The sequence below is a fragment of the Necator americanus genome, assembly GCF_031761385.1.
Source record: "Necator americanus strain Aroian chromosome Unknown Necator_2022.05.29.01.07, whole genome shotgun sequence".
Classification (NCBI taxonomy): Eukaryota; Metazoa; Nematoda; class Chromadorea; order Rhabditida; family Ancylostomatidae; genus Necator; species Necator americanus.
Window position 1 is genome coordinate 224,577 of NW_026986548.1, and position 107,461 is coordinate 332,037.

Below are 107,461 nucleotides of genomic sequence, written 5' to 3' on the forward strand. Positions count from 1 at the left end.
CATGTGCGCCTCAGAAATGTTCGCATTAGCGTCGGAACTTGCGGTTTTTTTTTGTAGAAAACATGGTACAGTATCATAATTCCAAAAGTACCACAAATAGACTTTCCACAATATGCAAATGTTGCTAGAAACACTGGATAGAATTTTTCTCTCTTCTTTTTCTTTTCAAAATATGCTAAATTAAGTTGGAATATATGTGTTGTATCACAAAATAGATTAATAATATCGTGAGAGTATCTCCATCGTACTTACACAAGTATGAATCTCGCACTATGTAGAGTATTCAGCTGGATACAGGCGGCATATCACGATTTTGACTTGGTGCCAACAGTACAACGAAAGCGTAGAGGGTAGCAGAATACGGGAACCAGTGTGACTCAGTCCAACTCCTCCTAACCGTCATTTTAAAAAAATGACGGTTAGGAGGAGTTGGCGGGAACGGTTTTTGTTCCTCCAAGTTCGAATGTGCCACGTTGTGCACGCTCTAGTTCCCTCAGCCGCCTGTTCAATAGGTTTACTTGAATAGGCTGTTGAGCGACCACATTCGACAGCTCGCACACACAGCTGGTTGCGATACATGCTTAAAGGCATCACCCCACGAATCTGAGGTGGTGCAGATTTCAAGTGGAGTATTCGTATACGAGATGGGAGACTACGGAGAGGGGGGTGATTCCGTCCATTTCTTTCTAATTGCCGTAAAAAACGGCCCGGAAGATGCGGCGCCGCACAAGACTGGCGCGCTCCAATCGAACCTCTTGTACAAAATGGTGCGCCAAAACGAATGAAGCTGTATCTTCCGGGCCGTTTTTTACGGCAATTATGAAGAAATGGACGGAATCACCCCCCTCTCCATAATCCACGATCCCGTATACGAATACTCCACCTGAAATCAGATTCGATTCGTGGGGTGATGCCTTTAAGGTTCACGCGTTGCTACCGATTTCGCAAGAAAACTTGGCGCCTTCTACGTCCTTTTTACGACGAATAGGGAAGCATGGGCGGAGCAACGCTGGTTTCTCTAATCTACAACCCGAACTCTAGGCTTTCGCTGCGTTTTCCGCACCACTTCAAAATCGTTACCTTTAAATAACAGGTGAAACGCATAGAAGTTGAAGAAACATGCATCCGAAATGAAACGAGAAATGCAGCCGTGCGGGAAACTCGCCTCAGATGGTGCGATCATATCCTATCGATCGGGGTATAACTACAATATTTGTAAGATTGGCGTAGACCTGGACGTATCCGGAAAGCGACTAAGGGGAGAGTCGAAACAGCGCTGGCTTGATGACGATTCACGCTGACATGGAGCTATCAGGATCCGTTCTGATCAAGCCCAAGACCGAGCGAAATGGCGCCATATACCTAGAAAAGCGGACCTCGCCACTAAAGGGGGCAAACGTTGAATAAGAAGAAGCTAGTAAAAATTATATAATAGCTAGTAAAATTATTATACGTTGGAAAACCACTACGACAAGAGGATACTACATTGCCGAAGGGTTTCAGAGACTATGTTTAAAAAGTTAAACGAAACAGAGAGAAGGATAAGACTGTGAATGAATAGAAGGGAAGCACGAATGTGAAGAGCGAGATTCGAGAAAAGCGGCAGAAGGGCGCGTCGGTGTTCTGAAGTTGAGTGGCGTAAATGACAGCGGTAACCGTGTGTCCTTGCCGGAGTAGCTCGTAGTACGTCATTCCACTCGAATCTCAAAAGCAGCAAATGAGGCGCGTTTATATCCGATTTGCTCATCTTGCGAAGCAAGCGAATCAGTGGTGGACAATAGTGATGGTAATGGTGAACACCCCCATGCGGAGTTCATGGGATGGTACGGGTTTCAGGCGGGTAATGTTTATACGGGCTCGTAGATTGTGGGGAAGAGGATGATTCCGTTCATCTTTTCCAGTATCCCGTACAGGGAGAGATGAACAGAATCACCCTCTTCCCCACAATCTACGACACCGTATAGGCATTACCCGCCTGAAACCCGTACCAGCCCAGATTCGTTGGGTGATGCCTTTAAGGTAGAAGGAGAGTACTCGATTATATTATACAATCGGGTCAAAACGACATGAATCGCGAGTGTATAGTAGAGTCATAACGACATGAAGCATGGTGTAGTTGCGTAAGCGGTTGCGTTCGAAGCGGTGGAGCGCAGCGATAAGGATCAAAAGAGGACTCCTGCTACCATCGTTAATTGGTACAGTTCGCAGTGGTTCCACCTCGATTCCAACCGCTATCTCTACCGCTGTGCTTCGAGCGCAACAGCTTATGCAACTGCACCGTACGTACAAAACAACCCGGTGGAGGCAGCAGTTGAAACCGAAATGAGACCGTGACAATCTGCAGCGATAGATGGTGCCAGCAGGGATTTCAGTACGCTCCTAGCTGCCATGCTCCAACGAAGCGCACTGAGAGAAGCTGCGTACGCAATTGCGTACCTGCTTCATGTCGTTTTGATCCTACTATACCTTCCGCGGAGAAGCTTCGAGAAGGCTCTACGACAATCGTTTGATATATTATTGGTATCGATGAAGAACCGAATGTTCTGAACTTTTCAGAAAAAGGCTGACAAGACTCTTATCAACCTAATATCCGAAAGCCTAATATAGAGGGACAGGTCACATTATGAGGAGAGTCAACGATAGACCGACTAAAAGAACGCTACAGTGGATCCCAAGGCATGCTTTACACTATATATATTTTATATATTTTTTATATATATATATATATATATATATATATATATATATATATATATATATATATATATATAACGTATTGACCTAAATATATACCACCAACGATTTAGGTCAATACGTTCGCTGCATAGATGGACCAGCTGAAAGTTTAGGTGGATACAGCTCAAGGCCGTCGTCAATGCCACTCAGGAAACTCGTACATCTTGGATAAGTATTGCTAGAAAAAGAAACAACTGGAAACTATGTAGGATCCACACACTCAGTGAAGATGAAGCCATCTGAGTATCTGAGTAAGAAATTTTATTTAAATTTTCGTATAACAAAAATGAGAGAAAATCAACAGAACAGAAAAAATCGACACTCTTGATCAAGAAATATACTGTCCTGTACATTTACCACTCGTCCTATTATTTTTTTGTATTTAAAATAAGATCGATATGTAAGACATGTAATTTAATACCAGGTCACAGGAGATACATTCTAATGCGATACAAAAACAGCGTGATCATATTGTTTAAAAAAAAGCCTACACGAAACCAAATATTAGACTAATGAAAGTAGGAATCATCGCCAATGAAAGGACGGGATTCAAAACACTGCAGTGAAGTAGTAAAAATACCCAATAAAATTGACATAACAAGAGTTTCAGTTGGAAGATAGGTACTTCTCCATGAGTTCCTGTTTCTTCCTTTCGATAATCATTTCCTCAATATCTTTTTGAGTTGGTACCTGAATGGAGGTGGAATACAATACATCAAGATGACATTGTGAGTAACAGGATAATAAGTGCGAATGAAACTAATTGCTCACGAATACAAACATTAAACTTTTCAAATAAATAACACTGAACTGGAAGATTAGAAGTATTTCAAGGAGAATCTTTATAACTGATATTATTAGCGGCTCCTGAACAATAGCCTAACTAAGAAAGTAATCAAAGACCGCTTTGCTCCCAGAAGAAGGTGCAGGAAAGGAAATATTCATGTCTACGTTCAGAAGTTAAATCTTCCTTTCCAGAAGCTGTTGCGATACAACACGCCTCAACGGTGATGGTCAACGTGGCCGTTTGACAATGATGCCACCTTAGTGTGTTTTCAGTATCAGCTGCGTATGAACTCGTAATTTCAGAATCTCATAAAGCTTCGCTTAAGGACCTTTCTCAGTAGTAGTCACAAATACGACATATACAGTGCATCACAACTGTATATTTGTACAGGGCTACAGCAGGATTGTCCGTTTCATTCTCGTGCGATAACGTATACTATTTTAAAACACAGTTCACATGATATACATGCTGTTCCTGGAAATGCTGACGCAGAAGACATGGTAAAATACTCACCAGTACGTGTTTAATCGTCATCTGTTTCCCATCTTCTCCAACAACGATCGATTCTTTTGTGTCGATATCTTCACCATCCGAATCCTGCAGTTACGTCAGCGTCAGTCGAATTAGAAATAAGTTGGCGTAATAAAATTCCAAACTTTTACAAATGTGAGAACATTACAGTCGTTTCAGTTGCGAGTGCATTATTAATAATATTTTACGCGCTGGTAGTATAGGTCTTTTATAATTTGTGAAACAACTGCAAGTTGCTCAGATATATTCAAATTAATACCGGAATAAGTTGCGGAATTTCACATAGTCATAGCATAGAAAAAAGCGAGATTTCAGTAACGCATAAGTGAATAACAAGGTGAAACTACGTGATGGAAAAAGTCAAGGGCTTACATCGCGAATTTTGTATATATCTTCTTCTAAATCGTCTCCATATTCTTTTTGGAATCTTTCAGCACCATGTTCAGCAAAGTACTGAAAACCATCACTGTGAATATTAAATGCAAGACGAACCGTCATAAGGCTTTGCAAAAGTGCAGTGTACTACAGATTCCACGAGATGTTCAATATAAAGATGGATGGAAAAAAATAAAGATGGATTATGTATAGAGAAGTGATCGCAAACCTGCTCAGCTTGTTCAATAGCTCTTTTCTCTTCTTCCTTTTCCAACGGTATTAACAATCCGTCATCATCATCCAAATAACCATAGTAGTCTGCATCAACGTTTTTCATAAGTTCTGCTCGTGTCTTCCGCATTTGCTGAAACGTCGTTAATGTATAAAAGCTCGAACAGTAGGAAAGGTTATTCGGAAAAATATGTTAATGCGTGCACAATAGAACCGTTGAGGGATTCGTAACGAGAGTATCACCAAGTGCTTCGTCGACTTATTGATATTGAGGTAGTTTTTTTAGAAGAGGCACTTAGTGCAGAACGAAGTTTTTACAAAAACCTTGTAGCATTTCGCGAAGAACGCGGTTTGAAGGAATTATTGTGTTCATACAGACTGTAATGCGGCTTCGCAAGTGTGTGAAATGGAAAAAAAAATGGATTGAAAAATGAAAAGTTGGACAAAGAATCAAAACGGGAGAGAACTCTAAACATTTGAAAACGCTAATCAGATATACATGTGAAGTCCAAGAAGCAATACATGCAACATAAGAGACAAATTTCTTTTTTTTAAGAGAAAACCAAAGAAACTCAAATGATTTAAAACTTGAAAAGTCAAATACAAGATCAAGCTACCAAAAAATAGCATCAAACCTGACCAGGGAGGCAGCAAGGAAATCAGCTTGGAATTAGAAAGTAAGAAAAAAAAAACAAAACTATTTTTGATCAACTAACTCAATAACAATAACTGACCTCTAACTCCTTTGATTCCTCGAACAGTTCCCGAACACCAGGTAGATCTTTAGCGGCACCGAAATATTTATAACCTTTGTTGGACGCTACCTCTCTTCCTTCTTTATCAAGCTCTCGAGATGAAATTTTCCTATAAAACACCTGAGTTATTAAGAATAATGGTTACGATTACGAACAGAGTCAGATTCGTGACGAGCAAATGAGAAGAAAAACAGAATTTAGCCAGCGTAGCACAAAAAGCTGATTGATGTTTGAAGCGTTGGGTGTTCTTATAATCTAAAAAAAATCCTTGATCCTGTCGACGAAACTGAGAAGGGAGAAACATTAATTGCGTCACAAACCTGTAGTCCATGCCTCCTAGTTCTCTGATCCTCATTTCCCAAGCATATTTAATACGGATCATCTTATTAATTTCATCGTTGAGGTCCCGAATCTTGAACTCGCCAAGACCAGGATTTTGGATGAGAGCAATCTTCTTTGCGATCTCTTTAGCGATCTACAACAGAACTATGCGGACCACATCCAAAGCCAAAACTAAAATAGAAGTTGTAAGAAAGAAAGAAGCATACCTCCCGACGAAACCGCTCAGCATCTCCAAGGTTGTGACAGAGGTTTGTATCGTGAGGTCTCTTAGCTATCGGTCCCTACAAAGAAACATCCAACACTTAAAGGCACCACCCCATGAATCTGAGGTGGTGCAGATTTCAAGTGGAGTATTCGTATACGGGATGGGAGACTACGGAGAGGGAGGTGATACCGTCCATTTCTTGCTAATTGCCGTAAAAAAACGGCCCGGAAGATGCGGCGCCGCACAAGACTGGCGCGCTCCCATCGAACCTCTTGTACAAAATGGTGCGCCAAAACGAATGAACGCCTCTCCATAGTCTCCCATCCTGTATACGAATACTCCACCTGAAATCTGCACAACCTCAGATTCGTGGGGTGATGCCTTTAAGGTGAAGATTAAAGATAAAGGTGAAAATAGAATATCAGCAAATGCCTGTGCCAAACGCATTACTTCTTGAGTACACAAACAATCAAGCAACAAATTAGTTGATTTAGAGCTCTTGAAATTGAAATACACCGAGAGTCAGGAAGTACATTATCAAAGAACGAATGCATGAATGTATCAAACCAAACCTTTTCTTCTTCCTCTTTCAAACGGCGCCACCGCGCCAATGCAGTCATTGCCTTCTCCGCATTTCGTGCCTAAATCACTTGCTAACTTCTCAGAAGAATGATGGTGAGCGAGAAACAAGGATATTACCATGATCACCAAATGATGTCACTAGTAGTTGACGTTGAGTTTAGTAGTTGAAGGTGGAAAACTTCTTCCAGAAAAAAACGCAGGCACTGTAGATTCAAATACCGTGACACATGTATTTGTTCACATATTGTGGATAATTAGAACGAATAGACGGTGCGGACAGTGGGAAACTCTACGGATAACTCGAAATACAGACGATTTCGGCATAGAAGTGGATTTTAAGGAAAAAGAGTTGGTGTTAAAAAAATAGAAACATCACATGGATCAAAAAAGGACTAGGAACTAAATGCACAAGTAGAAAAACAAAATGAATATCGAAATTCGTTTTTTGCCCGAACCGGTGCAATTGCAGAACAAGCCAATTCCCGTCGTTGACACCCTCTGTTCAGTGTTTTTGCGAATTCTATCATTCTCCGTGTTTTCCCTGTTCTAGTGATTTCTTTTACCAGAAAATTATTCTATTCGGATGCTTGCAGTTGCAGTTCTACGATTTGGTAACTATCGATCGCTGCTCAGAAAAATATATCTATACCAATAATTGCTGGAGGGTTGTGGGCGCCTTCATTTCTCCTGTAAATTTTACCTCGTGTTTTGGTTCTTCTGTGGCAACGAACTCAGTTCTGCCACATCGAGTCTACTTAAAATTTACTAACCAGAAGAAAACTTGTTCTTTTTACTTACTTACTTGCTAATTTGAAGAACTTCAATGTGTTATTGTTTTTGCAGTGAATTTCTTCTAGTCCTTTAGGTAACAACTCAGCATGACTTCTAATGATTGTGTTAATGGTAATAGGGAGAGTAATCCAACAGAAGAAAATGGTGAGTCCTCACGTCTATCTCATCGATGCTAACAGTGTGAGTAATTTCCCATGGACTATTTTTCAAGCTCCATTTTCTAGAGGAAGGTATGGAAGAAGGCGAAATTACCGATACTGAGGACTCGGGCTTCATACCCGTTATTGAAGGTTTTTTCCGTTGATATATTTGCTTTAGTTATAATTTGCGATGTCGTGTTCGAACTTTCCGTAACATTCTATCTTTTCCTCGTAGATTCGAGACTTAAATTGTCATACTTGACATTTGCAGTTTCTCTTGATCTTTTTGCCTTTAGGGATTTTCATTTTAGGTAAGGTATTAAGTGCAGCTGCTGATTCCAATGATATAAGTGACTCAAGCGATCCTCTTGGGAGCGAAGATGATGAACCTCCAGAGGAAATTCTTAACAAAGTTGCTAGAAAGGTATGTAACTTTTTCTGACTTCCACTAAATTACAGGACAACGTTTTAGTGAAATCTGCAGCATTCTGGATGTATAGTCAAAATGTCACTAAGCTCGGTGCAGGTGCCTAAGCGACTTCGCCATAGCGTAGCGATTGGGGTCGAGGTGGGACCATCCCGAACAGCAGCGATGAGCAGTGCTAGCAAGGGTCTCACGTCTTTCCCAAGCGCTACGCTATGGCGAAGTCGCTTGGACATCTGCACCGAAATTCATGTCATTCTCGCTAGATCTAGATTCATCTCGTTTCCTTTAGAAAGTTGAAGAGAGCGGTTTGCTCACGCAGGAAATTGATCCTAAGCTTTGTTTTATGTGCCAAAAAACACCACACAAGTATAGGTAAATGTCATTTTTGTGAATATATTTCGGTATCTTCCTCTTGACTTTGAGTATTTCAGATGTCCAAAATGTGATCTCAGAACTTGCTCCGTAGTATGCTCAAAACAACACAAAGAAGTCAAAAATGTGAGTACTTGCTCATCTCGATTCGATTTGTAGAACGAAGTTAATGTGTTTGGCTAAGAGAATCATTATATATAGTCGTCGTCCAGAGCTTATGTCTTCCTATGCGTTAGATCCTCGATGAAGACATGGAGTAAAATGTAGTTGGAGGGGCCACAGTGGCACCCTTATTCATCGAAGTGGATAATCAAATCAATGGGGGCCGTAGGGCCTAAGCTTTAGTTAAGCATTAGTCTTAGAAGATCTATGACATGAAGGCTAAAGTTACTGGGAGAAAAAAGAGCGTCAGGAAATAAGGGTGCCACTGAGTGCCGCTCCTCACTACACTTTCCTTACCATTTACCATTCTATTATTACCATGCACCATGCATTGCATTTTTTGACCCTTTCCAGTCATCTAATAGACTAAAATAAGAGGACTTCATACGCATCTTATAACCTGTTATACATCGGAGAAATGAAAGGTTGCTGTACTACATTCGATGTTTTAGTTATTCTGTTTATTCATTTTACTTGCAGATGTACACTTTTTTGAAAGCGGGTTTTCTGCTGAAAAGAGCGTATACCTATTTTGCATGATCTTGTGCATATAGATTTTGTACTTTTCTCCACAACTCTTCTCACATATTTTTGACCTACCCAGTACTTGCTTCATCTTTCCTATCTCTGTTTTGCATTCGATTCCGTTAGCGTCCCTGTATTCGGATAGAGATGAGTTTTATCTCTTCTTCTTCTCTTTGACCTCCTCTATCTGCCTCAGATGCTTAAGGAGGTAACATTTTTCAGTGTGATGGTGTTCGTCCACCTTTTCAACCTGTTTCGAAGCTCTCCCAATTTGACGCTAACAAGTCTGTTCAAGACCAACGATTTCTTCATGCAGTGCAAAGCAGCGTGAAAAACCCATCACTGTTGAGCTCCCCTTTACCATCTACTTCCAAGGAACAACGTCATGGATTGGTACGACTCATCGCCTCTGAACCTATCATTTGTTATTGTTTTGATGGAGGAATTCGTTTCTGTTTTGCGCACGTACTCAAAAAAATGTTAGAGATCAGAAGGATCGTTGAACAGGGCGTCATCTTTAAAAATTTGGAAGTTCATAGCATGAGAAACGTTTTTGGTGTGGCGGAAAAATTCAGTGCGCCATAGCTTTCACTTTGAAGTAGTGCAGCTGGCGCAGCGTGTAGCCCAGCGGGTCATGCTGCTGCTGCGAAGAACTTTTGCTTGACAATACCACAAGCTATCTTAGTATGCTCGGTCAACATTATATATTAAGATGTCTGAAGAAAGGAGATTGTCAAAGGCTATGGAGCATGGAGGTCAATTTAGTGCGAAAGACGAGAGCGAGGAAAATTTGGAAGGATTTCGACACAAGGTAGTTTGCAGTTTGGTCTCATTGATTTACTTTCAGTGTATTATCTCTTAAGGTCAATTCGGTGAAAGAGCGTTACCTTATGCAGAATGCCCTGCGTCGTCGCATTTGGCTTTCCTTCAGTGATGATAAAGGTTTGGCTTCCAGAGTTTTTAACCTATTTCCTCTCATTCTCTGCTTCTCTGAGTTTTACAGGCGGTGAAGACAGTTCACGACATGAGCAGTTTTCGGATACAATATTTTGGTGTGTTGATCTCATTTTCAACAAGCAACTCGAAGGCGATTCGATCTCCACTTACACGTATCGTGTTCAGAATATCCCCGAGACTATCAGACTCGTAACGGTTTGTAATCTGCTTCATTTATCGTTCCTCCAATATCGTTTTTTTTTTTCTATGAAGATACTACGGCAGTTTCTTAAACCCCGACAACATGGATGCATCGTTTCAAGATCGGACCTTGACTTGGAGAAATTGTCGCCGTTTATAGAAGCTGGAATTGAGGGAGTGAATGGATTTATGCGGGTGCCAGGTTATGAACCTGAAAGGTTGGTTTATTGTCAGAGTCGCACCTACTGCTACTTTTTTTTGGGAATTTAGGTTCTACCTGGTGGACCTCCAGAAGGATGTACTTCATAACACAAGGAATCGTGTGATTATTGACCATCCAAAGATAATTATAACCTTGGACACAGAATTTATCACATCTTACTGTGTGGGTCCGGAAATTTACTTAACAGCATCATTTTCCCTTTATTTTTCATTTCCTTTTTCGATATTCAAGTTCTTTTTTATTACAGCTTATATCGGAAGCTGAAGCAGAGGAAATTAGACAGAAGCAGCGTCAATCGAGGGCTATGGCTCGATCGGCTCAGGAGGTGTGGTTTTCTTTTCGGAATCTTCGGACTCTTTCTCCCTCTCTCTCTCTCTCGCATTCTGACATTTCATTGAAAAGGGAGCAAGATAATGCATCGTTCTTTTGAGAACTGTATTGTTTGTTTTTGATCTGAAATTGCGAGCATGACTCTGTAGGTTGTGTGCCTGGAGATCCGATAACTCCACTGACAGCGGGAGAGCTAAGATTTACTGGTACTTACTACTATATAGAGTGGCAAACTAAATAATTTCTAGTTCTTTTCAAAAAAAAAAAATTGGAAAGATGAGCGAAATTGCAGTTTGCAGAGAGAGAGAGAGGTACTGAGTAAGATCTGCTAGTGCCTTCTAACTGGAATGCGTTTTCTCAAATTTTAAGCATTCGTTTTTGGTGTCCGGATAGACAGTTGTATTTTTTAGTTCTTATTCGTTCTGGGTACAGTGAGTTTCTTTTATTTTGACACCATGAGTTCTACTTCAAGGCATAGATGCGATAGAGAGCAGCCGGACCCTCTAGTTCATGAGGTGCAGCGCCAGTGATGAGTATCCCTTCGCCGACCGTCCAAAAGTGAAAGAGGTCGGAGCACCGCTCCCGATTGTCGAATTTATGTTTCAAGCTTTGGGATTCTTGCCAATCAGTGTTATTTCTTTTGCTTTTGATAGATTCTACTACATTCGCAGAAATACAACTGTAGTGAAACATATAACCTTGCAAAAATATTCAACAGGTGGATATCTTCATATATTCCTTAGGACTTGAAATCCTCAAGGTCTGCAGTTTTGCCTTTTGAAATAAATATTTGAGAGGGAATGTATCTCCATTTCGAATATTTTTTTGAAGATTACATGTTCCACTAGTTCTACGAGTGTTGCGGCACCCGTTATAAGCGAAGGAATAACACCGATTCGCATAAATCTTAATACTTGAAAAAGAAATCGAAGTATCAAGATCGAGGAAAGTTATTGTACTCCACCAAAGCATAAAAAAGATCAATTTCTTATCAAAACAAAAAAGACTTTATTTTTGTGGAGAGGCGACCCAGTTCAAACCTCTGTGCATGTTTTTGAAGGGTAGATGTTGCAATGTAACCGCGAAACCAAATTGTGAAGTGTCATTTGCCGTCAATATATTTTGGTGTGCTGGGCATGGTTGTACTATTTCCGCGAGAATTTCTAATGTGTTCCGAGACATGTTCTGAATGAACAAGAGAAACAAATCCAAGGAGTACTCTCCAACTTTCCTAGCGAGCTCTTATTTTACTCTTATGAAGCCATTCCTGACACTTCCCCTGTGAGCAAATTGTTATCGTTGAGAGGTGATTCGAATCCTATCACAATCTTTTTACGATGTTGAGACAAAATTCACTTTTATCGGAATATTCCTCTTTTTAGTCATAACGATTGTGTCAGTTCGCACATTGTAGTATCTTAGCACCTTTTTCAACTTTTTTTCGTTTTAGGGGAGTAGTCATGACTTTTCTCATGGCGATGAATTTCGAGGTCGCCGAAGTTTCAGAGGCGGTAGAGGTACACAACGAGGCGGATTTCGTGGAGGGTTTCGTGGTCAAAATGACTACAGAATAAGTCGCGGCCAACGAGGAGGGTTTTGGGTAATTTCATTGTGCAATTTGATTTTGGATTTGGAAAGCTTTCCTGTTATTTGACTCTGTGTTTGTAGGGAAGAGGAGGTAGTGGCAAAAGATTTTCGGACCATGACGATTTCGGCTATCAGCACAAGAAAGTAAGAGGGGGACGAGGTGGAGGGGAACGAGGACTTCGCCGTAACTACAGGTGAGTTTTCTTTTTCTCACTGTGGAGTATACCACTTCTCGGTGAAGTTGTTACCTGTCCGGTTGGTTAAGTTCCTTTTTTAATTTTTTTTTTTTTTTGCGCAGGAGTCTCGACGAGGAATTTGATCCATTTGAACCTTTCGAGGGACCAATTCGCCTGCCTCGTTCATATCTTGGAAGTAAAAATGATGGCGACGGGAGCGCCAGTGCTGATTCGCAGGCGGCTAACAGTCAGCGTAGCGAACAAAATAATGCGATGTCGAATGGAAATGAATAAGCGGTAGAGGAGTAAAATTTTTTTTTATAAAATCGTTTCTTTTTTATCTTATTGTTATTTCTAAGTATGACTTTGTTACTGCATTATTCTTTAATTTTTGCGTATGTTTGGATTTTTGCAATTTTTGCATATATCAATCAAACCCTCTGGGCTTTGTTAGTCACCACTGGTTACCGTTTCCTTAACGATTTCATACCTCTTCAGGTTTTTGCTTTTTTAACTTGTGTCATTTGCGTAATTACGTTTCCTTCAAAGTTTGCATTCAGAAAGATTGTTAGTATTCGACTTTCAAGTGATTGCACAATTGTTGTCCGCTCCTTTCGTTACTTTTCGTTCGTTCTCTTTCCGTTGCATCTGATTCTCTGTGGAATGAACTATATTCCACAGAATTAGTCTGATTTGTTGAATAATACCTAGCAGTGGCCATCTGAAGGGATTTTTGACTAGGGAATGATGCCCACAAAACTTCTGCAAGGAAGTCAAAGTCTGCACAAGACTTATTTGTCGTTTACATCTTTTCACGATTTAGTGTGCTACTCTCCGACAGAAATCTCTGTGACTACCTCAGATGCTAAGATGTTTCACTGGTATAAAGTTTGTGTTATTGCTGTTGTTGTTGTTGTTAAATTTTTTATGTTGTTACCCGATCTTCTCTGCCAAATAAAGTGTTGAGAATTTGGTTTTAATGTATTTCAGTTGTTTGTGAGACATTTTTACTTCACTTCATTCAGTCTGACTGCGAAATTCCTTCCTGCCTGGATGATTGTCGCTGACGCAAAATCTCGTAGTAAATTAGTTTTTCAGCACGAATGAGTGGTAGCGTGTCAGAGAGTTCTTCAGATGTGCAGCTGACATCCATGAAGCCTGTCAAAATCTCGGATGCGGTGGAATGTCGGATGGATGGTTGGTTTTAGTATCTCTTCTTGAACACAGAATGATATCCTTAGTTTCCTTCGTGAAGTGCTCATCTTCGAAAAGACTTTGTGACCAGAATTATTTCATTGATATTCATTTTACTGCGTAAAATGTTCGTGTGTTAAGAAAGTGGGGTCGAGTACACATCTTCATTTGATGGCACAATAGGAGGGATGGATGTATCAGGAGTGATTCCAGGTAACACTTTTTTTCTCGAAATTTTGTGTCTATTATTTTGAACCTGCGGTTCATTTTATTGAAGCTCTTATCTTTTCAACAGCATCTAACGACGAAAATGGTGAATACGATCGAGCTCTTGGGCGTTTTATGCGCAACGAGATCGACTATGACGAGTTCATGCGACTTACAGGTGGACAAACCATCGAGGAGGAGATGGCCGCTGACGGCGCAGGTACTATTCACGTCTACCAGTAGTGTCACAAATATGTATTCTCTATTTGGGAGAGGAGTGAAGCGCAGTGTTAAGAGATTCCGCAGCGTTATTATGGTCGGTGGTTCGCCTCCGCCCTGGCCCAACTAACAATTCATCTTTCCGGATTCTATAGAATCGGTACTAGACTTGTTTTGGAAGACGAAGCACTGGATTGGTAGTTAACTTATACGTTTCTGATTTGAAATCAAAGGTTTTTGATGCGTCCTGAAGAAATGGAGCAACGCCGACCCACATTATCCTCTATCTCTTATTCTACTAACACAAGTTACCTCGAAAGTGTCATACTTATCTTCTTCTGTTGTCCTCTTCTCATCTAAGTGAACCATTTTGGCTAGCAATTATATTAATGAGCCGGCTCATGGACGTTTACTGTCATAGTTTCCTAGGAGAACCGTTTAATCCATAATTCTGGGATGAACTCTTGTAACAACCTAAAATATTTTGCTAAATTATCGTTCAAACTCTTTTTTTAGGAGATTCAATAGAAGACGATATAGAAGAAGAGCTTGAATACGCCACAACGGATGAAATGCAGGTTCGTTACGGAATGCCTAAGTGACTTCTAAATGTAAAATATAAGTATTTTTCTATTTGGAAAGTTCCAGACTCATCCGGTCAAGAGCGAGTTTTCTTCCCGGGCTGGCAAAGATCTTCCCGTTCACGTAAGGAATCTGATGCAAGAGGTGATTTAATTATTTAAATCTGTGACAGCCAATCACTGGATACGTTAAAGTGTGACAAAGTGATATACAAGGTTGGAGGGCTTGCATTCTACTCACTCAATAATAGTGATTTGAATCGTTGGGTTTAAACTATTCAGAATTCCATGGTGAATCAAAACTTGTTTCAATTCTTTTGTGGTGCTTAAAACATATTAATCATAACGTACAATTTTAGATAGTTAACGATGAACTCGGCGCTTGTCGAGCCGATGCTCTTTTAATTCCTGCTCCAATGGAAACGGATGAAAGTCAACCATCGACTTCTCAGTCCGGTGCAGTGGATTCGAGCACGGAACGGGAAAGAATCCCAAGGAAGTTGAGCAAGACCATGGATGCCCTGTTGGGCCATGCTAACGTTATATACGCTAGGGGAAACACTCAAGAAGCGTTGACCGTGTTGCTTGAAGTATGTCTTCCCATACTTTACAGACAACATTAGCATTTGTCCCGAAAGCGGTGTTTTATATGTTAGTAAGAATTAATCTTTTTTTAAAGGTCATCCGTCAAGAACCTCGAAATGCTGCCTCGTACCGTCAAGTTTCTGATATCTACGAAGAACTGGGGGATTGTCAGAAGAGTTTACAGTGAGCTTCTTCTAAAGTCTCATTTCTTCGTTGTTTTGAATTTTCAAATAATTGTTATATTGGAATTAGATACAGTAGCATCAACGGTCTTACTCTTTTCGCTTCTGTCCTATTGTTTACAGTGGTGATTTTTCCTCGTCTTATTTCTTTTGATTGCTATAGATATGGTCTACTCGCTGCACATTTGGATCCAAGAACTCCTGCTGAAGATTGGGCTCATTGGGGAGACGAGTCGAAAAAGCTCGATCTTATCGAAGAGGCTGCTGCTTGTTATGGGCGAGGTATGTCTATCTTGTGAAATATCGAATTAATACAGTACTGCAGAGAATTTGTCAGTCTTCAAGTTTCTGAATGGCAGTGAATGTTTTCAGCTGTGCGCTTAGACGTAAAGAATTGGAAATATTACGAGAGTCGTATAGAAATGTTAGATATTCTTGGTATGTTCTGTTTATTGAATAGAATATTAAATAAGTTCTATATTATCCGTCATCCCGTTTACTTCTACCTCGCATTTGCTAGGCCATATTGATGGACCCTCTTTGTAGTTCTGATATTTCTTTGAGGTCTTCGACCATTGGCCATGCGCACACGCCTGCAAGCTGCACAAATGATTAACCCATCTCAAGCCGGAGTAGATTTCGAATGGTTTCATGAATTAATCAAAACGGTGAGATTTTTCTATTGCTTACCATTCGGCATGAATTATGTTGCTGACGCATGGAACTATTTGCTCGCTTCCAGCTCTTTTCGACATGAGATCGCGGGTGGTTTAGGTTCTTGACGTTTTTACGTTCACATCGAATGCTGAAAATCTCCATAGAAATGTTATTTAGGTGGCACAATACTACATTACTATAAACGATGAAGATCGCGCCATCCTTGCACTGGAAGCTTTCGTGTTACGTAGCAAAGAATTTGGAAGATCTGCAGACAATCAACATGAAACGTTGATAGGTTGCACTGGATTTTCATTAAATTTTTACTGTGTTGATGTTAACAACAAGAAAGGGAGATAGGTTATGGGAACCCTTCGCTTGATTGGTTGGAACCTATTGTCTCGGCTCGAGCTCAAATATTTGTGGTTACAATATACTGTGTTTGAAGTTCCCGTTTTTCTTCTACTAAAAACTTCTCTTCGATTTTTCTCCCGACATGATGCACTCCACCATTGGGAAGGAATCGTGATCGCTATTAATCTTACTATGATCTCTTTCCGGAGCGCAGTGATGTACGCTTTCTCGAGGAAAAATGCTAACGCTTTTTAGATAACAAAGGTGACACAGTAGATCATGACTTCGAAAGGATGATCAGGTGTCAAAGAATGGGAAAAGTATGACGAAATAGCTAATATCAGATGATTACGTATGCAGGGATTTTTAAGTACCTAGTAATGTTGGTTGTTACAATTTTCAACTTCCCTAGGCAGAAAAATGAAATTGTTACGATTCGATATAAAAATCCTTCCATTTCAACAACCTTTAGTTTTCTGTCTTATTGGGAACGAATTTCCAAAAATTTACCGTACTTCAGTTCGAAATTTTCTGCTTGAAAAGGTACTTTTTTATTCCCCAACTTTCTCGTTGCACTTGAAAAATCTTGCCTTTAATGGCTGTTACGGTAACAAAAGCAATGGGCGATCATTCAACTCATGGAGTGTCGAGAAAAGAATGTGTAAAATTGTTCTAATGTTTTTTCTGGGAAAAGAGTTGTGTTTTAATGGTTTGCGAAGTTTTCCGTCTACTTTTTCCTATTCGATATCCGTTTCCTGGCCGCTAGTATCTACTCTTTTTTTTCCTGTGATTTGAGCTGGAAATAGAAAGTGAGAAAATAACCCCCCCCCCCCCCCCCCCCCGACTTCTGTAAACCCTTAGAATATAAGAAGTAATCGAGAGGATAAGGTTTTGTTGAGAAGAACAACAGGTGCGATAGTATGTGTTCATGATGCGTCCTCCTTAGTTGAGAAGTTGATTAGAGAATGCAATCTCTGGCTTGATTCGAATAGATCGGAATAAACTATAGAGGTTCATTTCGGGATGATTGCACATCCTGAAGATTTTACAACTGCAGATCTTCGCTTAGTTGCGAAGAAACCTCGTTCTGATTTGATTTACTCCTTTTGAAGTGAATCTATAGTTACAATGGTAAACAGATTGCTTCAGGTATGTGGATGGCAAAGAGCAAATTCACTGAAGCTGCAAAGTCGATATTCGCTTTGTGCGACGGCATTTCGGTATCGAACATATCGGATGGAACACCAGCTATGTCGGTACGAGCTCGGTTAATGTTTGAGATCACTGCAATCCTTTCGAAAAGTCTGATAATTAGTGAAAATAGGTTATACACAGCACATTTCACACCAATGACGGCTTCGACGTTCACTAGTAAATATCCTTTATTCGCTAGAAGTGTTTCAGATTTCCCTTTCACACGGCACTTATTCGGTCGAGCCGTTTCCACCAAAAAGCGACGTTGAGTTTCATGTGGACGAGTCATTCAGTACTATAACTCTCAGTCGACTGATAGTTTGTTTCATTGGTTTGGGAAGGAGAGACTTGGCTACAGTGAGTCGTTATTTTCTACACTAAAACTATATGTAGTATTCTTACCTCAAAACCAGTAAAATGTTTATGACTGCATTATTTTTTGATTAAGATGTTGTATGTCCTGATTTGGTCCTATTTTTAGCCACTGAAAGAAATTCTTCTCAAGAGAAATTTGACTAATCACAATGAGGAGCCATATGTGCTCGAAATCGCCAGGGCGTTCTACAACTGTGATGCGTTTAAAACCACAAAGGTTGGTTTCGACGCGTCTGCCTCCTCCGCTTTTTATTACTGTATAATGAATTCATTTTCTCTTCGACGTTGCATACGGCTGGTACGAAGGCTGTTATTGTGGGTAGACAGTCTTCGTTTTAAACTATTAATGGTTGCGAGCATTACAGTTGTTTCTGGAAAGTTTGCAAGAATGGAACAACTACTGTGATAATGCGGAAATGTGGTTCATTTATGGAAATACAGCTGCCGTGAGTCAAATGTTTTTCTATAGGAACTTGTTGGAGATTTACCTACCTCATTTTTTTTATTTCATCGAAAACATATGTGGCGTGAATATACATATGATATTTGAATTCTAAATAGTCAGTCACCTATTATTTTTTGTATTTTATTACTGCTAAATCAGCATCTACTTCACTAGTGCTTTCTTAGATTTTCGCAGAAGTTGACAGAATGTTTCAACTGTATTGTCGATACCAGTCACAAACATCTGCTCATATTATTACACTAGTCATTTTGCGTATGCTAAAAACATGCATATGAGCGTATGAGCATATGCAAATGTTTCATAAGATGGTGATTACGGCTCATATATGCTCATAGATAAGCGAAGATTTTTTTATCTTGACAAAACATCCAAACTAGATAGTATTTAAACATGCTGCTTTCAAACAGTTCAGTTGTTTCCGTTTCCAAGTTTACAAAAATCGACTTATGTTCTAACAAAGGTTAGATATGATATCATTTTGCTTTGCATATCTCATATCGGAATTTGCTACAGGCTTTGAAAGATATTCCAACTGCGATGGAATCGTTCGAAAAGGTGCTACAAGTAAATCCCGGCCACGTCGACGCTCGAATCAACTTATCTGGTCTGCAGCAGAAGATTGGTCAGTCGGATCGTGCGTTAGAAACTCTACAAGATTACGACTTGGATACATGCACCCATCTTCCGGTTGGTTATTCTATTTTTCTTTTCAATGCAAAATAGTGGTAAATTTCACTGTGGTCATCATATTCTAATGTATTCATGCAATTTTCATACAGTTCGGTGAAAATTCTGATTTGTTGCGCATTCTAGCGTGAGCGGTCACGTGGACAGCGCCGCTGTTTTCAGAAATCAGCTGGTTACTGCGAATGCATAACTGTACTTCTTGAGTGGCTGGCTTCTATGTAGCTTGAAAATTTTCGAAGTAGTTCTTTTAAAAGTATGAAGCTTGTGGATTTGCGTTCTATAGAATACTAAATCCAGTAAGAGGGAATATAACTGTCTTGAACAAAATGATTTTTAACTCTTTTTTAAAAGAGAAAATTTAAGACTTATCTCCGTACTTCTAGAGATTAACTGTTCATATTCTTCTTTGCAGGGACCACTCTGAGTTGACTGAGTTATTCGGGTATTAAAGTAAGATATCAAAAACCCCGCAATTGTTAACTTCATGGCGAGCAAGAATGATCCAGCCATTGTCGAATTTGTAAATTAAATTATTATTATTTTTAAATATTAATTATTAAAAAATTTGACAGCGACTTCCTCAGCCAAACAACTAATTTAAGGTCTCTGATTTTGAGCTGGTGAAATGAGCTGGATCTTTGCTATTATTGTCTAATGTTTCGTTATATTTGGTAGGTTGTTGTACAGTAGCGATAGTCAGGTAAAAACGTCCTGAAGGCCGGCGCGAATGCGTAAACGTCCTCGAAATGACGCGGTAAAGCTGCGATTGATGTGTGATCGTCGCTTGATACGATCGAACTGTGTATTTTTTCTCTTAATCATCTCTGCAGTGCTGACTGCAACAGATGTGGATGCTACCGAACGCAGCTGCTACATCCACCGCTCCTCTTCAAGCGCAATCGCTTAATGACTGTACCAGGCTTCAGATCATACTTACCCAACTATGAACAAACATTAATGATTTTTGCAGAAATTTTATTCCCTTCTATGATGTTTGATTTTTACTCTTGCGAACTAAACTGTTGCGTAGGATTTCAGGATGAAAGGCTGCTTATTCGACAAGCAGACGTCCTTTTCGAATCGCAGAAAACAGAGCAGTTTGTTCGTTGTTGTCGAATGCTTCTCACTCCTCACTTTTATGAAGTCCATCGCAATCAAGAAACTGCTAGTAGACGCCGCAGCTCTAAAAATGGTATGTTATTTTGTTTGTATACCTTTAAAATGTAGACGTTCAGATCTTCTGTTCAAATTTTTGATACAGGAAAAGTAAATCTTGGAAGCGAGTACTGAGTGCATCAAAATACTTGCTTCTTCTATGAACCTTTGCAGTAGTACCCAAGTCACCATGGCTTCATAGTAGTTACACATTTGATGACTTAAATCATCTTCGTCACTTTAATTGAGTGGTCTGTCTTTTTCGAAGTCAGTCTCCCTGAATTCTTCGAAACACTAACAAACGCCATATTCAGTGCTATAAAACCTATGAGCTGTGGAAAAATTGTTTCGAAGAATTCCATTTGTTGCTGATGATCGGTTGTACACTTAGGAATTTTCCTAAGCAATACTCTACGCGTTGCTGCGATGAACGCCATCACTAATACGAACTGGGAGAAGTTTGTACGCCGTCTAGGAACAGCCGCTTTTAATGAACGTCGTAGTGTTGACGATATAGATCCAGCTTTAGTAAGTATTCAGTGAAAGATTGTGAAGTTAATGTCTCAAAATGTTCTCCATTATTGTTTCAGATCCATGATTACTGCCTGAAACTTATCGAATGTCTGCTTGCAGCTAAGCGTTATCAGGTACGTGAGGTCATATTACCTCAGGTGTCATTACCTAGTTCCGATGGCCAGTAATGTGTATATTTAGGATATGCTCGTAGTTTGCTGCTACGCTTTTCTACAGCCTCGCATCAATAAGTCGGAAAAGTTGGTGTTCTTCCTTGATTCTAGTCGAGATTTCTCTGTTTAGAATGGTAAAGGTCACTTGTAGGGCCACTACATTCCAAAATCTGTTGTATTTCTGTGCGATCAAAGCTCAGTGTTGGTCCGTTGCCTTCGAATATGTGCGATGGTATCACATGCTGACTAATGTGAGTCCTCCCAGTAGTTTGTGCAATGTTTTTTTTTCATATAATTCGTTGCAGACAGCCCATCAACTGGCTCTACCGAACAATCGCGAAGTGCTCTACAAACGACTATTCAATGCTATGAACTACGTCTTTGTGCATTCTCAGAATGTATCGTATCATCGTTATGTAATGAGATCGCTCGCTAAGGTGTCGAAAATATTTTCGCCGATTCTCTTTTCTGTGGGGTTCTTGTTTGAGTTATCTACCTACATATTTCTTTTTCAGTGTCCAGGAAACCATGCCCTTCAAGCTATATCAGGGAACAACTCGCTTATTACTGGGACTTATCGACACGCTCTTGGTGATTACCTCACATCGACCACCGGAACTTACATGGAAATCTTACATTTCAGGAGAGTATCTGCGAGTATGGAACCAAAATAAGAAAAATCCACTGATTTGCTTACTACTAGCATTGACTTTTACTCATATGTCATGTAAAAAGGACCTTAGCAGTAGACATATGATTGCTGTTCGGGTGAGGCTTCAATTGTATTGTCTGAAAAGCAGTTATCTATTGTCGACTTTTTTATCTGTAGACCTTCCGTCTCCTCCTACTGTGTCGCTTTGCATTCTAGGGAGTTGCGTTTATGAAATTGTACGAAAAGAATCGACCATGTCGTCAGGAGAGTTATTATAATATTGGTCGTATGTTTCATCAGATGTCTATAACTCCTCTAGCGATCTACTTCTATGAGAAGGTGAGTGCAGTGAGCCCATGAATCATTTGTCTGTTAGTATTTTTTATGATTTCGACAAAAAGAAGTGACACTCCTTTAAGGTATTCCACTTTTCTTCTAAGATCGTCTGATCGGGGAGATTAGTAGCATTTTGAATTAGTTATTATTATTTTCTTGTTTCAGGTACTCGCCGAACCACCTCCTCTTGTTTATTACACTGACGATGAAGGAAATGAGGTTTTACGTCCGGACAGCATGTGAGTACATGTAAAAGTCGTGGTTTTGTTGCTTCTAAGGAATATATAAATATAGATGTTTTCAATGTATAGATGTTTTGGGCACTTTTTTGTTTTGTTTCAGGTACGACATGCGGCGCTTTGCTGCACACAACCTCGCATTGATGTACCGTGCTAGTGGGAACGACTATCTTGCTCGAAAGATGTATGCAAAGTACTTAGTGGTATAAGATCGGTAATGTAGCTTTCTTTAAACAAATATAACTCAATTATTTCCATTGCAACATGATCTAGGTTGATCTCATTTCCATTCAATGCTTTCGGTTCCTTGTTGTTGTTGTTCTGAAACAATTTTGAGTTCCGTGTCATGTGCAAATAAGTTCATTTTTCTATGCTTCATCAAGAGTGGGTTGTTTATTCACTTTCCTTATTGCTATTATCTTTCTTTATCGATACAATATGATTGGAATAAAACTATAGATCTATTTGTCGCATTGTCTTTGAAATTAGTAATGTCCTGAAATACCATTCCATAAAAAAAGAGATGTGAAAAGCTTCGTCTTCTATTGTTAGTTGTGGACAGATTGGCATGTTCGTGCTAGCGCTACTCGCGGATACTGTAGCTGTAAAACCTCACGAACTCGGGAAAGAGCTCGGTGCAGTGCGTGTTTGTGATTCCTCCTGTTGTTTTCCGTACCTTCCCTCATATTTTCCGTTCAGGTTCTGAGACGTCGTATCAACCAGCGGCTTTCCAACAAGGTAGTGCCTGAGTTAGGTCTCTGTATATGTGTTTACGATCTTCTCGAAGTCGGCGTCACATATATTCTGCCCGGCGAAGGCAGTGGACATACAAGAGTGAAGGTTGGCTGCATATTTTCCTTAACGATAAATGATTCCTATTGGTTTCGCTTGTTATTTAGTATTTCTTTTTTTTCGATTGCTGATTGTTTTAGTTTCGGCTGGTAGTTTTTCGCCCTCACGTTGACGAGGTTATCCAAGCACGGGTTGTTTCTTCTAATAGTCGTGGACTGACTTTATCAGTAGAGTTTTTCGAAGATATCACAATTCCTGCTGAGCGACTCCCTGAACCACATGTTTTTGAACAAAGCGAACAGGTACATTCGTTATCATTAAAAAGAATAGGTTAAAAGTATTGGTCAACAGTCTTCAAGTCCTCTTTTCTTGAAAACTCGGCATTGGAAACTGTATCTATGTTTTCTTGTTATGGCAACGAGGTTTGGTGAAACTTTATAATTGCCCTGGCGTTTCTACAACTTCGTCTTTATTAGAGACCTGAAAAGGGTTTGAGATCTTTGATGCTATGTATATCCCATCAAACTCTTCCTTTCTCCTTGTCAAACCTCGTTGTCGTCCCAAGTGCACTACGCAAGGACTGCAAAAAGAAAAATAAACTGACCAGCCTCACCGACAAGCGGTGCTGGTAAACCACCGCGTTCTTATAGATTGTCACCCAAGACGAATGAGATCCACACACTGTGCAGTATCCTTAAATACTGGTGTCTGAATGGTGTTAAGAAACTGCATGTGGGACATTCTTATAGTTCACAGAGTGTTGCGAACGGCGTAAAGTCATGAGTAATTGATAAGCACTCATTTCTGTTATTCATGGATGGATTAACTCGTGATAACTCACTGATACGTGCGGCATAAACGCTCTGTGGTCCGACAACTTCTGACCTCTAAACTGTTATTTCTGTAGGTTTGTCTATTTCAGATTGAATGTAGCCAGAGCTATTCTTGATAACCGTTACAAATCCGGATTCTGTTTTATGAAAACTAGAGAGAACCAAGATTTAGACTTTTTCTTGAGTTTCTACACACCATCAGAGAGTTATCGAGATATTGTACTAAACTACGTAGTTGTCGGCTACAGTCAAAAATCTATAAATAGTCATGATTTAAGAGGAAAAAAAATATCATGTTTCCTTCACATGTGCGATCTACTTTCATGCATTATCACATGTCCCGTTCCATCTGATTAATCTGTTAAAGTTAGACTGAATACTTCTCGCAAGGGTAGCATGTTGCTAGAGTTCGACTTGTCGAGTGTCAAAATAATTCGTCCAGGTCTATGGGTAAGCGGCGCAGCACACCGAGCTGCACTCTACACGTGACGATAGAAATGCACGTGCTTGACATGTTCGCTTTCATCTAGGATTTCTAAAACCGACAGTAACATTCAGAGTTAAGTATACTACATAAAAACCTTTAAGTTATGCATGTTGATTCTTTAAGCGTATGTAATCAAGAAAATTTGGGTTGAGTCATGTAATGGTAGTTTTATTTCACAAACAGAGTAATCATAATCATGATTACCTCACAGAAGTCCTCCTGTAAAGTAATCACGATCTACTGAATTAGGTTTCGCTAAAACAGACAAGGAAATACAGTTTCCCGAGCATTTCCGCGTGGTTGCAAAACGGATGCCTCATGCTGGAATCGAACCAGCGACCTTCTGTTTACTAGACAGACGCTCTGCCCCTGAGCCAATGGGTCGTTTGCGGGAGCCGTCTAATCAAAGAAGGGTTCCTATCTTCGAAACTAATTAGCTTCTTTCTGCAGGGTTGTTTACTTTTATTAGTTCTTGCTCACGTCAATAAAAATTTGGCATGAAGTTACATGAAGTGATTTTGTTTTAAATAGGTAGTGTTGCAATTATTTCTTTGATGTGGAGTTAACAAAATTTCGCTCGAAAACGCATAAATGTTTCCATTTTTTCTACTGTAGTAACTTTCTAGGCTAATCTGCCTCATTTAGGTTTGGTATTGGGAGTATCCATCTGAAGACGGACAACCGCCTGCAAGACTTTACATGGATCCCGGAAAAACAGTACGATTTCGAGTAGTGGAGAACATATTCAGGTAACTCTTCTATGTTAATCCACGACAATTTGCACTCGTGTAACTTCGTATTTCAAGAGATGTTAAACCGAATCTTACCCCAGAAGAGGCACAAAAGGAAAAATCATATGAAATTATTGGAACAATGGCTGAGACGGGGCTAGGATGTGTTGCTTGGTGGTCGCAGGATGCAGCTGAAGATGCCGGTGAAGAGGTTGAAGACATGGAGGAAGAGTAAGCTGCGAAACACGAAATCCTCTTTGGTCTCTTTTTAGGACTTTGTTTTCTGTTTTTCTTCTTGTTGTATTTAAGCCATCGCTGATTCATTGTTATTTTGGAAGTTTCAGCTCAATCTTTGTTTTTTGTTGTTGTTTGTACGTACATTTATTTAAAGGCAGCATACCAAGAATCTGGTGTGGTACGGATTTCAGGTGGAGTACTCGTATACGGGGTTGTAGATTATGGAGACCGGAGTGGTTTCGCTCATTGCTCCCTGAATCACTGCAAGCAGCCGACCCCTGAATGCTGCTTTGTAAGATGCCTTCTGTTGCAGCGCGCCACCTTTGCACGCGTCCCTTACTACAGTCCGAGTTGATTTTCGACGAATCGCAGGGCGGAGGCGGCGCAAGGGGTGCAATAGATGGCGTCATACAAAATAGCATTCTGAGGCGGCTGTTTGCAGTGATGCAGGGAGAGATGAGCGGAACTGCCTCTGTCTCCATAATACAGGACCCCGTCTACGGATACTCCACCTGAAATCCGCACCACCTCAGATTCGTGGTATGCTGCCTTTAAGTTGCGCATTGCAATAGGCATTGCATCCCGAAAACCAATCTATACCTGGTATCCAGCAAATGTAAACTTGGATCTAAACGCACTTCTGTAATTTCTTTGGCCGCGTTATGCTAACCTTCAGTACTTGCGAACTTTCTGCAACTTAGATTTCATATTTTGATCACGTCTTATAAATTCTATTCCCAATAAAACTATTTTGTTAGTATATGTGGACTAGTAGCGACTTGCTGTTGAATGTTTTTCGGCCAACATTTTTAAGTCGTTATTTCGTCGGTTGTCCAGGTGCTTGACGTCGCATACCACACGTGACAAGTATGAATTGACCTTAACTATGATGCTTTTAGCTACGCAAGTGACATTAGAGTAGCGCACTCATCTTTGATATCTTGCTCCTCTTCATTGTTTTTAGAGGTTTGGGGAAACGGCTCTACTTTAATTGCGTGTAAAACTGCTGGTAAAGGTAATGAAACGTTAATAGTCTTTGCACTGGTAACACTGATAGCTGGCTTATCACTTGTAACACAACAGTATTAAATAAATGGAAAGATAGCCTGTGTTTTACGTACTCTCAGATAAGATAACTAGATTTTGTTTCATGCAGAAATCTTAAAGGCATCACCGCGAATCTGGCGTGTCAACTCGTGAACTACACCTTTCCTGTATCTGAACGTGGATAGATTTTTACAATTACAATTTTTACAGGCATCACCCCACGAATCTGGCAGGATATGAATTTTCGTTCGAGTATACCTATATCGGACCGTAGATTATGAATGCAGGGGTGGTTCCGCTCATTTCTCCCTGTACCCGTGTAAACAGACGGCTTCAGAGTGCGGTTTCTTACGACATCCTCTACTGCAACGCCCATCCTTGCATCCCGCCCCCGCCTGGGATTCGTCAAAAATTCATTCGAACGCCCCGCCCCGATGGGGCAATTCATTTCATTCGACGAATCGGAGGCTGGGGCGAGGCGCAAGGGCGACGTGTTGGAACACCGTCTATTTGCAGTGATGCAGGAAGAGATGAGTGGAATCACCGCTGTATTCATAATCTACCATCCAATATAGGTATACTCCAACGAAAATCCATATCTTGGTCACCACATCGATTTATCGGAAAAGGTGTTCACTGTGGTATACCCCAGGCCAATGGTAGCTACACATCCGTTTGAGTAGCTTCCTTTCCATTCGTTCAAGCCTCTTCATCATCGTTGGCAGTGCCAGTTTCACGATGAGGCAAATTGTGAGGCAAAAGGTAGACTCGCAGTTTGATTTCGTTGGTGAAGGTGGTCCATCACAGTGATTTTGTCAAGGAGTTAAATGCAGAAGTGGCCTTGGCGCATTTGTATTGAATTCCTCTCTCGTAACTCTTCAACACACAGCCCAGGTAATAGAACGAGTTTGAACGATTGTCCATTCACTCCGATTTCCGTTCAAGGTCTCAAAGAAACCCACATGCGTTTCCACTTATCGTGGCGAAGATGTAGTACCTGGGGTGCAGCTAGCTTCGATACAAGCTTGCCTTCCGCAGCGCGAAACTTCAGCACGCTGTCAAGCTTGTATCGACCTCACTATGTAACAACATAGTCAGCGTACTCGAATTCGGTCAAGGAGCACTGTAATAGTGCTAAGACGATGTCCGTAGTACACTGATCGACGTTTTCTGCCATTTTCTTGCTCCAGTTATCACTTCAAACAGTGTTGCACAACTGGCTGGTGTTCGAACTGCAGCAGTTGTTCTTTGGTTCATGTCATTAAGTAGACGAACGAGCTTTTTTGGTGCTCTATCGATGCGAAGCGAAGATGGCCTTGGTGAGGAGAGTCGAAAGGTGCTTAAAAGTCTAAAAAGGTCGCGCGTTGTTTCTTCGCGATATTTAATAAGTCGGTCCAGGGTGTTCCGCTCCAAAACCTTGTATAAAATACGCTGGAATGAGATTCCTCAATATATACTAGGGTCCGTGATGGATAATCCGCTCCAAAACCTTGTACATAACACGCTGGAAAGAGATTCCTCGATATATACTAGAGTCCGTGATGGATAATTTCTTGTGTAGGACAATTATGATAACGTATCTCTATGAGTCAGGCATCCTTTCGTCGATCCATACTGAAAGGATGAGCATTGTCACCTCACGAATCCCATACGGTGGAAAATATTCCAGCACTTTTGTGCCAATTCCGTCAAATGAAATCCCCCAGCGTTGTGGGCGGCACATACAGAGTTATATGTGGATTCTGCAGATGTGAAGGCAAACCTCATCGGTGACATTAGAACTCGTAGCGTTTTCTTTGTTGAAAACAAACTCTTCGAGTTCTCTTGTGGAATATCATCTAGAATCTGCGAAGAACTGGACGGTGGTTAGAGTCGAATGCTACGTCCCAAACAACTCAAGATTTCCAGATATCTGACTGAGGAATGTTCTTCGTCGGAAAGCAGTCGTGCTGAAGTTTTACAGCACACATCTATCGCTTCTGCTGCTCTTCTGATGTTAAAAGGATTGACCCTTGCCACGTAAGCTGGCAGCGTCAATGATTCCTCTTAAACATGGAAGGGATGATGACATCCGTCTGTTCACATAAGTCCACCAGACAGTTACCGTTATCCGATGTGCGCTGTGCTGGATAATAACATTTTCCTAACATTGGATTGTTTTCTAAGTCCCATCCTCGCATTCGCGTCTATTCCGACCATAACTAGATGCTGACTGGATATTTCAGACAACAGTTATTATAAAAGTATTACTATTGTTATTATTGTTGTTCTCAGCGATTTCTGTAGGTGTATGGCCACTTATGATCCAGAGTTTACGTCCTCTGCGATCCCGCAGTCGTACAAAGGCGCATTTGGGCAACGTAAAACAAATTCCTTTACCAAGTTGTTGCAGTCGTACAGCTATTGCGCAGCCTTCCATCTGCTTTTTATCAGCATACCCGCAGTAGGTAATGTAGTCTCCGATACTGATGACGCTCTGATGTGTGTCTCCTGTAGCGCAGCAAACGGCGCACAGGGATATTGTAGAAGCGCTTCGTTGGAGTCCACTCGACGGTATTCGGCAGTTCAGCGTAAATAAGTGAATGGTTGTTCCCAAAGATTCCATGCTCTCTTCAGCCAGTTGACCTTTGGCGATATGCTGGGTTACGGTACTTTTTGAAATGTATGACAATCTTCTTCAGGTTGTATACATAGCCCCGTACGTTCCCAATGCGTACATTCGATTGCCTGATTGCGTTTAGTGAAAGCAGATTAGTTTAGTGACGACCAAGTAGCAGTCAGACTTGCATACGCTATCCCAGTGGCTGTCGCACTTCAGAAAATGGCATGTGATTTATCACTAGAGGGAAGTTGTAAAAGCTCATTCCACTACGTACAAAACCTTTTTGTAGAGCGAGAAAATCTCTAGTAATGAAACACAACATTTCTCCATTTCGGGATTTACTCCTTGAATGTAATGTAATGTAAAAGTTGTAATGAGTTCAAGTTGTTGGAACAAGCGACTTTGGACCCGTTCAAACAATTGTGCATGATTGAATGATTCTAAACACTACATACATGAAATTCCTCTCTTTGTCGATTATTTCCCCAGAAATATGTTGCCTGCGTTGATTTGATTCATAAGTTGAATGTGTTTAACATATTTTATTCCAAAACAACTCGAGAGACATTCACGTTAACTATTTTTGTTGTTCTGACGAAAAGATCTCTGTTGTGCGCGTTGATTCCTTCTTCTTCTATTTCTGGATCTTTTGGACTTTTTGAGCGGTCTCCTTTGTTGCTCTCTTGCAAGTGGTCGCATTTTTAAGACCACTCGTTTTGGATGTGCCACTTTACGTTGAAATCCTTTGGTTTTGGTAAGTTTTCCTTGTTTCCACTGCTTCACTGATTTAACTTGAAATAACTTCTTTGGTGCGGGTTCGTTTCCCGACCACTGGCTTCCGCCGTCATAGGGATCAATTTGAGGTGGGATTTCCAAATTTGAAAACTTCGCTTTCACAACACGGTTTCCGTGCGATACACTTTTTGTAGACTCTGTTGTCATCTGCTCATTCCCTACCGTCTTTAGCAAAGACGCTCTAGATGGAATATCATTGAAAAGGTCCGCGAAAGGGGTGTCCGTTCCGGCAACTGCCGCCTTTGCCGTTGTTGTTGTAATTGCAGCGTCGGGGTTGATTCTTCTAGAGTGAATTTTTCTAACATCATCAGCAGCTACTGAGTCGCCGTCAGAATTTGAGATCTTCAGCTCAGTCTTTCTCAGGACTTCGTCTCTCTCAGTTACCAGTGAGTCCATAGAAAGAGTCGTCATAGGGGTAGTTGTAACTCCTGATGTAGTCACTGCCAGTACTTGTTTCGTTTTCTCCGAAGTTACTGTGGATAAAATTGGACTAACAGTTTCTGGGATCCTAGTAGGCAAGACCGAGTTGACTGACTGATTGGTGGTACTCACTTCTTCCGAAATGGTCCACTTATCAGTTCCCGGCGGTAATGTGGTAGTTTCGATATTTGTTGTTCCGTGGAAACTGCTTATGCTCATCCCAATTACTTCAGTAGCCATCGGTTCTGTGATTGTCTCATCCTTCACTTCAACATCGTCGTCGAAGTCACTCACTGTTTCTGGTGTCGGCATCGTCGTTGTCGCATTTAGGAATGAACCCACAATCTTGAATGGAGAGTTTGCAGCCTTTTTCTTATCAATTATATACTGGTCGCATAACAGATGAGTCATTCGAATACTGCTTTCATGTAGCGTCCACTTCCCGTCTCTGCACTTTATCTGGAATAGGGAATAGATAAGGATTTTAACGAAATTCCCCGAAATCAATTAAAGGCGGCGTATCGCGAAATTGGTAAAAGCGTATCACAGTGGGGAAACTTGATAGAAAACTGACTTTGGGGTGTTTATTATGAAATTGTTGTTTTTGTACGATTGAGCGGGACCACAATCATATTCGTAATCTACATCCCGAGCGCTATTGTTTCCATGAGGTTTCCACACTACGTCAATTTCGTGGTATGTACGCTGTCTTTAAGTGATGCGGTTGATCATAGGCCGCAGTTCATAAGATCCCTTTGTGAAATTCTAAAGCTCTTTGAGGAGTTGTAATTATTTTATTGTAAAAATAAAATCCTTTGCTTTTTGGAGAGAATAAAGTTGGATGGAATTTACGTAGGACACCTCCATCCGTGTTTTTCTTCATGCAAAATGTGGAGTGATTACCATTTTTTCAAAAAATTTCACTTGCAGGTTGTCTTTTTGATCGGTAACATCAAAAATGACAGTGAAAATGGCCCAGTGGGGAAATATCGCTGTTTTGCGAGCAACTGGAATGATCTTGCGTCTTTAAGGAATGATCTAACTATAATGTAGATGTGGTACTGTGAAACTCACTGTAGTGGTCAATTTGTCTACCCTGCCCTTGGCAAGATAGTCTGGATCAATGCCTATGTTAGTTGGTGAATCTGGAAAAAGCATCAAGTACAGGTCACCGCCAAGGTCGTCCTTAAGAAGAGAGATATATTCGGAAATTTCCAGGAAATAAATACCGTTACTAATGTAAAAAACAAACTTTTCATTAGGAACATACTAGTCTGAGACACGTGATGAAAGCGGTGTCTGAACAAGTCTGAACACTGACTGATGGCAGCTCACACCTCCACACATTTGGATTGTCAGTCCACAGCGTAATGTTGACAAGTGGATCACCGCACCAGTCTGAAACCCTGGGTTTAAAGGCAGGACATCACGAAATTGGGTGTGTTGAGATCTGTCCACGAACGAATGGAGATGAGGTCACGAATATGATAGCGATCGGGCTCAATTCGTCCTCACTATCCACAAGAACAGACTGGGAACAGCGTTGTCGCACCGGAACCCTCTGATTAAGAAGCACTAAATAATGTGGCACGTCTTCGAGAGCAGGTAAACGTGCCCGTATATGAGCGAGCGGACACTTGATGGGTTGTCGATGCTGCATCCAGCGCTCGCGGGGAGATGCGTATACTTGATTCCAGAGAGCTTGCACATCGTTTGACGCACGTAGGGTGATTTGGTGCGATGAAGCGGTTTTTCTATATAATTAGGGAGTATAGAGCGTGACCGCACTCATAATCGTAGACTACACTTTCAGCTCCATCTATTCGTGGAGTCAGCGCTCTCAATTCCGTGGCATGCTGTCTTCAAGTGTAAAAATTATAGGTCAAGATCAGTTGGATCAAATGATCTGGTATCCACATGGAACGGTGGGGCCCTTACTCTTCATCTCAGTTCGGTGGGAGCTGGCTAGGGTCCAACATCGAGTCAACCGTAATTGCACCAGTTTTGACCTGACTGTTGCGGTTGCAAACTTCGGAAATTAATGTACTGGAAGACTTCCTTTCGTTTTTGCATCAACACATTGACGACCATGCGCTTTCTAATTCTCGTTGCACATTGGACGTTATCATTGATCTCCTGCCTATGACTATCCCTAAATTCTGTAACCCCTTTCGGGTTATTTTCAGATGTAGGACACGAATATAACACACGAATATAACATTAATGCTTCGTAAATTTTAGATATAACGGGGTTTTCTTAGCATAAGTTTACAGGAGGATTCTAATTCAAAATAGAATCCTCAGAAAATGCCGGGAAGATTACCCAACAATTTCAAAAATGCTTTTCGTGCGACTCACACAATTTCGAAAATTGTTCGCATTCGTTTTTCAAGGTGAAAACTGCATTCAGATTCAAGTATTACGATATGACAGTGTTCCGTAGTCTGAATTCCGCAGCTTTCCGATTTGACAAGGCTAAGGTTACCTACGAGAAGCAGTTTTGTCTCTCTCACCATATAAATACCAACCGAGCACAGTTTTTTCTTTCGTTTTAGGATTTGATTTATATGTTGAGGGAATGCCATTTTCGCTCTCAGTGTATCAAATAACCTTGGAAGTAATCTTGGAGGAATCGGAAATAAAAAAGTAATTGAAAAATTGGATGAGCTCCCAACTCACCATGTACCACAGTCCTTTTGGATCACCTCTTCTTTCTACCATATAATACTGTATGAATGAGGTCATGTAAATACGTAATTACGTATTTATTCACGCGCCTAAATGCATGCGACCCATCCGTAGTTGGCATCGCATCCAATGTGTTAAAATGAGATTAAGGTCGCATGGTCTTGTTTTGATTGATAATTGTTTGAACATTGGAATTCTAAACACATACATTCAATGTCTACTGGATGGATGGAATATTTCCCAGGAAACATCTACCGAAGTGTACCGAGAACAGAAACTATATGCCCCAATTAAGGGTAGTGGTCACGTTGAATCTCACCTGGACACTCCTTGTTTGCATCGGAACGAGAAATAACTGAGAGTAGCGCGTAGAAGAACAGCATGTGTACGCTTTAATTATTGACATCCGTCCAATCGGCGCAGATAACCATCGCATCGAATCCTGCTTGTTCGAACCATGAGCTTCTTTTCATGCAGCTCACGAAACTGGTATGGAGCAGGATTAATCGGCTGCGTTATTTAGAACATCTGCTTTTGTACGGCTACTCCATTCCCAACTCATTTCTTCACAGCAAATTTTTATTACATCTCTATACCTCGTCCTACATCTCATTTTTTCATAGCAAGTGATGTTATTCAAAGGGCAAGACATGGGCTTCACTATGTGATATCCGTGCTTAGCAGTAATCTATATCTGGAGAGAATTTGCCCTACAAACGTGCTGTGTTAAATTTCCTGTGCGCGAAGAATGTAATACTTCATTTCTTAAGATGTATTTCTTATTTCTCCTCGTCTTTGTGGCTGTGTCGTCATCCCAAATCGAAACTTCTAGGAAATGTGGTTGGGACACCACAGGTCTTCCAGAGGTAAACATTTTCCTTTGCCGAAGACAATCCTAGAGTCTCTTAAATTTCTCCGCGGAAGTACAGCAAAAAAATTCGATGTTTAACTTTTACTTAATTACTCGTACGAGCAAAGCGACGTGGTGGTTGGCAGATTTAATTATTTCATTTAATGTGTTACTTTTATTTGTTCATTTATATGTTCCACGTTGTACATTATCGTATATCACTTACTTATTTTTGTACAGAGTTTTCCATTTTATTTTATTTATTCATTATTTATATTATTCATATTTATTATATTATTTATATATATTGTATTATTATATTATTTTTTATCTATTATATTATTCATATTTTTACTATATGTGTATATTTTAACCACAATATATTGCATTATACCAGATGTGTTGCAGGCCCTGTACTGCTATCAGGGTCACAGAGAACAATGTGGAAATCGAAGGAAATCATAGAAACGCTGTTAGTATATGAAATAATGGTGAAGTTCTGGAGATGCTTAGACGGCTGGAAAATGAACATTTCACTTCATTTCACTTCTCGTCACTTTACTTCTGATGCACATGTTATGTGAATGCATCTACTCCACGTTTCTTTCGTAATAAGACATTAGAAAACCCACGCAAGCAACCCAGATCCCGGAAATGAGGTACGCTTGCCTTACAGAGCTTCGTCCTCGGTGACGAACTAGGCGTACGCTCGCTGGCTTCCCGTCTATGAGCAGTTATTAACGCTACGCATAACTGTCAGCACTTTAAAGCTAAGTAATAAATGACTCTCCCGCTGGGAACTCTACCCTTTTTCCACCATGTTCAATTAGGCACGCACTGCGAAGTGTAGCTGGGATTTGTAGCCTTATGAAAGCGTTAACTTCCTGGATGCGCTGCCTAAAATATGAAGGGAACCCAAACGATACGATATTTGGAATCACTGTGAATTTTTAGGAGGAGAGTGGCACACACCAAAATCGGTCGCCTCAGCAGAGTGCTGAAATAATTGTAAGCGCTGCAACCTGTACCATATTTTTCATGCACCCTTGAACTTCTGTATGCTTCAGGAATGGAGAAGAGGTCAGGGTGTTATCGACGACCCAAGGATACGCGCGCACTGATCCTCAGTTATTGATGTTATAATACTCCTTTCTTCCTTCGGTTATGTGTGTAGTTGTAGGTATTTTAGTTGCCTCTCTAAGATTTGTTGGTTCTTGTGTGGAACAGTACATTAAACAACGCTTAGTTTGATATTCACTAGTACGTCGATCCATAAAATTTGCCGTTTGAAATTGTAGTCGTTTCTGCATCTTAACATATTAACAAAAAAAAAACCGTAGAATTTGTGAAATAAAGATTCTATAAGAGAAAATACTTAAAATATATGTATTTAAATATTAAGAAGTATGTATTTACGTTGTGTCATAAATACATCCCTTTTTTCACCCATTTAATGTGATTATGATTGTAGAGCCTGCTCTGCTAACCCTCTCATTAATCTCCAAGTCCTCTCTTCTTAAAACTTCGGCATTTGGAAGTGGAAGAAAACTTTTTTAAATCTTTAAGAACGCGGTGGTTTACCAACCCCACTAGTCGGTGAAACTGGTTAGTTGTTTCCCTTTTGAAGGTCTTGCGTGGTGTACTTGGAACAATTTCGAGGCTTGGCGAGGAGAGAGGAGGAGTTTGATGAGATATGTATGATATCAAAGACCTCGAACCATTTTCAGGCATTTGAAAAAGACGAGTTTGTCGAAACGTCAGGCCAATAAAAAAGTTTCACCTAAACCTCGTTGGAATAACAAGAAAACATAAACCCTCTCATTGTTTGACGTGGATTTTGTTCGAATATTCACTTCGAAATATCGTCGTCTGAAGTCTGAAGGGCGACCCCTCGATCTAGAGAACGGAATTTGACAAACCCATTTCTAAGCGTTCGGTTATGCGATCGGTTATGGCTCCATCACCCTACAGATTGCATATTTTTGAGCAGTGGCCGCAGCACAGTTACCTTGGTAAAATCCCCGGAGCATCAGATAGTATGTATTTTTCGATTGTCCATCTTCAAGGTGAACCAAGAAATTAAAAGTAACCTGCACAACACTAGGCTGCTGTATAAAGACTAACCGAAGCTCAGCCGACAACAAAAATCACTTGTTTCGGTAAGCAGCCGACCTCCTACCTACATCGGTTCTCATTCCATTGCGCCCGCAAGTCATTCTATAGCCCTGTTCAAGAACTGTTCCGTGATTCCTGAATGAAGTCCAACGCGTTAGCGCATCCAAGAGAGACCGATCCTTTGTTTATGCACAGGCAATAGACAATAAGGTGCAGTAGAACTGCGAGGTAGAGTATTAGCATGCAGTTGTGCGTTTACCATCGGTGAAGAAGAGTACGATATGTGCATTGCAAAAACACGACCGCTTGCGTATTGTAAACCACAATTTGATCAGTTTTTCAGAGAAATCACCTCGAGAGCAATCTTTCAGCATTGAATTCTTCCAATGCCTAGAGTATTCTCCTTCATCTGCACACTGATTTATTTTTTTTACATCTTTACAGAAATATTTTACGAAAATTCCAAATTTTCTCATTCATAGTCATGAGAGGTGCGTGGTTTCTTATGGTGTCTGACGCTGACCACCGAAATTGAGACATTTGCCTTCCTTAGTGATTTAACGTCTCAGAACAATTATTTCGTAGAATTTGATCATACCTTCACAATAACGCCAATTCACTGGATTTGAATAAATAGTTGATTAGTCTAGAGATGTGTAGAAACCACACGTGAAGTTACAAAACATTCACATGCATGCAAACGTAAAACGAAAGGAGCGTAGCGAATCTTTCGTTTTACGTTTGCAACTGCCAACTTTGTTTTATAATTTCACACGTGATTTCTACCACATCACTATACTAATCAATATGTATATTGTAAAAGTGTTTTACAGTAATTTTTGTGGTCGCTTAGTGTCATTAAACCATTAACTCCTTTCTAATTGAACGGAGCCAAAGTGAACAAAGATGTTAATGGCAGCATGACACAAAATTGAGTTTTGGGATCTCTCCACGAATAAATAGGGATAGAGGTGTAGTTAGCCGACCGGATCTCTGTACGACACACCTAATAACGTGCCGCGTCTGCGAGAACGCCAGCGAGTCGAAGAAATCAAGAGCATCAGGAGCCTTTCAACTGGTTTTCAACTGGTTCGCTCGGTTTTTGGGTTAAAAATCGGGCCGGAGTTTCACTTTTTAATGGAAAGGAAGAGTTGAAAATGCAGCTTCAAAAGAAAAACACTTAATATTATGATAACAACATTAACGAGTAAGAGCAAACTGCTGCAAATCCTATCTCACACCTCAGAGCAGCGCAGCGGTGGCCGTTGTCGTCGGGCAGCTATTGTGGCGAGAATTCGTCTCGGAAGGTTCAACCATGCCACAGAGATGTCTGGCTAGGAGCCACAATTCCGGTGCCAGGCTGCTAGCTTACTAGTGCGACAAGCCGACCGAGGACAACACCCCCGTTGCGTCATACTGCTAAAGTCTACTACGTGATCTTCAAAAGCTAGTGCATCGTACGGAAGCGACACTCATTGTTCTCCCCCGGCAATGTAACAAATATGAGAGGGCTACTGGCTAGAGGAAGGAGGCAAACGCACTGGATGTTGTTGGCGATGGCGGCCAAAGAAGTTAGTCCGCCATCGCCAACAACATCCAGTGCGTTTGGCAACACTTAACGATGGGACGAATACCGGAAGAAGCCGTGAACTGGCAGACCGTCTTACAAACCGAATTGCATGTGCTGTGTACAGGAGACTCGGTGGAAAGGCTCCAAGTCAAGGGAATCAGGCGTTGGCTACAAGCTCATCTACCACTGCACATCAAATCGCAATGGCATTGGTGTCATGTTGAACGAGGCGTTTTGGCGATGTGACGTTTGAGAGCGTCACAGCGGTGGATCGACTATCAGATCGCCTAACGGCTGCAAAAGCAGATACAGGAGAAGTGGAATTGCGAGTCGTCTCTGCCTATGCGCCACAGGTGGGCTGTAGTAAAGAAGAGAAGGCGTGCTTTTGGGAAGATCTGGAGCAGTATGTCCAATCCCTGGAAGGCGAAGAAGAACTTCTAATCGGAGGTGACTTCAATGGACCTGTCGGTTCTCGGAAAGACGGCATCGAGAGTTGTCATTGAGGATACGGCTATGGAGCTTGTAACCACGACTGGTTGCGAATCTTGGAGTATATTGTTGCAAGTGACTTGATCATTGCAGACACGCAGTATTGGAAAGGAAAATCGCATTCGATCACGTTCACGACTGCGTCGGCGTAACATCCAGAAATCTGTTTGTGTTGTTTGTGATCATTTGATCACAAACAACACAAACAGATTTCTGGATGTTACGCCGACGGGATCGCTGACTTCTGCAGGATTCAAAAGTCATCCCTACAGACCGTGTCGCTGCCCAACAGCATTTGCTCGTCATGAACTTAAAAATCTTCCGTCTAAGGGAGAGACATCCAAGGACTGAAGCACAGCGCATCAAATGGTGGAATCTAAAGGATCGAGAGGAGGTATTCTCCGCATCCGTGGCTCCGCCTACACTTCCCCACCCTACCCGTGGTGTGGAGGAAATGTGGTCTCCTACTTCCAGCGTCATGCGTACGCTTGACCGTGGAGAACAGTCTGGGAAAAACGACTCTAGGCAAGTTCAATATACACAAGGCTACATAGTTTTGGAACGAGCTGCAATTCGTGCTGAAGATTGTGGTGCCTAACGGCGAAGAGAGAGGCTAAGAACGCAGTCTCAGGGTATCGTTTAGTCAGAGCGCGTCACCGCTCAACGTTGGATATAGAACACAGCAAGATTGTTGAGGGAGCTGATGGCGCCGTTCTGCGTCGCTCTGGTCAAATCCTGGAGAGGTGGCGAGAGTACGACAATAGGTTGTGTAACGAGGAGTTTTGCCATCCCCTCCCCCATCCCAACTGTTTCACCAATTACTGCAGTCAAAGTCAGTGATGCCCTCTCAAAAATGAAGTCGAAGAGGGCAACCCGTCCTGATGACATACCTGCTGATGTCTTGAAGCTGCTAAGAGATCAAGGGTCCCTGTGGCCTGCAACTTCATTTAAGCAGATCCTTGCAGAAGGACGGAGTCCAAGTGTTGGCCAACTTCCGTGACCGTGGCTATCTGGAAAGGGAAATGAGAAATTGCTGACTCACTTCGTACAGGCCTACACGACTGCTGTGCCATACGATGAGGGTTTTTGAGCGTATCCTGAAAGCTCGTCTGAGGAAGATTTTCTTGATCTTGAGAAAGATTTTGAGCGGGTCCCACATGAGCTGTTATGGATGTCCATGAGGTCGCATAGAGTACCAAAAGACTATGTGTGGTGGACGAAGCTGCTTTGTGCCAAGCTTACCAACGTTGTACGGCGTGCTGCTGGAACAAGCAGGCCATTCCCTGTACAAGTAGGGGTTCATCAGGGAGGGTTCATCATTCTCACCCCTGCTGTTCATACTGTGCATGGGCACGATAATGAAAGGAATCTAGAAGCAGCATCCGTGGACCCTACTCTTTGCCCACGATGTCATGATCGCGTCGAAGTCTTGAGATGTCCTTCAAAAACAAGTACAGTCTTGGGAAAATCGGCTGCAGCAGCATGGATTGCGTCTCAATGTATCAAAAACTGAGTACATGGAGTGCGAACCAAGGATTGAAGATGGTTCAGTTCCTGTCGATGGCACCGAATTAAACAAAGTGGACTGTTTCAAGTACCTTGAATCCGAAGTGACTTCCACAGGCGACATTGATCAAGAATGTCGAGCTCGTGTTAATGCGACATGGGTGAAATGGAAAATGGCAACAGGCGTGCTGTGCGACAAGAAAGTCCCTGTTTGACTGAAGTCGAAGATCCACAGGACGGTTCTATGGTTGTGCGTCCTGTTGCGATCGTTCTATTGCGAATGCTGGACGAAAGCCTTAGAAAAAGTGTTGCACGCTATGGAGATGCGGATGTTGAGGTGATGGGTGTTAATAGGTGTAACGCTAGAAGACAAAGTATCGAACATCGACACTGGACGGTCCATCTTCGGCGTCGTCTCGATAAATAAAAAGATGAAGCGCGACTGAAATGGTTCGGTCACGTCTTGCAGCGAGAGGAAAATACTGCCAAAACCGCTCTGAAGCTCGATATTTCAGGCGTGAGGCCACACCGCAGACCAAGGATACGCTGGTTAGACTGTGTGAAGTTGAATATGATAGATGTGCGTTCGTGTACGGCTCATGCTCCAGATCGAACCAAATGGAAGACAGGAAGCAGAAAGGCGGACTCTACAACAACGAGGGACAAACGCTAGGAAGAAGAAGAGGCTAGCCCATGTGTCATTTCTATGTTTTTATCATCCCAGACAGCTCTGGTACCAGTTTATCGACCCCGAAGGGATGATTGGTTGGCGTTAAGGAGGGATCGAACATCCGATCAGTCATGCTGCAGCCAGAACGGAACCTCTTATCGACTGCGCAACACCGCCCATATAAATTTAAATATATAAACTTACCATATCAATAAAATTTCAGAAGCCATTTTTTATTTTCGCTGCATCTTCTTGTGTTTGCAACTCGCATAAACCCAAACGCACTGCCATTTTCTCAGCAGAGGTGCCTTGAACATATTCAATTTAGATTTGTTCTCTACATGACTATTTCAAGGTTGTTTTATAAAATATTCAAAGACATTTGTTTTTTTTTGTCGCTTCACAATCAAGGTATTCATGTTACAATCACTGTAACATGAATACCTCTTTTTTCTACCACAAAATAATCCAAAAATCAAGTTAGTGTCGGAACAAATTATAAGCCCGTCCTAGCAAAAGTGAACTAGCTGATTGAAATGAGACAACACGGTTTCTTCCGAACTTCTTCTAAGTAACTAGAAAGAATTGAGCGTGATTGCTTTCATATTCGTGAATTTCGCCTCTATCTCTATCTATTCCTGTGAAGGGCACCCTCCATTCGGTGGATTAGGAAGAGGTTTACTTCCTGTGATCCATAACATGTTCGCTCTTCTGACTCTTCTCGGAAACAGGAAGCCAATTCGGGTCAATGATATTTGAGACTCGGAAGGTCGTTCGAAACTATTTATGTAAGAACACATTGTGCACAGAAGCGCTGCTGAAGGACGATTCCCCGACTGTTCAAGGAGTCGGTAAGTTGGAGCTAGTCCCTTCTGTCTTTTCATTTTTGATGACAGCAGTGTTTTCCACGGCACAGAATTTAAGTTTAGCTGCGGGTTGGTAAATTCATATCTCGTCGAGTCAGACACTGATGTGTTGAGAATTCTCAAGGACTCTCTTCGCTCGTCAATCATGTCCAAAATCTCATTCATGTAACGTCTGGTGTGGTACTCTTTCTGTTCGGATGTCTTTTTTTCAGTTAACGCACGAATGTTTTTTTTTTAAATTGTGAGCCTCTTTGTGCAAAATCCGTCTTAGTATTTCTTTCAGATTAGAAACCTACTCCGTGAGACACTAAGCAACTGGAAGAGGATCTCACCGAACAATCTGATTCATTATTTTGATGTTGTGATCTTTAAGAGACCGTGGACGAGGATGCCGCGTTTTCCGTGCCATTTTGCTCTTCTTCGTAACGTTTGTGCTTACTGAAAAATCGGAATGTACTTGATAGTTGGGTTTCCCATCAGATATGAGATGAGAATTGTAAGATTAATTTATTTCGGAAGATTGAAAAGTTGAAACATATCTTCAGTTTCTTTTTTCTGACGGAAATATTGTTATTTTAAGAGCTTTTTCGCTTTAGCTCTTTTAAAACTTTTTCTGCCGTTCACATTTGTGAGAAACCATTATCACTGAACACCTTCCCAAAGTCATTTCGTAAGTCTCTCTGGCTGTTTTCTTCAATTTCTTCTCTCTTACATCATTCTACCTAAAAGCACTGTCGGTTAAAGACAGAGAAAATGGCGTGATCTCATGAACCGAGAATTTATTTAGTTCTTATGCAAGATAATCATTGTATCATTACCCCTACATTCCTTAGATGCATCAGTCTTCCCTTTTTTTTGCTGAAGATTCGATAAAAAAGGGCTCAAGAATAAAAACAAATTGGAAGTTATTTGGTGTCCCAAAAGCCCATTGCTCGTCCATCCAGCAAATATGTTCTCTTCTGTTGCCCATGATTTATCGTCGTTCACATCTCCGAGATGGTTCCCATCGTCACAACATTCGTTGCCTTACCCATTTTGCCTTCCACTTCTCACCGTTTTATCGAGGAAAGCCCCTCGCAGTTATCTTTTGGCTTTTTCATCGGCGCTGGGTCTTTCAGGTTCTTCACGCTACAAAATATATCTCCATCCGTCATCCATACAGCACAAACTACAACTGTTGATAGCAAATAGTCTTCGTTATGATAAAGGAAAAAAGTGAGCATAAGAAGAACAACACTGCCCCTTCTGATGAAATATATGAAACATTTAGCAGTTTGTGTATTCTCTGGAGAATGTTCATGAGTTTTCCTTTCCACATTAACTTTGCTCATTCTTTTTTGTCTTGAGCAATGGAAGAAGAGTGAAGAGATACTTGAGCATGCTGCAAAAGGAAATTCCAAGCAAATTCTTCTTCCACATTTAGATATTTCAATTTACACTTACCTCTCTCATCTAGCTAACCCTTTGTTGCTATTTAAATCCCTGATATCATTTTTGACTTTGTTCTATGCTGTGAGCGGTTGTTGAGTGTGTAATATAACAATAATGGTGATGGTACAGAATGAACCTTTTTACTGCATTGCTGAACATCTTCACTGGCTTCTTTTTGCAGAGTGTTTTTGTCAAACGTTCAGCAACCCGTCAAACGAACCTTTAGAGAGCTCTCTTTTTGCGTTCCAAGAACTTTTTGCATGTAATAGGAAATGAGCGAAACAGAAAGAAAGACTTGTAGAGTAAAATACACCTACCGAGGCCCGTCTTTCTTGTTACTACTCTCATTAATCTGTTAATTCACTTTCAAATTCCTAATATTTGTGGGAATCCAACTAGGCGGTTAGATTTGATCCGAAGAGTAGCTCTCCTTTCGAACTTTAGCATCGCCATAAATGGGGACAATCTTAGACGTAGCTTTGATAAACTCGTAAAAAGGAAAATTGTATTGTGCGAAGTTACACATGAGCGAAATAAATGAGGTACTAAAGTAAACAGAGAACGAACTGTTTACTCGTATTTTTTACGCCGATTTGGTAGTATATACTTTTCGGATAAACTTCTATACTAAGCATAAGAACCGGTATGGTTTTCTGTTCTTCTCCTCAAACTCTCTTTTGCACACGTTTTCGAATGCACTTAGCAAGACGTTGGCGTTCGTTCGCGCACATAAAAACCATGTGAAAAATCACTTGTATGTGTCTGCTTCAAGAAAAAGAAAATCGGATTGTTCTGAGTTCCCTCTATTGTATTTGGAATTTTTATTTATTAATGTTGTTGTATACGTATATCTTTGTAAATATAGGTCTATAAAGCCCAATTCCCTTACCAATTTCTTCTGAAATTTGTGCAAACAAGTAGTGAATAATATGTCCAAAACTCTGCATCTCTTGGCAAAGCGTAGATGCTGTAATCGCAATCTCTGGTCAACATCACGTAGGTTAATCACTAAGCACTACAATTGGGCACATATTCTTTTGAGAAAAAAGGCCAGACAAAGGGGTGGTGCGATTGTCAGGCTACAGTTTGTCTTCTGTTGTGTTCGTTCTCTCGTTATCACTGCGACGTCGTGTCTTCATATCAGGTCGAGAAGTGAATTTCTCTTTGTCTACCGTTGCTCCTTTTTTTTGAGGGACCCATTCTCCTCTCGGGGGTTACATAGATCCTTCACTCCTGCCGCGAGAATACATATGTATTTGCAACGTGGCATCTGCTGTGATTTTTTGCCTCTAGTTCTTTTTCTGAGCAACTTTCCCCTAGTTGACGGAATTGTGCGCTCTGATGTAATGGAAGCTCTCTCAAGCACTTTCTCTTGTTTCATACTAGTGGTATCCATTCCATGGTACACTACAATGAACAATATCCAAAGAGATTCACAGGACTTCAAAGACAAATAAAAATGAAAGAAGTACTGAGGAAGAATTGACTGATTGTTCATCAATCGAGTACCTCAGTAGATCGAGAGCAGTTGCTGAGCACTGCACGGATACTGTAGCGTTTGCCGGTTCCCATGCTCTGCCCTATGAATTTCCCTCCGTTTAATTCGAGGCATTGCACGTCATTACAGTCAGGTCGTATAGAACAAAAACCCCATGGTCATCTCATGCCCTTAGTTTCGTCTAGGTGAATATATAACTTGAGGGGTGCAGTCTTTTAATTCCTTGTAACTTTGCTATTTTTCTCATACTGTCGCTGGCTCTGATGTTTCGGGAAGAGAAGATTTTGTGAAGTTCCGTCGAGGAAATGAATAACTACGTTATCTCTGCCCTATTACGAACACGTAGCCCTTTATTCCTACTTGTAATTTCGTATTTATGCCCTTTTGGAACGATTCCCTCACGTAGACGAATTGTACTAGAGAACTCGTGGAAATGACAGAAATTGGTGAGCAAAGGTCACTCCAGTGCATCGTAGCGTTTATTTCTCGCTAGACTACACACTGATCTGTGAACACAGATATACACCACAGGAAATACCCTCCGAACGCCACTATGCTGGAGTGATGTGCTTGTGTTGGTCACAAAACAATACTTTTTCTCCTCTTTGAAATAGAACTTCCAAAGAAGTCTTCCTAACTGAATGGCAATAACTGTTGTTCAGGGACGAGAAATCGATTTCTCCCATCGCTCGCCGCTCGACACGGATTGTTGTGTCGTTAGGACACGAGGCCACACATTCACTCTTATCTTTTACGCCGCTTCTGTCGAAGCATCAGCCCTTTCGGTTTAATCGAGAACAACCAATATTGCTAGCTCCTATTTTTCCGACTTTCCTCGTTTTTCCACATATCATTTTGTTTTATTTTTTCCTTATTTCAACTATGCTTCTTATTTAGGTAATGCGAGCTTCTAGGAATGTTCACCGTGCTTTTCTCCCTTATTCGAATTCTTCAAATTAATGCTTTCAGAGCACCGGTTTAAAATTGCATACTTGTTGATGAAAACTTAATTTGCCACTTAAAAACCGGTTTCACTCAACCTTTATGTAGAAGGACGGTGTGCCTTACTTTTGGAGAATTTCGTCCTCGAACAATTCCCTTCTAGTGATTTCCTGTTGGCGAATATTCTCCTAGCTGTTTACAGAACGCCACTACCAACCGTTGAAAATTTCATAGCCGAATTCAAGCCTTTTCTGTTTTTTCTTATAATCTTTTCATCCTTCCGTTTTTTCGTCGCAAATGGTCGACCAAAAATGGGGGAAATGGCTATTTCAAATAGTTTTTTTTTCTTGAGAATAATGTATCTATTCTGCGAACGAATAATAATTCGGTTGCCAGATCGGTACAGAGACGAGGCGCGAGAAACGCTCGAAGTGCTTTCGCCAACCGTGAAAAGCAGTGATGCCTCTAGAACCAGGAAGTACCTCACAAAACACGAGCGCACAAAGTCTGCTTCATGAGATTTTTCAACCCTTAAAGAAGTTATTTGCAATGATACGTTGCCTTCGTTTCTTTTTGAAAAATGTTCTCGATTGGTACGTTAAGCTCTCAAAATGATATGATGCCTCATAGAATTGCTTAAGAACATTTATAAGCGCCCTCCTAGTAATTATTGAACCAACAGATAATTTCCGAGGTTTCGGAATTTGGAAAAAAGTTTCAGAAAAAAACCTTAAATGCCATTGCATAAGAGTCATTGCATCAAAATTATCTTAGCTTTCTTTGGATAGTTGGTTTTTTTTTTCTCGAGAGAATTCGAAAAAGCTAAGAGGTTCACTAGATCTAATTTTGAATAAGCAGTTCTTTTTGGCCAGAAACGTTTCCAGAAAATGTGTCATTTTTGTTTCATGTATGTTTTTTGCAGAATGTATTCAGTGTGTAGCACTATGTGAAAATATGAAAAACTTGTGCAATTCTGCAGCTCGAGCATCGCACAGCTACAATCATCAGGTCTTCTGATCTTCCCAAAGGAGTTTCCTTTAGGAAGAGTTTTCGCAGGTTTTTTTTTTCATTTCTCCAGCTTCACATCGTTTCGGAAGAGCATGTGTTCTCTCTCTCAGTATCACTCCTAGTCCTATTCAAGCGACCAGTTTTTCGCAGAATGTACACCATCGCCTTCACGATCACTAAATGTGTTTCGATCGACATCAGCCGTCCTTTTCAAATAGAGCGACTACTTATTTTCCTATGTCCTCGACACATTTGAAAAATTAGATCACGGAAGTATTTGCGACGTGCACCATTGGGAGATTGTCTTTACGGAACCAGCAAGTGTCAAATGCAGCCAAATCGTTGTTGCCTGCAGAAGAGGTCGTGGATAGCCTCGAGCAGGCGTATCCGACGATGGATAAAGAGGCTCGCATAGATTTTCGAACATGCTTTCGATTATGTCTTGCCTGATCTATTAAAGAAGTATTGAAGTATTTCCTAAGGAGGTTCACCGTCGCTGTCGTCGCTGCTCAAGTGGCTTGCTCTACCCGTCTAGCACCGATCATATTCTGCATCGCACACGACTTGAAAAGATCTGATGTACATATCAACCGCGAAAATACGAAAGGTTTGGTTGGCCTTGGGGCGGACTCGAACCATTGATCGACAGTGCAGTCGCACTGCAACCTCTTACCAGCTGCGCTACATTGGTGAAATAAATAGGTACCATGGTGCATAGCGTGGTATGGTCATGATTGATGGGTGTACTGGTACTGAATCCAATCAAACTTCGATGACTTGACTAGATGGTATTTATTCCCATCAGGATGAAAGCGTATCTAGTACCACCACGCTTAACTGAGTTATAAACAGTTTATATCTTCATACACTCTAATACATACAAAGAAACCCTACCATCGTCGATACGACACCGATACATTGTTAGGTTTGACAATTCCGAGGAAGCAACGTGCAACAAACTCGTTGATTCAATATTTTGACGCATTCCTTGAAAAGCCTTTGTCTTTACGGAAGAAAACACAAGGAAGTGAACAAATTCTGCGAAGCAGACACTGGATTTTTCTTAATACGCTGTGACGATGTTCACGAGTTAAGGTTGAAGTGTTTTGGAAAATCACATACATTTATTGGAACTTCCTTATGGAAATCTTAAAGGATGAAGGATAAAGTTTCTGGCGTTAATCAATCCGCTTGGGATGCGCCCCCACGTTCACTTCAATTCAGAATCGTTTGAGGTTTACGAACGTGTATCCGGCCTATACAATGACTTGCGGTGACTAGCCGACTAGGATTCGAACCTCCGATCGATCGTGCAGGAAGCGGAACCTCTAACCGCTACACTACACCTGCCCTTATGGAAATCTTACTGGAAATTATTGGTTTGATACATTGCTATTCAATTGAAATCCGTCCGCGGATAAACGCATCACACAGCGGAGTAATTTTCCCGCTCGTATTAGCACTGGAATTGTTTCTGCAATACAGGGCTGGGTCCCGCATCGATGTAGTTAGGGAAGTGAGGGAAGTCATGTGAATTACTTATGATGTGATTTCTCTGATCAACAAAAGCGTATGCGTTTCATGATTTCTAGCAGGGTTCTCGTTACAACAGCCTTTCTTCATTATATTACGATCAACTAAAGGCAGCAGATCGCGAATCTGACGTAGTGAAGGATCCGCGGGAAAAGCAGAGACGGGATTGTACATTCCGAGGTGGTTTTGCTCATCTCTTCTCGTTGTGAAAAAGGGAATCCGCGGGAAAAGATAGAGGTGAGATGCGGGATCAGGGTAGTTGCGCTCATCTCTCGCTGATCGTCTTAAGAAATGATGTGGAAACCACTTTGGTTACTACAAGGTACGTTAGAACGATCCTCTGTGTACACGTTCCGGTCCCCTCAGCAGCTTATTCGTTGGTTTCACTTGAATAGGCCGGCGAGAAGACATCACTGATCTTCGACCGCTTGCACGTGCATAAGGGTCGTTGCAAGTGAAAAGCGACGTAGATTTTTACGACATCGGGAAGAGGTGAGCGGAACAACCACGGATCCTGCAATCTACAACCGCATTTCCAGCTTTTCCCGCGATCTCCCCCACCACGTCAGACTCGTGGTATGCTGCATTTAAGACACTATAACTATGTTATACTGTAAAAACTCCCATAGTCCAGACAACAGGTGCTTCGAATTTTGAAATATCTAGAGAATGTTGTTATAAATGCTCCTTTATGGTTTGAAGGCATCCCCCCCACGAATTTGTGGTGGTACGGGTTTCACGCTGGTAATGCTTATACGGTTTGGGGAAGGGGTGATTCCGCTCATTTCTCCCTGCATCACTCTAAACAGACGGCTTCGGAACCAGGCGGTTCTTTTTGACGTCCTCTGCAACGCACCACCCTTGCGCCTCGCCCCTGCCTGCCGTCATGAGAACTTCCCCACATTCTACGACTCCGCATAGGTATAACCCACAGGGTCCGTACCGTACCACCCCAGGATTCGTGGGGTGATGCCTTTAATCCGTCCCCTGTTTGATTCACTGCCTATTGTTCTCCATAAACGATAAACGCAAAAGCGTTAGATGGCGTATCGAGAGGGTCTGGGAGCTGTTACTTTCATTGTTTTTGTTGGGGTGCCTACGAGTTTTTTTTTTGGATGAAACCCTTATGAGCCTGACGATTAGACGTTATTACCTAAGAATTGTACATTGGGCAGCGATGAGCATTCCATCTCAGTAATTCGACATGTTTTGATTTCTTAATCATTTGTCACTGTGTGTTATGATTTCTTGTTATCGTGTTATTGTGAATTATTACTATTGTTCAGCATAGTAAACAAATCGCACTGCACCAAGTTGAAAACCATGATCCTAATGAAAGTTTCATCCAAAAATCTCGCAGGCACACAAATAGAAAACATAAAAGATAAAGTGAAGTATCTAGCGTTAATCAGTGCGCTTGGGATGCGCAACCGCATTCACTTCAATTCAGAATCGTTCGAGGTTTACGGACGCGTAACCTGCCTCTGCGATGACTCGCGGGGGCTAGTCGATGTACCGAGTCAGTGTTTTTATCCTCCCAGACAAGTCTGGTGCCAATCTGTCGACCCCGCAGGGATGATAGGCTTGGTTTGCACTACGGATTCGAGCGTTCGATCGATCATGCTGCAGCCACAGCGCAACCTCTTACAGACAGCGCCGCCCCGCCCCGCAGTAGGAAACGTGGACATAAGTATGCCGAGGTCCGAAGACACGAGAATGTTTGAATTGCTGCTTCCATTATTTTTTTTTTTGCTCCACAAATTAAATTTTTAATTTCTCTGGAATTTTTGTTCTCGTTCAAATGTGGTTTGTATCTGGTCATTTCTCCACCGTTCTTTTTGATATTGGATCAGTCAGAGGCTGCAGCTCTGTTCTCACTGATTCTTATTATTCTTGCTGTTCTTATTCTCACTGATTAAAAATCCTATGGTGCTTACACATTTACCCGTGTAGCCTAAGCTGCGGACTTTCTTTACGGTATCTCGCTGAGATTTTTCACATTTAAACCTTGCTCGTACGAAAAGAAATCCCAAAGAAAGCAAAATTTCAAACTGTAGCACATGATTGTTTTGGCTAATTCAAACGAGTTTTGGCCACATCTGAGCCCCGCAAACAGGGAGTTATACCCCTCCTTAATGTATTCTTCAATTTTGCCTTTTTCAAAAAAAAAAAAAGAAATATTGTTTGAGTCATACAGAGGACAATCATCTTGCTAAAACAACGGATTGGTTTCAATAGCATTTCTTCAGATCACCACTTGTATACCTAGACCTCTTCCAGTCTCTCCGTACCAATGGGAACATTTTTCCCAGTTTTCACATGCTCATGTTAATTACATCTATTCTTAACACAAACATTTCATCATCAATAATTTCTAAATTCAATTTGATGTACTTCCTGACATGATTTTTACATCTTTCATTCCACACTTCATGATTCTATCCTAGTAATGTATTTGCGTTTAAATTTTCTACTCATTTTCCATTATGTGATCTATTTCCTTTCAATCACTTAGCATGGCGCCTTCCCTTACAAGGAAGGAGGTATCACAACACAACAACAACAAATCAGCTTGGTTCGTAATCGGCAACAAAGTTTACGATGTCACAAAATTTTTGGATGAGGTCTGCTCTTATTTCTAAACTGTTTATTGAGTCATTACTCGATTAGCAATTTTAACCCTTTCTAGAAATGAATGTTAACGTTTTATGACGATACGCTAAGTGATTATCGTTTCAATAGTCCAGCTTCACTTTTCTTCGTATTTTTGAAAGCCAGCTCGTGCCTGCGCAAAGTTCGCTCCAATATTATTATAACCTCAGCTCCTGAAAATTTTAAGTGCAAATGAATCTGTCCTTACTTTTTCAATTTTGTGTCGATTTTTTGTTCCTATATTTCTATTACGAGTGCACTAAGTGTAATAATACATATTATGGGACGTCTTATAGATTTCATCGAAAAAAGAGATGAATAGGTAGCAGGGAAAGCGAAAGGCACTTAAAAAAGGATGAACTTTGACGATAAGTTGAGTGATCATTCATGAATGCCATAGTTTGTGCAAAAAAAAAATGAAGAGGAAAATTTTGAAAAATTAACGCAGAGGTCGCTTCAAGCTTCGTTGACATTGTTCGTTGCGGCTGAAAAATTTAACATACCACGAATCTGAGGTGGAGCGGATTTCAGGTGGAGTATGCGTATGCGGGGTGGTTCCGCTCATCTTTCCCTGCACCACTGCAAACAGCCGCCTCCAGAACGCTGTTTTCACACCATCTATTGCAACGCTCCACCCCTTGTACCGCCTCCGCCCTGCGATTCGTCAAAAATCAATTCGGACTGCCCCGATAGGCAGTAAGGGACGCTACGCGTGCAAGGGTGGCGCGCTGCAACAGAAGGCATCGTACAGAACAGCATTCAAGGGCCGGCTGCTTGCAGTGATTCAGAGAGAGATGAGCGGGACCACTCCGGTCTCCATAGTCTACGACCCCGTTTACGGATACTCCACCTGAAATCCGTACCACCCCAGATTCGTGGTATGCTACCTTCAAGGAACACGCTTGCCCATTTTGAGAATACGAATTCTTTTTAAATAACAACTCGGTTGTTATAAAACTTTGTTCGAAAACACAGCCATATGTTTCCAACAGGAATGCTACTATTTTCATTTGAGTTTTCGTCTAGTTCCCCCTTTTCCATTCATTACTCATTCATTTCTGAATGTTGATAGCTAATAGTTCCGGGAATTCAGCATCCTGGAGGTTGCGAAGTGCTGCTGGAGCAAGCTGGCGGTGATGCAACCGAAGCATTTGAAGACGTCGGTCATTCAACAGATGCTCGTCAAATGAGAGAAGAGTATCTCGTAGGAGATATTGTTGAAGTGAGATTTACGAGTTTTCTCTTAAATACGTGAGTTCTGAATACTCCGGGAAGGAATTTCTTTATGCTTCATTCAACAAGCGAATTTGGATAGCCTATTTCGTGGAAAATATTGCTGCAATGAGCTTCAGAAGCCCAATTTAAACACAACGTGTTTTCAGGGAGAGAAGCAGTTATATTCTTACGACAAAAAGACGTGGACCACCAGTTCGTCGGATAATCAACAGAGGTTAGATCATCTTTGTTCAGCACTCAAAGCGTAGCTGATCAAAATGACCAGCTGGAACATTCTTGAACTAAGAGCACACCAAGTTGACATTAACTGCTCTGCTTTAGAGGAGCGTCGTCGAATCCGTTGGAAGCATTGATTTACCCTGGTTTGATCGCCATTGTGGTTGCCCTCATATACTATCTTCTGTCCAATTAGATTCTGTTTATGAATCTCATTTTCACTTCATTTTCTCGCGTTTCCCTTTACTGGTATATCATAGAGAATGGATTTTGGAATACGTTAATAAATTTTTGATAATTTCACTTCACTCTTGCACATTCCTTTGCACAGTGATGGTCCACCAAGCGTTGTTCTACTCCCTTCTCCTCGATGGAAAACTAGTTCTGGTTGTTCGATCTTTTCGCGAAATCGCTCTTGAAGCTAGCTAACACGAGTGTTTTTGAATAAGCCAAATCAAGTAGATATCCAATGGAATTTCCAAAGTAAGGAGAAGCCAATTAAAAGCACCAGAACAGAATCTGGAAGGAGCAATCTAACGACATATTTTAATTATCAACTAAGATCACTGAATGCAGCGCAACTCTCCCACTATTTTTATTACTATGGCACAAGAAAAATGGCTTCTGATTCTGTACTTAAAAATCTACTATTTGTCTTACCTTATACCACTATCTTGCGTTCATTTTTCAACCCATTTCAAAGTTACTCAAGCTCTTCAAATGCCTTTTCAAGAGTGAGAAGAATTTTTTCATTTCCCATTTAATCTAGGTAGAAGCCCGATTCCTGACCGGCTGATTAAAGACATCACCCCACGAATCTGAGGTGGTGCAGATTTCAGGTGGAGTATTCGTATACGGGATGAGAGACTACGGAGAGGGAGGTAATTCCATCCACTTCTTGCTAATTGCCGTAAAAAACGGCCCGGAAGATGCGGCGCCGCACAAGACTGGCGCGCTCCAATCGAACCCTTTGTACAAAATGATGCGCCAAAACGAATGAAGCCGTATCTTCCGGGCCGCTTTTTACGGCAGTTAGGAAGAAGTGGACGGAATCACCCCCTTCTCCGTAGTCTCCCATCCCATATACGAATACTCCACCTGAAATCTGCACCACATCAGATTCGTGGGGTGATGCCTTTAACTCCAGACGAACTTGATGAAGAAGAAGACTTGAAGAACATTATCAGACTTCACTCCATCGACGTCACTCGGTTCTTCACGAACCCTCAAAATAGCTAACTCCAATTGGCATTGTAATATGATGTTTTTTGACTTTGCTCTGCAAGTCATAACAAAGTGTTCAGGGACATGCTGGAATGCCTTTATTTAAAGGCATCACCCCACGAATCTGAGGTGGTATGGATTTCAGGTGGAGTATTCGTATACGAGATAGTAGATTATGGAGGGGGGGGGGGGTGATCCCATCCATTCCTTCCTAATTGCCGTAAAAAAACGGCCCGGAAGATGCGGCGCCGCACAGGGCTGGCCCGTTCCAGTCGAACTCCTCGTTGAAAATAGTGTGCCGGAACGCTCGAAGCCGTATCTCCCAGGCCGTTTTCTACGGCAATTAGGAAGAAATGAATGGAATCACCCTCCTCCCCGTAATCTAGGACCAAGTATACGAATAATCCACCTTAAATCCGTACCACTCCTGATTCGTGGGGTGATGCCTTTAAAACCATCAGCCCACAGCCTTCTCACTTGATGTGACCATACACCTATTTCCGACTTTTTTCTATTATTCCTTTGAGGCAACGTCCGGTAAATTTTCGAAATCGAACCTCTCAATAAGCGGGAAGAGGCCGCATGCTTACAGTTTGCATACATTTGCGCAGTTTACAAATATCATGGTACGCATAGGCGAACCAACTCCCTTCAGAAGTTCTTGATAAACTATTGCTGGCTTGACCCGAGACAACTTAGAAATCAGCTTTTCCTCATTTTGCAAGAGCACGCATAGCCGTTTTCATAGCTTTGTTGTGTCGCGCGCGCCACACTATGAAGGATAAGAGAGCAGCATGTGCGGTCTCTTTACTCCTAACGATGCAAAGAACTTTTTCTTGTATACCTTTTGCTGCGCGCGAAATTCCAGCGTCACTTTGTTAAGCATATCAAACAAACACGATAAAGGCTTAAGTTAAAAAGTTGGATCGTTCCCCTCTACCTAGACGATCCTTATTAAATTACCCTCTCGTGATGCTCCTGAATAAGGAAGGAAGGCTAATCCACAAAAAAAAACAGTAGTAAAAGCAATCTTAAATGAATAGTAATACATGAAAACAATGAATGAATGACAAGTAAAAAGTAAGGAAACAATAAGGAAACGAAAGAAATGAGACTAAACTTGTAATTTAGCAATTGTGATATTCAGTTACGCGGCTAAATCAAAAATTTCTTTGAATTAACATCTCATACTATTTGTAGAAGGCAAAAAATAAAGTGCATAGACATTCAATTAGTGATTGTAAGGAAAAATGTGGTGAAGCTAATCATGCATTTTCTGCATACACATTAAACCGCGAGTGCCACTGAATGCGACAACTCGGTGCTCCTTTCCCATCGGAAAAGTCAGCACCAGTTGATCAACCCAATCGAGATGAATGACCAAGTTGGCACCATGGCGGACTCGAATAATCGGCTGAGCTGACAACCCATCGACTGCCCTACACCCGCCCTTTGATTATAGGGCTAACAAATTTAACAATAAGTTCAATGTTATCTACCAGTTCACATTTATAGACAATAGCGTTATTTCTACATACACACTTGAAAATACCAGCATAGATGAAGTTTTGTGAATAGTTGTTTGAAAGTTGGTTTTTTATTTCTATAAGTTTATTGGTGAAGAATTCTATTTTAGAGCAAACATTAGATCCTTAAAATTTCTGTGTGGAGAGTGGCTATCGCCATCTTAAACTGTTCAGAGTCGTGTCACTATTGCTGCCAATTTAACATATTCATATTAATGTAGTACATTACCTTACTATTTCATTTAAGCATTCTGACATTAGCTTCTGAATTCGTGCCTTTTCAGCATTTGGTACTACGAGTACTTTCGTGTATTCCGACATCAATCCTCTATTTATTTGTTGTTGATGAGCGGCCAATTTCGTGGAGTGATCCACATTTTTGTAATTAGAACCGGTTTCTAAATATTACTTCTTACACCACAATTAGGAAATGTTTGTGGTCAATGGTTACCTGAGGATTTCCGTCATGACAGGTACAGTTGAATATACTGAAATATTAACATTAAATATCCAGATAAAGGTAATTATAGCACCACTCATAATGTAATTGTCACGTTAGAACATATGTGGGTATGGAAAAGATATACTCAGTCGGTATGCACAAAAATATATTAGAATTAATTAAATTAAAAGACAACCCAAAATCAACTTGAGACACAACTCAAGTAGTCAAATAAAACTGAGTATATAAGAAAGACATATAATTAATGTGTGCCCTAAGGTATTTTAAGTATTTCCACTAGGTACGACAACAGATACTACGGTATATCCACATAAGACAATGATGTTCCTACCTACATTGGCCCTTTAACCTTTCTTGACTGCACGTACACTGTGTCGGGAGATTTCGAGGTTTATTTCTGTTGGGGTTCAGATACAATCCCATTACTACTCATTCATTCATTTAGGAGAGCCACACCTTCTACTAAAAATAGAGACTATTAGATGGGTATTACAAGAGGAAAATGGCATACGGGGTAAATTTTTCGTTCCGTTTTTCCATGACCCCTGTAGTATTAGCTGTTCCGTGAGGAGCAAAATAGGAAGTACCAACTCCTATTAGTAAATCTTCCAGAGTGAACATTAGAGATCCTAGAAGTTTCTATGTGGAGAGTAGCTATCTTAATTTGTTCTGAAACTATTGTTGCCTGCGGATGTAGGCCAGGTGTGAGGATGTGTGTTTCTCGGGTTTGAATATCTATAAATGACCATATTTATTATATTTAACATGTTCATATTAATATGACACATTACCTTACCTCATTTAAGAATTTTTCCATTAGTTTTTGAAATTCTTGCTTCAACGTTCGGTACTTCGACTACCTTTGTGTTCTCTCACATCACTCCTTGTCCTTGATGAAACGCAGAAAATCCTACATTTCACAATCAAAAACATGCTACATAAGAAGAAACTAACTGAATGCGCTTCCACGTGCTTAGAATATCAAGCAGCAAATGACTAGGATGGAGAATACAGCATAGGCAGCACTTTGGGGTTGTGTTAAGAGTTGATGAAGTCGGATTGCACGTTTGTTTGCTGGCAGTTTGCAGCTCAATGTAAATGATTTTCAAAACAATTGCCTGAAGGCCGTTTTAGAGTGTCCCAGTTACGTTACATAGAGAGCTGCACTTTTAAGATCTCGCACAGCAAGTCTGATATCCGAGCAGAGTCGATCTTTCGTCTTTGACTTTACTAGACGTATCAGAAAACTTCCTCACCTAGATCGTCTTGCAACCTCAGAAGTGGAAAGTTTCCAGTTGTCAACAGCCCACACAAAGTTACTTCTAAGGTTTCGATAATACGGAAAAGTTGAAGTATATAGAGCAAACTGCAATCAGATAAATGAGATACCGCTAGCTTTTCAGCTTTTCAATTTGACAGGTCTGTTCTTCCTCTCAGAAGCAGTAAAATAACAGCTTTTGCATGTCTAATTATTATGGAAACTAGTGTTTACAGAAAACAGTTCTGTAAACACTAGTTTCCATAAGAATTAGGCATGCCAAGTGGAAATCTGATGAGGTTTTATAAACGAATTTTAGTAATGAAGAATACGATACCATGGCATGACACGTACATACTTATTAGAATCCTAACAACAAGTACAAAACAGCAGAAAGACGTACATTTGTTTCTGGTTTATCCAGATTGGATTGGATTCATTCAGATGTTTCTTTTCTTTCTTTTGTTTTCTGCTAGATACATCCTCATCGCTGTTGCATTAAAGGTATCACCCCACGAATCTGGGGTGGTGCGGATTCCAGGTGGGTTATGCCTGTAAGGGTCGTAGATTATGGAGAAGAGGGTGGGCAATGTTGGCGCGCTCCAATCGAACAGATTGTAGATAATAGCACCCCGGAATACTCGAAGCCGCAGCTTCTGGGCCGTTTTTCACGGTAATTAGGAAGGAATGGACGAAATCACCTTCTTCCCCATATTCTACGACCCCGTGTAGACATAATCCACCTGAAACCCGCACCACCCCAGATTCGTGCCTTTCAACGAAACGAACCAAAAGAACGGAAAATACAAAAAAAAACTGGCGGTTATACCTAAAGAAAGAGCAACTCTAGCGACCAAGACACAAGTTAACTTGAGCAACAAAAAACTGTCCCGGATGCCAATTAACATCAATCCGCTTAATCTGCTGTTCCGATTGGAAGTTTAGAGAAAGCAAAGAAACGCGGCTTTAGGAGGCTCCTATGAATCCATCAACGAGGATGCTCCGCCATTGGAACAAGATATCACATTGACGGATTAACCCTGGCAAACCAAGCCAGATGCAATGCCCCTCTTTTACGGCAGAACCAGGACTAATAAGGTGCAACAAAAACATCGGCAAACATGGATTAAAACCTGCTTCTCGAATTGTTGTGAACCTCGTGCTGCACCATACTCGAGGCAGGCCAGATGTTAAACTGGATCGTGTCTAAAATGAAGCTAAGAAATTTCTCGAAAACAGGACGTTGAAGCTCTACGTTCAGTGGAATGTATTTAAGTCCTTGCAAAGGAACTTCAGGAAATCAGGCAGAAGAAAATCCTGGAAACATCACAAGCAACGAGCAGTCTTAAAGGCATCACCCCACGAATCTGGGGTGGTGCAGATTTCAGGTGGAGTATTCGTATACGGGATGGGAGACTACGGAGAAGGGGGTGATTCCGTCCAATTCTTCCTAATTGCCGGAAAAAACGGCCCAGGAGATGCGGCGCCGCACAAGGCTGGCGCGCTCCAGTCGAACTCCTTGTGGAAAATAGTGCGCCAGAACGCCTGAAGCCGTATATTCCGGATTTAATGCAATTAGGAAGAAATGGACGGAATCACCCTCCTCTCCACAATCTACTATCCCTTATAAGAATACTCCACCTAAAATCTGCACCACCTCAGATTCGTGGGGTGATGCCTTTAAGGAATATTAACGGGAGCTTCGAGCGAGTCGTGATCACGAGCAGGAGACTTGGAACAGAATGGAAGCCGATGGAACAGATTTCTAAGGCAGCGTACGAAACTTCCGACGTTGTGTTTCTGCAGAGTGGATTGGCGTAGGGAGGTAGTCCAAGAGTATGAATGCGACCGCACTCAATTTCCCTATAAAATTTAGAAAAACTTGTCCTCATTAACTTTTTTGTGCTTTTGAAAATCCTCTACTCTGCAGATTATTAATGCGATGGAATGCGACATTTCGCAACAACTCAGTTTGCGAGTGAGACAGCGTCAACTGCATATCGATTGATTTTACCAGGGATTCCGATGCGTATGTTCTGTCTTTCGAAGCTCTTCATGTGCATCGGAATCCCTGGTATTCGAGTGATCTTTTCTCTGTTCAGTTTGTTAGTACCGATATTCCTCCGGTGCTCGCCGGTTTCGACATTCTGTGGATTTTTCCGCTGAAGTAAGAGTAACGTTGAAGCAAAGTAGATAACTTCATTTATTTGATCCCTCTGATTATTCGTGATTTTTCCACTGATTCGTTCTTTTGCTTTTCAACTTCCCCACGACTACTTCTGTTGTAGTTAGGGTGCCTTTGGTTTGTGCTGCTGCTTTCGTACGGTTACCGTTTCTCAGTGCTCCTCTATTGTATAGTTTTGTAGTGTTCTCCGTGATGTCTTCTGACACCGTATTCGCGCTACCCGCTATTTCTTCGTTGTACTAGTCACATGCTGCGGGTGCAAAGTGAGTTTATTTGTTTGTATGAGACGTCATACCTATGTAATGTACAGTCCCTGTGTAGAAGGTTGTCACGCCACTTTTTTGTTCTCGAGTGAGCAGCAGATCAGAACACGTAAGATGACCGACCAACGTCTATCCTAATGACGAAATAATGCAGTGGGATGTCTAAGTAAGCTAGACTATCAAGTGCAAGCAACTCTAGAGGGCGCTCACAGCCTTCTTTCTCCATGTGCAGCCAACCCGCCACCGCAGCCACACGTAACCACTCAGTAAATGTGCAGTGTGTGCCCTGCTCACATATGGAGTTTCACGGCAAAATCTTGCTTCTTTCAATAAAAGCCTATATAACAATGATATGAAATTTATTTATGATGTCTTTAACTACCCTCTGACATATTTTGTGGTTTCAATCCAAAGGTCCCCTTCAGAACTTTTGTGGGAAATAAAAGAACTCTTGAATAGTACCGTGCTGCACCAACTGAGATGTGTAGTATGTTGAGATCGCATTTGTTCAAAGACCAGTGTTCTATTTCCCAGAATTTATGAATGCCCCTTGTCAGAGACTGACAGTTGATTTGATCCAGTGGGAAGGTCTCCAACGCAGGTAAGAGGTGTCTCCAAAAAAGTGTGTTCTGGGATGTCACAGACACGGAATTTCCTCTAGATTCGTGTTATACTACAAAAGACGTCAACATTATGCTTTTTTCAATAAACGGTGGCTAAACCTCTCTTCCCACAGTTGCACGCTCTTCCTCTTATCATCACAGATTTCAGAAACATGGTTCTGAAATGGAAGCGGAGCTCTTTGTTATCTTTGTCAATTATTTCTGTAAGTGACTAGGTTGTGAAAGTTTGCCACTATGAAAACGTTTCTCTGTGTGCGTGGGATATCTGGAAGGTGAATTTTCATGAATTATTATACGCCGTCTGTGAACAACGCAAACCGCAATCAGCTTCAGTCCCCTTGTCCCCTTGATTAATTGCAAAGTCCTATCGAAAATGTTCCATATTTTGTAGACTGAGAAGCTCTCTATTGAGCGACTTATAAGGTTTGGTTATTAATTATTATGGTTATTTTGCTATTATGGTTAATATGATTATTTTTTGTCATATTTTTATGGTTATTATGTTTATTTAATTTATTTTTTATTACGGTTATTTTTGGTTTAGTTTGTTCCTGTATTTTACATTTTCAAAAAAAAAAAAAAAAACTGGCGACATATTCCTCAATATATAAGTTGGAACCCAAGGACAAGTGGGTCTTTCACGTTAGGTTGAAATGACGATAGGTGAACAACAGAACACTAAAGGGAATCCTAAGGCGAGTAGAACATTCTTGACTGCTATCGAAATAATTGGTGTGTTTGCTACAATTTCGAGTTGAACGCTCAGCTCGACACAATTCAGAGATATGTTCTATTCGGTGTTATTTACAAACATTTTCTGGATGATTATCATGCTATATGATAACGCGCTTAGTCAGTGTGTGTGTGTGTATGTGTGTATGTATGTATGTATGTGTGTTTTTGTCTGTGTGTCACGAAAATACTGCACAATAATGCAAAGCTCTGCAACGGTGAGGTGCCGAACCATTCACCATTCACCTGATAGGCGAACACTCTACCTTTTATCCATTGTCCAAAGCTATGCAGTCATTTGCGTTGGGTTTGATAAGGCAAATTGGTTTCTCTCATGTTATGTATGTTAGTGAGGGTAAATAAACTTTTATGTGAATGTATACTTCTAAGTTTGCAAACTATCATACTGTATAACAACGGGCTTATTCTGTCACGTGTGTGCGTCTGTGTATGCGTGTGTCTCAGTCAAGAAATTCCAAAAGGAAAAGGAGGCGGATACTATGGCGTCGGTTTTGTGCGCTAGAGCCTCAACGCAGTAAAATTGGGTGAGACGGGTCGTACGGAGTCGAATTCGTGCCCCGAAGGCAGATAGCTGTAAAATGGGGTGCGACGGCTCCCATGGGGTCGGAATGCTGCGTCGGATTGGTGCGCGGGATCCCGAAGGCAGAATAGGTTTCTGTGGTTCCTTCACATATCTATTTCCCAGCATGTCTCCCTAACGCCTAACCTAACCAACATCCTTTTTCAGAAGGAGAAAACACACGTGCGAACGGCTGCTTAAATACAGTACATAGTAGCTTATAGTTTACACGATCTGACGTAGAACGTTATTTTTATCACTACGATAGTGATATTCACGTCTTCATGTTAGCATATCGTTCTTTGCTAATAGTTGAGAACGGAAAAAACTCATACTTCCAATAATGTTTCCAAATTGTGGAGGTTTGAGAGGAACGTAAAATCAAGTTTGATTGTTCTCCAAATATAGAACTGAGCGTTTAGGAAAAAACCGTGAAATCTTTCATCTATGCTTAAATTTTCGGGTAAAAAAATGGAAGAAAGCGTTGACAGAAAAAGCAATTCTAATTTTACAAAAATGTCGCTACTGTTATTTCTTATTGATCGGTGAAGGCGAGCGAAGCGATCACAAAAAAACTGTACACTGAACATCAAAACTCAGCACTATTTCCATTCTTTCCTTTATTTATAACCAGCCTGAAGTCCGGCTTTAGCCGGACGGTATAAAGGAAAGATCAGTTAAAAGGGTATATATATGTCTGTGTGTGCGAGGAAGTAACGGTTCGAATTTTTCGAATAAAAAAAGCCTCTTTTATGAGTTGTCATCAGTCTAATTTCCGACCTATCTGAGTTTTAGAGTATTTTACGGTACTCATGTTGTGATATAGTTTGAAGTTGTTTGCGATCTAAAAGAATTACAGAATACGTACACGTATGGGGTTAAATAGGAAATAAATATGTTTTCTATGTCTGCTTTTGTCATCGTTGCTATGTACTTCGTAACGGCTAATCATCGCAGTGAATCATTTGAAATTCGAGATGTCTAGCGTGACTTCACACACCGCTGTACCCTTTGACAAAAATATGTAACATATGACATCACCTACTGCTATTGCTGCAAATTCCATTCAGTGCATTTTGTGGTCGTCCCATGTCAGTTATGTTTTCAGACTGTGTACTTTTGCATGAACATACGCCTTGGTTTTTAGAGAAAAGTCGCTCAGCTCAATCGTTAAAGCACCAACTTTACGTACCAGTGTTGTTAAAGTGATGGAAACGAAACTGCTAACAGTAGAATGAATTGAGTCAATAAATTTTCAAATCTTTCATGAATAAATTGAGTCAATCAACTCAATTCTCATCCTTTTAATGGCAACAAACCAGTCCTACTGCCTCTTAAAGGATGCGAACCTGGATTGTTTGATTACAGAGGCACGAAGCAGAGTAGGGGACGGTCTCACAATAAGTTCGAAGTCGATGATTCCTTTGCGTATCAACTTCATGCTGCAATCTTAACGTAGTTACAATCGTTTCTCATCCGACGAAATAGGATATTCATTTCTTCTCCAAATGCATTGTTTTGAAAACTCCAGTTTTCTTTCCCTTCCAAATAGTTCCTCATTTTTGAAAGTTTAGCGACAGTTTGGCGAAAAAGAGCAAAGATTCTAGCTAAACCTACACCTTGTTGATGTATAAATTTGCCTTTCTGAGCTCCAGTCATCGGGGGAAGCGGTTGTTGGGAACGTAAGTTTGTGAAGAACTTTTCCATTTTCATTCAACAAAGTTCAGAGAAGAAGAAAGCTAATAACCATCAGAGATCATCACGGAGAAGCCAACATTTTCGGATACATTTTGCAGAGTAAATTTAAAATTTCGAGCAAACTATTCTTATTAAAACTACCATCTCATAACGTCCAACGAGACCTTAGCTTGACTGATATTCCTTCTCGGTGCGTCTGCGTGCATCTCAAAGGCAGTTTTTCTCCCTTCACCTTGTGAACGATAGGGTTTTGAAAATTGGAAGAAACAACTACGGGAGCTCATGCGTTCTGTATGCGCAGACATTTTAAGAAGTAGCGTTTGATTTCCAGGCAGCTATTGCGAGACCTACGCCCTTGTATGAGTGGAATAGTGCAATGCGAAAGATGTAGACGCATATCTCACCTTAGCCAATGATAGATCAGATCAGTGTTTCATACACGTTTAATTTTAATTCTATTTAATTTATTTTTTTTTAATTTTAATTTTGATCTACTATTCGAATTAATCGGAAAAGTTCAATAGTGACTAAAAGAGCGTTTCAATAGCGTTCCTTCGGTTTCTTGTACTTCCTTACCATCTATAGCAATCGTGCAAGCACCAGGCAGCATTTTTGAGCTTGTCTGCTATTCATCACAAAAAATTCTCCGGTCTATAAAATTTAGATTTTTAAGGGGGAAATCTAGTTAGTCGATAAGAAATGAAACACTCTTAGATCTCCTGTGCGATGCCCTGCGCCACACCGTCGCCTGACCATCGTGTTTATAATCCAACCACGGTACCTTTCTTAAGAGCAATTGGATTTTTTCTGAAAATATATCAACTTCTGATCAGTTCAATCATTTCGGTCAATACACGTTCTTGATGAAACTTGACTTCTCGACTCAGTCATCGTCGAAGCTTATGCAAGCCATAAGGCTGCAGAATTATTCAGCAATTTCAGCGAGAATTTTTTTAAGGTGTTATGATGGATCTTACGTAGGATGAAGACGTCGATTCAGTCCTATCTTATTCAGAAATCTAGCTTGTATGTATCTGCCTCAGCTCTTAAAGTCGATTGCTTAGGTGCACTTGATAAACTACGCTTCGACCTTACTAACTTACGCTGAGAACTGAGAAGGTTGGGTTTGCCAACAGTTTCTACTGCTTCTTTCTGCTGGAGGGATAATTCTGAAATCACTGGGACCTTTCGAATACTCGGTATTTTTCCAGACATTCTGAGTTGTGTTTTCGGAGTGTTCTCGAACTAAACTTAAGCACCGTCATAAATTGACGCTGGCAATGTTCGCTGTCTTTCATGCCGGCTCCCTACCGCTGCTGAAACAACAAGTGCCATTCGTCTCTCAGCTTCTTTTTCTCGACCTCCTACTCTGCGTGTCCGCCATCCACACACTCTCTCCTACGTCGACAATCACGCCTCCTCCTCAGGCATTGGTAGTGTGTAAAATAGTGTTGCCGTGCTCGACGAGCTTGCTTTATTCAAACTTAGCGCTTATCCTTCACCAGCCATCCAATGGCTCCTATCGGTCGTCTTCAAACAGGACTTCATTAGTGGGGTGTACGCATATGTGCGGCTTGTACAGATCGAATAAGGATCAACCTCCTTTGTTTCCTTCGAAGTGCCCTAAAAAGTGTTTTATGTATGTGGGAGGATTTCCAGTTCCAGTTTCACCCAAACCACCTAATTTCATGAATCATTTCTCGCTCCCTTATTAATGGCCCAGCTGTATAAACCTCTGTTTCGAGGCGCTTCGACAACCGCACCCGACAAGATCCTGAGATAAGCCAGGGGATTTCCTTGACATCTCTTTGCATTGGTTATCTCCGCACTTTTATTTCTTCCACACCTTAGCTTTGATGCCAAAATCCGATTATCCCATTAAAGGTTGTTATATTTGCTGGTGCACTTTCTTTGTTTACAGAAGTTCAGAGTGACTACCAAAATCACGTAAGTGAGACTCTTCATATTTTGAGGATTATTCACAGCAGGATCTCTCACCAGACTTCGTAACAAGGTTCTTCCTCGATACTTCTAAAACTATCCAATTGTCAACGTCTCTTTTTAACCTATTTGGAGTACAAAGGGTGCAAATCAGTGCCCATGCCATGATTGTCAATACATAGATGCTTCGTTAAATATGGGTGGGTGGTGAGGGCGAATTTGCGGCTCTCTCTTTTTCATAATATTTACACATAAACTACACGCACACTAGGACTTTTTCAGAGTCAAATCTATACTCCACGTTTGCCCTATAAGTTTTAGGATCGGTTTTAGTTCGGTTAGGATCGATCTTTTTATCTCAGAAATTAAAAGAAAAAAGAAGACATCTATGTTGAGAAAACTATATCTGCCACAGCTCATAAAATATTCATCAGTACAAGAATTAGTACATATCAGATTACGCACCAGAATCCTAGCCCTGTGAGCAAAAAATGCATCATAGGGTTGCTTTCGCTAGCATTGTTGCCTTTCGTAGAGTATTTGATGAATCTATCAGAATCCTAAATGATTAGCAACGCACACCCGTTTTACGAGCCCTTAAACATTCGCATAGTTACAAACAACACCAAAACAATTTTTAAAAAATGAACAAACAGCCGTAGAAAGTAGTTGGAAATTTCAGGAACTTTCTCCACTTTCTGCTCAACAACATGTTAGTCAGGTTTCAGAAGAAAAAAGAACCGTTCAGTGATTGAATCCACATAAACTTTTAATTCTCAGTCGTTTTAGTTAACAATTGGAAGGAATTGCCTTGTACCGTACCACTGTTGCAGTATAGTTATGATTAGCTTTTCTTGAAGATGTCCCCTATATACTCCCCCAATTGCATGCTGTCCAACTATGCTTCACCTTACACTCTCTGAGGTGTAGCTACGAGGGTTCTCAACCTATTGATAACCTGTGTTATAACCCAGATGGGTGGTTGTAGTGTAGCTGTTAGAGGTTCCGCTTCCTGCACGATCGATTGGAGGTTCGAATTCGCCCTAGTACTCACCAAACCTTTTACTCCTTCGAGGTCGATAAGTTGATGCCGAACCTGTCTGGGAGGATAAAAACACTGACTCGACACATCGGTATACCATTGTATTGTAAGGCAGCACGCGGTTTCATAAACTTCAAACGAATTCTAAACTGAAATCTAACGTCCACGCGCTTCCCCAGAAGGATAGGGTCAACGCCGTACATCTTATCTTCTATCCTTTAAAGTCGGCGCCAAATGTGTTCAACTGGGTGAGTGCGATGGACGCGTTTGCCGCAACGCACGCTCTGTTCCTGCTTGGAACACTCGTTCTCTCCTCTGCAATACCGTAGACAATGCGACCTTCGGCTGAATACAATCGACGCCGACTGCAAATATGCCTTGCCAACAAGTAACTGCTTCTGATTCCTTTTTCCTATGAAGACGTCACAACACGCTAGTGAAAATGTCTTCAAATCTGTTACTGATGATTTCGAAAGGTGCTTACTATCTTGGCTTTCACTTTAAATATTCCGTTTACTTAGAAACGTGCGAAAGTAGAAGTAGAAACTGCTCCTCTACAGAACAACTGTCACCTCCTCATCACTTCCGAAGTAAGATGAAATTTGACAGGTGTTTGACTAGCTATAGCTGCTGCTTGTTATGTGTTTGTGGCACTTTCTATGCTTTATATCCTTCCTGGATGTAATGTTGTTCTCATCTTATATCATGAGTCTGTAACATTTCGTTCTTAGCTGTTACTCCTCGTACTATGTGTAGTTAATGACTGATAGTGTTATTTATCGCGCAATACCGTTAGGAAAGATATCATGAAGCCCATTGTTACGGGCCTAATTTTACCGCATACCACCTATTCTCGTTTTTCTGGTTGGCTCACTCCAATGACAATCGCCCATTTTCATCTTCATACGTCTTTAGCATGTGGATTTGAAATTTTTTTTCTAATGTATACGTCGCTGCACGGAAGAAAACTATGTTTCGTTTCCGTCTTTTTTGTTGTTGCTTATGCTTGTGAATGGAGCCGCAAAACTATAGAACCGTAAGTATTTCCACCAAGTTACCAGTTGAGATTGTTTTTTTCTAATTTATAAGCTCCAAAAGATCCGAAAGCGAAGATCGGAAGTTGCCGGATCCACTTCATGCACTTTATTATCTATCTCTAAATTGTCAGCAGAATACAATTCTCTCTCTTATTGAAATACTTTAAATTCATAGGTAAGAGGATTCGGATTCCAGTGTTTGTCATCGAACGGTGGCGCTAATACAATACCGTACTCGAGAGTTATCCATAGATGATGGCGCTGTCTTTCGGTGAGCAGCATTTTAAGGTCTAAAGGGGCTTTATAGCTCCTAACATCAGTTGTTCACTTAGTATGCACCGTTATGTTCTGCTTTTTTTCGCTGGTCCTAGTTGAAAAGCGTTAGAACGACTTGGACTGAATGGGGGTTATGTGAAAATATTACCGTGAATTAAACATTACATGATCATTCCTTAATCAAAAGCGTTGCTGCGTTGATTCCTCAGAGACCGGCGACGTACTCCTGAGTATAATTCCTAATTCGGTTGATGTTTCCCTTCATTTCATGCCTATTGTTTATAACATACTTTAAAAAAAACCGGGAATCAAAGATAATTTGCCGCATCTGGTTGGCTTGTGATATTTAATCTTCGTGTAGTTTCGCCACAACAGTACTTCGTTTTGGAAAGGCCAATCAGGTGACTTAACCTGTGGTGGGTTGCCCGCGGCGTTATGCGCGAAATGAGAGGAGCGGGAAATTATCTCACATGTATAGAGTTATGGGGAATGCACGAAAAATTGGGAGTCGAGTGCCGAGACCTTGAAGTATCCGCTTTTTTGATCATTCAAGTAGTTTAATGCGGCTGCTCACAAGTCGATGTATCGAGTAGTCAGTGTTCTTATCCTCCCAGACAAATCTGGAACCAATTACCCTGGAGGGATGAAAGGCTTAGTGAGCACTAAGGCGGATTCGAACCTCAGATCGACCGTGCAGGAAGCGGAACCTCTAACCGCTACGCTACACCCGCCCATATATCCTTGATGCAAACCTTTAATATTGCCCATTTTGATTTCAGGTTGTAATTCAGAGTGGGAACATTTCTGAGCTCGTATCCAACAAAATTTTTCAAGTTGGATAAACGTGCTCCAGCAGAAAAAATCTACCTTCGTTAGAGGCGCAGCAGAAATACATTTCCACCCGTTTTAGCAGTGGAAATATTGCTGCAAAAAACAACTAGGTCCCGCAGTGAAGTGCAGTTGTACCGAGTTTCCGCCAACAAAATAACCATGTGGATAGCACGACTGGACAAAGCATTTGCAGATGGTTTTGCTTCCATCGTATTTATCCTTCCAAGGACAAATATACTGGATATGGGCTCACATTTCCACAATTCCAATTCCATTTCCTTCAAAGATCATATGCGTCGCAGCGATTGCGGCGCTACTGCGTGCCGACATCGTAGCGGCTTTCGATAGCGTTCCGATTCTCACGAGGTCTTGCGCTGCGGACTTGGTGGAATTCGTAGTGTGCAAACATTCGAAATAGCCGCTCACTCAGCCTCGTACCTTCGCTACAGTGCCGCAATTTTTCGAACGCTCAGCTCGAGCGCTGACCTACAATTCCGATCAATTCGAGCAGTGTCAGACGTCTTTTTGTGAGCCATACTTTCACAGAAACATTCTACTGCTTAAGGTTGATTAGAAATAAGTTTAAAGGTATCATAATCTATCAGTTTCGCTCCGCATACCCTATATTTTTCTACATTTTATGCATTTTCTAGTCGTTCCTCAAAAACTCTCCTTAGCTTAACATCTCTAGAGTTTTTCCCGAACGGCCCATGTTTCCTGATGGTCTCCACCTCCTCCACTATTTTTCCTTCGAATGATTAATTACGGATGTTCATCAGTGACTTCTCGGCATGTGTAATGTGCAGAAAGTGTGCATCACCACCTCCTCATTTCATGGTCGATCTCCACGCTCAGCTTAGGAATACATGTTACTTCAGTCGTTTGAAGGTGGATTTTTTTTTTTCGTCGTGTTTACCGAGAGTGCGACCAGGAGTTATCGCGCACTTGTGACCTCCTTTCTTTCGTATTAATTTCTCCTTCAGAACTGTAACTTTTATCGAAGCAGTTCCTCAGGGATCATATTCATTCTCTTCATTGTTGATTCCACCTTTATTTATTTCTGAGCTACGTATCTTGGTTGAATCTCACTGCTCAGGCTACTCTCCTTTCATTTTTATCTTTTTATTCTTACCCATGTTTTGTTTTTATTCGTCGTAGTTTCCGCTTCTTTTAAGACCTTAGTTCTACGACCTCAACCTGAATGTTTGTGATAGTGTCTTATCGAAGTCTTACCAAACAGTCGAATATTATCCTGTCCGGTTGTGGTTTCAGATCTTTCTTAGGTTCTTACGCTTTTCTTTCGTTCCTTGCGTACTTGTTTCTAATTGTTGAGGAATAAGTTCCCTAGTATATTGTACAATTGTTTATTCCTTAATGTCTCCCTTTGCTCTGGCATATATTTTCCCAATCAATTAAGGACCTATGTAGGCTGATATTTAGGTGTAGTGAACATCTCTTATTTTTCCCTGTACCGTCATCCTCTATTCCTCACTCCCTCTCTCATTTCTTCATCATTCAGGAGGAAGGAAATCAAACTTTAACACGCCCAGTGAACGATCTGAAAAATCAAAATTATTCTCGAGTAATGTGGACCTTAGGAAGAAAAGCAGTTGAGAGAAGAATACGTTGTCCTTACCGGATCTTGTTGCTCCTATGCTCTGCTTCCATTTGTTTCATCATCATTCATTGAGAAATCCATGCAGGAGCACTTATGATTATGTGACAAAGAAAAGTATTGTGCAAATAGTCGCAGCGGCAATCAATATGCATTTTTTGCTCTCCACAATTGCTTCCGTATATTCAGCTTCACACTGCTTTGTTAAGTCCGCTTACTGCGGTGAATTCCTTTTGTATTTTCTTGAAATAGTCCTTCAGCTAGCTAATTAGCGTCTTCATGCTTCAACTTTCTTCTGGTGTGAGCTGACTGACATTTTCTTCTAGTGAGAGAAGACTTCTATATTGAATGACAGACCAAACTGAAGATGTGACTCAAGCATGACTTCACTTTTCTTTTTTGTATATAGAAGTTAGGCACTTTCCCACGCTTGCGAAGGAACTTGAGGAAACATTTTTTCGAAAAACTTTAGCCCTTCTTCCATTTTCCAGATTTACAGGCAAAAAAATAGCAGGAAGTTTATTTTTGTTATTTTTGTCGTTACTGACAACGGAATCCGTGTATTCAGTCCTTTCCTTTAAAAAACTATCATACGTGGTAGACATAAGTGGATATCAATCTATTCTTTCAAGAGGATGGATTCTTTTATCCAATTCGTGTTCCCAATCGAAACATCAACGTCGTGGAACGGAATTCTGCACTCTTGCGCTCTTATTTGCAGGCGGAGGAGCAGCGCAACAATCGGCGCAGCTAATGTATTCGACAGTGATTGCATATATGAATGTGTACGGTGCGTTTGAGATACGACCCTATAACTTATTCGCGTGGATTGCTCGTAGCCCTCTTCGCGAGGCGATTTCACCGCGAAATCATGTCGGGTCAGTTGTTTGCTGCATTGTACGTGTGTCTCTACCGCTTTCAAACAGCCGTCCATGCAATCCGTGCAACTGGAAGTCGAGCGTGTTGGTTGTTTTGGGAGAACAGCTGCAATTATTGGTATGGCTTGGAGGACCGGTATCGGTTGTTCGCGGACTCGAGCAGTTGCCGTTGTCGACGGTCCATGTCCACAATATCCCATTATACTTCCTTCAAAAACCAGTGAATGGAGTGGTTTACACTTGTATGATCCTATTCGTTATGGAGTCAGCTATCAGCAAATATGATAGGTTGCTAGCAGATTAGAAAATCCATCCACATTCACCTGTGGGTAGATCCAAGGACGCCACCAGCCGTACCTGTAGTGATGATTAATGATTAATAAGATGTGCTTAATGACCGATAGAACTGGTTATCAATGTTTGGTAGACATCCAGTTTGTTTTTACGTTATCCAGGACTGAATCGCTTCGGAAGAATTCAAGTTCTTGTGGTTCAAGCAGTTTATTTCACTCCAAAGTGGAACCACCTCCGTTAAATAGGGGCAAATGCTTACATGGAGTACTTTTGTTATTATAGTATCCTGGATGAGTTTATCTGGCGATTATTCATAATTACTTCGATTGCGAGAAGGATAATAGCAATCTCCGTTCCAGATTACATCTTCGTCTTGAGTTGGTCATGTTCGATCCTGTTCCTGAAAAAAACTTGACCTTGATTCTTCGGTTTTTTTCTTGGGAATTCAGCCGTCCCTGTAAAATCTCTCTAAATCAAACAGCGAACTTGAAATCGTGGAATGAATCGCTATAGGCGAGGATTTTTTTTAGCAGATTAGGACTACATCAGAAGGGTTTCTTTCATTTTTTGGTCAGTTTTCCAACCGTCAGCAAACGAGAGTTAAAAATACCACTGGTCATGCGAAGGTGTGGAGCTACCCTTCTATTAGACCACTCCGAATTACTCAGTGTAATTCAGATGTCGTATAGGGCTAATCCGAATCTTACACTGTTCTTAATTGAACTTAACTGAACTGAACTCTGAAACTCTCAGCTGACCTCTATCTCTCTCCCAATGTCCAAACTACGATCAGGTAGCGGTCGCCAGGTGTTTACTCCGCGGATTTGTACGACTTTTTCACGCCTTCAGTTCGTGCAGTTCCCTATCGACCGAATTTGCTCTCAGTTGATTATGACGTTTGGAGCATAGTTTTCACTTAACTCTTTATTCTGCCGCCCTCTTCGTTCAAACACAAGTTTCCAGAGCGTATACTGTCCATTCCAAGCCCTCTGCAGGAATTGTTTATAGGGTGGACCAAAGCTTTCTAATGCTTGCTGGATCTAGTTTTCGTTCAGACAATCCTTTGCCAGCTAGCATTCATTCATTTCATTAAGCATTTGAAGAGACTCTTATGAGAAGAGTCGTTTCATGTGCGTACAAGGCGCTGCTTCTACGCTGCTTACTTTAATTTCAGTTTCAATTTCATTTTCCTGGATTTCAGATGCCCATTGGGATTTTGTCAAAGGAGTCCATACTTCCAGCATTATTTGTTGCTGGAATTTTTCTCCTGATCTTTGATTTCTAGTACATTGCCTAAGAAGAAGTTCGGTGGAAAAGACCGTAACTTCGCAAAAATCTATGTGCATAGTGCAATGAGTGGCATATCGTTCCACCATTATCTCTCGCACACTCGGCTCCAAATATGTTCAGCGGGGTTAGCGCGGCGCAATCCGCAACGCACGCCCTTTCTCTGCTTTACACATACACACCCTCCTCTCACTGCTTTTCAGCTGTGCATTTTTTGAGAAGATAAATTTGAAGAGGTTTCATGGAAAATTTCTATTAATATTACCTGATCCAAAATAAAAGTCTTCATTCCCTGTCTACTTCATTCCTTTTCGATGAACGGCGACGTAATAATAATAATTATAATGAGGACCGAAAATTTACCTTCCTTAAGTTTTGTGCTGTTGTTGAGCTCCGGGTATACTGAACGATGTTTGCTGAGCAGCACAAAACATGATCTATTAGTTGGAAATCTGGTTAGGTGAGCTCGTGTCAAGATTCCGGTTCAGAATGACCGCCGGCGTGAACAACTTCTCCATTGACGTCCCTTATTTCCACCCTCTGTAAGCTATTTTAAGGAAAATAGTTAAGCGGTTTCTGGTTTTGCGCTGGTGCTTCTGGTCTCGTCTTTCTGTAAAAACTGAGAGCGAGATAACGCTCTCGGTTACCTTCTGCTACATACCTCTACTCTCCATTCATTTCTAACTCATGGATTTAATTGTTTTTCCTGAATCTCTGAATCAGCCAGTTATGCTACTATTAGAACGACTTCCATTATATCTCAGCAAGGCATCGAAAACAAGGTCTTCAAACCAGTTCCTGCATTTTGTCCTGAACGAAAAATGCTTAAGAGAACGAAATAGCTTCCTATAGTAATCATGTTGCAATCGTAACATCGTAGATAATTTATTAAATGTGACATGCCCGGTTTCACGTCCCATTTCTGTTTCGCATCTTTTTTCTCATTGTGATTCAATCCTCTAATCTTTTTCAATGATGGAAGAACTTCAGTACTTATACATGGAATCGTGAGTTTTACCATCTTGCGCTGTTCAGTTGCGGTTGGGTCTTGATGCCAATGATGTCTTACATTCCTAGCCAGATTCCTGCAGCGATTACAGTAAGACGTTCCTCTGCCAACCGCGGCCTTCAGAAATGGTTGGAGACGGGGAAACGACCATCTGATCCTCTTGAAAGAGCTCATGTCGAAGTCAAAGTCCTGGACTTTAGTCTATCTTAGGATAAGAACGGTAATGTGCTTCCGTTGGTACTTGCATCGATGAAAATCAACAAAATTCACCTTTCAACGTGAGCTGACGTTTTATACAAAGCGAATATGTGCCGCATGGAAAAAAATGCGAGCGCGCGGCGATGGTTTGGGACGAAAAAGTGAAGGAAACTGTCTGACATTAATCATCTTAGCCGTTTGCTTACATCATGCAGATCATCATGAGTTGTCATGCAAATACGCTCCTGTTCTCCGTGGATTCGGCGAAAAGGAGCCGTTGAATCGGTTTGGAGCGCTTCTTTCGGTGCGTATCAACAAGGCGACATGTGGCATTTACAGCAGAATTTGCACATGTTGTGAGCAGTTTAGCGTAGTTATAGTGGAAACTATCGTTAACCTTGTGCAGAAGTTCCGACAAACCCTCACTTTAGGATTTTCTGCAGTCCGTTCGTCAGGATAGGGTATCTTTCTCCCTTCTATCTCCTTTTTCTTTCTTCTTCTTCCTTCTACATGCAAATTCCTTATATTAGAGCAGTTTTTTAAGCTAATAGTCAGTTTTTTCCTATAGAAAGACTCCATGAAAAACCTCTTGTCTCTGGCTAACAAATATCAGTTGGCTTTGTAACTTGTGAAATAAAGCCTCCTCTTGGATTTGTTCTGGCATTTTTCTTTTAGATCGCGAAGTTTGTCTTGCCTATCTACCATCAAAAAGTGTTAATAGCAGCGTAGGTCGGCGGGTGTTTCGATTTCGATGCGCCCAGTTTTGACGAAGGATTCCAGGGTCAAATGCCGATGGAAGTGTCGGAGATCCGTTCGGCACTAATTGACGTTCTCTTCACTTCAGCTTTGTACCTCCGCATGCGCTTACGGCTACTTGAGCGTAGAGTTTTTTCGAACCTGTTCATTCGCAAACAGGACTTTTTCGTCTCATTCTTGCACTGTTCGTATTTCTTTCTTTTTCCCATTATTAAAATCGAAGCTGCATATTTCTAGTTTTTTTTTCTTTTTTTTTTTCTTTGGAATCTTCAGTCTATGTGGTAATGTAAAAAAGTTGAACATTAGAACCTTGGATATACTGCAAGGCTCAAACACAGTTTCTATTCTACTCCGCTTGAACCGCAGCAAAGGATGTATATTTTGATGTGCGACGAGGATGACAATCGAGAAAACACACACATCTGCGCAGTCGGCCGTCCCTTGCTGCTGGCCACACGAACCGCAAATAGGCCCGGCCTTCGCGCTGGACCAATATACTTCGGCAAGCGGCATCCGTTTAATATGCTTCGTCGGTGGACTTTCATTGCTGTTCTCTACCGGTCGTCTTCCTGATGATCCACTTTAATTTCTATACGGTGGCCATTGTAAGCGAAAGTCTTTCCTAGGCAGTGTTTCGCAGTAGCGTTGATGGATTTCAGGATCCGCCGAAAGGATAGTTCATTCTCTTTTCATATCTGTTCAGTACTTCTTACTTCCTTCATTTCTCAACGATCGTCCATTCCGCATTGCGTCTATTCGGCGCCATTTCTAAGATCATCTTTGGACAGAATCCCTGAACTGATTTCACCGTAACATTTCACGTAGACATGATTCCCAGATTCGCACAGACTTTGAAAAGGGCGTTTTGAGGGACAATAGGCGTAAAAACCATTTTGTGTATGAAGTAAAGTCTCGTCCTTCTCCATCATGAAAGTAGTCCTTTTTTCTGAATTAATCATTAGGCAAAAATGAAGAGCTTAGTCTTAGCATTAGAAGTTTTTGCAGCATTGAAATATCTATCTACGATGTTATCTACGATGTTACGATTGCAAGAAGTTTTTGAATGAGGAACTTGGTCCTACTTTTGCAATAATGTTTTGAAGAGCAAAAAAAAAGTCCGGCTTATCGCACCGCTAGGCAAGCAACAAGAATTTTTTTTTTTTTTTTTTTTTTTGCTAACATCGCTTTGCTTCGAATTCTTTTCTCCAAACGAATTCCTTTTCTGATCTAGTGACTGAATATTTCTTCTTTTTTGTGAACACTGACATTTTTCGCTGGGATATCTCGAAGAGTCAGTAAGGTGGAGAAGACGGCAGCAGACGGTCCAGAGGATATTGTCTATAATTATCTGTTCTGCGACCTCCTGCACATTCTAGTTTTTCGGAACTTACGACGTTGTCCTTCGCTTATTCAGAGCTCTCAAATACTATCGTCGATGTTTTCCCGGGTGTTTTCTAAGGACATCTCTCCAACCCGTGTACCGTTTTCAATTACTGAATAAATTATCTGCAGCTACCACGCTATCCACTGCCCTTTCCATAATATAAATAAAAATAAATAAACACAACTCGAACTGTATACGTAGAGGAGAGAGTAGCCACTTGCTATCACGACAGCTTGACAGCATATTTTGATGCAGAGGATAATGGTCCGAGGTCAGAAACTAAGGCAGACTTCTCGTAATCTATGGATAAGGTGTATGGTGTTAATCAATCCCTACGCGGCTACGCGTTCGATTTCAATTTAGAATTCGTTTGAGATCTAGAAATGCAGCCTGGCAATGACTTGCACGGGCTGGCTGATGTGTCGAGTCAGTGTTCCTTTTCTCCCAGAGAAGTTTGATATCAACGCCGAAGCTATGAAAGGCTTGGTTGGCGCTAGGGCGGATTCGAACCTCCGATCGATCGTGCAGCCACAGCGTAACCTCTTACCCTCTGAGCTGCACCGCTCCATAAAGATTTATGATCATTTTCATTGCCATTATTTTGATGTTATTGGACTGGACCTAAAAATTTTTTTAATTAGCCCTTAATAAATTTTGTTCAAGTACAAGTCCACGAAAAGAGTAATTAAAATGGTATTATGAGTTCATACTTTATAGGTTTATATACTGCCGCCGCCAGGGAAGAAGTATGAGCAGTACACATAATCATTCAGTATGCTGATCCTCTGACTCTCTTCTAAGGTTCACGATTAAATTTGACACATTACGCCGTGATTTTATTTTCATATTTGTCAGTAATTTTCGTGCAATGAAACATCTTAAAACTTTCCAAGACTGTAATGTGTTACACTATTATGAACTAGAACAGCAAAGAAGTGAAATGTTACGTGGGCACTTACAGCATCTATAAAATTTCTGCCAAAAAAAATCGTTAGAAACTCTGCTGTCAGAAAGAAAAAAAACTATTCTCCTTCATATACATATATAGGTGCGATGGGGCGAAGCCGGACCCTCCTCAGGTGAAGGGGATCAGCTCATGGGGTAAAGCTCAAGTGATGAAAATCGCTTCGCCAACCGTCCAGAGTGAGAGCGGTTGGAGTACTGCCCCGACAATCGCATATACCCCCATGTATCTACACACTTTTACTTGATTAGTCCGAATGCAACTGAAGAAAAATTGAGAACTGAACTCTCAGTGAAGAAAAGTGATCCTATGAACTTTGACACAACGGTATTGGACAACCATTGGGTCTGCGGGACTTTTACAAGGCTTTCTGTTCCCTCACGGTTTCAAGATCAGTGTTTTTATTGTTATGACAATTGTCTCTATTTTTTCCGATTTGTTTGAAGTCATCGCCATCTGTAATGAAGTTCCAGGTGAGTTTCTCTTTGTTCTTCTGAACAGCAACTGCAGTAAGGGTAATCTCCAGACAACCCAGGATCAAGTAATCCCTTGAAATTCTCGTGAATATTTCTTCCGTTTTTACAGGCTCTAGATGTTTTGCGATGATATTGAAACGATTTGGTACAAGTCACCGTTTCATCCACAATAACCGACCTTTAAATCAGGAAATGGGAAGATTTTGGGGCAAATTGTATGACATAAATTGGCATTAAAAATAAATTTGTACTATTATTATTATTCATATTTCTTTTTGTTCTTCTCAGTCAACACTTCCTCGAGATCTCAAATACTGCGAGACCTTCAACAGATTCTCTGTTTTTGTCGGCTATCTGTAGCATTAGGTTGTCCAGATGTTTTTTGTTTTTGTGTCGGAGCTGTTGCGCCCTTTCTATCTGATATTTGGCTAATTCTGTTTTCACGACTATCGTTTTCCTTCAAATTCTTTCAACTTCTCAAGAAGTATTTTTCTCGGCGCTTCATTTTTTTTTTTGAAATCTTACCTCTAACCACCATTCCGGTGACAGAGGATCCCAGTCGACGTGTTAATAATCTTGATCCTCCCAATGCACTGTGGAAGTGCACTCAATTTCCGGATTTGTTCAATGATTTCCTTAAGAGCACTCATAGTGTTTCTATCGCCCTCGTTCCTACGCTGCACTCTCAACTCGATTTGAATTTCACGTTCTGTTGTCCACTCGGGCGTCGTTTTTCACTGTTTCAGCACTATAGTGCGTTATCTTTGGCCAACATGAGAAACGAAGGCAGCAGTTCCCATTTTTCTGCGAATCGTTATCCCTCAGCGAGTCCTTTTATTTCTTTTTCATTCCTTGCCGGTTACTTGTACTTTGAATTCCTCGGTTTAACCGAGAACTGAACGCTGGTCACTGTCAGCCCCGACGTGCTCGCACTGGGCGCCAAATTTCACGCCATCTTAAGGATCTTCTTGGAGTAGCGGGCGTCGCCCATGCTTGACCTAATTCCTCTTGTATTAATACATGTCTTTAGTGTTGATGAGACATTTTTTCCATCACCGCCTGCTTTGAAACCTTTGAGGACTCTACAATGCATTAAACTCAAACAATTCGTTTCGCTTTAAATTCCTCCATTTTGTAGACTCTATGTTTTATTTTTTTATATGAAAGATAGTTTCCTCCAGTGCTGTCCTAAATTATCATCAGCTTCCAGACTCAACTACACGGCCACAACTTCAACTTTTGGAAAGTTACGCTGTAGAAGATTTTCATTGTCAGTACCACTGAAAGGGGTAATTATTAATGGCATTTTAAATACTAAGGGAACCCTTTACTTACGGATTATATGCTTTAAAAGGAATCTAGCACCCAAAAAAGAAGTTTTAAACTTGTAGTTTGAGAATCTGCGTTTTTGAAAAACTTTTCCTATCATAGCCGTTCAGTGTTGTCATTGTTTAATTTCGTCGATAGTTTCTGTCTCTGATATTTTTCAGATAATTATTTGTCCGGGATTCCAGGGACCGGTAAGCGTGGGTAGAAAAAACATGATAACAAATCAAAAAGTGGATGAGCATGAGCAATATTCAATATTGCTATTAGTATTTTTAGGTAATTAGACGAGTTGTTGGGTTTTTAGATATCCTAAGCGTAATGTAGAGTAGGCGCAGTATTGTTACTTGCTCATTGTGTTTAAAGTCTAACGTTGTGTGGACAACTCTGTGAAACCACGTAAGTATAATTCAAAAGCAGGCATACAATTTTTACCACATTTACATTTTACATTTATTACTATGTGATTTTTCAGTTATTATATAGGAACAGTAGCTTTGATAAGTCGCAGTAAGAATACTATAGAAATTATAATTGTGTTATATTTGATACGCAGATCGTGACCTCTCCTTTCACCTCTGCATGTGTGGCCCGACGGGCTACTATTCTTTATATACGAAAAATATTCGAATTTAATAGCAAATAAAAAGAAATTTCACTTAACTCTTATGATTCTACATCTACCGCTAAATTCTTTCCTTCTGTATATTCGAACCTTATTCCCTCTTTTCCGTCCTCTTCAGAAAGTAGTTTCTAGAGTCACAGAAGTCCACGGTGGTTCATGTCACGTTGCAAAAACAGAGAATTCAGCGAAAGACATGCACATAGTATAAAGTAAGTACAAATGTGTATCCAGGTTTTGCTCACTCTTCGTGCTCCGATGAGCATTTCTTCGCTGTTCAGGGAACGCATTTTGCCTTCGCGATGGTCCGCAGAAGGCCTTCCAAAATTAATTTCCCGACCCTCGCAGGTCAGAATCACATCTATGTACCTCAAATAGGGTCTATTTAGACAACGGCAGCTTCTCCAGACTCTGGCCCATTCGAAGCCGCTGCGTACATTTCACTGTTTAGTTAGATTCTCAGCGTGGCTCCATCATTTACGTACCATGACACGTCAGAATGCTCCGTTTTTACCTGGGGATTCCACGTGGGACTTGATTCGGATTCATTTTCTCTACTGTTTCTCATTTCTATGAGTCTTGAAAGAACGGAAGGTCGAGGAGCACAGTGAGCAAACATAAACAATAGCGGCGACAACAGCCGAGCAGGTGGGTGTTCGAGTCGACTATAGAAAGACTAGCAGTCTCCTGGGGAGTAACTGTACCGATCTGTGTTCTAAGCCCGGAAATAGGCTTAGTATAAAATATCTACTCCGTTTTGCACATATTATGCTATAGAAATTTGAGCTTGTAGCGCAGTGGTAGAAAGTCACTACTTTGCCAGAACGGTCATTAGCTCGAAAGCGCTGAGGAAATTGATAGAGAAAAACAATCCTTTCTTTATTGGGACTTTCAGAAGGTACTTTGATAAAGAAGAAATGTAAGGACATATTACAGCTTTCCGACTTGATTTTTCAATCTCTGGTGGAAATATTTCATATTTTCATACATCCACCGTCGCGCAACTGAATGGAATCAGTTAGAACGATCAGTTCTTCAACATCTCTCAAGGATTTCTTGTGTTTGTTTGATTAGTGCTGCTTTTCTCCCAAATACACGTCACCTGGGCACACTTTATTGTCAATGGCCTGATAAGTTTCTTGTCGACCTGAGCACTTTTTTCTTTATCAGCTCGCTGTGAATCACATTCCGTTGCTACCTTCTACGAACTGCCACCGATTAGGCTATCACACGCCTTCTCGTCATGTATTTTCTTGTACTACTTTACGAAACTTTACATTTCTACAATAATTTGTGTTTTCTCCAAGATATCAGATCTTCGATCAACCACATATGTCCGATTTTATTTGCTTCAGTAAATCGTATCCCATTATTTTTGACAATTTAGTATCCTGGAAGTGTTCCACATCACCGAAAAATCCTTCCGCTTCCCTTCTTGGTGACGATGAGATTTTAAACATTTTCTTTTGATCCCCATTTGTTGTTGTTTTATTTTTAGTTCTCAGAAGGAGAAGAAAATAAGCTCTTCTCTTTATCATTCTTTCTGTGATTTGAAAAAGTGCAGAAGAGAAAATACTGTTAAATGTGGTTTCGGTGTAGCAGAACGCAAAATTTGGATAGTGCATGAATATTTTAAAATGTGTTTAGTCGTAATACGAAGTAGTAGAATAAAAGTGAAGTGCGAAAGGTCAACAAAATCAAAGACTTTGCGATAAGAATGGGACAAACAAGCTCAGCGACGTTCTCAGCTTCACTATCAAACGATGTGTGTAACTTCTTTGGTGTCCGTCGTGTTTCCAAAAAAAAAAGTGCTACCATCAACGTTCTTAAGGGTTCTTTGCCTCTTTACATTTTCACCAAAATCATCCCAACTCTCACTTATTTTTCCCCTAGTTTTTTTCTTCAATTCTTTTCTATTACGAAATTTTGAAAAAAAAAAACACAAAATTACTTTTTGTATTTTGTGGTTATACTATGTATAGTAATGTAGATGCAGATGTAAGTAAACTAGATATGGTACGTTTCTTGGAGCGAAGCGAACTATCCATTTATGTCATCCTGTAGAATTCCAAAAAGTCCGATTTGTGGTTTGTGGTGTGGTTCTTGTACGTATATTTTATTCCATCAATCACGAGTGAAGACAACATTGTAACACCTATGTAGGATATTCTAACGATCGAGAAGTTACTGGAGATAGATCTTATCGACGTTAATCAGTAGTTCTAAGCAGCCATAAGTGAGCGCTAAGGTTAGCAATGGGTAACTGTGAATTGGCTACAGCCTACCCTCAGGGCAAGAACACTTCCCGAGCTAGGACTATGCCTACGAAGAGGAGCTGGAAACACCCTAGTAACATTGCTTCGCATTCTTCTTCAAAATGTTGTTTTCTGTGCCTGCGCGCGTCAGATTGTTACCGCTGACATTCCAGCTATATATTAAACAAAATTTTTCTTATTGTATTACTATTGAAACACTCTTGTCTCAGTAAAAACTTGACTTGCGAGATTTCTTGAATTATTTTGCTCGATATGAATTTCTTTTGCTTCCTACCGTGCTATGAGAAGAACTAACCTTCTTTTCAACTCTCAAATGGTCAAAATTTAGATAAGCTGATATCAGCTTCTGCTGATTACAGACAAAACTTAAAGGAAATGTCACAACTCCATCGAGCAGGTTCCTATTATTCAAAAATGGAGAATGTTCTAGTGCAACATCATTTTAGAAGCACTTTCGCTAGCTTCGAGGAGAAACGTTTTCGAGTATGTGAAGAGGTTGTGGCGCATAGCACCCAAATTATGGTTTTTTCTATCAATTCCTTCAGGTTTTTGCACGAGGCACATCTATGCTGTCACAGTGAGCTCATAAGATATTAATTTCCTAGGAATTCTCTGAGGAAGCTGTGTTTGCGGAAATTGTTCATTTTTTCAGGGACTCATGTTTATTTTTCTGTATTTACTCCGTTTTTCCTGGTTGTGAAGCGAGAAGCGCAGTCTCTAGAATACAGTAATTTGCAAGCAACATATCCTAACTAATGAAAGCGATGCAAATGAATGACCCATAAAATTGTTCTCGAGGAGAAACCGCTGGGTCAGTCCAATCCTTATTCTTTCAAGCAAAGAATGTGCCAATTTATCGACCAGAGAGAAATAAAAATCTTGGTTGGTCATTGCCGGTTCCGAAGCACTGACCGCACGGACGAAATGACCACTTGTAACTGTGCTACGCCTGCCTCGTAACTTAAAGGCATCACCCCACGAATCTGGAGTGGTACGGATTTCTGGTGGAGTATTCGTATACGGGGTCGTTGATTATGGGGGGAAGGGTGACTCCGTCCATTTCTTCCTAATTGAAAGCGGAAAACTGCCCGAAAGATACTGCTTCGAGCGCACTCTTTCCTACAAGGAGTTCGATTGGAGCGCACCGTGCGGCGCCGCATCTTTCGGGCCGTTTTTACGGCAACTGGGAAGAAATGGACGAAACCGCAACCCTCTCCGTAATCTACTATCCCGTATACGAATACTCCACCTGAAATCCGCACCACCTCAAATTCTTGGTATGCTGCCTTTAAATAATGCTACTGTTTGTCAGTCAAATTCGCAACACTTTTGTATCTGTGTACATTTGTTTGAATGCAGTTCATTCACTTCGTGGAACTCACATGACAAGAATGATTATTCGCACTTTGGCGATCATTCTCTAATCTATCCGCTAACTCTACGTAAGTGCACGCAGTTAGTTCTGATATCATATGTGGAAATAGAATTCATTGTGTTCAAACGTTATTTGACATTTTATGCTCGCATTAGCCTCAAGTGTCTTTCTAGAGTATGAAATCCGGTATTCCTGACGTATGGAGTATGGAAAAGAATTCCTCTAGAAACTGGAAATCAATAACATTCTTACAGTTTGAAAGCAAACAAGATATTGCGACTTCCTAGTACTCCAAATCCTTAAAATGAAAGAAGCAAGTCATTCCGACGACTTAATGCCCATGGTTCCATCAGCAACGAAGAGCGGTAGCAAGCGAAATAGTGAGGCGCCGATGACCTATGTGTACCACTAAGGAACCGCTGGCGGGCGCACTTTTCTTGGAATGGCACCGTGCCGATCGAGTCACATGTGCAACTGTTGGTCCGTCATGGAATTAGCAGTGTTGTGTTCAATGCTGCACGTGAGTCTAGTTACGCTCCTAATTTAGCCACTGACTCGTGTTGTTAAGGAAACGCACAGTCGACCGTTCATATTCATTACTGAGTCGTTTCCTTACGTTTTCGTTTGTCACCACAAAAACTAGGTGTGTAGGGCAATCGGTACCTCTACTCTACTACAGGTGGCATAGGTGCGCTGTCAGCGAGGAATGAAGGAAGGAGGGAAGGGGAGATGTCAGATGCATCCGCAGTGACCACCCCATGTCGCTTTTTTTTAAAGATTTTCTCGCATATCCCACTAATGGCAGAGGCAGCTGTTGACTTCTTGAATGGTGAATGTCTCCTTAGTTCACGTAGTTCATCCACGGTTTGCCGAATGAGGTGGCGACCGTTTCTGGAGACTTACGCATTCTTCCTTTTGCGGTGGTTTCTAGTCTCTCTCTCCACTTACTTCCGCTGTCGTCTTCTTCGAAAATCCACCGATCTTCTCCTTCTTCCGTCCGCAACTGTAGATGTACGAACTTGATATGTCAGAGCTTACGCCACTATACGTTTCCATGCCGTCCTAGGCGTGGGAGTCTCATTCAGATGCCGATACTGATCACTCTAAAAACGCTGCGCTTAAGCATTGTTCATTCAGCCGAGCTGCCATCTTACAGCACAATTCTCTAAAGTGTAAATAATGATTCTCACGTCTGTATTACAACGTGGTAAAGCGGTGCTGTAAGGGAGGATTTATTCTGGATTGTTTTTGGCGTTCGATGCCTCTATTGTTTTTTTTTCATTCTATTACTATTATAACTATCTAGTCGTAAAATCTTTGCACTTACCTTTTCTTCTACGGATCACTTTATCAGGAAAAATCACTTTTTTATGTCGTAAGGTTCCTCTGACACTAGTAAGGGAAATGTTCGCAGATTTGATGAAAGAGCTTCGAGGATACGAAATGAGCTACTGAATCCTTCAGAACTTTTGGAATTTGCACGACTAGCGAGGATTTGGGAAAAGTTGTCCGGCTCCAAAAAAGACGTAGAGATTGAAGGAGTCCCGTGAATCATTTTATAAGCCAGCCACGAGTTTAAAAATTTCTGAATATGAACATACTGAATCTGAATATGGATTCGAAGTCGTCAGCTCCTCCTAGAAGGATTTATTAACGCCAAAAACTTGTTCGTTTATCACGCTTATACTTTAACGGCAGTATATCAAGAAATTTGTGATGTTGGGGCCTTTGTGGGAAAACATAGTTCGGGGTATAGATTACGAATATGAGCGTAACCACTTTCGATTCTTTCAGTCGTCCCGAAAAACGATGTGGGGTTTGCCATAGTTCCTATGAGGTACGTAAGAACGCACCACCCTTGTACGTTCCTTCAGAAGCCCGCCTGAATGGGCTGGTGAGGAGAGCTCATTGATTTTCAATCGCTCGCCCCTGGACGCGGCCCATTCTAGCGTACCTTATCGGAACTCACACCTTTTCAGGACGATTAGAAGGAATTGAGGAATTGAGCGTAGCCGCATTGATATTCATAGTTTAGGACCTGAACCCTCTATTGTCCCAAAGAGACGCAAACATCGCCAAATTCGTGATATCCCACCTTTAAACTTGTGTTTTTGTGTTTATGCTTCTGTGCATATACGCGCTTGTGCTCCTAGCTGTCAGTTTCTGTTTTATTTTTTTTCTGAAATAAGTGAAATAGTACACACTCGCTGTTTACTGATGTGATATATGATTTTTACCTTTCCTGCGTTGAAATTTACTTTGTAAACTGGCACGGGATGGAACGCAAAAAGAGGGCGTTCTTAGCGCTTCATTCTTTCTTCATTCTTCGTTAGCACTAGGTACTACGTGGAACATTCTCGGATTATGCAACATTGAAGAAATCCTTGAATGCACAACAGATCGAACTGAAAGAATTTTGTACAATATCTAGCTTTCCACTGCAAAATGTAAGCTTAGGAGGGAATTCTGGATATTTCTTCCCAAATTTTTGCCTTTTCGTAGATCTTTTAGAATTTTTTTAGGAAACGAAAGCTCCTATATGCGTATTCTCGAAAGTTCACATTAAATCTGCAAAAATTTCCTTTACTTGAAATTATTCAATGGAGAGAGAGGTCAGTTATTGCAAGCTTACAATCCTTCGTCTGTGATGAGAAATCCTTGAAGGCTTGCACTGTACGAACATTCATAGAATGGAGATCTTAATAATAGCTGTTCTGGATTCGGAGAGAAAATTGCGGAACGCGTCCCATTCTTTAGATTTTTACACATCACTCAACGAGAATTAGGTCCCGAAAGAAGCCTGAAAATCCGTCGTTAGTCGTATGTTCGGCATTTTATTATAATAATAAATAACTCTCAAAATATCCTTACTTTTCTGTTTCAGTAAGGAAATTTCAATATCTGTAGTAGTTGAGAATACTACTCATTTTGCAACAACATAGGTTTCTTAAAGAAAGTTGTATTTCTTTGAAAGTATCTTAGGTCACCTTACGGAGTTCCCCAACATAATATTTTTAGTGGGTCGTGTTTAGTGCGGCGGGTCTTATTGCTGTCTGCTCGCGATGACTCGGCTTATACTAAGTGCAATTAGGCATTTGAGGATACGCACAAGTTGTATGCATAACTTGCACAGCTATGCGGGGGGGTTACTCAGATACTGGAAAAAGATGCTGTTGTCCAACATACCGTCAGTCCCAATCCAAATAAGTCAAACACCTAAATGGGTCTTTCGGTAGTAACTCCCCGTTTCGTTACGCTGAACTGTCGGATGTTGCCGATCTGAGGTACTCGGATCGTTCGGTTGCGGTTAGGCAGTTCACGCGGATTCTCGCGGGAGGTGGAAGGAGGATCGTCCGTATCTGCGTCTACGCCTTGCTCTCCCGGACTTGGTTTCTGATGAATTCCGCAAGCAAGATATAGCTTGGAAACATTTGCGATGGATTCTGTGCGTGGCTTTGCTGTGGATCGCGAGGCTTCGGCGGAGCTGTGCTCAGCGACGACACACCTCGGCGAAGATGCGGGCAGCCGTATCAGGCAATGATACCAGCCCGATTAACGCTTTTGAAAATCGATGCACCAAGAATTCATCAGTGTCAACACGACGTTTTTTGATCCGAAACATGTGTTTCTGAGTCATGACTTCTCCGACCGAAAAAAGCCCTCAACGGCCTGGTGTCGTATAATCCGTAATACCAGTTCCCCGTCAGTTCTGCTATCGAATCATCCCTATTAGGCACGAATTTTATCGGGAATTGGTTTGAACTCCAACGCATCTCTTCCGACACTCAATTCCATAATCTCACCTAAGTTCTATCTAATATTTGTCGGATGTATACGACTTTTTCTTTACCAATTTTTGGTAACGTTTCTGTGCAGGAAGTTACATTTGAGACTTATACAGAATTCATTCGCGACTAGGATTTACTCCTGCAGTTTTTTTAGGGGAACGCTTCGGAGATTCCTAGAGGGAACTTAAACAGCTTGCTTGGGAATGTTATGTTCGAGTCACCTTCATAGTTCTTGTTCAAATTGCTCAACGTTTCTCCGCGAACTTACTCGAAGCATTTACGAATACATTCGTCAAAGGCAGGAAATCTCTTTCTCACTTGCGTACAATTGTTTCTATCCGAATACATATTTCATTCTCTTTTTTTTTCTTCATTTGCATCTTTTTTCTTTTGAATCGCTTCTTTTTCCCTCGGCATCCACCCACCTCCATGGAAAAAAGTTGTTGCACCTGTTGTTGCTGCTTTTATTACAACCAATCGAGGAAATTAAGCATTTCTTGCGATGTTAACTTCTCCTTAGCTGATATTGTATCAGGTTGATGCCATATTTTTTCGTGAAATGGCTTGTGTGGATTTGCTCTACGTTGTCCTTGAATTGCCTCAGGAATCCGTCCTGTGATGATGCCTCAGATTCCTTCAGATAAACCAGTCGAGAGAGATCAATTCCATTCTTTTCCACTCTAAAGCTCTAATCCGTGCTACGTCTAGGACAACAGCTTCGATTTTCTCGAGAGTCTCAGTAGCATGATTTTCCTGCCCGCTTCAAATCTAACGTTCGTTGAGAGAGGTTATGCTGTAAATTAAAGGTCCGCCTTCTTGAAAATCTTTTTCTTTCGAGATGAGGACCGTAACGCAGTTGCTCGAATATGAGCGATGTGAATTCTATTTTTAGTACATGGAATAAGTATCTATTGAGGTCTAATAAACTATCACTGGGAGATTCTCATTCATCTATTTAACTCACATTAAGATGCTATATCCTGTGCCTTCTATTTTTTTCTAACTTCAATCGCCGTTAGTGCTTCACTTGGTGTAAAGCAGCTTACTTCAGAGAAGTGCTGTTTTAACAATCCCCGTTGTCTTAAAATTACCAAAACTTACTGAATTAAAATTACTTTAAGTCTTAGCATACTATTTCTAAAGGTTAGGTTTTTTGAAATTTCACTGTGTACCAGCACTCCCAGTTATTTGCACAGCTTTTTTTCTCCGCGAGACCTACTCTCCATGTCACAATAGGACGTAATAATAGAATGCGAGAACATCTTAATCAAATACGATCTTTGTAGATCTGTCTTGGAAAATCTTTGATGCTCCTTTTTTTCGTACCAGATTTTAGGTCAGGCGATTTTCTTCCGTCGTAAATGACCACTTAAGGAGCTGCTGAGCATTTTTAGGGACAGACCTGTCCCGTGCTACATAAACTATTCATTTTCTAGTCATTGTTCACGCATATTTTGAATGTTTTTGGTTTTAAAGCTGAAAAAAACAGACCATGGCTGCAATTTAAGCGAAATCCTGTGCAGTCAACTTTGATTTGTCTTGGAAACCCTTTCTTATGCATTCGTTCCATCTTAGATCCTGTAACTATATAATCTTAAGTAGGTCTTAAAGTAAAATAGGAAAAAAGCTTTCCAGTAGTAGGCGCAGAAAACAGAACACAAAATGTAAGAATATGGCATTCAGTCCGCTTAGAGACAAAGCAGATGAAAAAGAGGTCAGAGAAAGAAAGGTTATATATAACTGAGCTTGTTGGATTACGTTAGTACGAAGTTGAGGTACGAAAGAACTTTTTTTTCGTAGCTCACTTCTGAAATGTAAATAATGTTTTAAACAATTTTGAAGCAATTTTTGTAAGCAACAACAATTTTTTTCGAATAGCAATGGTGAGAATTCGTCTTCTACTTCGTGTTGCTCCTCGTTTTTTCCTTCACTTGGTTCACATCTCCATCTGCGTCTAGTAAGCTTACAAACTCCCACCATATATATATATATATATATATATATATATATATATATATATATTATATATATATATATATATATATATATATATATATATATATATATATATATCAACTACGGTTTAATTGTTTTTATTGGAAAAGTCCGGCACATGTACATCTTCGTAGTAAATTAATTAGACGATCATTTTCAAACGTGCTCTTAAATTTTTGTGTCTGACCTTCTGCTTCATTCACTCAGTCAGTTTGCTCAGAAACAAATTTTTTGGCGACCTTTGGTTCTGTGGATGTTTTACGCAGCTGTTGGGAATTTCTGATAAATTTCTCAGTTGGTGAACATTGCTCGTCAAACAGTAAGCAGTTGAAGAGAATAAGTTCTAAATTTAATATCAGACTCCATCAACATTCTAACGACACTGCTAATACTCATTATGGGTGGAAAAATTACCATGTTGTCGCCTTATTTTGTGATTTTTGCACGCAATTCCCAACTTGCTCCGCTCATCGCTAGCGACGTTTTTTTTAGTTTCAAAACTCATAGAAAGGAACTGCAATAGAGTTTTCTATCGTAAAATGTTATCGCTCAAGGGTAAACAGAGTCCTTTGCCCTCCGGGCACATATGGATTGTTATGGATTGCTACCAGATTTGTCTGAGAGTACAAGGACATTGACTTAATAAATAGCTTGGTCATGTAAGTTATTGTATAGATCATGTATAGCGTTCACTGGCCTCTACGATTCTGAATTTAATTCGAAAGCGCCAGTACATGGCGAGGAACTTTATCAGGATCGAACACATTTACGAAATGCTGGACATTCTTCACGACCACCTGCAGAAATGGTTCACTCTAACTGCGAAAGCTCCTCACTGACTGAATCGCTGTTCTCAGCGAAATGGTTGACTCGGGAGAGTCAATCGATCTCGGGAGGGATATCCCTGAGGATGCATGTAATGTGAAGGTGTGTATGCTATGTAGTGGTTCAAGCATGGGTGCGCTTGCGCTCTCGGCATGCCCTCGCTCCGTTTTTTTCTTGCCACCTCGAGCCACATTACACTAGTGCTGTCGCCTCCTACACGCCTCCGGTATTGACCTTTCTTTTACTCATTTTCTCTATATTCTTTTAGTGGTCTTCACTCTTTATCCTCCAGCAGCTGGCCAAATGCGAGGAAAAATAGATGAAGCACTTTTCCAGTCGCTGCAACAGATTTCTAATGAACGTGTGCTATTTGCCGTCTTTGTGGCTGTCCAAAGATCATTTACATATAATTATACATACACTCCGTTGAGGTGTCGTTCACATTCTCTTGTTTCAAATTAACTAAAAACATTCACACACATGTTTCTGCGCCCTCGCACCCGCTTTTGTAGAAATGAGCTTTTTAAAGATGAAATACCGGCTCGGGTTCCTTAGATTTCCTTATCGCGTCTATTCTTTCGCAAACGAAAATATTATGTTACACCGTTATCCGTGCTGTGCTCTGTTATCATATTACTTTATTATTTGTACTACCATTTTCTTATCCTTTATTCCTATAAATCCTGATCTTCAAAATGTGATCGTGGGAAAGATGTATGAGAGAAGAGATTTCATATCTGAATTTATTCTGCATCGTATAGTTTGTTTGATAGCAATTTATTTCTGATAATTCTTGAGATTTGCTGCTTACCTTGGTTAATGCGCTCATATCTGTTGCTGTTTTCGCCTGATTCTTTTGCATGGACAACAACTTTTTTTCCATTTGCTGTATTGAATGTTGAATGGAACTGTCGGGATGCGGTTTGAGAGCACTTTCTTTTTCGCATAATTGGACCAAGCACGAACTGCATTGCACTTCTTACACTTTCTAAACTCTATTTGGTTTGATTCATTGAATCAAGGCAGTAGGGAATTTGTCGAGAATTAGTTGAAGAAATGTATAGAAACGTAAGGACATATGCTACTTTTTAGACTCCCCTCAGGAGAACAAGTATGATGGGAACCTCTGATTACGCCTGATCATAGTAGTAACCAGTGAAGCCGGCTGCTGCGTGGCTGGCCATTAACGACCCGATGCCCACGAGAATCCTGCTTAAAATTGCCTGTCTCACCCAAGTGCACTCGCATCTTCCTTTACACTCCAGCTTTTCTTCAAAGAAAACATCTTTTGCGGCCATAGAAGAAGATCTTCTGCTCTAACCGGACTTTCCGGATTCCGTGAAAACACTGCTTCGGCATTGGCGATGCGCCGACTACCACCTTTCGGATTCGGACGTGGGTTCCCTCGCTGTCCCCTTTTTGCAAGAACATGCTTCAGCGAGGCTGCGCTAGCCTGCAGATCACTACGGCAAATGGCTCATTATGTTGTGGAGTGTCTGGAATTACTCCGGTTGTCCTTGTACAATTACCGCTCATCGTCGATTGTACGTACACACTACTTTTCCCCCTGCGCATCTGCACTTTGCGTACTCTCTGCTCATCCTCACTGCTCACGCTTTTGTTTGAATATGTTGTTGTAGAGTGCTCTTCTTGTCACTCTGGCGCTGTCCCATCCGTTTTTCGACCTCAGTCATGTTTCATTCTTCCTATTCAAATCGTCGAGGAAGTGTGATTTTATGGACTACCACTTTCGAAGTTCCATTTTTTTCACGAGGCCACGTATTTTTCATTTTTAATAATATGAAATTAACACTTCAAGATACTTCACATTTATCCATTTTGTGTTTCCAGTCGGTTTCTATCTACTTCTGCCTCAAGGCAAATTGACCTATCGTTTGACATGCTTGTTGGTATAAATCTTAGGATATTATCCATGCATCTCGACAGATGGCGTGTGATACATCGCTCTCGTCTGTTATGGAACTGCTCCAGTTGCTTACTGCGGCTTTCCTGAAATAATGTTCCCCTTTCTCTTTGTTCCCTGATATAAATCCCTAAGATACTTCTGTTTGAGAGCATCCTCGATAAGAATGATCCAGCATTTGCAATGTTAGTGACATTAACTTATTTATTAAGACTTCGGAGGGAGAAAAAGTACTTTTTAGAATGGAATTTGATTCGGAAAATGAAAAATGGATTTTTCTTATTTCCACCTCCTTGGTAAAAACAACCCTAGATTTTATTACTGGGTCCCGGCGTCTACTCAGGCCACAGTTTTTTAAAGAACTTTATTTATTCGTTCTCCACTGACGCTTTTTTCTGCCCTGTTTATTCGTTCCAGTCCTTGTCAACTGACTGACTTAATTGAATGATGCCGCCAAGTATGACTCCCAATCTAACTTCCTCTACCTCGTCTTTGCCGATTCGACAACTCTCATTCTATTCCATAAAATTCCCTTTATCTATCTTCGTCTGAACTGTTTGCAAATTGATTTTTCACTTTAATTTCGTTGCTATCCATACATACATATATTGCCTAGTTTTGTCCATTTCTGACTTTTTTCGTCGATAATAACAGTGTCTGGTTTTCGACGTTGACCATATTTGCTCTTTGGTATTTTGCTTTCTCTTCTCCTTTTTTTTTTGTCAATTTGTACACATGTGTTTCCAATGAACAGGATACTGATGAATACTTCCACGAGCCACAGAACTCGAAGTGTTCGGGTTGATTTATCCTGTTGGTGCTCCTGGAAGTGTGTATTCACCCTGGTTGAACTGTTTAACGCTGTTCCGTTTACTCCTCTTCTTCGTAAATTACAATGCGTCCACACATTTGTCAATATTTTCACTAGAACTGTTTTCCCCGCTCCTCCTAGTTAATTTCGTGTCTCTTCTCTTTAATCCCATCTGATCAGCTTCATGTTTAGGCGCAGGGTTATGGTGGACTACTACGCTGCTCCACCGGCGTTCCACCAACAACACCAACCTGGGTACGATTACACGCAGCAGGAAGAGGAATGGGATCGTGAAGGATTATTGGATCCAGCATGGGAGAAACAACAGAAGAAGGTGGGAATAAAGGGAGTAGTCCATTTTAGAGCTGAATGTCACGGTTGATGTCAGTTCAAAGTGTGGAGAAAATTTTCAGCACAAGGAATTGGTCTTATTCGGGACGACTCGAGAAAACCAAAGAAAAAAGAATAATAGAGTAAATGAACTGAATGAAATTGCTCTGTGGCAAATTTTTCTTCGTTTGAGAGGTCGTTTGGATTAGCTGGATTAGTATGCACGTTCTAGTTTTGCTTCCCTTTTTTGACTTTGGAGCGCACGCTTCATAGCTCCCTGTTCATGCAGCTGATGACGCGCTTTTGTTCAGAATGGCTTCATGAAACTACGCTCCTGGACGAGCGCAAATAGCCATTCACGCAAACTGAACATTTTTTTCTTGACTAGTGGTTATCCTTCCTATTTGGGCGCTACAACTGGAACATAAAGTAATGCGTGAATTGAAATTAAACCTGGTACATCAGGGTTTTGTATAGGAGCTCAGCGACAGCTTCTCCAGTAATTGACACTGTGGAGAAGCGGAAGAGGCGGGTTTTTGGTACGTACGGTGTGACAACGTTAGGAGTGAAAAAGGCTGTCCATTCTGCGCGCAGATCCGTCTCTGTCGTCATGACGAGGAACATCTTATAGATTAACGCATAGTCATTAAAAGATTTTCTTGTGAGGATGTGAGGGTCCACTTTAGGCGTTTTTAGAGTATGATACTGGTATCAGAGACATAAATGTACGATTGGGCCAAAACTTTTGCAGAAGAGCGAGGGGACATGATGAAGGTGCGGGTGCTTAACGAGCACGCCCGTCACTAAAGACGTCGCTAGACTAAGTCAGGGGTTGTCAAAAACCACTTGGATTTCTTCTCTCCAGTGAAACTCCAAAAAGTAAGTGTGGTCCATTTTTGATCTAGTCTCGAATGAGCGAAATTAACGTATCCGTCACCACTTTCGAATCAGTAATGCTAGTAGGTATGCCAGGTACTCCAACTAAGGTAGACAACTTCAGCGTAGCTATTTTTCGCTGTGTTTCATCCGGTGTCTACGGTAGCTCTCTATTCTTTCGTAGATGTTTACATGCGTACAGGTTTACAGTTTATGGACAGATCTATCGTATTTCTCCTTATAAGGACAAATACAATGAAAATGAAACAGTGGGTCTTCTTCTCCTAGAGTTGTTATCCAATATTACTTGCTTGGTTTTTTGACACAGTGGCGGGGCCCCCGGGACCTGGCGGATGTTCGGACCAGCGTACAGTGGACAAATTTTCACCGGATAGAATTGATCCATCCCAAGCACATTCACCAGTTTTGGTTAAAGAGCATTAAATATGAGTTCCATATGAATATGATAGTTTAAATACCAGTTCCTTCAAACTTATGTAAGTCTCGAAGCAGAATCTAATTTCACTCAAATATTCCACCTCGCTGAGTCCTTAATTATATAGGATATCTTCACAAACAAATTATTTATTATTATTATTCACTTACTTTCGACCAAATATTTATTTATTATTTACTCCCACTATTGACCCCAATATTTGGGGTCAATAGTGGAAGTAAATTGTTAGTTTCTTCATACCCCACTTTAAAAGCACATCCACTGTCCCACTCTTCTATGATAGTCACGGAGAGACCATGATACAACTACAGTTTTCAATGCGTTCCCTCGAGGATGGTTGTGGCTAACTGCATCCAAACTGTCCTTGGAAATCCAAAGTAGCCCGAAAATCTGCTTGGTCTATATATGCGCGTGCAAATGGACTCTTCGTGGATTGTGAGACTCACGATTTTTTTTTCTCAAAAAGCGCACCTCAGGCATTTTATTATGGATCGTCGTAAAGAAAAGGTGTTTCTCTGAAGCTAGCACCTTTTCAATTACTAGTAAACTTGCCATGTTCCTCTATGATTGAAAGTTTTTTTTGGGGGATTCCAAACGGTATGTACTCATCAAAGCCGATGTGAAGCCTTTGGTGCACCTTACAGTCGGGTTACCGTATGATTTAAAGGCATCATCCTATGAATCTGGGGTGGAGCGGATTTCAGGTGGAGAGTTCCTATACGAGGTCGTGTATTATGGAGAGGAGGGTGATTCCGTCCATTTCTTGCTAAGTGCCGTAAAAAGGGCCCGGAAGATGCGGCGTGTGCACAAGGCTGGCGCACTCCAATCGAACTCGTTGTAGAAACCAGCGCACCGGAACGCCCGAAGCCGTATCTTTCGGGCCGTTTTTTTTACGGCAGTTAGGAAGAAATGGACGGAATCACCCTTCTCTCCATAATTTGCGACTCCGTATAGGCATAACCCACCTGAAACCCGCACCACCCCAGATTCGTGGGGTGATGCCTTTAAAAATGATTTGTCTAGTGTGCTCATGCATGTCCATACATATCCTTACGACAACGTTTTCCAGACATTTACCGCCTGGTGCAACTCACACTTGAGGAAAGCTGGCACAAGCATCGAACTAATCGAGGAAGACTTTCGAAATGGTACACATTGCGTTTGTGAAGTTACTTAAGATTTTAGTCCTTTAGATTCCGTTTAAGGATTGAAGTTGATGCTTCTGTTGGAGGTAATTTCCGGTGAACCTCTACCACGCCCGGATCGCGGCAAAATGCGTTTCCATAAGATCGCTAATGTCAACAAGGCTCTCGAGTATATCGAGAGTAAAGGAGTAAAACTCGTTTCCATCGGAGCCGAAGGTGCGTGTTTTTTTAGTTTGAATGTGAAGAAAAGAATTTTGTGCTCCGCAAGATAGTTTTTGATTTTTTTAGTGGTATGAGATGTTAAGTTGACAAACAGAGTTTTTGTAGAACCTCCCTGATTTACTCTCTGATTTCAATTGAGGTTAAAAGCCACCGATATTGCTTGTGATTTATGTAGTTTGTAGTGTAGAATGGGGATCGATTGAAAGATGATATTCAAAAGCTAAAAAGTTTGTAAACTTTGAAAAACAGAAAAAAAACAACTTGGAAAAACAGTGTGATGCAAAAAAAAAAAAACACTTTTTGAACGATGGCATACAGGCGTATACAGCGTAAGAGATTATTGATTAGTTTGTAGTGTCTTTTTTGTCGGAAATAAATTTTTAATAAATTCACTGAGAAGACAGTGGGGAGGCAGAAAGCGAGAGTCCCAGGGACTGTCAGACGAAGACCTGGAAAGTTGTAGATCCCTTGATCTCCTTATTTTGAGGAAATGTGAGGACGAACCGTAATTTAGCATCACCAATCGGCTTGCAATCTCTCAATAACGATGAAATGAAATGAAGGGGCGTTGTCGCAATTGACCGTAGAACTTTTCCAGAAATTGTCGATGGCAATGTAAAGATGACACTCGGACTCATCTGGACAATTATCCTACGTTTCGCCATCCAGGACATCAACGTCGAGGGTAATACCTTGACATTAGCCTTCTTTATTTCGTTCTTATGTGTTAACTATCTTTTGATTTTTATTTATAGTGGAGAAAATGAGTTTTTTTTTTTTGAAAATGCTCTTTTTTGAGCAGCATATTACTTGATTGCTTTTTTCAGAATTGTCCGCTCGTGATGGTCTACTGCTTTGGTGTCAACGAAAGACCGCTCCGTACAACAATGTGAATGTGCAGAACTTCCACACTTCATGGAAGGATGGTCTCGCCTTTTGTGCCCTTATTCATAGACACAGGTGAGGCTACCTTTTCGTACTGAGAACACCTTACCACTCTAGAATAATTCAGCACGTAATTAAAGGCATCACCCCGCGAATCGGAGGTGGTGCAGATTTCAGGTGGAGTATTCTTATAAGAGATAGTAGACTATGGAGGGGAGGGTGATTCCGTCCATTTCTTAAGTAGTTTCCGTGAAAAACGGCCCTGAAGATGCGGTGCCGCACAAGGCTGGCGCGCTCCAGTCGAACTCTCTGTAGAAAATAGTGCGCCAGAGCACCTGAAGACGTATCTTCCCGGCCGTTTTTTACGGCAATTGGGAAGAAATGGACGGAATCACCCTCCTCTCCATAATCTACTATCCCTTATAAGAAAACTCCACCTGAAATCCGTACCACCTCAGATTCGTGGAGTGATGCCTTTAAGAGAAATCATAGCGGGCTCGTGAAGAAAAAAAAACGGCTTTTTACCTTTGAAATTGGGAATGTTTCGCGGATACAGTTAGTTTAGCTTCTTGTAAACTGTGCAGTGTTTAATGTATCGTCACTTTACCAAAACATTTTTTCGAAAGAACTTAATTTTTTCTTTGACATATTTTTGAACTCATTTTCTAAGTCATCATCTTCAAAACACTCCGTAAGTGATAAATTGCAGACCAGATTTACTCGATTATTATCAACTGCACAAAGGTGATCCGTTACACAATCTCAATCTGGCTTTCGATGTCGCCGAGAAGCATCTGGACATCCCAAGAATGTTAGACGCCGAAGGTAAGAAAATACAGGATTCAGTAAAACGTTTAAATTGCAGTCCCTATTCTAAAACTACTTTTCGTAGAGCTCTCTTCTACCAGTTCTTCTAATTCTTCAAAATCGCGATTTTCTGCAGTAATTCAACTAATCTTATTTCTAGCTAGCTTTTTTTTTCTGGATTTCAGTGTATCCCTTACTTTTTTGTCTTTATTTCCTTCATTACAGTGATCTCTATCCTCATGAGGGTTGTTCTTCTCTTCATACTTTGGTTAAAAATAACCTAAGTATGATGTGCAATTGAAATTAATATTTATATTATTTTTATTGCACATCATTCTTTACTTACTACATATTTATCAATAATTGATATTAATAATTAATAATTAAAAAATAAGTGATTATCAGACGCTGCGGTCAATCCGGACGAAAAGTCGATCATGACGTACGTGTCATGCTTTTACCATGCGTTCCGAAATGCTCCAGAAGTACGTTCGGTTCGACCGCCCATGAAGGCACCACCTCCAGAAAGGGATTGGCGTAAGGAAGTGAGCAGCGTTGTGTAGACGTCGAGTGTCGAGTGCTCTGGCATGCTAACTAAGTTCATGAGTGATTTATTCGGGATTATCTAACCATCTGTCGTTGTACGACCGACTCGACGACGCGCCCGGATTGAGCCTTTAGCTGAGATCGGTGGAGTGACGACTTCCACTATTTGTGTAGTTTGAGGTGTTGCTTTCAGACATGGTTAATTCTCATCCCGACGAGAAGGCCGTCATGACATACGTTTCGTGCTACTACCACTATTTCAGCGGAATGAGAAAGGTCCGTCTTTCATCGGACGAAATTTTTCTTTTGTTTTATCGCTAAGCACTACTGCCCTTCAGCTCTGTGTTTTGTGTTGCTTCATTTCATCCAGCTTTGCTGATTGTTGTGAATTTATTGAGTTTACGACAAAATGAGAGCTGATGGAACTGTTGACCTCCTCTGAAATTCAGAGCGCTTTCTTTCTAAATTTGCGCAAAAAATAGACCTCAGTTGCGAGCGTTCTTTTGCAGCATATTGGAAGTGACAACTGTGGGTTGAAATTGGGCGCCCACAACCCCTGAAGTTATTTTTGTGCGTAATGTAATGTGAAAGAAGTTATAATAGCAGTAATGGGAGTAATAGTCAAGGTATTTTTCGACTCATTTTTAGAAGAGATGAGAATTTTATTTACTGCTGTTGCGATAATCTTAATGGAAGCTACTTCATAAAGTGCACAGAAATATACTAGATGTGTAAGAGTCCTTTTGCAACGTTGAAGTTTAGAAAATCTGAAAATCGCTTAAAACTCACGCCTACATGGAAAGGTATGAGCAAAAAGAAAAGAAAAAAAGCTCGTTGAGGAGGTCGGCCTTTTTTCAGCAGTTCTTTGAATGTCCATTTTCGTGTTCAAAGGTAGCCACTCCCTCATCAGAATACCAGCGTCATACTAGGTAGTTCAGGCGGAAACGGCAGCAAACAGAATTTGCCGTGTGCTCAAAGTGAACCAGGAGAACGAGAAAATGATGCAGGAGTACGAACACCTCGCCAGCGATGTGAGCCTTGCTATACGGTTTGAGACCCACTGTGTTATCTAGTTTCAACTGGCAGATTTTCAGCTTCTTGCATGGATAAATCACTGGATGCCATGGCTCGCCAACCGAACTACGGATGACAGCCTACCAATGGCGCAAAAGAAGCTCGACGATTATCGTAATTATCGACGGTGAGAAGAATTTTGTGCATGTTCTGAGTTGGAAAGGATCTTTCCTCTAATTAAGGCACGAGAAGCCTCCTCGAATCGAGGATAAAGGTAGGCTCGAAACATTGTTCAACACACTGCAAACACGCCTTAGACTATCAAATAGACCTGCGTTTCTTCCAAGGGATGGCCACCTAGTGAAGGTTCGTCGATTGGAGATACATCAGGAAGTATAGAAATAGAAGTGAATAGGAGTGATATTGCTTTTCAGGATATCAACAATGCATGGAAAAACCTCGAAGATTCCGAGAAAGGTTTCGAAGAATGGTTGCTTAGCGAAATTATGCGGTACATAAAAAAAACCCTTTCTTTGCAACTAGCTAATTTCCTAACATTTTCCATCCTCAGTCTGGAGCGCCTCGAACATTTGGCCGAGAAATTCCGTCGCAAGTGTGCTTTACATGAAGAATGGTCGCATGGTAAGGAAGAGGCGCTACGCAGCCAGGATTGGAAGAGCTGTGGCCTGTATAAGATCAAAGTGAGTGATACATTGGTGTAGTAAAGACGTCAGTGAAGAAAATCTGCTGAGAAACATTTCGAAATTTAGGCTCTACGCAAACGCCATGAAGCGTTTGAGAGCGACCTTGGCGCTCACCAAGATCGAGTGGAGCAGATCGCTCTCATTGCTCGAGAGCTTAACAATCTCCGCTATCCAGACATTGGACCAATCAATGCTCGTTGTCAGGTACGAGTCGTCCTGCTTGTACTACTTGCAATGCCATTTTTCTTATTTTTAAAGTAAGGTTTAGGCATATTTTAAGATGTTGTCGTTGATTGGTTTCTGTAGCACTAGAATGTAAAATGTGTAGCTCTCCCAGATATGATGATCTAAAGGATATTGAGTGTTTGCAGGCTATCTGCTCACAGTGGGACCGCCTTGGACAACTGGCTGCACAACGACGAACTGCTCTGGAAGAAGCAGAGCGAGTTGCTGAGCGCCTTGATGCGCTCTATCTCGATTTTGCAAAGAGGTACGGCTACAGTTTCATCTCATTCGCTACACAGTTGAATCTCTGTTTTGAGGGCTGCTCCCTTTAATAACTGGCTCGATGGTGCTCGTGAAGATCTCGCTGATCTCGTGATTGTGCACGAAATGAGGGAAATTCAAGAGCTTTGTGCTGCTCATGATCAATTCAAATCAACGCTTGGCGATGCTGACCGAGAATTCGCCAGCATTTCCGGGATTGAGCAGGTATGGTTCTCATCAAGACCTCATCAGTTCTTCCAACATCTGCATTTTTTTGTTGGTTTTTTTTTTAACGGAAATTCTTTTTTAAGCTGAAATGAGTGCTAAATTTGCAGGAAATTGAGCGTCTGGTTGAAAGCCATGGACTTGATCGTGAGCTTTTGCGTAATCCATACACTGATCTCTCTGCATCGGAAATTCGTCGTAAATGGGGCGAAGTTCAGCAGGCGGTGCCCAGAAGAGACGGACAGCTGCAAAGCGAACTGCGAAGACAACAAAGTGAGCCATAATGCAGACGAGGTCGAGTTGGAGTTGAGCTGCTACAATGAATCATAAAATATTGCAGATAACGAACGTCTACGTTCTATATTTGCTGACAAAGCGAACCAAGTTGGACCATGGCTGGAAAGGGAGTTGGAGAAGGTAGGTTTTTCAGAATAGCCTCAGCCGTGCTTGACGATAACCTCGCACGTCAAACCCATGTCATAAAGGGTTCTGTGCAGAACTTGTTGCCTAACGAGTAGTTTCGATCACAGATAACAGTGTCATAAAAAAATTAGGATCGGTTGTCCGTTGCCACACTGTTGTAACCATCTATAGGAAGGTCAGAACGACATGAACCGGCGACTGCCTCAAAGGAGCGCAGTGGAGACAGCCGTTGGAATCAAGGTGGGATCATCGCGAACTGCAGCGATGGGTGGTGCAACCAATAGTCTATGCTGAATTCTAAGCGCTGCGCTCCGCTGAACCAATGCGAGCGCAGCCGCTTACGCAACTGCACCATGCTTCATGTCGTTTTGACCCTAGTGGAGAAGCTATTTCGTACTGGTCATGCTAAGCACGTTCTTCTTTCAAGAACATTGGGATAAAGTGCTGGGGTCAATCAGCTGTTTGCGGTGCGCCAACGCGCTTGAGTTAAATTCAGAATCGCCAGAAGTTTAAGAACGTGGATGCAGCCTATGCTGTGAATTGCGGAGACCAGTCTCTGAAACAATGCAGAGTTTTTGTCCTTTCAAACAGGCCTGGTATCAACTTAACTATTCCGGATGAATGAATTATTGGCCTAGGGGAGTTTCGCACCATTGACCGCACTGTCCTCTCACCATTATCGCCTCGTTCCATTGGGTTGTTACTCTTGGATCATATTTCAGAGATATTCTACTCATTTAGATCTATGAAGTCAATGATGCACCACGTAAGTTTGGCCGAAATTGTTGCGCCGATGTTTCTTTCATTCTTTTAAAAGTGCCGTACCACCGTAGTTTTACTCAATTCGATTCCCTAAGTTTGGATCTTGGACTGGTTCCACTCGTCATTGACTAATATTTGACAGAAAGGGAAACTAGAAAATACTGGAGTACCATTTCTGAACCATGTTTCAGCATTCAATTAACTTCTTCTTGAGGTTCTGGCTATCGGGCTCGGAGGACGCGGACGTCTTGAAGATGCTGTGTATCAGCTGCGCGGAATCCACCAGGACGCCCTCCATTACAAGCCAAATTTGGATGAGCTGGAGAGGATCCATCAAGAAATGCAAGAGAACTTTGTGTTTGAGAACAGGAAGAGCCGGTAAGATTCTCCGCGTTTCTGACAGCGGATCTGGTCGATATTTTCTATCTTCACTGCTTTTATTTTGAAGGTATTCGATGGAATCACTTCGCGTTGGTTGGGAGAGTTTAATTACTAGCATAAATAGGACCATTAACGAACTTGAAAATCAGGTACCGCTTCTGTGTATAGTACAACATTGCCTATTTAATAGTGAGAACTATTTTTTAGATCCTCATGCGTGATAGTAAGGGAATATCCGAAGAACAAATTAACGAGTACCGTGCTTCGTTCAACCACTTCGACAAGGACAGGCAAGGTCTCGACCCTGAACAGATGCGTTCCTGCCTCATCTCTGTCGGCTACAACATTCGGCCAGGACGAGAGGTTCGGTATAAATCAGAACTGAAATTTGGTTATCCTTCTCACTACCATTGGTGTTTTATGGAATGGTTAAAGTTGCTAATTATCGTGTATTTTTCGCTATCAATGCCATTTTTCCTCCTCATCAACCAATCAACCATCGGCTAGTCTTCCTGAGGAGCGTGTTCAAATCAAAATCACTAGAACGGAATTTTTCGAAACATTGTTGGCACTGACGTTCCTGTAGAGCATTGTCACCGTAAACTTTATGTTACTTTCCAAGTGATTGGCCCACGTTTCCTTTACGGAAATAAAGGATAAAGTTTCTGGCGTTAATCAATCCGCGTGGGATACCCCTCCTCCCCTCCCCCACGTTCACTTCAATTCAGAATAGTTTGAGTTTTACGAACATGTAACTGACCTTTACGATGACTTGCGGAGGTTAGCCGATGTGCCAAGTCAGTGTTTTTATCCTCCCAGACAAGTCTGGTACCAATGTATCGACCCCGGAGGGCTGAAAGGCTTGGTGAGCACTAGGGCGGATTCGAAACTCCGATCGATCGTGTAGGAAGCGGAACCTCACTGCACCCAAAATACTATATAATCGGCGCAAAATGTGGCCAAACGAAGTGAAAGTGGAAGTGAGCGATGGGTCCTCTCCTCAGTGTTCGCTTTTTCTTACCATGCTCTAATCACAATGTCTCGGTTGAGCACAGTTTTTGGCGACTATACATTCATGCGTAGTCAAGATATATTCACTTTTTAAAAATTTCTGTTTGTCGTTTTTCAAAACAAAATTTCCTCTAGTCTTTGGCATCAGAGCCGTACTACTTCCTTCTCTTTTCATTCGTTTTCGTCTAAAAGTAGAGAACCAGAATTCGAAATTTTATCCTTTAAGGTGAATGTCCATCCTGTACTCTTTTCACAGCGAATGTTACCTAAAATTGTGCCAGCATGCGAAAAGAATTAAGAATTTTAAGTGATTATGCGGTGTTAAACATCAATACTACAATTTTTTGGAATGGAAGTGACTTTTTGGATACAGAAGAATTATAGAAATATCCCACAGATTGAGGTATTAACCTCCTTCGAAGACGTGATATTTTCAGGGTGATGCAGATCTCCATCGCATCCTATCGCATGTTGATCCGAACCGAATGGGTCGTGTTCCATTCGATGCCTTCCTCGATTTCATGACCGCCGAAGCTGCTGATACGGATACTGTTGAACAAATGATAGATTCATTCCGTATTCTCGCGGCTGGAAAGGTAAACTCTTTGAAAGAAGTGCTTCTGTAAATAACAACTCAGAGTTTTATTTCATTCAAACAACATAGGCAGATCTGATCGCTCCACCACTTCAAAATTCATTCCAGTCTGGGCTTTTGCAGTGTTTTGCTATAGGCTCTTGGTTCTTTTCTCCTTATGCTCCAGAATTAAGGTGATGAGAAGGTCGTTCTGTGTCATAGTCGTTCTCCGCCACTCTCATGGATTTGTTGCGCGACTTCAGTAATAAATGATGCCACTTTTAGCTCACTTTGCTCTTCGAACACAAAGTTCCTTCGTATTTTTGGATCCTACACCTAAATTGAATGTTACAGCCATTCATCACAGCGGACGAGTTACGTCGGGAACTGCCAGCGGATCAGGCTGCATACTGCATGCAACGAATGGCTCTATCGAATGATCCTCAGGCGCCGCATGGCTCCTTTGACTACGTAACTTTCAGCCGAAGTCTATACAATCAGTAAACCGCGTTTGCTACGAAGAACACCCGAAGCTTTCCTGAATCCGTTTTTTTCCCGCAATATATCGATTAATCTCGTACAAGCCCGAGAAGCAGGGCAGTTCTGCTAAGTGTCAACTAAAGCATAGTTAATTGATTTGATTCTTTCTCTTCCCCTCTTCGTCAGCAACATAAAAACTGTCTCGCCTTTAATTAGGGAAGATTATCTAGTCTATGTTCTGTGTTGATTTACGAGCAATTAATTATTGTCATTAATCTAGCTTAGGCCAGCTATGTAAATATTTACTTTTGGAGATGACGTCATCACATTCAACCACTCTAACTACTGCCTTAAATGTCTGCTTTGACGTCGGCATTCTATATTTCCATAGATTTGGTTTTGCTGTTTAAATAAATGTTTGATTGATTTAGGAACACAAAATAGGTCTGACTTAATTTTAATTTTGTCAGGTAAAGTCACGTCAAAGCGGCCTGAAGCTTGGCGCAATTGCGTAAGCAGCTGCGGTCGAAGGTCCCACCTCGAGTGATCGAAGGACTTTTGTTGGCTCCAATCATACTAATCATTACTGCAGTCCGAGTCGCTCGCTACCACCAGCTCAATCCTGCCGCTTCGAATTGCACAAGGCTTTAAAGACAGCACACAACGAATACACCGTGGCGAGGGAATCCGCGAGAAAAGTCAGAGATGAGACACGGGACCAGAGGTAGTTGCGCTCATCTCTTCTAGATCGTCGTAGGAAACGGCCTTCCTAATTCTTTACAGTTGAGATCTGGGGAGAACAAACATTATCATTTCAAATATTATTGAACTGACGTTGGGGGCGTCCCGTTGCTGATGGATGGGGCCACAAAGGAATAATAGGCACAGTCCCAAAAACTAACATCTCGTAACACATTATAAGACGACACGGCTTGCGGTGGAACTGCGTAAGCCGCTGCGGACGAGGTGACAATATTGCTGAATTCAACAGCCTGATTAGGGCTAGTGAGGGTCCCACAGCGTGACCGATCGCTTGACGGGTACGTACTACGAAATTGGCTCTCTCCACGAAAAGGTATGGTTAGGGATGTAGGTCACGATCATTTCGTATGAGCGCCGTCGTGCTTAATTCTCAGTAATTGTGCTGAAAAACGGTGTAGGCATCGGCCCTGTCGATCGGATTTTCCTACGAAGCACCTTACAACGCAACAGCATCACAAACTTCTGGTAGCAAGCGAACCGAAAGCAATGAGCTCCTCTTAGCAGACCATTCAAGTGAAAACTATGAATAAGCTGAACAATGAACAATGTTGAGGAACTGACGTGTATTCGAAGATTGTGCGTTAGGAGTCTCGCAGGAAGATTCGATTGACAAGACCGTTTTCCACGCAGGGAGGATTTGAGCGTGATCGCGTACGACTGGTCTACAGTAACCTCACCTTGTGGAGAGAATTTCGTGGTATGCTGCCTCTAATCCCACCCTAAGCCAAGTAGCTTCGACCCTGCTGTATGGTTTTAGTGCTACATTGAGACCACGCCACTTCTATTCCTAACATTTGTTCTCGATGATATCCAGGAACAAATGTTACAATTACGCTTCACTACATACTCATCTAACTGCTGATATGGTGCAATGCGAATTCCAAAAAAAAAAAGGATTTGTTCTCGACTACATGCAGTTCTGTGGGGAAAAATTAAACACGCGGGTATCAAATGGTACTGAGATTTATTATTTTCACTACAGAAAAGTCTTTTCTGAAACTAGACACATATACTTCCACGGAGTTGGTCTTACAAATTTCTGGTCATTGTAAAAAGTTGCAAGTTGCAAGCAATCAGAAAGACGAAGCACAACTGCAATGGAAACCAGTCAAAACCAAGTATTTTTCTCAAAATCCCAGTCTGCTGCTATAGAATTTGATCCTACCTTCATCTCTAGTTCTAGAGTTCGAAGTACGAATTGGGGGCTCGAGACATTACTTTTCCATGATGGTCCTTTTGGGCGAATGAACACTGGTCGAATGCAAAGTCCAGTCGCTGCCATCAAATTGTCATCATTTTGGGGCAGGTGCAAGTTTTTTTTGGAGGTTACAACGATTGACCGGTTTGCAGTAATATTTACTTATTTCCTTTGAATTTGCACTTGTTTCCTGCCATTTTGCAAAGCGGAAAAATTTCTTCCTTTGAAATCTCAGCGCTAGAATCTCCAGTGTTGCTCGTTTTCTCTGCAAGCAGAAACTGTCCAGCTTCAAAGCCAGCTGAATGGATAACTTACACAAAATCTTGTTAACCGATTCTTGATCGATGATGAAAAGAACTAAATATTAGCAATGGCCAGACATCTTTTCAGGAATTTCTCTTTTGCATCTAGATCTCGTGGATTACAAAACTAGGATACAAATAATGAGGAAATGGAAGTTCCCGTTACCGCTTTCACACAACTGTCTGCAGAGCACAATCGGCCTTTATTTGGAGCATTGAATAGATTTGTCCTGTCACTTTTATTCCCACATTCTTTATTTCAGTACACCTACAGCGAATATACGAGCACCATAGCAAAATAGAAGTCCGTTGTTTAAGATACTTTTGTTTTCTCGCGATTGCTTCTAGAAAGCACCTTTTTTTGCTTTGCTGTTAAATGTATATTCGGATCAGAACGACATCAAAGTCGGTGCAGCAGCCATCGCTAGCTTCACGTGATCTGCAGGATTGAGTGCGAGCGCCTTATCTCGAACTCAACCACCCTCTACACTGCGCCGCTACTAGCGCAGCCGCTTACGCGGCTGCACCAGATTTCAGATTTTGACACGACCATGAAAGCATACATGAACATAACATAGACTACTTCAGATGGGCGTTCAAAGAATCAAACTTTCAACCGGCGGACGCATGCCTGTGTTTGGGCTTGGAATTTGGCAGGATTGCCTTTATTCTGTCTATTACGTCATATATTCTCTGGAGAAGGTTTCCAGAACAATAATTACCATAGGATCAAATTCTATAGCAGCAGACTGGGATTTTGAGAAAAATACTTGGTTTTGACTGGTTTCCATTGCAGTTGTGCTTCGTCTTTCTGATTGCTTGCAACTTGCAACTTTTTACAATGACCAGAAATTTGTAAGACCAACTCCGTGGAAGTATATGTGTCTAGTTTCAGAAAAGACTTTTCTGTAGTGAAAATAATAAATCTCAGTACCATTTGATACCCGCGTGTTTAATTTTTCCCCACAGAACTGCATGTAGTCGAGAACAAATCCTTTTTTTTTGGAATTCGCATTGCCATATTAGCAGCTGGATGAGTATGTAGTGAAGCGTAATTGTAACATTTGTTCCTGGATATCATCGAGAACAAATGTTAGGAATAGAAGTGGCGTGGTCTCAATGTAGCACTAAAACCATACAGCAGGGTCGAAGCTACTTGGCTTAGGGTGGGATTAGAGGCAGCATACCACGAAATTCTCTCCACAAGGTGAGGTTACTGTAGACCAGTCGTACGCGATCACGCTCAAATCCTCCCTGCGTGGAAAACGGTCTTGTCAATCGAATCTTCCTGCGAGACTCCTAACGCACAATCTTCGAATACACGTCAGTTCCTCAACATTGTTCATTGTTCAGCTTATTCATAGTTTTCACTTGAATGGTCTGCTAAGAGGAGCTCATTGCTTTCGGTTCGCTTGCTACCAGAAGTTTGTGATGCTGTTGCGTTGTAAGGTGCTTCGTAGGAAAATCCGATCGACAGGGCCGATGCCTACACCGTTTTTCAGCACAATTACTGAGAATTAAGCACGACGGCGCTCATACGAAATGATCGTGACCTACATCCCTAACCATACCTTTTCGTGGAGAGAGCCAATTTCGTAGTACGTACCCGTCAAGCGATCGGTCACGCTGTGGGACCCTCACTAGCCCTAATCAGGCTGTTGAATTCAGCAATATTGTCACCTCGTCCGCAGCGGCTTACGCAGTTCCACCGCAAGCCGTGTCGTCTTATAATGTGTTACGAGATGTTAGTTTTTGGGACTGTGCCTATTATTCCTTTGTGGCCCCATCCATCAGCAACGGGACGCCCCCAACGTCAGTTCAATAATATTTGAAATGATAATGTTTGTTCTCCCCAGATCTCAACTGTAAAGAATTAGGAAAAAGAGAAATATATAGTGTACATCATATCGTGAGGGTTCGACTAAATTTTACTAAAACCGAACGGTATTAGATGGCGCGGTCGAGTCGAAAACATGAAGCCCGTGATGGATTTGTGCAAGACCATGAAGCGTCTTATTGCAAGTACTGGAATGCCTTGGTATCAATTCAGAATCACCGCAGCGGATGTAAAATGGAGTCCTCTAACTGCTCTCCAACTGGTAATTATGCAAGTACAATTGGGTCAGTGAGACCTAGTCAGGGGTGGTTCCGCTCATCTTTCCTTGATCATCGTCTGAAACAGCGTGGATGACGGCGTTTTTCAAGGCGATTTCAGTTGCAACGCTCCGCCCTTGCGCACTCGTCGCATACAGCTGCGTAGCGATCGAAGATCACTTATGTCTTCTCACCAGCTTATTCAAGTAAAACCAACGAATAGGCTGCTAAGAGGTCCGGAACGTGTGCATAGAGGAGTGTTCTAACCTATCGCGTAGAAGTGGTTCCCACGCCGTTTCCTACGACGATCTAGAAGAGATGAGCGCAACTACCTCTGGTCCCGTGTCTCATCTCTGACTTTTCTCGCGGATTCCCCGCCACGGTATATTCGTTGTGTGCTGTCTTTAAAGCCTTGTGCAATTCGAAGCGGCAGGATTAAGCTGGTGGTAGCGAGCGACTCGGACTGCAGTAATGATTAGTATGATTGGAGCTAACAAAAGTCCTTCAATCACTCGAGGTAGGACCTTCGACCGCAGCTGCTTACGCAATTGCGCCAAGCTTCAGGCTGCTTTGACGTGACTGTATAGTAAAGTCAAAACGACATGAAGTAGTGCAGTTGCATAAGCGGTGCGGTGGGGCATAGCGGTTAGGTTCGGGTGAGGAGTCTGGTGTCACCGTTCATTGCTGCAGTTCGTTCAGGTCCCAACGGCCGCTGTCTCCATCGCGCGGCTTCGAGTGTAATCGTTTGCGCAAGTGTGCCGCGCTTCATGTCGTTTTGACCTGACTATGCCTGGCGTGCGGGAAATTTAGAGAGGATCTAACCCTAACGAAATCCACAACAAGATGAAAACTGACGGAAACTTGAGTTTTGAAAACTAGTTAGAGGCTTTGCGTTGC

General features: G+C 41.3%; 11 protein-coding genes across 21 annotated transcripts; 9 read left to right on the forward strand and 2 right to left on the reverse strand.

Annotated features, from left to right (window-relative positions):
* Positions 1-3,342: 3,342 nt before the first annotated feature.
* Positions 3,343-6,664, reverse strand: RB195_026475 (uncharacterized protein; the record flags this gene model as incomplete). The annotated part of the gene is made up of 9 exons (XM_064176917.1): positions 3,343-3,426; positions 4,037-4,120; positions 4,427-4,507; positions 4,659-4,793; positions 5,395-5,524; positions 5,736-5,890; positions 5,964-6,038; positions 6,535-6,603; positions 6,662-6,664. The coding sequence occupies 9 exons, from the start codon at positions 6,662-6,664 to the stop codon at positions 3,343-3,345; spliced, it is 816 nt and encodes a 271-aa protein (XP_064070926.1).
* Positions 6,665-7,422: 758 nt separating this feature from the next.
* On the forward strand, positions 7,423-25,262 carry RB195_026476 (uncharacterized protein; the record flags this gene model as incomplete). Of its 4 annotated transcripts, XM_064176921.1 has the most annotated exons (47): positions 7,423-7,480; positions 7,561-7,626; positions 7,788-7,900; positions 8,193-8,275; positions 8,335-8,401; positions 9,185-9,355; positions 9,675-9,773; positions 9,826-9,904; positions 9,966-10,114; positions 10,172-10,317; positions 10,370-10,484; positions 10,570-10,647; positions 12,103-12,252; positions 12,321-12,433; positions 12,538-12,662; positions 13,514-13,612; positions 13,751-13,822; positions 13,905-14,036; positions 14,552-14,613; positions 14,684-14,761; positions 14,976-15,206; positions 15,296-15,384; positions 15,547-15,665; positions 15,756-15,821; positions 15,948-16,051; positions 16,218-16,338; positions 17,544-17,650; positions 17,799-17,945; positions 18,070-18,180; positions 18,329-18,409; positions 18,943-19,116; positions 20,155-20,308; positions 20,663-20,799; positions 20,862-20,918; positions 20,986-21,044; positions 21,109-21,208; positions 21,263-21,394; positions 21,473-21,548; positions 21,601-21,725; positions 21,826-21,948; positions 22,111-22,184; positions 22,288-22,368; positions 22,737-22,824; positions 22,884-23,024; positions 23,117-23,278; positions 24,942-25,045; positions 25,103-25,262. In XM_064176921.1, 47 exons carry the CDS (start codon positions 7,423-7,425, stop codon positions 25,260-25,262), a joined length of 5,178 nt encoding a protein of 1,725 aa, XP_064070927.1. The 4 variants fall into 4 exon arrangements, with proteins under 4 accessions (XP_064070927.1, XP_064070928.1, XP_064070929.1 ...); XM_064176919.1 differs by lacking the exons at positions 7,423-7,480; positions 7,561-7,626; positions 7,788-7,900; ... (15 more) ...; positions 24,942-25,045; positions 25,103-25,262 and having other exon boundaries at positions 13,519-13,612; positions 22,288-22,393; XM_064176918.1 differs by lacking the exons at positions 13,514-13,612; positions 13,751-13,822; positions 13,905-14,036; ... (27 more) ...; positions 24,942-25,045; positions 25,103-25,262 and having other exon boundaries at positions 12,538-12,709.
* A 4,224-nt stretch (positions 25,263-29,486) lies between these two features.
* On the reverse strand, positions 29,487-32,873 carry RB195_026477 (uncharacterized protein; the record flags this gene model as incomplete). 2 transcript variants are annotated; one of them, XM_064176922.1, is made up of 3 exons in its annotated part: positions 29,487-30,587; positions 31,203-31,313; positions 32,808-32,873. In XM_064176922.1, 3 exons carry the CDS (start codon positions 32,871-32,873, stop codon positions 29,487-29,489), a joined length of 1,278 nt encoding a protein of 425 aa, XP_064070931.1. The 2 variants fall into 2 exon arrangements, with proteins under 2 accessions (XP_064070931.1, XP_064070932.1); XM_064176923.1 differs by lacking the exons at positions 31,203-31,313; positions 32,808-32,873 and having other exon boundaries at positions 29,487-30,539.
* A 713-nt stretch (positions 32,874-33,586) lies between these two features.
* Positions 33,587-34,787, forward strand: RB195_026478 (uncharacterized protein; the record flags this gene model as incomplete). Its single annotated transcript, XM_064176924.1, has 3 exons — positions 33,587-33,682; positions 34,621-34,674; positions 34,734-34,787. 3 exons carry the CDS (start codon positions 33,587-33,589, stop codon positions 34,785-34,787), a joined length of 204 nt encoding a protein of 67 aa, XP_064070933.1.
* Positions 34,788-35,605: 818 nt separating this feature from the next.
* RB195_026479 (uncharacterized protein) lies at positions 35,606-38,438 on the forward strand (the record flags this gene model as incomplete). The annotated part of the gene is made up of 4 exons (XM_064176926.1): positions 35,606-35,702; positions 37,382-37,563; positions 37,606-37,819; positions 38,113-38,438. The coding sequence occupies 4 exons, from the start codon at positions 35,606-35,608 to the stop codon at positions 38,436-38,438; spliced, it is 819 nt and encodes a 272-aa protein (XP_064070934.1).
* Positions 38,145-38,438, forward strand: RB195_026480 (uncharacterized protein; the record flags this gene model as incomplete). Its single annotated transcript, XM_064176927.1, has 1 exon — positions 38,145-38,438. The coding sequence occupies one exon, from the start codon at positions 38,145-38,147 to the stop codon at positions 38,436-38,438; it is 294 nt and encodes a 97-aa protein (XP_064070935.1).
* A 919-nt stretch (positions 38,439-39,357) lies between these two features.
* Positions 39,358-40,036, forward strand: RB195_026481 (uncharacterized protein; the record flags this gene model as incomplete). Of its 3 annotated transcripts, XM_064176930.1 has the most annotated exons (3): positions 39,358-39,507; positions 39,582-39,700; positions 39,862-40,036. In XM_064176930.1, the coding sequence occupies 3 exons, from the start codon at positions 39,358-39,360 to the stop codon at positions 40,034-40,036; spliced, it is 444 nt and encodes a 147-aa protein (XP_064070936.1). The 3 variants fall into 3 exon arrangements, with proteins under 3 accessions (XP_064070936.1, XP_064070937.1, XP_064070938.1); XM_064176929.1 differs by lacking the exon at positions 39,358-39,507 and having other exon boundaries at positions 39,591-39,700; XM_064176928.1 differs by lacking the exons at positions 39,582-39,700; positions 39,862-40,036 and having other exon boundaries at positions 39,358-39,561.
* Positions 40,037-49,810: 9,774 nt separating this feature from the next.
* On the forward strand, positions 49,811-51,594 carry RB195_026482 (uncharacterized protein; the record flags this gene model as incomplete). The annotated part of the gene is made up of 4 exons (XM_013435522.2): positions 49,811-49,918; positions 51,040-51,168; positions 51,329-51,396; positions 51,504-51,594. The coding sequence occupies 4 exons, from the start codon at positions 49,811-49,813 to the stop codon at positions 51,592-51,594; spliced, it is 396 nt and encodes a 131-aa protein (XP_013290976.1).
* A 17,851-nt stretch (positions 51,595-69,445) lies between these two features.
* RB195_026483 (uncharacterized protein) lies at positions 69,446-69,874 on the forward strand (the record flags this gene model as incomplete). The annotated part of the gene is made up of 1 exon (XM_064176931.1): positions 69,446-69,874. One exon carries the CDS (start codon positions 69,446-69,448, stop codon positions 69,872-69,874), a length of 429 nt encoding a protein of 142 aa, XP_064070939.1.
* A 2,611-nt stretch (positions 69,875-72,485) lies between these two features.
* RB195_026484 (uncharacterized protein) lies at positions 72,486-72,818 on the forward strand (the record flags this gene model as incomplete). The annotated part of the gene is made up of 1 exon (XM_064176932.1): positions 72,486-72,818. One exon carries the CDS (start codon positions 72,486-72,488, stop codon positions 72,816-72,818), a length of 333 nt encoding a protein of 110 aa, XP_064070940.1.
* Positions 72,819-74,894: 2,076 nt separating this feature from the next.
* Positions 74,895-102,232, forward strand: RB195_026485 (uncharacterized protein; the record flags this gene model as incomplete). Of its 5 annotated transcripts, XM_064176937.1 has the most annotated exons (25): positions 74,895-74,984; positions 78,515-78,534; positions 91,073-91,214; positions 93,613-93,691; positions 93,749-93,904; positions 94,509-94,595; positions 94,738-94,870; positions 95,505-95,620; positions 96,008-96,147; positions 96,329-96,424; positions 97,087-97,179; positions 97,243-97,349; positions 97,405-97,528; positions 97,597-97,673; positions 97,734-97,863; positions 97,933-98,070; positions 98,238-98,356; positions 98,409-98,577; positions 98,688-98,850; positions 98,918-98,994; positions 99,977-100,140; positions 100,211-100,292; positions 100,351-100,506; positions 101,592-101,750; positions 102,083-102,232. In XM_064176937.1, 25 exons carry the CDS (start codon positions 74,895-74,897, stop codon positions 102,230-102,232), a joined length of 2,967 nt encoding a protein of 988 aa, XP_064070941.1. The 5 variants fall into 5 exon arrangements, with proteins under 5 accessions (XP_064070941.1, XP_064070942.1, XP_064070943.1 ...); XM_064176935.1 differs by lacking the exon at positions 96,329-96,424; XM_064176936.1 differs by lacking the exon at positions 96,008-96,147 and having other exon boundaries at positions 96,342-96,424.
* Between the last annotated feature and the right edge of the window lie 5,229 nt (positions 102,233-107,461).